Below are 108,623 nucleotides of genomic sequence, written 5' to 3'. Positions count from 1 at the left end.
GCAGCTGGGGAGGCAGAGCAGCAGCCCTAAATCTTCACATCGTCCTTCGTTCCCGGATGCTAGAGACCTCACCCTAGAACGGCTCTCCTTTGGGTACGGCTGCTCTGGGTACGACGAGGCATGCATCAAGCCAGGCAGTCGCGGAGTTAGGCCAGGTTAGGCTCTCTACATTTTCAAACTGCACATCTCTTTCTTACTGGTGGGAAACTTGAGGGCCTCCCTTCGGGTCAGGTTGAGTGACGTCATCACCATAGCAACCAATCACAAATCAGCTCTGAAAGAGACCGGAGGGAGCGGGCATTGTACTGGTGACGCCGTTTTGTCAATCTCAGCAGAGGACCAGCCTCTTTTCTCTTAGCAACGGATGCGTCAGGGTAACAGTTTGCTGGAGGAACTAGACTTTGTGTTCTCGGGACTTGTTTTTCTGAGAGAGTAGAGTCAAACTCTCATCTCCAGCTCCCGAAGGAATTTTTCTCCAGGGTATTGTGAAGAGGCTTCTTTTCCCTTCAGTTTAGCAGTATCAGGTAAGGGAAGCTCTGAGTGGGAAAGGAGGTTTGGAAAAGAAGTCAGTATTTTACTCACAAGGGCATTAGGAACACTCGCTGTAACAGCGATATACCAGACATGGTGAAGACTACATAAATCTACAAAACTTTCTCTGCTTTCAAAGAACTTCCAGCCTAACCGGGGACAAAAATAATGAGAGAGCAGTTAACAACACTCTGAGAACTTTGAGGGCCGGTACCTGTACACAGGTTTTGTATTCCGAGTGCTTTCACATTGCCTGGAACATAGTAGAAACCCAATAATTATTGGATGGATGAATAGATGGATAAAAAGGAAAACAGCATGATCCTGGTTTAGCAGATCAAAGAAGAAATGATTAATGTGGACTGAAGTGATTAGATGTCTTCAGGACTTAAGAAAGGGCTTTAGTAGATGGCATGAAGAAGGTAAACAGAGGAACATTAGCTCTTTGAAAGTAAGGGCCTTGTATTAGTCCTCTGTTGACTTCCAGAACCTGATTGATGTTCAACAATTTCTCTTTCCCCACGGTGTATTCTGAATGCTGAATGCGCTTACAGCAATCCTTCAGGCAGCTCAGAGTTTGAGGCTCCTGGCTTTGCAGAAGCCTGGCATAATTAACTAGGCTGCAGCATGATTAGAAAGTATCAAGGAAAACAGGATTGTATTAGCCTGAGTGAGAAAGTTGCAGAGGCTTCAGGGAGAAGGTTGAATTGAACCTTTAAGAATGAGTAAGATTTCAGCAAGCAGAGATGTGCATCATATGGAAGATGGGGGGTGGGGAGGGCAGGGCGTTTTCACTCTCTGTTTAGAGAATGGATAGTAATTCTATGAGGCCAGAGTAGAACTAGAAGAATAGATGTAGTGAGGCTGGCTGCGAAGGGTGTTAAAAGTGATGCTTAAAATTTGGACTCTCTCCTGTTTTGTTAAATCTGGTCTTCAAACCCTGAGTGTAAGACTGCCTCATAGTAATTTTAAAAATGCAGAGTCCCAGGCTCACCCAGATCTACAGAATCACAGTGGGAGTCCAGGAAACTTGCATTTCAGATGAATTCTATTTCTATCCTACTGGAGGAGAATTGGAGAAGGAAATGACAACCCACTCCAGTATTCTTGCCTGGAAAATCCCATGGATGGAGGAGCCTGGTAGGCTACAGTCCATGGGGTTGCAAAGAGTCGGACACGACTGAGCGACTTCACTTTCACTGGAGGAGAATGCCTCTGTGGCTGATAGAAACCCACTTTATATTCCCTAGTATACAGGGAAGTGGCCTGTTAAGATCTGCATTTTAGGAAGAGCACTCTGAAGGCCTGCCCTGTGGGACTGTTCTGGTTGGAACAGAGGCGGGGAGTAAGTTAAATGTTCATGATCTACTTGGTCTAGTGGCAGGGTAGGGGAAGAGGAATCCATGGACAGAAAAAAAAAATTGCGTGTTTATTTTGACTAACCACTAATTGAAATGCATTCATTGGTAACAAACCACAGTAGTATTCACGGGACCTGTGACTTTGTCATCAAAAGATATTATATACTTTTTCATATAATATCATGGATATTATATTATTTATGCTCACCACTTCTTCAAAATAAAGGCAATCATTAGAACCACTGCTAGATCTTATTTAATATATTAATAAAGAAGCACATAAATTATTATACCATAATTTTAAAAATAGTTTGATAACTGTATTTCAGTATAATGTAGTCCATGTAATCCCATGTTTTTGTTTGATGCATGGGCTTCACCAGGCTGCCAGAGGGGTTTATGGCACAAGACAGGAACTCCTGATATAAGAGGACATGTTGAAGACCTAAACCAGAGGATGCTATGGGAGAGGAAAGCTTGGAGTTCAGGAGATATATCAGAGGGAGAAGTCATGATTTAGCATCTACTTAAATAAGTAAATATCTGATATTGGAAATAAATGGAAGTAGGTTAGAAGGGGAGAAACGAGAAGAGAAGACTAACAAATATTGTAGAAACAGTTATCTCCAGAGGGTGGGTGTCTTGCACTTTTCCAAAGATGGCAGAAGAGCCCAGGAGAACCTTGAAGCTTAATCATCAGGATCTTGGTAGAGACTGACCAAGAAGCAGCAGTTCTTGGAAACATACTTAACAAGACTCCCAAGATGTTAGTCTTGGATCTTATTCTAAATCTCTGTTTTTTAACAAAAGTGAAAGCGATGGAGGCAAACGTGATGAACTTACATATACTTTGGGAAGATGAAAGAGGATAAAGAGGCTGATGGCCATCTAGACAAGGTCAGATAATTGAAGAAGTCTTAAGGAAGTAATACTTACATAGAAAGACACTAGGTGAAGATGAGGTTCCAGTGCTACAGGTTTTCTTAGAATTAAAAATCTCATGAATGGCTGTGAGCCACACAGGCATATATGTAACAGATGAGAATGTGTACAGGTATGTGCAATACAGCAGAATAAACTGAAGAGAGGAAGCTAACAACTGTTTACATCGCTGTATTATGTCAGTTATAATTCATGTCATTTACCCCTTCATTTGCAGTAGTTGCCTTCCTGAAGCCTCATAGAAAAACAGTCCCAGGCAAATCTTTAGTTTGGAACCAAGTCATGGACAGCTCTGAATGCAATGCTCCTCATTATCAGTGGAGTACCATCACAGGTTTTGAACATGAACTGTTGCACAGAGCATGTATCCAGTACAGTTGTCCCTCAGTATCTATGGCAGGGTTTTTTTTTTTTTTTCAGGCTCCTCCATAGATACCAAAATCCAAGAGTGCTTTTATAAAATGGTGTATTATTTACAAAACCTAAGCACATCCTCCTGTGTACTTTAAATCATCTCTAAATTACTTTTAATACCTAACACAATGTAAATAATAGTCAGTGCATGGCAAATTCAAGTTTTGCTTTTTGAAACTTTATGGAATTTCTTTCCTCAATGTTGTTGATCTGAGTTGGGTTGAATCCAAGATTGTGGAACCCGCAGTTATGGAGGAGGGTCCACTGTACTCACTTCTTTTGTCACTCCCGATTGTCTTTTGCTGTCATTATGGAAGGTAGAAAATGTGTCCTTTGGTGCACTGGTAGCAAAAAGGCATTCTGGAATGAGTGAGTTAATTTACAAAGAAAATTGAAGGAAACGGCAACCCACTCCAGTATTCTTGCCTGGGAAGTCCCAGGTACAGAGGAGCCTGGAAGGCTACAGTCCGTGGAGTCACAAAGAGTTGGACATGACTGAGCGACTGAGGACACCCATGCACATTTAATAGCAACATTTGAAAAGAACTGGGCGCATATAATTGATTTGACGTTTCTTGGGATGGTTTATGTTAAGCTGAGACCTATACATTCAAGTAGCACCTGCCTGGAACCTGTGATTATTTTACTTCATGTGGCAAAGAAGAATTAAATTTGTAGGTGAACTTCAAATTGCTAATCTGTTGACCTTAAAAGAGAAAGATCATCCTTTATTATCGAGGTGAGTCCAAGGTAATCACCAGGGTTCTTAAAAGTGGAAGAAGGAGGAGGAAGAGAAGGTAAGAATATTCTATGCGAGAAGGACTTAAACCCACCATCACTGGTCTTGAAGATGGAGCCAGAGTGCCCACAAGCCAAGGAATGCTGAGGTCCTCCAGTAGTAGGAAAAGGCAAGGAGATGAATTCTCCCCTAGAACCTCTAGAAAGGATGGAAATGTTGATGCATTTCCTTGTTGATACATTGATTTTAACCAGACTTTGAAACTATAGAACTGTGAGATAAATTTTTGTTGTTTTAAGACACTAAGTTTGTGATAACTGTTTTAGCAGCAATAGAACACTAATACAGCATGCATACTGCTTATTCACAGAAAAAAAGAAGAGTGAAGCCGTTAGTCACTCAGTCATGTCCACCCCATTGAGAATTCCACCCCATGGAATTCTCCAGGCAAGAATACTGGAGTGGGTTGCCGTTTCCTTGTCCAGGGGATTTTCCTGAACCAGGAATTGAACCTGTGTCTTCTGCATTGTAAGCAGATTCTTTACTGTCTGAGCCACCAGGGAAGTTATTCACAGTTTAGGCAGAAGCCTTTTTTTTTTAGATTGGAATTTCATAAGCTAAGAATAGAAGAAGGGGAAGAAGGACCAGGAATCATTAACAATTTTTCTTGGTACATATACTGTGCCAGTTACAGAGGTCACAATAATAGGAAAGAAAATGAACCTCCATCCTCTCAGTATATAGTCTATTTTACATGCCCCAAATTGAGCTCCCAATCTTCCCTTTCAAAACGATTCTTCCTGGGGAGTTCCCATCTCAATAAACAGCAAACCTATGCTTTCAGTTCTTGAGGCAAAACTCACTAAAGTCATCCTTGATCTCTTTCTTTCTCTCAGAACCTGCATCCAAGTCATCAGCAAATACTGTGGGTTCTACAAAATCTATCCTGAATCCAGTCAGTTTTTCCATCCCACTCTCACCTCCCTGATCTAAACTGCCACTATCTCTTTCTTGGATAATTGACTGTCTTTTAACTGGATTCTCTACTTCAGTTCTTTCCTTGCTGTAGTCTTGGCATCACAGCAGCCACAGTGATTCTCAAAATGTGAATCAAGTCAAGTGAAGTAACTCCCCAGCTCAAAACCATCCAAAGCTCCCCACTTCGTTCACAGTGAAACCCAAAGTCCTTCTCCATGACCTAGCCCTCTTGTGGTACATTATATAATTGCCCCCAACTATCCTCCCTTGTAGGAGGATCATCACTCCGACCCATTCCTAGGCAAGCATACATTCTTACCCCCTTATCAGGATTGACTGTGTGATTTGGTTGAGCCAATGGAATGTAAGCAGGGAAAAGGACAGTGCACCAGTGCCAAGGAGAAGAGTTAGAAAGCATTACTCGATTTTATTAGCTCTCACTTTTTCTTCTGCCGCAAAAGTAGTATGTGTCAAATAGGCACTGCTCCTTCAGCCTGTGTCGCAGAAAAAGACTGGAACCAACATCTCACCCACAGCCATAATAAAGAACATGGGAAGAAAGAAATGTTTGCTGTTGCATGTTACTGAGCAGTAAAGGGCATTTGTTTCTACAGCAAAACTGACTGTTAATATAGCTGCATTACCTCTCCAACCAACTTCAGGTCCTAGTCTTCCCCTGAGTCTCTCTGCTCCAACCATCACAACCTTCTTGCGTTTTCCTAAAGCGCCACACAAACACTTGCCCCAGAATCATTACACCTACCATTCCCTCCGCCTGGAAATACCCTTTCCTTCCCGAGATACCTGCATTTCTGGCTCCCTCCCTTCTCTTGGGACTTTGCTTCAATGTTGCTTATGTGAGGTCTCCCTGCGTGCACTCTCTCTCCTCCTACACCCCCCTCTGCTTTTCCTTTTCTCCTTAATAGTTATCATCATTTGAGGGACTGATTATTTTGTTCCTTTCTTTGCTGTCTCTTTCCTCCACTAGAACACAAGCTCTATCAGGGCAGGGCTTTTGCCAATTTCTTCACAGCTATATTCCTAATACTTAGGAAAGCATCTGGTACATTATAGTCACTCAGTAAATATTTGTGAAATAAACAGTGTGTGTGGGTGTGTGTGTGTGCACGTCAGGTGAGTTTGGGTGACCTTCACAAGGTTTCTGTGTATTTTAAGTCAAATATAGCTGGGATAGAATATAGAGACGGGTACATTGATAAGAATCTTCTGAGAAGAAGACTAGGTCCAAGATGTGAAATTGCACTAAGGCTGGGAAGTAGGATGGAGGAGGCTCAACAGGCTGAAACAGTGGGTCAGAGCCATCCATTGCACAGTAATTAGCCTAAGGCCACTAAGCTGGTAGAAGGGTCTATTTTTAATCCCTGCTGATCAAATTCCTGAAATCACATCTTACCCATCTAACAAGATGGATCAGAGCTGATCATTGAGATAACAGGGATTTAGTGTCATGGCAATGACCATGGACATGTTATATCCTGTCAAAATTGTTGAGTGATTCCACAGAAAACTTTTGGAGGTATTCTCTGAGAGTGCAAATAAAGACACAATGGTTAAATGTACACATTCTAGGACAAAAGTACTATTTAAATTTGGTTGTTTTTCACTCTAAGTGGTGTCTGCACTTTGCAGCCCCATAGACTGCAGCACGCCAGGCTTCACCATCTCCCAGAGTTTGCTCAGTCTCACGTCCATTGAGTCAATGATGCCATCCAACGATCTCATCCTCTGTCTCCCCTTTCCCCTCCTGCCCTCAATCTTTCCTAGCATCAGAGTTTTTTCCAATGAGTTGGCTTTTCGCATCAGGTGGCCAAAGTATTGGAGCTTCAGTTTTAACATTGGTCCTTCCAATGAATATTCAGGGTTGATTTCCTTTAGGATTAACTGGCTTTCTCTCCTTGCAGTTCAAGGGACTCTCAAGAGTCTTCCTCAACACCACAGTTGAAAAGTATCAATTCTTCAGTGCTCAGCCTTCTTTATGGTTCATCTCTTACATCCATACTTGACTACTGGAAAAATCATAGGTTTGACTATATGGATCTTTGACAGCAAAGTGACATCTCTGCTTTTTAATATGCTAAGTTTATTTATATCATTCAAAAATCATGCATATATATACACATTGTGAGTCTGTGCCTACCTGTGGACTTCAGGCCTGTGTTTGTAGCTGGGACACCTGCCGGGCACAGGGGAGCACAGAGCAGCTTCCTGAAATGGAAACAGTAGCAGGAGGCAGGGGATCCAGCGTCCTCTTTTGTGCTTCCGTGGCAGGATCTGTGGCGGAAACCTTGACGTGTCTCTTGCCAAAACTTCAGCTTCAGCTGAATGGCTCCCCTGGAATGGCAAGATCTTGCTAGGAAGACTGTTGCAATGAACTTTTGGTCACAAAACACCCATTTGTGAAGATACATGTTGATTTGCCGTTGTTTAGTTGCTAAGTCATGTCCAGCTCTTGCGACCCCATGTACTGTGGCCCACCAGGATCCTCTGTCCTTGGAATCCTCCAAGCAAGAATACTGCAGTGGGTTGACATTTCTTTCTCCAGGGTATCTTCCCCACCCAGAGATTGAATCTGTGTCTCCTGCACTGGCAGGCAGATTCTTTCCTAGTGAACCACTAGGGAAACCCACATGATGATTTAGCCAAAGGCAAAACTTAGGAAATATTTTCTTATGTTTATTAGATGATAATACTTATTATTTGAAACTATAAATGATGCTAATGATATCCTCTCTTTATGCAGCTGAAAATCTGAGCCATGGCTCCAAAACCTCAAAAACGAAAGAAAACAAAACATGCCAAAACCAAAATGACACTACCTGGTAGGACTGTTTTTTCATTTATGAGATTTTTATGGATTTAGTATTTGTACATCTGTTAGCAGCCAAAACAATCATGGTATTATCTCTCAAACAGTTTTTGCTGTCATAAAGTCAAATGCAAGTGGAATTCAAAATATGGGGATTTGTTATTATTTTTATTCATATCATTATAATATCAACTAAATATCATGTAATAAATGACATAAATGTTATAGCAAATATATCATTATGAGATTATTTGGTGAGAAAGACAATTATTCAGTTTCTATTTGATTATTAATAAATAGCTTACATCTTCATTGTTTATTTGCTTGTGTGTTTTATGTTTTAATACTTGGTAGAAGACTAAGATACATATCTGATTCAAAAATGTAAATTTAACATCATTTTATTATTATATTCTAGTTAGTGAAGAAGCAGAACCCTTGAATATGGAGAGCATGGGTAAGTGGAAATACAATTCAGAATCCATGTCCCCAGTTCTGCAACATTTTAATATGCAACAAGCAAGGGAGAATACTATAAATTGAAATGATTGAGCAAAATATGCATGTACTAAAAGTATATCATGTTATTTAGAATATAAAATAAAAATTTTGAAGAAAGATTATAAGAGTGGAAGAGAGAATTTCAAACTGAACAGTCTCTTAAAAATCTAACATCCTATGATTGTTGAGAGACCTTTTGTAACTATAGAGTGTGTTGTTTATTTTGTAACAATAAAGTTGTTGCTTTTTTATAAAAATGTTTTTCAAACTCTGGCTCATGGGCAACATATATCTGGACGTCATGTTAGGGTTCTATTATTTCAAGGAAAGAAGCTGATTTTTAAGCAAATAAACTAGAACTTAAACAACCAAACTGATGATGTTCCTACTTTTAGAGGCTAAATAATCTTATTCTAACAACTTTTATTTTTGTCGTTGTTGTTGAAACTTTCTCTTTGAGTTTTCTTAGATGGTGCAGTTCATGTTTAGAAACTGGGAAACACATATATTGTTGATTCACTAACATTGAACTCACAGCCAACAACACTGTAAGTCAGGCCTGGCATGTTTATCTAATAATACACATGTTTTCTTATAAAGTACATCACAGCCTTCTTGCACGTAGGGACACTAGACAGCACTTTAGCTGTAAGCTCAGGGACCATTTTAAACAGGCAAATCATCAACACAAAGCACAAGAAATGTGGCACCACATCAACAGTAGAAACGACACTGGAGTTTGACAGCAAGTAGAAGATGGTAGAGCCTCCTTGGCCACAGGTACATTGGGTAACTCACATTTTTTGCCGCCTTAAAGCACGTCCACTAGTGAACATGAAAGTGCCACAACTATTGATCTTGGGTTACAAATGCATTTTAGAAAGTGAATTTGCAAGTACAAAATTTGTGAATGATGAGGAGGGAGCATATTTATTTGTTTGTGCATTTATATCCTATTCACACACACACCCATGCTGACTCGCCCTTGTGTGTGCTCACTACCTCTCACCCTCTCTCTTCTCTCTCTCCCTCCTACACTTCTCTCCTCCCTCTCTCCCTTTCTTTCTCTCTCTCTGTTTCTTTCTTGCACACACACAAGCTTCAGGGGAACAGAAACTCTTGTTTACCCCTGTACCCCAATGCCCATCTTGATACAGAATAAACACTCAATAAATATTTGTTGATTGAGTGAGTGAATGAATACATTGCTTTCCCTATTCTTCCTTTCTAGATAGACCAGCAGCACTCCCGCCCTGCTTCGTTCTATGTTCTATCTCTCACCCAGTTTTCTCCTAGGTAGCACTTGTCACCATTTGTCTTTATTTGTTTCTGAGGGTATTTATAGGCTTAACATCTGTCTCCCCCTCTAGATTGTATACCCTACACTAGCACCATGTTTTTCGCAGAGTAGGTGCTCAGTAAATATTTTCTGACTAAATAATGAGTAAGCAGATCCATGACTTAGTATGCATGCATGCATGTTTCTTTAAGGAAGAAAAAAGAAATTTCAGCACTTTGTAGTGAGAGTTGAGGGGTTTGATTCAGCATCCCTTTGTCCTACAACCTCTGTCTCTACTCTCTACTCCCAGACTCCCTTGCTGTGGGCTCCTGTAATTGCCAACTGTCACTCAAGGCTTGCGGCTGTCATGCTGCTTGAGAGTAGGATTCCGTTTCCTACCAAGGACCAAGGAATCAACAGACTAGCTAAAAAAAATGTCTCCTAAGGCTCTAACAGCCTTCCTAGGTGGCTCAGACAGTAAAGAATCTGCTTGCAATGCAGGAGACACAGGTTCAGTCCCTGGGTGGGGAAGAGGCCCTGAAGAAGGAAATGGCAAGCCACTCCAATACTCTTGCCTGGAGAATCTCATGGACAGAGGAGCTTGGCAGGCTACAATCCATGGGTTTGCAAGAGTTGGACACTACTTACTAACTAAATCACCACCATCAAGGCCCTAACAGTCAGTGTCTGGAGGTTTCTAGAGATGATGTGTGATTTTTCCACATAATTAACATTTATTGAGCTTTGTGTCAGGAATACTTCTCTAATCGCTTTAGCCCTAGGAAGTTAGCGTTACTGTGGCCATTAGAAGATGGAGGTGCTGTGACTCCCAAAAGTTAAATAATTTACCCAAATTATGGGTCACACTTTAATACAGGTTAGAACATCCATGGTATATTAATGGCTTATGGCCAATGTAACAAGTCACCACAAATTTATTATTGTATTGTATTATATTGAATCTGAAATTGCTTTCCCTGGGGTAAAATAAAATTGCTCGTAGGGCTGGTTCTTCTGGAGTCTCTGAAGGGATAGTCTGTTTTCTTACCTTTCCCACCTAAAGGCTCCCAGTGTTAATTGACTCTTGGCCCCTTCCTCTGTCTTCAAAACCAGCAGCGTACCATCTTCTAATCTTTCTCTGACTTTGACCTCTGCCTCCCTGTCACTTCTCCTCCTTGATATTGACCCTCCAGCCTTCCTCTTATAAGGACCCTTGTGATTTCACGTGACCCACCTCAGAAGCCCAATAACCTTCTCATCTCAAGATCCTGAACTTAATCACACCTGCAAGTCTCTTTTGTCATGTAAGGCAACACGTTCACAGGTTTCGGGAATTAGGATATGGCTGTCTTTGGGGGAAGCATTATTCTGTTTACCACAAGAAATTAAGAGCACAGCTTTTGGAATTAGACAGATGTGGTTTGAATTATAATGCTGCCACTTAAAGACTGTGTGGCCACAAATGACTTCACCTTTTTGAGCTTCTTCCCCATCTGAAGAACGAGGTAGTGACACTCATCTCATGAGCATGAGGCAGAAGGGAAATTAGGTAGTACATGCACGCTTCCTTACACAGGGCGGTCACAGAGAAGGTTTGCATTAACTGTTGTTACTATAACGGTAGGGAAATAGATTAATGAATGAGAATGAAGAGTCCAAAAATAAACTCACATATATATGGTCGATTGATTTTCAACAAAAGTACAAAGGCAATTCAGTGGAGAAGAGACAGTCTTTTCAATAAACGATTTTGAAACAATTGGATATCTACAGGCAAAAGAGTGAACTTCAAACCATACTGCACATCACATACAAAAATTATCTCAAAATGGATCATAGACCTAAATGTAAAACCAGATATTATAAAACTTCTGGAAGAAAACATAGGAGAAAAATATTTGTGACCTTGGACTAGGCAAAAATTTCCTAGAAAAAAACACCCAAAACTGTAAATCCTAAGAAGTCTTTGCCTAACTGGTTTTCTCTTTTATGAAATTCTAGTCAGAATGAGCTAAAGAATGAGCTCTTGCTATGTGCAACAGTATAAATGAATTTCAAAATAATCGTGCTAAGCAAAAGAAGGCAAACAAAAAGCATATAACGTGCAGGTCCGTCTAGTCAAGGCTATAGTTTTTCCTGTGGTCATGTATGGATGTGAGAGTTGGACTGTGAAGAAGGCTGAGCACCGAAGAATTGATGCTTTTGAACTGTGGTGTTGGAGAAGACTCTTGAGAGTCCCTTGGACTGCAAGGAGATCCAACCAGTCCATTCTGAAGGAGATGAGCCCTGGGATTTCTTTGGAAGGAATGATGCTGAAGCTGAAACTCCAGTACTTTGGCCACTTCATGCGAAGAGTTGACTCATTGGAAAAGACCCTGATGCTGGGAGGGATTGAGGGCAGGAGGAGAAGGGGGCGACCAAGGATGGGATGGCTGGATGGCATCAGGGACTCGATGGACATGAGTCTGAGTGAACTCCGGGAGATGGTGATGGACAGGGAGGCCTGGCATGGCCTCCCGATTCATGGGGTCGCAAAGAGTCGGACACGACTGAGCAACTGAACTGAACTGAACTGATAAACAGTCCATAAAAAACAAACTACTGATCTATAGAAATGGAAAGCAGATCACTGATTGCCTGGGAATAAGGAGGGGTGCTGGGAGAAGGGGCAGAAAGAAATTTTTGTGTATTATGGTTGTGTTCTTTATCTTGATTGTGGTGATAGTTTCATGGGTCAATGCATATATTTATCAATTTGTACACTTTAAATATCTATGGTTTATTATTTATCGATTATATCTCACTAGAACTATTTTTAGAAGAGTAAACCAAAATGTTAAAAGAAAGATATGGATGAATGCATGGGACGTATGTACATACGGGTTCGGTATGCAGGATTGGCCTAACTGCCGTGTGGCCTGTGATTTGTACTGCACAGCCTGCATCCTTGTGCACATAGGATTCCCAGCGAGTTAGTTGTGGAGAGCTTGAGTGTGTCTTGAGCCCCTGCTCTACCAAGCTACTAGGTGAATAACTGCACTCACCACATCCTGTGCAATGCACCTTTGTTACCTCACTGACTGTGTGTGAAGAGGAGCAGGACCCTCTCCTGTGCTACTCTGTGTTCACACATTTGAGAGAAAGTACAGCATGCTAGATACAGTGCAGGGAATTTGGTTTGGAACCTAGGTCCCCTATATCTAATTCCTAGCCCCTGACCTTGGATACTTTACTTGTACTCTGAGGGCCTCAGTTTTCTCAGCTAAAAAATGCAGGCAGTTACAGTAATGTCTTCAGAATGTTGTTATAAAGAGCAAATAAATTAATAATCTGTGTAATGTGCTTGGAACAGTGCCTGGCAGTAGGTGCTTCCCAGAAGCTTCTATACAGCAGGCTGTTTTTCACTGACGCTGTCATTCACTCACTGCAGTCGGCTGGTAAAATGCCCAGCAGGTCTTGCCCCCGTGGAAGCACTTCTGACCTCTCCAAGCTTCAGGAGGCCCTGCATGCCTTCTACTCTGCTCCAGCATCTTTCTCACCCTCCTGGACCAGCCAGTTTCCCACTCTGCTAGAGGCACAGCAGAGCCCAGAGCCCATCTCACCACAAATCACCAGAGCCTCGTTGTTATGCACTTACGGTGCTGTCTTCAGTGCAGGTCTCAAAGCCTAAATAACAGCAATTCTTTCATTAAATTTAGCCAGAGATCCTTGGGGTGTCCAAAAGTGTCAGGCCTTGCTCTGTTGAGTTTGGCTGTTGTTCAGATAGGGCGTGGAGGTACTAGACTATAGTAGTTCTGTGTGGTCTACTGGCTACTAGTTGCCTACAGTTATTACTGATTGTAGATCCCAGCCAGAAACAGGCTAGTAATACTACTACCTTCTAGATAAAGGAATGTAAGATCCTATATTAAAGTTGCCTTGAAAAAGACAAGTTAGTGACTTCCCTGGGGATCCAGTGGCTGACTCTGCTCTCCCACGCAGGGGAGCCCAGGTTCAACCCCTGGTCAGGGTACTAGATCCCATATGCTGCAACTAAGACCCAGGGCAGCCAAATAAATATTTTTTTTAATGCTCAGTTAGTGTGAAAGGATTATTTTTATGACGAAATCTCCCAGTAGGATTTGACGTATGTTTAGTGACAGTGGGTGACAGAGAACACATCTTGGTCTCTGCCCTTCCAGTTTCTTGGGTGGTAGGAAGCTTTTCTGGCCTTTGTGAGCAGCTCTGTTCATGAAAGACAGCCAGGTGGCTGTCCTTTCCAGCTCTAGCTCTGTGTGGGTCTCACGGTTTCACCTAGTGGTTTTCTAAGGCCAAACTGCAAGAACTCTTACTAGGCATTCAGTTCAGTACAGTTCAGTCACTCAGTTGTGTTCAACTCTTTGCGACCCCATGAACTGCAGCACGCCAGGCCTCCCTGTCCATCACCAACTCCCAGAGTCCACCCAAACCCACGTCCATTGAGTCGCTGATGCCGTCCAACCATCTCATCCTCTGTCGTCCCCTTCTCCTGCCCTCAATCTTTCGCAACATCAGGGTCTTTTCAAATGAGTCAGCTCTTTGCATCAGTTGGCCAAAGTACTGGAGTTTCAGCTTCAACATCAGTCCTTTCAATGAACACCCAGGACTGATCTCCTTTAGGATAGACTGGTTGGATCTCCTTGCAGTCCAAGGGGCTCTCAAGAGTCTTCTCCAACACCACAGTTCAAAAACATCAATTCTCCGGTGCTCAGCTTTCTTTATGGTCCAAATCTCACATCCGTTCATGACCACTGGAAAAACCATAGCCTTGACTAGATGGACCTTTGTTGGCAAAGTTATGTCTCTGCTTTTTAATATGCTATCTAGGTTGGTCATAACTTTCCTTCCAAGGAGTAAGCGTCTGAATTTCATGGCTGCAATCACCATCTGCAGTGATTTTGGAGCCCCCCAAAATAAAGTCAGCCAATGTTTCCACTGTTTCCCCATCTATTTCCCATGAAATGATGGGACTGGATGCCATGATCTTAGTTTTCTAAATGTTGAGTTTTAAGCCAACTTTTTCACTCTCCTCTTTCATGTTCATCAAGAGGCTTTTTAGTTCCTCTTCACTTTCTGCCATAAGGGTGGTGTCATCTGCATATCTGAGGTTATTAATATTTCTCCTGGAAATCTTGATTCCACCTTGTGCTTCCTCCAGCCCAGCGTTTTTCATGATGTACTGTGCATATAAGTTAAATAAGCAGGGTGACAATATACAGCCTGACGTAATCCTTTTCTTATTTGGAATCAGTCTGTTGTTCCATGTCCACTTCTAACTGTTGCTTCCTGACCTGCATGCAGGTTTCTCAAGAGGCAGGTCAGGTGGTCTGGTATTCCCATCTCTTTCAGAATTTTCCACAGTTTGTTGTGATCCACACAGTCAAAGGCTTTGGCATTGTCAATAAAGCAGAAATAGATATTTTTCTGGAACTCTCTTGCTTTTTCCATGATCCAGAGGATGTTGGCAATTTGATCTCTGGTTCCTCTGCCTTTTCTAAAACCAGCTTGAACATCTGGAATTTCACGGTTCACGTATTGCTGAAGCCTAACTTGGAGAATTTTGAGCATTACTTTACTAGCATGTGAGATGAGTGCAATTGTGCGGTAGTTTGAGCATTTTTTGGCATTGCCTTTCTTTGGGATTGGAATGAAAACTGACGTTTCCCAGTCCTGTGGCCCCTGCCGAGTTTTCCAAATTTGCTGACATATTGAGTGCAGCACATTCATAGCATCATCTTTCAGGATTTGAAATAGCTCAAATGGAATTCCATCACCTCCACTAGCTTTGTTCATAGTGATGCTTTCTAAGGCCCACTTGACTTCACATTCCAGGATGTCTGGCTCTAGGTGAGTGATCACACCATCATGGTTATCTTGGTTGTGAAGCTCTTTTTTGTACAATTCTTCTGTGTATTCTTGCCACCTCTTCTTAATATCTTCTGCTTCTATTGGGTCCATACCATTTCTGTCCTTTATTGAGCCCATCTTTGCACAAAATGTTCCCTTGGTATCTCTAATTTTCTTGAAGAGATCTCTAGTCTTTCCTATTCTGTTGTCTTCCTCTATTTCTTTGCATTGGTCACTGAGGAAGGCTTTCTTATCTCTCCTTGCTATTCTTTGGAACTCTTCATTGAAATGGGTATATCTTTCCTTTTCCCCTTTGCTTTTCACTTCCTTTTCACAGCTATTTGTAAAGTGAAAAGTGAAAATGAAGTCGCTCAGTCGTGTCTGACTTTTTGCGACCCGTGGACTGTAGGCCACCAAGCTCCTCCGTCCATGGGATTCTGCAGGCAAGAATACTGGAGTGGGGTGCCATTTCCTTCTCCAGGGGATCTTCCTGACCCAGGGATTGAACCCAGATCTCCCACATTGCAGTCAGACGCTTTAACCTCTGCACCACCAGGGAAGGCGTCCTCAAACAGCCATTTTGCTTCTTTGCATTTCTTCTTTGGGGATGGTCTTGATTTCTGTCTCCTGTACAATGTCATGAACCTCCGTCCATAGTTCATCAGGCGCTCTATCAGATCTAGTCCCTTAAATCTATTTCTCACTTCCACTGTATAGTGATAAGGGATTTGATTTAGGTCATACCTGAATGGTCTAGTGGTTTTCTCCACTTTCTTCAATTTCAGTCTGAATTTGGCAATAAGGAGTTCATGATCTGAGCCACAGTCAGCTCTCGGTCTTGTTTTTGCTGACTGTATAGAGCTTCTCCATCTTTGGCTGCAAAGAATATAATCAATATGATTTTGCTGTCGAGCACCTGGTGATGTCCATGTGCAGGGTCTTCTCTTGTGTTGTTGGAAGAGGGTGTTTGCTATGACCAGTGCATTCTCTTGGCAGAACTCTATTAGCATTTGCCCTGCTTCGTTCTGTACTCCAAGGCCAAATTTGCCTGTTACTCCAGGTGTTTCTTGACTTCCTACTTTTGCATTCCAGTCCCCTATAATGGAAAGGACATCTTTTTTGGGTGTTAGTTCTAGAAGGTCTTGTAGATCTTCATAGAACTGTTCAACTTCAGCTTTTTCAGCATTACTGTTCAGGGCATAGACGTGGATTACTATGATATTGAATGGTTTGCCTTGGAAATGAACAGAGATCATTCTGTCATTTTTGAGATTGCATCCAAGTACTGCATTTCGGACTCTTTGTTGACTATGATGGCTACTCCGTTTCTTCTAAGGGATTCCTGCCCGCAGTAGTAGATATAATGGTCATCTGAGTTAAATGTACTAGGCATTGGACACTGCAAATTATAGCTAGCAGTATGATTTTAAAGGATAACTTGCATGTGAATCAAGTCAACAGTTGTTTTTTGAGCACCTCCTGTATGCCAGGTGTTAAGATTAGTATTTTTCAGGAGATAAAAACTAGCAGTTTGTTTCTAATTTGTCAACAACTTACATTCCAAATGTTTGCTTATTATGCCAACTGATTGTACTTTGCAATATATTTCCATATATAATCAGTGTTGTGCCTATAGAGATTAAAAAACCCCAAATTACCTGAATAATTATATCATTGAGCCACGAGGGCTAGAAGTCAGGGTTTCTGTGGGAAAATAAGCTTACAATTCCTACTTGAAAGGCCACATGCACTTCTCCCCTCAATGATGCTCTTGTTGAACAGTGGAGGGAGGGTGTCAGACACCCAGGTGTGGGGCCTGGAGAGGATGAGAGTGGGTTCTGGGACTCTGGGAGCTTGTAGTTAGGGGACAGAGTTCTGGGGGTAAATGCAGAACTGAGACTGGGGTGGTAGAAGCTAATGATTATAAAAAGAAAAAGAAAAGGAGAAGAAGGCTTGAGAGAGGAGATGGCAACAGGCAAAATGATACCTTATTCCCTTCCATCCACTGTCCTAGGGCCTGCTGCTGCCCAGCACTGACCTGGGGTGGGGGCAAAAGGACAGGAAGAAGAGGAATGGAAGCCTCCTGAACCTCCCTTCCTCCTCTTCTGAGGGCAGTTCTGGGATTGGGGAACCAGAGGAGGGAAAAGGAACTGCCTATCCCACCTTCCTCCTCACTGCCAGGTTTACCAATATGACCTAATTGGAAAGTCAGTAGCTTTAAGATGTGAAGAACTGAATAACAAGTTTGACTATGAAAAAGAGCCCTGGGGAGCAGAGGTACCTATTGAAGGGCCTACTAAGGGCAAACAGCACAGAGGTAGGAATGTCAGTAGGGAGGAAGCATTGATGGGCAGGGAAGGGCGAAGAGGGGCAGGCAGGTCTTCAGACTGGAGGGGAAGGCAGAAAGTCAGGGCTTGTGCTGATCAGCTGGTGGGCAGGGCTGCAGGCTGTTGCAGGATTCTTTGCTGTACAGTCAGAATTTTCTCTGTGAGGGCAAATGAGGTCACCTGGTGAGAGAGACCAGCAGGTGAAAAGTGAGGGAGGGGTGTTTTAGGAAGGCAATACAGGTTTAGGTTAGAGCCTAAAAGGGCGATAATACCTTCAAACCAAAATTTCACTTTTAAAACCTATCCTAAGAAAAGAATTTGAAATGTGATAAAACTTTATAAACTAGATATTTGTTTGTCAGTTCAGTTCAGTTCAGTCGCTCAGTCGTGTCCGACTCTTGGCGACCCCACGCCAGGCCTCCCTGTCCATCACCAACTCCCGGAGTTCACTCAGACTCACGTCCATCGAGTCCGTGATGCCATCCAGCCATCTCATCCTCTGTCGTCCCCTTCTCCTCCTGCCCCCAATCCCTCCCAGCATCAGAGCCTTTTCCAATGAGTCAACTCTTCGCATGAGGTGGCCAAAGAATTGTTTATAATCATTAAAAACAAATTAGAAAAATAAAAGTAATGCTTACCAACAACAGAGTGATTAAAAACTATGCTACAGAATTACACTAGTTTGAAACGATACATTAGAAAAATTATATAATGTTATAGTAAAATTCTACTGACATAATGGTAAATATGAAAGGCAGGATTTAGAATTTCATTTAACATACTATTAATATGTATGGAGTGACTAGAATGAAACAAACAATTAATATAGGTTCTCTCTTGAGAGACAGTATTATGGATAATTGTTATTTCTGCCTTTTTCTCTTTTTGACATTTCAAAAATTTTATTTCATTTTTGAGTATAGTTGATTTACAATGTTGTGTTAGTTTCTTCTGTACAAAGAAGTGATTCAGTTACACACATCCATATATCTATTGTTTTTCAGATTCTTTCCTATTAGGTTTTTACAGAACACTGAGTAGTGTTCCCTGTGCTAATCAGTAGGTCCTTGTTTGTTATCTATTTTAAATATAATAGTGAGTATATGTCAATCCCAAACTTCCAATTTCCCACTCTCCCCCACCACATTTCCCCTTTGGTTACCATAAGTTTGTTTTCTAAGTCTGTGAGTTTGTTTCTGTTTTATAAATAAATTTATTTGCTGACATTTTTTATAATGGACAAACTTACTTTTAAAATATGAACAATGATTTTAAAGTCTTTTAAAATTTTAACCAAGACAATTATTTAAAGCAAACAACTGCATATTTCCTAGTGTTCATATTTTAAATGGTTATATTTCATGTCTAAATTCACTTTGCCTTTCCCAGGTCATCCAGAAATTTATCCTTTAGTGTTAACTACCAAGACCCAGGAAATATTTAACTGCAGAGTAGAAGAAGATGTCACAGAAGAACAACCTTACAAACTTATCAAAAAAGAAGATATTTTTGCAGACTTTGCAAACAGAGCTGCAGTATCTGATTTCTACCCAGTCAAAAACATTGTTCAGGTAAGTATGTCACCCCTCTTTATTTTTCAGCCTTACCTCAAGAGGTTCCTGATACATAATCGCAAAAGTTGAAGAGATTCTTGAGCTCAAATCTGACTTTGATATCTTGTCCATGTCTCTTTGGGAATCCTTCTCAATGACCCTTTGTGAAAAACAAACTCCTATCAGTGACAGATTGTCTTATTCCACACCCAGAAAAGCTCGTTCTTGCTCTGTTTTAACTAGAAAGGGAACCTACTCTATTTTCCCATACTGCTTTGATTGTAAACATTCATAATTTTAGTCCTAATTTGTCTGCAAACATGCTAAAGAGTACAACACCAGATAAAAGGAATACTCCTTTTTTTCCTTGTTAGAAATAAAATTGCATGGTAAATTTCCCTGAACCCATTGTGCTTTTTACTTTTTTCCTTTCTTTCTTAAACTTTTTATTTTGTATTGGCTTATTAAAGTTGGCTTAAAGCTCAACATTCAGAAAACTAAGATCATGGCATCACTTCATGGGAAGTAGAAGGGGAAACAGTGGAAACGGTGGCTGACTTTATTTTTGGGGGCTCCAAAATCACTGCAGATGGTGATTGCAGCCATGAAATTCAAAGACGCTTACCCCTTGGAAGGAAAGTTATGACCAACCTAGATAGTATATTCAAAAGCAGAGACATTACTTTGCCGACTAAGGTCTGTCTAGTCAAGGCTATGGTTTTTCCTGTGGTCATGTATGGATGTGAGAGTTGGACTGTGAAGAAGGCTGAGCGCCGAAGAATTGATGCTTTTGAACTGTGGTGTTGGAGAAGACTCTTGAGAGTCCCTTGGACTTCAAGGAGATCCAACCAGTCCATTCTGAAGGAGATGAGCCCTGGGATTTCTTTGGAAGGAATGATGCTAAAGCTGAAGCTCCAGTACTTTGGCCACCTCATGCGAAGAGTTGACTCATTGGAAAAGACTCTGATGCTGGGAGGGATTGGGGGCAGGAAGAGAAGGGGACAACAGAGGATAAGATGGCTGGATGGCATCAGGGACTCGATGGACATGAGTCTGAGTGAACTCTGGGAGTCGGTGATGGACAGGGAGGCCTGGCATGCTGCGATTCATGGAGTCGCAAAGAGTCGGACACGACTGAACGACTGAACTGAACTGAACTGATAGCCAATTATCCACCCATTGTGTTTCAAGAGCTTTTGTAAGTTAATAAAATAACTTTGCAATTTGGGGTTATTAACAATAGATTAGCACAATGGTTATCTTCTATGATGGATTGATTAAAGAAATATTAATTTTGTGTCAATATCTGAATAAACTGAATGACTGCTGAACATTAACCTTCTCTTTTGATTATGTTTTTGTAGGAATATCCTGGAGATGAGCTTCTCCTTGTTTACGATAGAGACTTCAAGTATGGACTTAACTTTTATCTTATTGGAACTGAAGAGGGCAAGGAAAACTATTTAAATGTAAGCACACCCTAAGTCAGTGCAACCTGTTGATTGTCAGAAGGAAGCACTGCCTCTGGGGGTGGGGAGCAGACATGTTCATGATTATTCTCGTTCGGCTCTGATTCCCTGGGACCTAGAGGAGGTGAGCAGTAAGTGTGCAGTGAGGTAGCTAAGACATCTTCTTTGCCCTTCACTTACCCAATGAGACTGGAAACAGTGAATCTGCTCTCAGCCATTCGTTGGCCTATATTTCTGGTTCTTGTCCTGCCATCTCCATGACTTCAGGTAAGTTACTGAACCTCTCACCTGCAAAATGGTGGTACCAGTAGAGCTGTCGTGAAGATTAAATAAGCCCAAACAGGAAAAGCCCTTTGTACAGTGCTTGACACAAAGCTGGGGCTTCATACATGTTTGCTATGATTATTCAAAAGCAAAAATTTGAAAGGACAACTTGGTCAGTGGGCAGTTGAAGGGAATGGGGTGTCAAAGATAAGCAAAAAATAAAAGAATGGTAGTTTCCAAGGAAAAGAAGTCAATTCACCTTTGGGGTGTTGCATTCAAAGTGGTCATGAAAGTTGCCTTCCGGTCTAGCATCCTCATGAGGAAGTGTATTCAAAGTGAGGGAGACAGAGGAGTTTGCATGGTTGCCCAGTAGCAAGAAAAATAAAAGAACGCCATAGAGTTTTAAAACACCTAAGACTTTTAAAATTTGATATATTTGTTAGTCAACATTTTCAATTTCATTTTTATGGTTGTTTTTCTCTGTGTTATAGTTTTTTATTATGGTGGAATATTTCCAGTGTATAGAAAGGTATACATGATGAAACAAATATCTATGCAGAATTAACAAATGTTAATATTGATATTTTATCATGTTTACTTTAAAGTCTTTTGAAACAAAATGTAACAGATAACGTTTCACTCCCTCTTACACATCCTTCTTAATTCAGTTTTTCAAACATCTCTATAAGGAAGTATTGCTCTAAGGTTGTTGTCGTCTTTTGTCCATGGTTTGATACTGTCACCATGTATGTATGTTCTACAGATAATATATCTTATTGCTTAAAATTTACATAAAATTATACAACTTGTTTTGCAGCTTCTGTTTGTCACTGAATTGTAAAATTCTAGGATCTATTCATTTTGATACATTTAGACATCGTATACACACAGATTGAGTTTGTTCATTCCAACTGTTTTATGAGATTTTATTTTCTGATTTTTCCACAGTGTATCAACCCTTTCCCTACTAACATTCATTTAATTGCCCATTTTTTTCACTATTATGAATAAGGTAGCAATAAACATCTATAGGTCTTTATCTGTATGTATATCCATACCTGTATTTCTCTGCACCTCTTACTTGTGGAAATCTTGGTTTAAAAAAACATTCACTCTTTATAATTTAGTGGATATCATGTTTATTCATACATGTAATCCTCTTATCAAAAAGCATTATTAAATCAGAGAAAATTAGTTTTGTATTTTATCAAGTTTTAGCATTCCATATTCTTCAATTCTTATCACACATCTTTTCCCTTTATTCTCCCATCTTTTTCTTTTTTCAGCTTCCTTTTTTTGTCCTTAAATTCTTTCTTTTTTGCCCTTTATTCTTCCCTTTTTCACTTAGTTTCCTTTTCATAACCGAGCAGCATGAACCAACAAAGAAGAAAAACAAGAAGGAAGAGCTTAATGAATTTATATAAAAGTAAAGGTTGTTGCAAAATATACATGCATAATTATAACCTAAATTTGGTTATATATATATGTATATTTTTTGCTGAACTTATCTCTTTTAAAAAATTGAAGTATAGTTGATTTACAATGTTGTGTTAGTTTCAGGTGTACAGCAAAGTGATTCAGACATATATATACACACACACACACATATATATACACACACATACTTACATATAGATTCTTCTTCAGATTCTTTTCTCTTATAGATTATAACAAAATTTTGAGTGTAGTTTCCTGTGCTATACAGTAGGTCTTGTTGGTTATCTATTTTATATATAGTAGTTTGTATATGGGGCTTCCCAGGTGGCGCTAGTGGTAAAGAATCCACCTGCCAATACAGGAGACACAGGAGACATGGGTTTGATCCCTGGGTTGGGAAGATCCCCTGGAGAAGCAAATGGCAACCCACTCCAGTATTCTTGCCTGGAAAATCCCATGGACAGAGGAGCCTGGTGGGCTACAGTCCAAAGGGTCACAAAGAATTGAACACAACTGAGCGAGTTCACACACATTCACATACATTAGTATGTACATGTTAACCCCAAACTTCTAACTGATTTCTCTTCCCTTTTCCTCTTTGGTAACTATAAGTTTGTTTTCTGGGAATACATTTTAGAATGCTATTTATTTTATTCCAGCCCCCAGAACTACCAGAAGAACAAGAAGAATACAAAGATCATATTCCTGAAGAAACATATATTTATAAGCCACCTATTTCTAAACCATGGATTTCTTTGGGCAGTGAAAAAGAAATCGAAGAAGAGTTAGTTAAGGACTCTACAAAACAGGTCAGCAGCTTGAATATGGTCACCTGCCTAGAGCTGAGCAACACTTATTCCTGAGGAATCCATATGCTTTGCTATGTTTGCTGTGGAGTTATGGTTTTTCTTTTGATAGAAGAATGGTCACTGTCTTAGGTGGGTGTTATGGGTTGAATAACAAGGGTTAGACCGCCTTCATGACTTCCCTGGTGGCTCAGATGGTAAAGCGTCTGTCTACAATGTGGGAGACCTGGGTTCGATCCCTGGGTGGGGAAGTTCCCTGGAGAAGGAAATGGCAACCCACTCCGCTACTCTTGCCTGGAAAATCCCATGGACGGAGGAGCCTGTTGTCCATGGGGTTGCAGAGTCGGACACGACTGAGCGACTTCACTTCACTTTATGGGTTGAGTTATATCTCCTCCTGAAAGATAAGTTCAAGTCCTACCCTCCAGTACTTCAGAAAGGAAATAAGGGGAGTTTTATCCAATGTGGCAGGGGTCTTTATAAGAAGATGGTGTTGTGAAGACAGAGACACCTGGAGAACACCATGGAAGGTGGGGGCAGAGGTTGGAGTGATGGATCTGCCCCAGGGAACACCTAGGACTGCTGGCCGAGACAGCAGAAGCAAGGAAAGAGGCAGGGAGCCCATTCTCCCACAGAGTCTTCAGAAGGAACCAACCCTCTAACAGCTGTTTCCCTTTTTTTTTTAAGTTGGGGTATAGTTGCTTTACCATATTGTGTTGGTTTCTGCTGTACAAGGAAAGGAATCAACTATATACACACACATCCATCCTTATTACAGACTTCTAGCCTCCACAAACAAGTGAGAATAAATTCCTGTTGCTTTAAGCCACCTAGTCTGTGGTATGTGATTACGGCAGCCCTAGCAAACTAGGGCGTTCCCAGAGCAGCCCTTGTGAGGAGCAATTGTGTACAAGTGATTAAAGTGTCTCAGAAAAGAATGGGGGGAGCAGCAGGACAGAGACATGGCAGAAGCCTTGCAAGGGTGCACTCTTAGGCCAAAGTCTAGCAGAGGGAAGCTTCAGCCTGCACCCCCAGGGAACTCTGGAGTGTAAGTTATACCTCAGAGTTGTTCCAAACAGAAGCAAAAGGGATGGGCTTACCTGTGTCTCCTACTGTCTATCCCTGGTCAGGATATAAACTGCCAGTCACTTCCTGTTCCTTGTACCATCAGGCAAAGTGGCCTGGTAGCCCTAGAGCATCCTCCATGGAGGAGCAATAGGTGGTGGCTTTGGGAACCGAGAGCACAGGACCTGGACAGGTGCACAGAAATTACATCCAAGAGGATGTGGGCAGAGCACCAGTGCTGTCAACCACAGATCTGTTCTTCTCCAGCCACTTTTGTCTCCTTTACCTCTCACCTGTGTTGCAGATCACATATATGATTTCTCGAAAACGAAGTGAATTTGGCGCCCCCATTAAGTTCAGTGACCAGAACGCTTCCAGTGTGAAAGATGCCTATATTGAATGTACAGCCTACCCAGATAAAAATTTCACCCTTAAGCAACTTGAGAGAGATGTTGGCATGCAAGTCGTCCCCCAAATCAAGGAAACAAGTACTCAGACAAGATGGTAAGTATGAAATGAATATATATATATATTTTCTTTTTCCAAAGCAACTATGGTAAAACCTAGCAGTATCTGTGATTACTGTGAGAGAGCTTTATAATAGAAACTAATTGACAGTGATGCCTAATCTCCACAGAGTAATCCAGCTCAAGAAAAACTAATTATCACCGATGCTTTTTAAAAATCTTACTAGGAAAATGAAATACAAGTATATATATGACTGTGCAAAGGGGCTTCCCCAGTGACTCAGCGGTAAAGAATGGGCCTGTAAAGCAGGAGACACGAGTTCAATCCCTGGGTTAGGAAGATCCCCTGGAGTAGGGTATGGAAACCCACTCCCGTATTCTTGCCTGGAGAATTTCATGGACAGGGGACCCTGGCAGGCTACAATCCATGGGCTCGCAAAGAGTCAGACACAACTAAAGCAACTCAGCGCATACGCAGGCTTATTTTTAGGATTAAAAAACTTTTATTTTGAAATGATTTTAGATCTATGGAAGATAAGCCACAAATGTTGGATATGATTTTGAGACCTAGAGAAAGAGAATTTTTTTAATGACCTGAACAGTTCCAGAGGGTGGTATAAGCAGAGTTCGCAAAGGACTAGCCCAGGTTGGGTGGATGGAGTAGCAGAGGCAGAAAACAAGCAGATTCTCTGTGGCAGGCAGGAAGGCATTTATTTTCAAGTTCTGAAGCAACGAAGAGGAAAGATTAGAGCTATTAAATAAGTTGAGCCAGATTAATTTTTGAGAGCTTAGTATTGAAACTCCAACTAAAAATCTTAATTTATCTACTTTTAAAAAAATTGGAATATATAATGGAACTATATGTAACCTTATCCTGTATTTTCCAAGTCTCCTGTAAATGTGTTATCATACTTTTGTAAATTAAAAAATTTAAATTAAAAAAAAAAAAGATGAGCAAGGCAGTATGTATTGGAGCACAGAGGGGAAAAAAAGCCTATAATTGAGGAGATTGGCCAGAGTCTGTGTGTGTGTGTGTGTGTGTGTGTGTGTGTGTGTGTGTGTGTGTGTGAGTTGCTTAGTCATGTCTGACTCTTTGCGACCCTATGGACTGTAGCCTGCCAGGCAGCTCTGTCCATGGGATTCTCCAGGCAAGAATACTGAAGTGAATTGCCATGCCTTCCTCCAGGGGATCTTCCCGACCCAGGGATCAAGCCCATGTCTCCTGCACTGCAGGCAGATTCTTTACCACCGGGGAAGCCCAGATAAGAGTCTTCTGTAATTAAACCTGGTCACAGGTAAAATGACCAGTGTCTAAATAAAGTGGTGGCAGTAAACCAAGAAAGAGTGAAAAGGAGACATGTGTAAATACAAAATCCTAAAACTCCCATCATTAGAACCAACAAACAATTAGCTAATTTCTCTGCTTTTTTTTTTTTTCTTAACAACAAAAGTCTTCACAGAAGTTTTCCACATTTTCTAATTCTACCTTTTCTTCTTCCATTCTGTCTTAAGCCCACTCTAGTCTTAAGAGGGTCACCAAAGACCTGCAGTGGTCTGATTGCCTAATCCAGTTTTCAGATACCCTCTCTCTCCATTGCTCAGCAGTATTTAACATGGTTGGCTGTTTCTTCTTCTTGGCTTCTGAGCAATATTCAATGTGCTCTTTCTAACTTACTGGCAGCTCCTTCTCAATCTCTTTTACTGGATCCTTGTCCTCCCAACTTCTAAACATTAAAGGACCCCCAAATCTAACTCCTTTTGATGTTTTTTCTAACTACACTTAATCCTTGGGTGAATCTTTTAAGTTAGAGCACATGTACATAGATACCAGGGGTCAGGACGAAACATGAGTCAGAAGCCAGGGAGAAACATGGACAGACAGGCCAAACCAAGAGATGAAGAGAAAGACAAGGATTGGTAGACAAGGACTGGTAGTCAAGTCTTGGCAGAGAATTAGGACATCAAGAATCATTAAACACTGACATGTAAGGGGTAAGACCAGAAGGAGAGTTGTGATTCATTAGTACAAAAGAAACTTGGATTTTGAGACAAATTTCTTAGTCAAGCCAACTAGAGATTTCTGTTTACTCAGCCATAAAAAGGAATGAAATTGGGTCATTTGTAGAGATGTGGATGGACCTAGAGTCTGTCATACAGAGTAAAGTAAGTCAGAAATAGAAAAACAAATACTGTACATTAACGCATATATGTGGAATCAGAAAAATGGTACAGATGAACCTATTTCCAGGGCAGCAAACATAGAAGTGGACTTGTGGACAGAGCAGTGGAAGGGAAGGAAGGAAGGAATTGGGGGATTAGGACTGACATATAGACACTACCATGTGTAAAATAGATAAATAGTGGGACCCTGCTATAAAGAACAGGAAGCTCATCTCGGGGCCCTGCGATGACCTAGATGGGTGGGATGTGGGTGGAGTGAGAGGAGGTCCCAAAGGGAGGGGATATATGTATACATATAGCTGATCCACTTCGTTGTGCGGAAGAAACTAATGCAACATTGTAAAACAAGAATACTCCAAAAAAATAAAAAGAATGAGTCAGCCAGGGTAGACTCAGGAAGGAACTTATGACAGCAGGGACCCTAACCACAGGACTTTAGATTTAGTAGGTTCTCCGTGCATGTTGAGTGATTATGATGGGCAGGTGTTTCTATGTAGATGGAGAGAAAAAATGAGAAATAGCTGCAGATCTTGACCCACAGCGTGGAGGAAAGTTGGAGGAGTGAATCAAAAGGAATTCAAATAGTTCACATCCATGTAACTTAGGAGAATGCTGGTGCCATTTACTAAGATCAGAAATTGGGTGGAAAAGATGGGATATATGATTGTGATGGAAGAAGTAAAAAAAAAATCAGAGATGAGGCTCAAAGATTAATGACTATGAAAACAAACGTTTACAGTGTTCTTACGACATACCACGCATTTTTCTAAGTACTTTGCACACACAACTCAGTTAATTCTCACAACTGCCATCTGAGGTAGACACTATTTCCATTTTACAAATAAAGAAACTAAAGCAAAGAGGTTAAAAATGAAAGCACAATGTTTGGAACATAATTTAAATTTTAAGCAGTAATGAATAGATTTGCTGAGAAACAACAAAACAAATCACATGTTAAAAAGTGAGAGTGCGATCCTTTTGTAGTTCATGAATGTGATGATTGGGTGTTCACGCTGCTGCGTGACATGTGCCTCCCTGCAAACCTTGTTAGGACACCGGCACATTACCCGTCTGACGTGAAGGAAAAAAAAAAATTGAGAGTGACTCAGTCATGTTGCTACTTTGATGAAACCACCAGGAGCCACATAATCCTACCCAGAGGGTCCTAGTGTGGACAGAAACCAAAAGGTAAAGCTAAGATCTGAACCCAAGTCTCTGGTTCCAACACCAACATTCTTTCTCTCCATCATCTTGTCTTCTCCTGTGGACACTGACCTAGGCAGGGAAAAAAGAAGTTACTGTTCCATTAAATATGAGCAAAACTCTCTTTAGCACTCTTTTTGATTGCTATCCATTAATATACTTGCCTTTCAGAGACATGTTACTGACATTTGTTCGACAAACACAGATTACATACAACCTAAATTTTTGGAGCACTTAAAATGTGCTAGGCACTGTTTTACAAGCTTTGCATCTATTAACATATTCAATGCTTACCATGACGCTGTGAGCTAGGGGACATTAAGAACTTCAGTTAGAGATTAAAAAACAGGCACAGAGAGGTTCAATATTGGGTTGGCAAAAAAAAGTTCATTTGGGTTTTTCCATATGATGTAACAGAAAAACCCAAACAAACTTTTCGGCCAACATGTAATTAATTAGCTCAGGGTCACATAGCTAGTAAGTGACAGAACCCAGCTTCAAAGCCAGGCAGCCTGTCACCAGAGTGCACTCTCTTAAGGATTGTATCATATGATCTTTCTACAGCCCCATACCCTAAAATCAAGAATCTCACCCAGTCTAGTGGGTGAGACTGACAAAGCCCAGAGGTATAAATACAATGTATAATGTCCAAGGGTAGAGGTGAATACTGAGAGCAAACTGGCTGGAATAATTTCTCCCAGAATCCTGCTGTCATTACTGCCAAAATGTAAATTATTTCTGGTTTTATACATTTAGAGCAGAGTTTCTCAACCTCAACACCACTGTCTGGATAATTCTCTGTTGTGGGTTGGGGGGCAGTGCCGTCTTGCACTCTCTAGGGTGTTTAACGACATCTCTGGGCTCTATGCACTAGGTGCCATAAGCACTTCCAGTTGCGACAACCAAAATTGTTTCCAGACATTACCAAATATTCCTGGATTAAGACGATGGGATAGGATCTCACTGGTTGAGAAACTCTGCTTTAATGAAATGAAGAAAGAATGAAAAATAAATGTAACAAAATGTTAATAATTGAGAAGAGACTTGTGGACACAGTGTGGGAAGGAGAGGGGGGACTAACTGAGAGAGTGGCATTGATATATACATACTAGCATATGCAAAATAAGTAGCTAATGGGAAGCTGCTATGAATATATAATATAGGGACCCAGCCTGGCAGCTCTGTTATGACCTAGAGAGGCAGGATGGGGAGGCAGTGGGAGGGAGGGGATATATATATGGCTGATTCATGTTGTTGTATGGCAAAAACTAACACAACATTGTGAAGCAATTATCTTCCAATTAAAAGTTTTTAGAAATGTTAATAACTGATGAATCTGGGTGAAGAGTGTATGGGAATTTCTTATACCCTTCTTAAAACTTTTCTGTAAGTTTAAAATGGTATCTAAATTTTTTAAAATAAAGAACTTGCTGATTACATCAGGGAGAAATTCACAAATACTTTGAATGGCAGTTGGTATGTAAGGTAAAGAAAAAATTCAATATATAGAATTTAAATATAAAATAATATCTTAATATGGTCACAGAGAAAAATCTTTGACCTGCCATGACTTGTATTCGTCTTTGATCTAATTTTTGGTATTCAATTTATTTTAATTTATTAGGACACGTCCCAAAAATGCTACTACGCAGTATTATCCAAGAGAATTTTTGGAAGAAGAAAAAGAGGCATTGGGACAATCAAAGACTTTGAATGAGTTTCTTAACAGTGTGTCCACAAGGTAAAAATTGTGTATCAAATTAAAAAAAACATAAAATGTGTTTGTTTACTTATAATAAGAGACCTTAGAAAACAACTCCATACCTGATGTACAGGTAGAAAGTGTGAAGACAGTTCTTAGACACCCATGAACATGTGAAACTTTCTACAGATTCTGTCTCCTTTCCGTTCTATTGCTAAGCAACATCCCAGACCTTCCAAGCTAGGGCCGCACCAAACGGCATGAACCTGGAAGGTAGATACTGTTGAACATGTGAGGACGTTTTCCTAACAGTAAGTTACCATTTATTTACCATGGTTTCTATTATTTAAGTCTTTTTCCTGATTTTTCATAGGATTACAAAGATGGGGATGTTGTGGATGTTGGGGATGACCATCACCATGATAGGAATTTACAAAAATATATTTTAAATGAGAATCTGAATTCAGCTCAGATATAATTTTTGGATGTGCCATCCTTATCTCTAATTCCTATCTTGCTGCACTCTTATTGGCTCTGAAAGAGAAGTGTCTTTAGAACGCCCCCTTCACTCATACCAGAGCCCTAGGCAGACCCTGAGGACTTCTAAACCAGAGAAAAAGTTTGAAGGTCTCATCAAGGTGATATCAGAGTTCAAATGAGTGAAACCAATGGTGGACAAGTCTGCCAGCTGTGCCAAAAGGTTGGGTTCCATTTTTTCCCAAAATTAAAGATTTGCTAGACAAATTCATACATAGCCTAAGTTAAACTTTTTTTATTTTTAAGGAAACATTTTAAGAGTAAATGTCTTGAAAATTCCAACAACTCTCAAAAAGTTGTTACCTAGAGAGAATCTGGTTCAAATTTTCAGTATAATTATTCAGAAAGAGCTTATTAACTATTTGCCACTCACTCACAACAAGTATGCTATAGTGTTTCCTAGGTGGACAATTAGAAAGAAACCAGAATATCTGAGGTTTCTTTTCCTTTCCACACAAAAATTCAATAATTATTGAAAATTTTCCTAAGAACACTAAAAATGAGAAGTCTGTCTATATACAATCAATTTTGAGGGAATAAATGCCCTATAGCCAATTCTCAATTATCTACACTGTGTATTATCTTTAGACTTGGACTTTTATCCTTCCCTTTCAGCTGCCGTACTTATAAAGAAAGGGATAGTGAGGAACTTCATAATTCCTTCCATAAGATGTGGGATGGAGGAGCCAGAACTATAAGAAGAAAGAGGGGAAATTGGTACAGGAATTTTAACAGCCCTGGCCAAAAATAAAAAAGAAACCCTCATAACCATCACAGCCATGCTTCCCACTCTAGAACTGTTTTAAGGTTTGGTTAATTTTTTAAAATTAAAATAAAACTTGTTTTGTTCTGGAAGAGAACTATTTTACAAATGAGTTCCTTCCTTGTCATAGAATTTTGTCTAGAACAAACTAAAGCAAGCATTATTTGCAAAAGAAGAAAATGATCTGAGAGGAAAGTGAAACTTCAAGGGAGTTCAAAGCAACTGAGAAACATTCATCTTGAGGTTAAGAAAAAGAAAAAAACAATACCCATGGGCTTTCACTCAGACTACAAGCTTTGCAAGCCTCAGATTCATCACGCTCAGGAACCACGCAGTACAGTGCAGGGAAATCAAGAAACAGGAAACCAGAGAAAAGGTGTTGTCTTCACGTCTCCCTTGTAAATTTCTTCCCAGTGCAGGCTGAAACAGAAAGATATGATTTTGAAAATGCTATTAATAACAAATGCTTCTACTTGAGACTGAGTTTAAACCTTGAAGCTCTGGGTGTGAACCTGCCCTACACAGGGTGATTCAAACTTTAATGTGCATATGAACCTCCTGGGCATCTTGTTAAAATGCAGGTTCTGACTCAGTATATCTGGGGTGGAACCTGTCACTCTGCATTTCTAATAGCTCCAGGTCATGGTGATGCTGCTGGTCCAAGGAAATGCATCTAGTTTGAAAGATGAAGTACAAAAAGAATTTAGCCCAGAATATTCAATTGTGCAGTGAATGGCTGTTGCTGTTTAGTTGCTAAGTCCTGTCCGACTCTTTTGTGGGGACTGTAGCCTGCCAGGCTCCTTTGTCCATGGGATTTCCCAGGCAAGAATATTGAAGTGAGTTACCATTTTCTTCTCTGGGATATTTTATCGACCCAGGGATCAAACCCACGTCTCCTATATTGGCCGGCAGATTCTTTACCAATGTGCTACCAGGGAAGCCCACAGTGAACAGTAGTGAATGATTAATGACAGAGGCGTTAAATGGTACCCTTGTTTAATGTGCTAGGAATATCTATTATGATACTTACTGCTTATATTTAATCATCTAACTGAAGGGTTTTTTTTTAGGAAATTCATAATTGAAAAATCACTCTTTCAACTTACTGTATTTATTTTTTAAAAATCAAGTTATTTGGACTTTTGATCATCAGGGTAAAACCTTGGGTGGCATTCTAATTGTGGGAAAGCTCCTAGAGGCCTTGGGAGTGGGCTGAGTTTTCAACCCTAAGCACATAAAGGGACAATAGACATTATAGCAACTTATAAAACAGGAACTTGCCAAGCTGAGTTCCTTAAACGAAGAAGAGCACTCAGACTGTTTTTCAAAGGAGCACTATTAGTACTTTTAGCAGGATAATTTTTCATTTTTAGGGACAGTCTCATGCCCTGTGGGAAGATTAGAAATAGAATTTAACACACTAGCACTTCCCAGACGCTGTGACAGCTAAAACCACCACACACACACATGCATATACACACATTTCTAAACTCCAAATCTTCCCTTGAGAAACTCTCATTTGTTGTTTTGAATTATACATATAGTATAATTATTATATATACCAGTATAATAATTATATATAAATACAGTAATTAGCATACATGATCATTTGGTATTGAATATGGCTAAAAGAATTTGCTCTTTCTGTCAATTTGGAGTTTTCCAAAAGCAGATGAATCAAGTTCAAAGTAGACATTTACTGAGAAGTTCACTGTGAAAAATAAAGGAAGAGGAAGCATGATTGAGCAGGAAGAGCTGCAGACAAAGTCTCAGCCAACCCAACAGAGGGCTGCAGAGGAAGACGGCCGGTTGGAGGAGTCCTGCCCGGGGCAGAGTCGGCAGCCCTGGAGCCTGCAGCCCCCGAGCTCTCATTGACCCACAGAGAGCATGACCTTGGCCGGAAAGCTGAGGCAGATTGTGATGCTGTTAGAGGCTACTGTGGGTTTCCCCGGTGGCTCAGTGTAAAGAATCTGCCCACTGTGCAGGAGACGTGAGTTTGAGCCCTGGGTCGGGAAATCCCCTGGAGGGACATGGCAATCCACTTCAGTATTCTTGCCTAGAGGAACCCATGGACAGAGGAGCCTAGTGGGCTACAGTCCATGGGGTTGTAAAGAGTCAGGCATGACTGAAGCAACTGAGCACGCAGAGGCTGTCAGCTAACGTACCCTGGCACTAGAAGCTCTGAGTAGCACACTGCCATGAATTTTTTTTCGTTTAAATCATTGAATATCTTACACAGGTGTTAATCATTAATTATGAAATACAACAGAGAACATTTTTTTCTTTCAGTATAAATGAAGCAGGAGGAGCTGCTGGAAGACATATCACTGAATACTAAAATTCAACCTCTTAATTCTTCTTTTCTCATTTACAAAATAGTGTGGAAATCGCCCTACAGCAAAATGAAATCATGAATACATTTATTCATGACTGGAAATGCCTGGCAGAAGAAGAAGGCACCTTTGGGGATAAGACGGATACCCATCTGAAAGAGTACCAGTCCTTTACTGACCTTCACAGCCTAACCGAGAAGATGATCACCTGTGTCTCCTGGCATCCGGTCATCTACGGTGAGGCAGTCTTGACTGGGATTCCCTCCTGGGATGACATCAGAATAACCTGTTGCTTTTATATGTAAAGTTGCAAACTGGCTCACTTCCAATAAGACAGTCTCTATTCCTGAGTGCCTGCACCTGCCAAGAGCTTTCTTCACCCTCCCTTCATCTCTTCTCCCAGCTACGTTTTGGGACCACACTGTGGTCTGTACTTTGTAAGCAGAGGACCAGAGCTCCCACGTTGCCCAGCTGGTGTAATGCCAAATCTGGATTTGACTGGGACTTGTTGGGCTCCCAAGGCTAGCTTCACTCCCTGCAACACTCTGCCTCTCTGATTACTGGGCAAGATAAGAGATGAAGCTCCTTTAAAGTGCTTAGCAGCTAAGTGGGTAGGAGTGTGCGAGGGCGGAACGATGGACAGAACCAGCCTTGCTCTCTTTCTTCCTCCTTTCCTGCCCAGTGTTGGCCCTCTCCTCACAAAAACAAACATCTTTTGTTCTTACTAAGTCTTCAAAGTGCACCATTGATTTTATATCAACAGTCCATCTCAGTTTGGACCAGCCACAGTCAAGTGCTAATAAGCAACAGTGGCTACTGGCAACCAATGTATTATTAGACAGTACAGCTCTAACAATACTCTTGGTCTCCTGTAGAATATTTTTACACAGGTTCCATTAAATGGAAGTGAACAGTGACTATGTAGAAAATCAAAACACTTCTCTGTGCACAATGGCTGCAGATTTTAATTCCCAGTTGTGTTCCAAACAGGGCTAATAGCTGTGTCAGTGGCTGTACGACTGTCCTTTGAAGAGAGGGTCCGCTTTTCTGGTAAATTATTGCTGCAACCATCACTGATTCTTTTCTGGAGTTTCTCCGATCCCATACATCCTCAGGTAATACAGGAGAGTCATCCATATGGTCTAAAAATTTCAAATACTACTTTCACATATCTTTAGCAGTTTTAATTGCAAATCATTTTATAATCACTTCAGGTTGTAAACCCCTATAAAGCTAGGCTTTCTTCGGAATTTTTTTTCATTCAATTTGAGCAAAACTCAAGTTTACACTCAGCTTATTGAAAAAGTTTATTTAACAAATAAAAATATTATTTTAAAAAATATAAGAGAAATGTTCAATTGATTTTATTTTATTTTTTTTTACTTTAAAATTTTTGAAATTTACTTTCCTAATACACTTAAACAAAAATAGAAATATTTGAAATACTTGGAAAGATAAATATGTATATTTTTGTCAATATATTTTCACATTATTAATAGCATCAGTCTATAAGTTTATACAAACTATGGGCTCTTTCAATACAAATTTTTCAAATGCAAAGAGACTTTAGTTTCCCATGAACTCCGTCAATTCCAAGGATCACCAGCAGGAGGTAGTAATGAGTAAAGATGACTGTGTGGGGGATGGTGGAGAGTGGTGGGGACTGTGGCTCTGGAGAGTGCACAGCCCATCTGTGGGGACAGTACTCCAGCTGTTGCTGTCAAGTGGTCCCACTTGTTGACAGAATCCAGCAATTTTGTGTGAGATCTCCCAAGTTTTAAATGCCTCAACTAAAACTAAAGCAAAACACACAGCAATCCAAATAAAATAGGCTGATGGCTGGGTTTACCCCCCACAGTGTTCAATTTCCAATGTCTGCTCAAGATGAGTTCTGTTTAGGGGGAGGGAGTTTATAGTATTAAATTAAGCTTTTTCAACATACTTAAATATATTAATATTTTGTTTCTATAAAACATTGTATAACTAAAGTTTCCCTAATAAGCCTTCAGTTCAGTTCAGTTGCTTAGTTGTGTAACTCTTTGTGACCCCATGAACCGCAGCACGCCAGGCCTCCCTGTCCATCACCAACTCCCAGAGTCCACCCAAACTCACGTCCATTGAGTCAGTGATGCCATCCAACCATCTCATCCTCTGTCGTCCCCTTCTCCTCCTGCCCCCAATCTTTCCCAAGATCAGGGTCTTTTCAAATGAGTCACTCTTTGCATCAGGGGCCCAAAGTATTGGAGTGTCAGCTTCAACATCAGTCCTTCCAATGAACACCCAGGACTGATCTCCTTTAGGATGGACTGGTTGGATCTCCTTGCAGTCCAAGGGGCTCTCAAGAGTCTTCTCCAACACCACAGTTCAAAAGCATCAATTCTTCGGCGCTCAGCTTTCTTTATAGTCCAACTCTCGTATCCATATATGACCATTGGAAAAACCATAACCTTGACTAGATGGACCTTTGTTGACAAAGTAATGTCTCTGCTTTTTAATATGCTCTCTAGATCGGTCATAACTTTCCTTCCAAGGAGTAAGTGTCTTTTAATTTCATGGCTGCAATCACCATCTGCAGTGATTTTGGAGCCCCTCAAAATAAAGTCTGTTACTGTTTCCACTGTTTCCCCATCTATTTGCCATGAAGTGATGGAACAAGATGCCGTGATCTTAGTTTTCTGAATGTTGAGTTTTAAGCCAACTTTTTCACTCTCCTCTTTCACTTTCACCAAGAGGCCCTTTAGTTCTTCTCTTTCTGCCATAAGGGCAATGTCATCTGCATATCTGAGGTTATTGATATTTCTCCCGACAATCTTCATTCTGGCTTGTACTTCCTCCAGCCCAGCATTTCTCATGATGTACTCTGCATAGAAGTTAAATAAGCAGGGTGACAATATACAGTCTTGACGTACTCCTTTTCCTATTTGGAACCAGTCTGTTGTTCCATGTCCAGCTCTAACTGTTGCTTCCTCACCTGCATGCAGGTTTCTCAAGAAGCAGGTCAGGTGGTCTGGTGTTCCCATCTCTTTCAGAATTTTCCAGCCTTAGCCTCCCCTATTCCTTCTTCCTTAATTCATCTGAATAGAGACAGCTTTTACTGCTAGAGAGTCTAGATGCTTTAATTATCATAGATACTGAGATCAAAACGACAGTTCTGTCATTCTTCCTCCTTGGCCTTCTTACCACAAAAATGGTGCCATCTCTCACTGGGGTTTTCTAGCATTTTCCAGTAGTGTAGAACTACTCTCCATCCCATGCCATGGAAGTGTGGCTGAACCTCCTGGCAAATAGGAAGAGCAAAGAAACACTCTCCTTTCCTCTGTTTTGAAGAATAGTTTTTAAGAGATATGCAAATAATTTTTTCATGATATAATGCAAGTGATTTTGTCTTTGCTCTAATCAAAACTATAAGAAAGTATTAAAAGATTTTATTTTCAAAAGTAGAGTTTTCTCTAGAATTCACAAAATACCAAATAAACCAAGATAATCCACCCCAATTCCAATTTGAAATCTTTAGCTCAGTGCTGGTAAACCAGTGACCTTTGGAACCTATATTTTTGGTTGTTAATGTTTAAAGAAGAATGATACTCATGCAGGTGTTGAGCTTGGTGGTGACACAGTAGCACAGATGCTAACTATGGTTAGTGTATCTATTTCCTCACACTGCTGTATTCCTTGCAGAGCTTCCTCCCTACCCCCCAGGCACTTGATTTTGTTTATGGGTTCTGTATTATTTTAAAATTTGAAATAATATCACTGGCAACACCATCATCTATTTTTGTTCATATGTCTTATTTTTGAGTGCTCATTCTGTGCCATTCTAGTATATACAGATGGAAATAAATCATACAAATATCCTGACCTCCCATAGCTTGCTCTCCACACTTTTCAGAAGCACTGACTTCATAGTCTTTATTTATTAAAAAAAATAATAACACTGATCCACAGCGGGTGGAGGAGGGGAGACCAGGTCTCCTTAAGAACTCTGCTCTCATGTGCTTGATCAACGTCCAGAATAAAATTCAGCAAAAGCAGCTTCCGCTCCGCAGGTAGAATTCTAGGAATGGACTCCATGTGCATGTTTTTAAAAATAACTATAAAATTAGACTTTTGACTTTATTAATATTGTTTTCTTGCTATGATCATAATAGTTTTTCTCATTCTCTCTTGAATTTGGGGATTTACCTTAGTTAATGCTGGAAAGCCCAGATGACATCTTCTGCTTCCAGTTCTGTCCGACTGACCCTAATATCATTGCTGGCGGCTGCATAAATGGGCAGGTACATCTGGGTTTTATTTTTCAGCTCTTTATTAATTTAGGCAGAATTCTGTTATACATTTTGACTGGTTATTTTTTTGAACTTAAGGGTTCAATTCAGCAGAGGAAAGGCATGCCAATTGCATACCAATCACCATACCAGGAACCAGGGTATAAAAATGTGGTAGATATGGCATCTGGGCTCAAGATGTCCACAGGATAACCCAGTTAAATGGTAACTGGAAGAAAACCAGGTCAGATCTATTTGTGTTGCTGAACTAGAACCATACATTGTGTAAGATTCCAGGGAAGAATAAAACCCATAGGCATAATACCTCTTGGCCAGAAGGCCTCTTCTGAAATTTCTCTAGGGCTAGGAGTTAGGGAATGATCCAGGATTTAAACAGAATTCTCTGGAAAACATACCTATATCACTGAATTTATGTGTATATAATTTGACACCTTTTAAAAATTATGTAATTTGTATAAAACTTAGATTCTCTCTTCCAATTGCCTGTTTATCCAACAAAACAAAACAAAAAGCTTATGGCTATTTTATGATCAAAGTTTAAGTTCATTGTGATATAGTGAATTTGACCATTACAAGGGTATAATGACCTTTTATCATGTGGCTAGGAAAGCTTTTTTATGGTTGAAATGTAAATGACTGCATCATCCATGCTCATTTATCGAGAAGCAAAACATCTAGTAAACCAATTTTCTTCCATGGTTTTGTTCAACAATAACTGGTGGTTATAATGAGAATCCAGAGCACATCCTCCAAGCCCCGCAAATACTGCCCTCTTTACTGATTGAGAATGGGACACAACTTTTCAGAATATTTTAGAAAAGCAAATGATGAAAATAAAATCAGCCACAATTTTGTAATCCTGATCTTTTAGTGTATGGAAATGACTTTTAATCATTGAAAATTATTCTAGCATTGCACATTCTACTTTGTTCTGATTTTTCAAAAAATGACCATCAATGTATATGCAAATCCATAGCTGGCCGTGCTGCTGCTACTGCTGTATAGTCGTTAAGTTGTGTCTGACTCTGCAACCCCATGGACTGTAGCCCACCAGACTCCTCTGTCCATGGAATTCTCCAGGCAAGAGTACTGGAGTGGGTTGCCATTTCACTCTCCAGGGGGATCTTCCTGACCTAGGGATCAAACCCAGGTCTCCTGCTTGGCAGGTGGATTCTTTACCACTGAACCACCTGGGAAGCCCTGGAATTGGCCATGATATTCAGTGAAATACAAATCATCATTTCCTAGCCTTTCAGTCAATTTTGGGTGTTTGTACTTAATTCTGGAGAACAGACTTTTCTCCTGGGTCTAAAGCAGTTATCCCCATAATCAGTACATTCCTCCAAACAGAGGAAGAGCTGTTCCCAAAGCAGAGAGAATTGCATGATGTGTATCTTGGATTAAAAAATTTTGGCATTCATTAACACAAGCACAAAAAAGAGCTGAAAATGCTTTTATAGAGAACAAAACTTTTCTATATTACCTTTAAAAGTTGCTGACTTAGGATATAGGCTATTTTTTATTATCCTCCCAAGGTGATTGATTTCTCAGAGTGCATACAGTAGCAATAGATTTTTTAAAATGTTCAAGACTCAATTTGCTAATTCCTAAAACTATGTTATAATAATATTTATTTCTCTTTTAGGTTGTCATGTGGGATATTACTGCACATGCAGATCGAATAGAAAATATTAAAGCAGGTGGTAGTAGAAGTAAAAAAGTCACTCTCAAGGTTAGTTTTTATAACTTTTCACCTGCAAGTTTATTCCATTCAGGAGTTTATCAAAAAGTATATGACAAGGTTTCCAAGCTAAACAAAGATTCAACAGAAAAAAAGTATTATTTCCTGTCTTCACATCTGCTGCAGACACATTTTGTGTTCCTTTTATGTAGGTCCTTGAAACAATAGAATGGGAAAGACTAGAGATACCTTCAAGAAAATTAGAGGTACCAAGGGAACATTTCATGCAAAGATGGGTACAGTAAAGGACAGAAATGGTATAGACCTAACAGAGGCAGAAGATATTAAGAAAAGGTGGCAAGAATCCACAGAAAAACTATACAAAAAAGATCTTCATGACCCAGATGATCATGATGGTGTGATCACTCACCTAGAGCCAGACATCCTGCAATGCAAAGTCAAGTGGGCCTTAGGAAGCGTCACTACGAACAAAGCTAGTGGAGGTGATGGAATTCCAGTTGAGCTATTTCAAATCCTGAAAGATGATGCTATGAAAGTGCTGCACTCAGTACCAGCAAATTTGGAAAACTCACCAGTGGCCATGGGACTGGAAAAGGTCAGTTTTCATTCCAAGCCCAAAGAAAGGCAGTGCCAAAGAATGCTCAAACTACTGCACATTTGCGCTCATCTCACACACTAGTAAAGTAATGCTCAGAATTCTCCAAGCCAGGCTTCAGCAATATGTGAACCATGAACTTCCAGATGTCCAAGGTGGATTTGGAAAAGGCAGAGGAACCAGAGATCAAACTGCCAACATCCGTTGGATCATCAAATAAGCAAGAGAGTTCCAGAAGAACATCTATTTCTGCTTTATTGACTATGCCAAAGCCTTTGACTGTGTGGATCACAATAAATTGTGGAAAATTCTGAAAGAGATGGGGATACCAGACCACCTAACCTGCCTTCTGAGAAATCTGTATGCAGGTCAAGAAGTAACAGTTAGAACTGGACATGGAATAACAGACTTGTTCCAAATAAGGAAAGGAGTATGTCAAGGCTGTATATTGTCACCCTGCTTATTTAACTTCTATGCAGAGTACATCATGAGAAACGCTGGGCTGGTTGAAACACAAACTGGAATCAAGATTTCCAGGAGAAATATCAATAACCTCAGATATGCAGATGGTACCACCCTTATGGCAGAAAGTGAAGAAGAACTAAAGAGCCTCTTGATGAAAGTGAAAGAGAAGAGTGAAAAAGTTGGCTTAAAGCTCAACATTCAGAAAACTAAGATCATGGCATCTTGTCCTGTCACCTCGCTGCAAATAGATAGGGAAACAATGGAAACAGTGACAGACTTTATTTTGGGGGGCTCCAAAATCACTGCAGATGGTGACTGCAGCCATGAAATTAAAAGACGCTTACTCCTTGGAAGGAAAGTTATGACCAACCTAGATAGCATATTAAAAAGCAGAGACATTTCTTTGTCAACAAAGGTCCATCTAGTCAAAGCTATGGTTTTTCCAGTAGTCATGTATGGATATGAACTGCTGCTGCTGCTAAGTCGCGTCAGTAGTGTCTGACTCTGTGCAACCCCATAGACAGCAGCCTACCAGGCTCCTCCATCCCTGGGATTCCTCAGGCCAGAACACTGGAGTGGGTTGCCATTTCCTTCTCCAACATGGATGTGAGAGTTGAACTATAAAGAAAACTGAGCACCAAAGAATTGATGCTTTTGAACTGTGGTGTGGAAGAAGACTCTTGAGAGTCCCTTGGACTGCAAGGAGATCCAACCAGTTCATCCTAAATGAAATCAGTCCTGAGTATTCATTGGAAGGACTGATGCTAAAGATGAAACTCCAATACTTTGGCCACCTGACGCAAAGAACTGACTTATTGGAGAAGACCCTAATGTTGGGAAAGATTGAATGTGGGAGGAGAAGGGGACGACAGAGGATGAGATGGTTGGATGGCATCACTGACTCAATGGACATGAGTTTGAATAAGCTCCAGAAGCTGGTGATGGACAAGGAAGCCTGGTATGCTGCAATTGATGGGTCGTAAAGAGTCAGACATGACTGAGCAACTGAACTGAACTGAGGCCCTTGATTAAAAAAAACACCACAAACAGAATGTACTGTCTATCCCAGGAGTTCTTTTTTGTGGTCACTGTTGTTAAATAAAGGAGCCAAGGGATTCTCTAAAGTGATGCAGTTGAAAAAGCACTGGAGAGAAACTCCACGTATCCAGGCTCTAGATCAAAGTTTCATGAGTTTGGGTATGTTCCCCTACCCCCGAATACCCCCAAGCATTGATTTTCTTGCATATAAAATGAGTTACAATCCTTCTTGGTAACAATATGCTCTGACTTGTGAAGCCATGGATTCTGCCAAGAGGTCTGGGAAGAGATGCCTCAGCTCCCAGCTCAGTACTCACCTACCATTTGTACATTCCCATCCCCAGTCCTTCAACCTGAGCGTCACGGATCTCCAACCAAGAAACCATGGATGTTGTCTTCTGTGCACTTAAAAAAAATACTCCTTCAAAAATGGGATCTCATTGGTTCTTTTGGGTATGGGTCATTCATTATTGTAAAAACTTTAGAGGTAAAATCTTAGACTAAACTGAAGTGGAAAGAAGCTAATCTAATTAGGCGCTTCCCAGGTGGGGCAGTGGTAAAGAACCCACCTGCCAATGCAGGAGATGGCAGAGATGATCCCTGGGTTGGAAAAATCCCCTGGAGTAGGAAATGGCAACCCGCTACAGTATTCTTGTGTGTGTGTACATGTATACTTTAAAACAAACATTTATTATGCTCATGGATTCAGTGGGGAGGCTTTTAGAATGGGCTTAATGGGTTGGCTTGTTTCTGTTCCACTCTCTTTGGTGCCTCATCTGGGGAGACTGGCGTCTTGAAGAAGGGGGCTGCTTGATAACTTGGGGTGGGATCATCCGAAGGCATCTTCGCTCACATACTTGAGGGGTGATGCTGGCTTTTGACCCAGGCTTCCCCAGGCTGTTGACGGGTACAGGTGCACCACATGGTGGCTCCTGGCGGTGTCTTCACATGACTACTTCAGGCTTTCTTCTAGAACATCACAGAGAATCACTTCCACTGCCTGTTCCAGTATTATTACTTGTAAAAGCTCCCTGGGAACTGAAGCGGAAAGAAGATAATCTAATTACCTAACTATATAATACATAGAAATACTAATTTATGTTTTTCTTTGAACTGGTATTTCTTCAAATTATTGATTTTAATTGGAATGATACATTAAGTATGAGTTCCTTCGTCAGCTCTCTGAAATCAGCACATAACTTTCTTGTAACATTTTACAGCCTATGTTTCTCCTTGAACCAGAGAATAATAAAGAAGCAATGTATATCAGACACTGTGCAGTCTCCTCAATAGAAAGTGGACATAGGAAAGTAATTACAGATATACATTGGCTGCCTGATACATTTGAGGTGAGTCTTGATGGCTTCATACTTTTCTCCTGCTGACTTGTAGGTTTTTGGAAAATTTTATTCAAAGAGGATGTTTCAAGTCAACAATTTATCTGCATTTAAATTGTGAATTACCAGGAACTAAACATCACACACTGTCACTGTTGACAAACCAAGATCTGATTTGGGGATGAGAAGAAGGCCAGGGTTTCAACTTCCATGTTTTATAAACCACTAAAAAATGTAGGTAGTGTCAACACTAATATAATACAATAATGGGGAAAATGAAGGTTGTAAAAATAGAAACAAATATTTTACACCTTCGCGAATTTAAATTTTATGATTTCAGCTGTTTAGAGCAGACAACTCTGAAGATCTGTGACATGTGATAATGTGTCATTTTGCAAGGTGGTCTTGAATTGAGTGCACCGTGAGGCTGATAGGTGAAAACTCTCGACACTTGCGCTGTGAGTGAGTCTGGCTGACTGCCCAGCATTTGTGCTGCAGTTTCGCTTTGTAGTTCTGTGCTTTACCTGCAAAGGCTGGTGTTTGTGAATCTGAAAACAAATAAACCTCCCAAATGTTTCCCTCAAGGAACTAGGAGTCTATTATGTATTTTGAAAAATTAAAAGATAAGAATATTGAAGAACATTCTAAAAACTTAGAGTTTTGAAGGTAGAAGGCAATGGCACCCCACTCCAGTACTCTTGCCTGGAGAATCCCATGGATGGAGGAGCCTGGCGGGCTGCCGTCTATGGGGTCGCACAGAGTCGGACACGACTGAAGTGGTTTAGCAGCAGCAGCAGAGTTATGAACGGTGATTAGCCCTTCAGGGTATTCAAGTGGATTTTGCAAAAATACAATTACTTTTCAAAGTTCTAATGGGCCAAAATAAATACAATGAATCAGAATATCATAATCCTGGATTCTATAGTTTTCTAAGCTAAATTATATTGAAAGAAATTTAAAATATGCACATGTAATTTTTTTAATTAAAAAATAAAGAGCAAGTAGCAAAATGAAGAAAAACATTTGCCCCAAATATGGTAAATACAAATTTCCAGTAAATAAGCTAAAGACATATACTGAAAAACAATTAGCAGATAAATAGGAAAATCATTCAGAGTTTCTAATAATCAAAGAAATTAATCATAAAGCAACAATAATGTATTCTTTTGGACCTATTTAATTCTTACATGAGACTTTCAAGTATTATCTTGTGTTAGAAAAGATGAAATGGTGAAATCAATAAACTCTAACATTACTGGTTTCAATATAAAAATTTTAGAATACAGTTAGCCAATGTGGTTCTCAAATTATTCACATTTTCAAAGTTTTTGACCATTAATACAAAATTTGGGGAATTTATATGAAGAAATAATCCAATTTATACAAAGAAATCCAATTTATATCCTAAGATACACAGTCACATACGTATCTTGACAAATCAAGTCAAAGTATATCCATGAAAAAGATTGGAAAAGGATATAAGGTAGAATTATATTTGATTTTTAAAACTTCTATTTCCCAAACTTTCATAATATGGTTTTTTTTTTCAATCATTAATGCATAAAGTGCCAGAGTAAGTGCAAGTCTGGAGTCTTGAGGTTCCTACAAGAGGGAATTCTTATTAGAGGGAAAGGAAACATGGGTTCCTGCTTGTTTATCAATCTCAGTGGAAGGTGACAGCTGTAACTGAACCTGACTGGGCTCAGGCCACACAGCAGAGTCAGCCAGGTTTCCAGGGTCCTCGCTCCTGTGACGCCAGCAGGCCCTACCACTGCAGCACCTGCATTCTTCTCCCACCCCTACTTTTACTGTTTATTTGCTGCCGGAACCCTCCACCTTTGCCGTTTTGCTCATCAGTTCTATCGGGTAGGTAGGGTATTGGGAAAAGTCATTTTTTCCTGTTAATTTGAGAGTAGCGCTGTCATAGGTTGCCACAAAAAATCTTTCACCCCCTTTGAGAGCTGGCTGGTTGGAAACGTGGACCGTTGGGACTCTAAGCCACTAACCCTCCTTGGACTCCTCTGTGTGCTAGCAGAGTTGTGCCACTACTTACTGAAAGAATGCAGGTGCCCAGCATTCACTGCATGCTGTCTCTAATTTAACACCAAGCCTCTTATCTATTGATCTTACCTGCTTAACAATCTCATAAAAGCGTCTATGTTCAGCTCCATAATTAACAGTGAAAAACAGAATGCATTTCTGCTTTTCTATTACATTTTGCATTTCTAATACATTTCTGTTACATTTCTAATAATAATAGTAATGAAGTTATGGCATATCATCTGTATATTAAAAACCAGAATGGTTTATGACTACATAGGTAAGTTTTCAAATTGCAGTAACTGAAAAATCTTAGGATGGAAATTTATATTCATACTAACTAAAACTAATTTTAAAATGTAAAAATGTTTCTGCAAAAAAGGACTGGAAAAGATGTATGTCAGAATTATACTTGATTTCAAAACCTTCCAGTTCCCAAATTCTGTGTTTGTATTATGTTCTTTTAAAAAATGTTAAAGAAGAAAAAATTTTAACATAAAAAGCTTTGAGAAAAAAGTCATCACTGTTCTAGGTACACAGAACTTATTTCTAGCATTTTTAAAAATAGATTAACAGATTGGGAAACGTCTTTGAAAATCGAAGTGGAATATCCTGTCAACTTGTCACTTGTTCGGCAGACTGGTATGTCTTATTTTAATCATTACCTATTTGTTTTCAAACAATATAATCTTTATCTGATGCTTATTAGATTGTTGTGCTCTTCTGTTCCTTAAACAATCTTTGTTGCAGCAATTAAGCCTAATTAACTAAAGGACAGAATTTTACATTGTTGCTGGTTTTAAAAAAGTCTTCTTATGGATACGAATATATTGCAAAAAGAAGAATGAACTAGATTTCATGATTGGTAATATTGTATAAACATTATCCATAATTATTCTGGTTCTTCATAGTCACATATTTATAATTTTGCAATGCTTGTTTATATTCAATTTTATCTTACAATTATGAAGATGACATTTAATTGGGAAAGTTTCTTTTAGAAGGTGGAAGAGTCTTGCATTTTTTATTGAACATTTATTACAAGTGTTTTTATAAATAATTCAGTAACTATGTTGAAAAATATTTATTTTTAAAACTTATATCCTTCAATTTATAGAACTGAAAATTCATAGTGAAGTAGGACATATGAATGGGAATAGTATTATCTACATCCAGATACTAGCAAAACTTTACAATTCCAAATAGAAATCACAACACCTTAAGCTTTAGGCACTGATTGCAGCAGAAGCAGCTATGGAATGGCAGATGAAGGCATAAATAATTGAATTAATTAACCCTGTGGTCATGTATTGGGTACAGTTCTGTGATTTGACTATAGTTACCTTAAGTGAACAAACTTAATTTATTGGAAGTTTATGCCAATACTGTAATATATGCTTTAGCAGGTTAACTCTTTTTATATTGTCAATAACCCTGAAAAAATACTTATGGATCAAGGAAATGAGGCTTTGAAGGCAAATACATCATCTATCTATAGCTCACTATGTATATAGTGAATAGCCAGAATGAATGGCCAGCCTCTTCCATCAGAAGGGATCGGTTCCAACAACTGTATAACTGTTCAAGATTCAGAGAAGAGGTAAACCCAGAAATAAACCCATACATATGTGGTCAACTGATTTTCAACAAGGGTACCAAGGCAATTTAGTGGAGGAAAATAGTGTTTCAACAAATGGTGCTAGGACAAATGGGTATTCACCTGCAAAAGAATTACCTCACACTCTATATAAAAATTAATTGATTCATGTTAATATATGGCAAAACCAATACAATATTGTAAAGTAATTAGCCTCCAATTAAAATAAATTAATATTAAAAAATTATTGAAAATGAAATAAAGAGCTAAATGTAAGAGTTAAAACTAAACAGCTCTTAGAAAAAAACATGGACACACATAAATATAAGTGTTTATGACCTTGGATTAGGTAATGATTTCCTAGATATTACACCAACAAAGGAAATGCAAATCAGAATCACTTTTGATTAGATGCCACTTCACACAGACTAGATAGCCAAAATAAAAAAGACCAAAAAAATAGTGAGTGTTGTTGACAATGTAGAGAAATTGGGATCTTCAAGACAAAAGAAATAATACATCTGGTAAGGATGTAGAGAAATTGGAATTCTCAAAAATGATTCAGTTGCTTTGGAAAACAATCTTAATAGTTTCTCAAAAGATTAAACATAGGTGCTACCATGTAAACCAGCAATTCAAGTCCCCAGTGTATATCTAAGACAGATGAAAACCCACACCCACACAGAACTTATCAACAAATGTTCATAGCAGGATTATTCATAATAGCAAAAAGGGAAGTAACCCAGTTTTATTTATTCATTCATCAGTGCATCAAATGATGAAGGGGTAAATAAAGTGTAGTATAGTCCACACAATGAAATATTATTTGACGATAAAAAGGAATGATGTACTGATATATACTACAATATGAATGACCTTCAAAAACATGCTAAGTGAAAGAAGCCAGTCACAAAAGACCACATACTGTATGATTCCATTTATATGAAATGTCCAAAATAGACAAATTTGTAGAGACACTAAGGAGATTAGTGGTTGCTCAGGGCTAGTGGGAGGGACTGAAGGACTTGGGGAATGACTGGTAATCTGTACACAAATTCTTGGGGGAGAGGTGATATAAAATCTTCTAAAATTGATTTTGGTAATGGTTTGCACAGTTCAATGAGTATATTAAAAACCACTTAATTCTGTACTTTAAGTGAAAGAAAGTGAAGTGAAAGTATTAGTCACTCAGTTGTGTCCAACTCCTTGCGACCCCATGGACTATAGCCCACCAGGTTCCTCTGTCCATGGAATTCTCCAGATAAGAATACTGGAGTTGGTTGCCATTCCTTTCTCCAGGGGATCTTACCCACCCAGGGATCAAACCCACATCTCTTGCATTGTAGGCAGATTCTTTACCACTGAGCCATCAGGGAAGCACTTTAAGTATACTTTAAGTGGGTGAATTTTGCAGTATATGAGTTATATTTCAATAAAGTTGTTAAGTTTTTTCAAAAAAGATTGCATCATGAAAAAGATCGTCAGTTGCCAAATTCAATTGCCATGTATGATAATATTAGTCTCAATACTAGCAAAATCATTAAATAATTCTATAAACTTTATAATTCTCTAAAATATGAAATGTAAAATAGTCCCATTTCATTGAAATCTTAATTTTGGAGATATCAAATATAGCCATAATCACAATGTTAATGTATAGCAGCACGAATGGTAGTCTTGAGGTTATACCTCTTCTTTGTACTTAGTTAAAAAATAAACTGTAAATTTTTTTTAAGCACAATATGCTTTTGGGATATCAGACCACAGAAAGCCTTAACCCCTCAACCACAGGCAGAGAAAAAGAAAGAAGAAAGTATTGAAATTCCTTTTGATATACCATCTACTTTTTTGCATCTAGATCTCAGCTGGAAACCTCTCTCAAAGGTAAGTTAACATGGGATTTAGTCCATTTTATTTGCTTATATACACTATATAGTTTAAAAGTAGAGCCCCTCAGATTAACACAGGGCATTACAACTCATATATTCATTCAACCAATACATTCTTTCATTGAGAGGTATTATGTCTGCCTAGGTCAAGACAGAAATCACAGTTACCATGAACTCAAGATGGATATTTGTTCATGTATAAGCAAGCAGCAACTTACCAATTTTTTTAAACAATTATTCATTATTACATAACAGTTGCTTAAAAATTAGTAAGCGCTGAGGTTAGCCCAGAAAAGCTAATTTTATCAGTCTGAATGCCAAAATTCTACATGTTTTACCCATCAATAGTAGAATTGTATCACAATACTTACGACCAAATAAAACTGAAGGTAGCTGAAAGAAGAATTATTTGTAGTTGTCTTCAATGGCAGAGCTTAAAGAAAAGTAATTTTAATTTAAGAAAAGTAGGGCTGTGAATGAGATGCATGTGAGAAGTATGAAGAAACTTCTGACATCGATGGCTCTTTTTCTTTGAAATGTCTAATTCTATTTCCAAATTTAATATTTTTATTTTCCTTTGATTTACAAGTATCACTAAAATTACATTATCATGCATTTGTTCCCCGTGGAAGAGAAAGCAAGAGGGGTGAGAATATTCATGAAGTAACTAGGATTAGAAATGTTCTGGGCAGGATTTATAGAGCTGTAGATAGTTTTAAAAGGAACAAGTAAAGAGAGTTCACCTGAGACTAGTTGTATAGCATGCGGACAAAAATTCTAATGGAGAAAAATGGGGAGGGAGCCGTGAGGGGAAAACGTTGTGTGTGACAGTTTCCCATTCTGGAGCAGACCCGGGCCACTGGCGGAACTCAAGGGCTTATATGTCCCTGAAGGGACTTGACAGCTCCAGGGAGGTGCAAGGTCCCTGCACAACTGTTCAGAGCTTTCTTTAGCAGGAAGATTTAGGGAACAGGGAAACAGGCCATTATTTTACATTAAAACTAACAATAAGATATTATGAAACAGAAGACAAAACAGTTTGAGAAATTTAACAACATATAAGACTTTGGGATTTGGAAATGAGCCCCCAGACAAGCTCCCCTCAGTAGCCCGGTTTTAGAAACTGTGGTTTAGGTGCTTTCTGTGGGGAAAAGCAACCAAACTCTGAGGAAGAATGGAGAAGGGAGGCAGAGAGGGAAGTAGGGACATAGCCATGTGGGGACAGAGGGAAAGGCAAGAATAAATCAGCCATGGACAGTTTAAGGAAATATGATAATAATCATTCCTATATGTTCTCTCAAAAGATAAGGCTGTCTAAAGGCGAAACAACTTTAGACCACTGCCCAACCAAGTTAAGCCTGAGTGAAGACAATCTCCTTTTCAAAGCACAAGGTAACTGCCTTTGCTTATTAAAAAGGCATTTAATATGATTCCAGAGTTAGTAGTTTCTTATGTCTAAGGTGACTACTTGCTGGGATAGTCTAATTTGTAAAAAAAAAATACAGAAAAGCAAACCCTGCAGTATGGAATTTTACAATGGCTGTGATAGCGACAGCATGCACATTAAAACTTCCTGTATACACCAAAAGACTTGCTAGAACTCAGTTACGTTCAGTTTCATAGTTATTGAGCACATTCATATATTTTTGAAAGCTCATTATACTAAAAAATTTAATGAAGATCACTTAATGAATATGTATGTGCTCAAAGAATAATTCCACAGAATGGAATGCGTCTCAAGTCTAGCAAACTAAATTATGGAGTACTCAGAAACAAACCACCGTTCTCAATCAGAATAGAAAAAATTAGTGTTTATATAGCACCATAATAAAACTGAGTAGAGAAAGAACAATTGATTTTTAAAGATATCGCAACCTGTATACCCTTCTGGAAGTAATTGAAGGGTGTGCTTATAAGCTGTCAAAACTTAAAGGTGTGGATTAATATCCTACCTGGAGAGCAACACATAATGAAAGTATACTGGAATCACTAGCATCTGAAGTATTTTCCAAACATTTGCCTTATCAAAAGGATTTACATTTATAAATTGTTTGTTGTTAAGTAATAAGACACATAAGACAAACATATAATATAACTAATATCAAGCTTGGGCAAAATTCACCTTGAAGGTGTATTTTTCATAGAAGCAACCCAATATCTCATGCCGAAAAGAAAAAAAATGGAATCAGAATTTTAGAGACATTTTCAAAGCAATATTAACACATTGCATGGGTTTTATGTATTCGGGCCTCCTTCATTCCAGAGGGTAAGTAAGGAGAGCTGCCTCCTCCAACTTCTCTTTGTATTCCATTATTGGTTTCCATATATTGAATTCTAGCCATGGGTCAGGTACTGTGCTAATATTGCACATGCTTTTATTAATTTAACATATTTATGAAGTGTTTATTTTATGCTAGGCCCTGGGAGTACAGTGGTGAGTAAAATAGACATTAGCAATCAGAACAGTCCTACAAGCTGGGAGTTATCATTATCAATGTAAAATTAAGGAAACCAAGACTGCAACTTGTAAAAAGTTATCAATGTTCTAGTCTTATTTTTTTAACCTAATGAAAAAAGATGATCATCAGGGTATTAGTGCTTTTATCCAGTTTATAGTAAGGGTACAATTATGGCCTTTAAAGTGTGGGTTTTTTTCCTTTTAACCACTTTGTTGAGGTATAGTCAACATACAATAAAATGCACGTTAAAATGTTCAATCTGATATATTCTGACATTAAAAACCCGTGAAACCATCACTGTCATCAAGATAACGAGCTTATCCATCACTTCAAAAAGTTAACTCCTGTAGGGACTCTCTTTGCAATCCCTTCCTCCAGGACCTCTCCTACCTCCACTCCCAAGCCACCACTGATCCACTTTATGTCACTAAGAGTTTGCCTTTTCTAGAGTTTTATGTAAATCACACAGTTATACTTTTTGGGTCTGTCTTCTTTCAATCAGCTCATTATTTGGGGATTCATCCATGTTGTTGTGAGTGTCAGTAGTTTATTCCTTTTTATTCCAAAGTAGTATTTCATTGCATGGATATACCACAGATGTTTATTCATTCCACTGTTGATGGGCATTTGGGTTGTTTTCAGCTAGGACATAAATAAAGCTTCTGTGAATGTTCATATGCAAGTCTTTGTATGGACATAGGCTTTCATTTGTCTTGGGTAAATATCTAGGAATGGACTGATTAGATCATATGGCAGATGTATGTTTAACTTTTAAACAAACCACCAGTGTTTTCCAAAGTGTCTGTACCCTTTTACATTTCCCCCTGGCAGTATATGAGAGTTTCCTGTTCTCCTACATCCTCACAAACAGTTGGTGTGATTGGTCCTTTTAATTTAATCATTCTGAAATATGGTGTGTGCCTGTGTGCTCTGCCACTCAGTTCTGTCCAACTCCTTGCAACCCCATGGACTGTAGCCCACTAGGCTCCTCTGCCCATGGAATTTTCCAGGCAAGAATACTAAAATATGTTATTGATATCTTATTTGCCTTTATCTAATGGCTAAAGATGTTGACCATATTTTCATGTATTTGTTTGCCACCTGTATATCTTCTCTGGTGAAGTGTCCAAAACTTTTGTCAGTTTTTCAGTTGTATTGTTTGATTTCTTATTATTGAGCCTTATGAGTTCCTAATATAATCTGCACACTAGTCCTTTATCAAATATATGATTTGCAAATATTTTCTCTCAGCCTGTGATTTATACTCTAATAAATCATTGTGTTATTCTCCTAACATTTCCTTTGAAAAGCAGAAGTTTTTAACTTTAATAAAGCTAATTTATGCTCCTTCTTGACCCAAAGCAGAGGTCTTTCTAAAGTGTGCTTTTTAAAATACATTATGAGATATGACTACTTATATTTTAAGAAAACAGGTGAATTGTAACTTTAACATTCCTCAAATGAGTATAATTTCTATTGATCCTTCATTTCTTTACATTGGACTCTTAGCCCATCTCTTTCTGAAGATTGCCTAAATATGTTACCATCTCAGGAGACAGAAACCTTTTTTTCCTTAGAGAACATCATATTTCATTTTAGTGTAGGCACAGCTAACAATAGGGAATGGGCACATAAAGCTCAATGTGGTAAGAGCATTATTTAGAAATACTGTCATCCTTTAACTTTTAAAGGATAATTTTCTCATTGTTATTATCTTCATATCTGTGTCTATTCAAAACATTTATTACATTCCTACAAAGTGCCGGTGTCTGAGGATATATCTGTGCATAGACAAGCCCCTGCTTTCAAGGAGCTTACATTCTGGTGGGACACACACTAAAATAAACGACAAATACATACCTGCATCTGCTTAAGGAAGGGCCTATGTAAAGTAAACCTGAAGCACGCCCCGAATGCCATCAAACAGGCGCTTCATCAAAGGAGTGTTCTCTTTCCAGACAAAATCGTGTTGTTGAGAACTTTTTGGTTTAGTCACAAAGTTGTGTCTGACTCATGATCCTATGAACTGTAGCCCACCAGGCTCTTCTATCCATGGGATTTTCCAGGCAAGAATACTGGAGTGGGTTGCCATTTCCTTTCCCAGGGGATCTTCCTGACCGAGGGATCAAACCCATGTGTCCTGCATTGTAGGCAGACTCTTTACCAACTGAACCACTAGGGAAGCCCAAAGTCAATCATGTTTGACTCTCCAATACCATAGTTAGATTTCCAACTCCTGATAGCTGACCAGCAACAGGAGGCAGAAGATGGGCATAGTAATGCCTTTAGAGATAAAAGGCATGTGTTAGAAAGATCCAGGGGATCACCAAGTTAAGTCTTTTATGTGAGCCCCTGGATCTTTCTAACATATACTTCTTATGGCCCTGGGAGATTTCTTAGAAAAAGGCATATTTGACTAAATCAGCTCAGAAAGGAGATATGGACATATGTTTTTAATTCTCATCTGAGACTATAGTTGGCCATGTCCTCTTACCTGTATTAAGCTGATATGTCAACAGCACCACAAATCAGAAAAAGACTTAACTTTCACCTGGTGATCCCCTGGATCTTTCTAACATATGCCTGTTAATCTCTAAAGGCATGACCATGTCCTGCCTCCTGTCACCGGTCAGCTTTCAGGAGTTGGAAATCTACCTATGGAATTTTGAGATCTATCTTGCACACACTGGATCTATCCACCTACTCTGGCCAAATTTGGACCTGTTGACTAGAAGACACTCATAGGCTTCTGTATCACATTTTGCTTGTTATGATGGGTTCACTGACTAGGAATCACAGGTTCATGCTGTTCTACCATCATTTTCCTGAGTACGCCTTCAGTTTGTGTCTGGTACTCTGTTGCCATCTAGTGGCCACAGGCCTGCCATGTTGCTGCTGCTAAGTCGCTTCAGTCGTGTCCGACTCTGTGCGACCCCATAGAGGGCAGCCCACCGGGCTCCTCCGGCCCTGGCATTCTCCACGCAAGAGTACTGGAGTGGGGTGCCATTGCCTGCCATGTCAGAGCCATAAGTCAGTGATCTTCTAAATAGTAACTTTTTGGTAAGGTTTTTTAATTTTTGCAATCAGTCTGAATCTCCTTTCTTAAAAAAGAATTCTTTCTATATTTCTTCAAACTTCTCTTGCTGTTCTGAACGGGGCTTCTTTTTTAAAATTATAATTTTGAATTTATATTAAGTATAAGACAATGCTGATTTCAAACCGACTAACTTGCCTAAATCTTTTAGTTTATCTAGAGATTCTCTTGAGTTTTCTTTGAAAGCAACTGTGAATCCTATTCACATTGTCCTTTCTATCCATTTCTTTCATGGTAAGTTTTTTCTACTGTTCTTTTAACAAATAGTGACCTTCAGAAAGATATTTTTAGAAATCGATTTTATGAGCCCAATTGTCATATCTCCTCTTATCAAGAAAAGCACTAAAGTCCTTCATGGTGATGACGATTCTTCATGATACCCAAAGCTTCACGGGACTAGTAGAAACCTTCTGGAAAAATATGTGCTTAATTGAATATATTCCCTTTTCACCAAAATCACATATATATTGACCTTTCCCCCTGTGTCTTTGGAGTAATTTTTCAGAGCTTTTTGAGGTGCTGTCTTTATATTCTTATAAGCAATAGGATGTGGATTTTGGAGGCTGAGTTTAAATTCAAAAGCCACAATTTATTATTTGAACATATATGTCTGTGCCTTTTTCCCCACCATGTGTTTGAAAGGAGAGAGATGAAACTAAGGGGAATAAATAATAGCAGTAACTACCTCCTAGAGTGTTATGAAGATAAAATGAGCTAATGCATGTAAGCTGTAAGAACTGCCTATCATCAACTCACAATCAGCATTAGCTACCATCTGTGAGACCTTGGGCAAGCTACTTAATCTCTCTGACCCTCAGTTTACTCACCCTTGAAGGAGGATTAACACTTCAACACCTTGGGAATTATTGTGAGAATGGAATGATATGGTTTAGTGCACACAGCTTAGTGCCTGGTATGTAGTCAGCACTCAGTAAATGTTAGCAACTATTAGCAGCTGCTGATGGAAAATTCATGACCGAAAACTCATCAGTGGCCACAGGACTGGCAAAGGTCAGTTTTCATTCCAATTCCAAAGAAAGGAAATGCAAAAGAATGCTCAAACTACCGCACAATTGCACTCATCTCACATGCTAGTAAAGTAATGCTCAAAATTCTCCAAGCCAGGCTTCAGCAATACGTGAACCGTGAACTTCCAAATGTTCAAGCTGGTTTTAGAAAAGGCAGAGGAACCAGAGATCAAATTGCCAACATCTGCTGGATCATCGAAAAAGCAAGAGAGTTCCAGAAAAACATCTATTTCTGCTTTATTGACTATGCCAAAGCCTTTGACTGTGTGGATCACAATAAACTGTGGAAAATTCTGAAAGAGATGGGAATACCAGACCACCTAATCTGCCTCTTGAGAAATCTATATGCAGGTCAGGAAGCAACAGTTAGAACTGGACATGGAACAACAGACTGGTTCCAAATAGGAAAAGGAGTACGTCAAGGCTGTATATTGTCACCCTGCTTATTTAACTTCTATGCAGAGTACATCATGAGAAACGCTGGACTGGAAGAAACACAAGCTGGAATCAAGACTGCAGGGAGAAATGTCAATAACCTCAGATATGCAGATGACACCACCCTTATGGCAGAAAGTGAAGAGGAGCTAAAAAGCCTGTTGATGAAAGTGAAAGAGGAGAGTGAAAAAGTTGGCGTAAAGCTCAACATTCAGAAAATGAAGATCATGGCATCTGGTCCCATCACTTCATGGGAAATAGATGGGGAAACAGTGGAAACAGTGTCAGAGTTTATTTTTTTGAGCTCCAAAATCACTGCAGATGGTGACTGCAGCCATGAAATTAAAAGACGCTTACTCCTTGAAAGAAAAGTTATGACCAACCTAGACAGTATATTCAAAAGCAGAGACATTACTTTGCCGACTAAGGTTCGTCTAGTCAAGGCTATGGTTTTTCCTGTGGTCATGTATGGATGTGAGAGTTGGACTGTGAAGAAGGCTGAGCGCCGAAGAATTGATGCTTTTGAACTGTGGTGTTGGAGAAGACTCTTGAGAGTCCCTTGGACTGCAAGGAGATCCAACCAGTCCATTCTGAAGGAGATCAGCCCTGGGATTTCTTTGGAAAGAGTGATGCTAAAGCTGAAACTCCAGTACTTTGGCCACCTCATGCGAAGAGTTGACTCATTGGAAAAGATTCTGATGCTGGGAGGGATTGGGGGCAGAAGGAGAAGGGGACGACAGAGGATGAGATGGCTGGATGGCATCACTGACTCGATGGATGTGAGTCTGAGTGAACTCCGGGAGATGGTGATGAACAGGGAGGCCTGGCGTGCTGCGATTCATGGGGTTGCAAAGAATCGGACACGACTGAGCGACTGAACTGAACTGAACTGTGGATGATGTTGAATTCAATACATATCCAAGTTATTCCAGGCAAGTCTGAATAAATGCAGCTGATGATAACATTTTTCTCAGGCCTCATCCTCTTTGACCAGCAAATTAAATGCTGTTGACTAAGCCCATCTTCTTGGAGCTCCCACCTTGGATTCTGAGATTTTCCTGGTCCCTCTTTAGTTTCCCTCCTCTGATATTTTTCCTGGCTGCATTTCACCTTGCTGCCCTCTCATCGGGAATGTACTTTAGCTGTGTGATTTCCCTGTTGCACACTCTCCCTTTGATAACACAGTGTGCTCTCCCACCTGTGCTGAGAATCCTTAAATCTTGTCTCTCACTGTCTCTTTGTACTGAACCCACCCTACCCAGACAACATCAGTGCATCTAGAATAGAACTCATGACATGAGTTACCCCTGCCTCTCTCCTCAGGCCCCCATGCCCAGTCTCTCACAGAGGATAACTAAATCTGTGTCCACAATGCCTTTTCCTTTTCACACATTTTCCTTTTCCTTTGCATTATCAGCAGTGACCCTTGGATGAAGCACTTGGTTCCCCTTGTTAGACCAGGGGAGCACTCCCTCAGGAAACATTTTTTTTTTTGAGGGTATTAAATCTTTTATTGGTTACACATGATAATGGGTGATACACAAGCTTCATTCCCATCTAAAACTTCATCTGGTACCATAATTCAATTTAGATATATTGCATAGGATGTGCCAACAATCATTAATAATAAAAAAAACTCCATGACTTTGCATGGGTGACCCTTTAAATGGTCACCCATTTAAACTCCAGGTCACAACACAGTAACTGTCAGTTCAACTATACCAAGGTTCTGAAGACAACAGCTTCTCCACCAAAGCAGGTTGTAAATAAATTTCAAATGGAACCTGGCATCACCCTGAAGGGATTCTAACTTCACACGGTAGTTTACCAAAATGGCTTCAGAGTAGACTAACTTTTACACAGCACATTAAAAAAAAAAGACATTTAATTCAGTATCATGATCAGTCTATTACATTTAGCAATCAACAGCATGGGTACAAAAACAAAATCTACATTAAAACCCTTTGTTGGAATGGTTTATACTTTCCACAGAACAGAAACTAAAATAACCTGTTATACAATTAGTCACAAGCACAGTCTTCGAGTTTTTTGCCCATACACATGAGTGTTGTCTAAAAGGTGTCTTCTTTGTAGCAGCTAGGCCCTGCCACCACTGTGCTTGGCTGAGTTCACAAATCTGTTGTAACCTGTAGCTGCCCTGTCACTTCTCTGGCTCTCCTCTCCTGCTAAGCTTTGTTTCCTGGCAGTAATTAAAACCTTCCGCCACTGCCATAGCTCCTGCCGCTGCTGGAGCCACCATAGCCACCTTGGTTTCATGGTTTGGCAAAATATTGACCTCCACCACCATAGGGGCCAGAACTTCTCCCTCCAAAGTTTCCTCCTTTCACGGGTCCAAAATTTGAAGATTGATTGTTGTAACTGCCAAAATCATTGTAGCTTCCTCCACCTCCAAAACTGCTTCCATCATTACCAAATCCATTATATCCATCCCCACTGCCACCATATCCACTGCCACCACGGCTGTCACCAAAGCCACCTCGACCGCTGACGTTTCCCCCAGGACCAAACTTGTCGCTCCCATCCAAACCACCTCCACGACCGCCACCGAAGTCTTCAGAACCACTTCGACCCCTCTGGCTGGCTGAAGCAGTAGCCATCGCTTGCTCAGACAGGGCCTTTCTCACTTCACAGCTGTGGCCGTTCGCAGTGCGGTGTTTCTGAGCGACAGTCTTGCCTACGGAGTCACGGTCATCAAAGAGCACGACAGCACAGCCTCTCTTTTTGCCGCTGCCTCGGTCAGCCGTGATTTCAGTCACTTCAGTTTCCCATACTGCTCAAAATAATCTCTCAGGTGATGCTCTTTCAGTCACTTCAGTTTCCCATACTGCTCAAATAATCTCTCAGGTGATGCTCTTCAGCGTCTTCTTTAATGCCACCAACAAAAACCTCTTTCACAGGGCACAGGTGCCACCAAGTAGGCACCAGGTCTTTGAAAATGCTCTCTCGAGGCGGCCCTCTTGGGTTCCACAGCTCTTCCGTCCGCCTTGTGCGGCCTTCCTTTCGCCTCCTCCGAGGAGTGTGTGAGAAACCCGAAGCCTCCGGGGCGCTTGGCGTTTGGGTCGCTCATTACCACACAGTCTGTGAGCCCTCCCCATTGCTCAAAATGGCTGCTCAGACCCTCATCAGTTGTTTCAAAGCTCAGTCCTCTGATGAAGAGCTCCCGCAGCTGTTCAGGCTCTTTGGGAGACTCTGACTCAGACATGAAAGCAGTGGAGGCGGGATGGGGGAACTTCAGCGATGCTTTCTCGGCGCCGTACATAGGCAGAAAGGAGTAACCTAAGGAACATATCTCAGGAAACATTTTTTAAGCACATATTCCCAATGAACATGTATTTATTTACATTGTATTTATGTATGTTCTACTCTGGTAATATATTTATGTACATTATTTTAAAAAGAGAAAAACAGATAAAAATGAGAGTGAAGAATTTCAAATAAATATTTTAATGATTTTAATTTTATGTATTAAATAGATATGAAATGCCTTTTTTGCTCTTGCTAAATGCATTGTGAATAATATCTTTTAGTTAGAACAGTGTCGGAGAAGGCAATGGCACCCTACTCCAGTACTCTTGCCTGGAAAATCCCATGGATGGAGGAGCCTGGTAGGCTGCAGTCCATGGGGTCGCTGAGTCAGACACGACTGAGCGACTTCACTTTCACGTTTAACTTTTATGCATTGGAGAAGGAAATGGCAACCCACTCCAGTGTTCTTGCCTGGAGAATCCCAGGGGCAGGGGAGCCTGGTGGGCTGCCGTCTATGGGGTCGCACAGAGTCGGACACGACTGAAGTGACTTAGCAGCAGTAGCAGCAAGAACAGTGGTTGACTGTTTCTAGTTATTTCTTGAAATGTTGATGACACTGTGTAATACAGCTAGTTAAAGATTCCATGTTTCGCTTACTTTGGTACTTGTTTTTAATGTCTTACCTAGTATGAAATGGGATTGCTCAAAGTGTGTAGATCCCAAACGAAGTGTTGGTTGACTATGCTTACTAAATCATGATGATTATCTTTTACTTTTGTCTTTTTATTATAGTTGAAGTTTTCTTCTCCTACTTAGTTTTCGTTTATACTTTCGTTGGTTTTTCCATGGTTGACATAACCCAGAGGATATATTAAGGGTGTGTGTGATGAGTAAAGTATTGTGAGCTTACATTTCTTTATGATCTTTCCCAGGAATATAATATTACATTAAAAAAATAAGTGATTTGGAAAAATGTCCAAGATATATCTTTAAGAGAATAGAAAAGAAGGATAAAAAGCTAGAAAACCCACTTAAAAAATAAATTGTCTATATATAATCACCAAAAAGTAATAGAGGAAAATAGACCAATATTTTAATAGTGATACCTCTGGGAAATGTGATAATGAATGATTTTTGCTCTTTTATTCATGCTTTTCTCTCTTTTCGAAAGCTTCAATTAACATTTACTAATTTAAGATCTCAAAAATAGCATGTATTAATTTTAGATTAATTAAAATTAATCAGATGCTTTTAAAAAGATAAAAGTTACAGATAACATTTGAATTTCACCCCCTAGTTTAGCTGTGCTCTTTAACTGTTTACATGGAGAGCTATGATATAGTATAATCACTGATGTTCATAAATAATAAACCTGAAATAATCAGCCAGCATTAAATAATGTTCAACATGCTGTATTTATGACAAACACAAATAACACATGTTAGATGGATTTAGTTTTTAGCAGTTAAAAAAATTTGCACGTAAAAGGCTAACCTTGAATTATTTTTTAAAATTGCTATATGATGCCAACTGTATAAAAATGATATGAATTGCTCATTGGAGATTGTCAAGGGTGTTAATTCAAGGGAAATATCAATGATATCTCTTATTGAGAAAATCCAAGGGTGTTCTATAACCTAGAGGATGTATTTTGTGTCCAGTATACTGTCAGTAATTCTGAGATAATATAGACATTGTAGAAGTGACTTTCAGACCATGCCATGAAAACTTTTAGAGCCCCTGAAAAGTGGGCAGAGGAGTCTTCCCTTTCTCACCCAGGAAACACTTCAACCAGAGCAGTGTGGCTTTGATCAGATTCATAGGCAAGGGATTCCATATAAACTGTGGCTTGAAAAAGGCATTCTACTGCTAAATTAGAACTCTAAAAATTCTTGGACTTATGCCCACCACACTGGGGAGGAAGTAGGGTGGATATGTGTGACAAAGGACAGAGAATATAAACTAATTATATTTTAGAAGATCTTTCAATGTAAATATGTGCTTCTTCTATCCAAATGTCGCAAAAAGAAAAAATATCAGCCCAGAGCAAAGCAGTGAAGGCAGGAGAAATGAACACATACCAGAATCTGGAGAATGCATTGAGCAATATTCTCAAGCCAATAGATGACTTCTGCACCAAGTTCTTTGTGGGAACAGAGGTGAGTTGCAATTACCTGCTTCTAAAATTAGCATTTAAGTTACATTTAAATATATGATTATGACCTCTATAGTATGTTTGTCTTATGAGGGCTTATAATACTTTTTTTAGTCTTCTATCTTTTGGCTTACAATATTTATCCTATTTTCATAATTTTATATGCTTGCTGAAATTTAAAAATTTTAACCTCAATGTCTCATAGATTCATATTTGAATAGTCGATCAAGTTCTCAAGTTCTTAGATGTCTTTAAATTCATAAATGTGAACAGTCTATAAAATTAGATATGACTTTTTACTAATAAAAGTCTATTAAATGAGGTATGACTCTTTACTAATAAAAGACTATAAAAGTAGGTATGACTCTTTTTACTAATAAATTATCAACTTACAAATATTTATCAAACACATGCCATATGGAAAAACCATGCTAAGTGTTTCAGATTTACTAAGAAAATATATTGTTTTGTTAGGCCAGTTACAATCTAGTAGGAGAGTGAAAAAGTCACTCAATTCAAAAGTTAAATAGCAATTGGATACAGTAATAATGACAAAATATGCATAAACATAAAATTTACCATCTTAACCATTTTTGTGTATACCATTCAGTGGTACTAAGTACATTCATATCGTTGAGTAACTCACCACCATCCATCTTGAGAACTATTTCATTATTCCAAATTAAAGTTTTGTCCCAGATGAAGCAGTAATTCTGCATTCCCTACTGACTCCAGCTCCTGGCAACCACAATTCTACTTACTTTCTCAAAGAATTTGACTATTTTAGTAGTCAAATGTAAGTGGAATCATATAATATTTGTCTCTGTGCACAGTGAAGTTTTATAAGCCAGGGATGACAGCTTTAGAAAGAAAATCTTTAAGATGAACTATGGACAGAGGTTCCTGACATTGTACAGGACACGGATCAAGACCATCCCCAAGAAAAAGAAATGCAAAAAAGTAAAATGGCTGTCTGAGGAGGCCTTACAAACAGCTGTGAAAAGAGAAGCAAAAAGGAAAGATATACCCATTTGAATGCAGAGTTCTAAAGAATAGCAAGGAGAGATAAGAAAGCCTTCCTTGGTGATCAATGCAAAGAAATAGAGGAAAACAATAGAATAGGGAAGACTAGAGATCTCTTCAAGAAAATTAGAGATACCGAGGAAACATTTCATGCAAAGATGGGCTCAATAAAGGACAGAAATGGTATGGACCTAATAGAAGCAGAAAATATTAAGAAGAGGTAGCAAGAATACACAGAAAAACTATACAAAAAAAGAGCTTCATGACCCAGATAATCACAACAGTGTGATCACTCACATAGAGCCAAACATCCTGGAATGTGAAGTCAAGTGGGCCTTAGGAAACATCACTACGAACAAAGCTAGTGGAGGTGATGGAATTCCAGTTGAGCTATTTCAAATCCTGAAAGATGATGCTGTGAAAGTGCTGCACTCAATATGCCAGCAAATTTGGAAAACTCAGCAGGAGCCACAGGACTGGAAAAGGTCAGTTTTCATTCCAAGCCCAAAGAAAGGCAGTGCCAAAGAATACTCAAACTACCGCACAATTGCACTCATCTCACACGCTAGTAAAGGAATGCTCAAAATTCCCCAAGCTAGGCTTCAACAATATGTGAACCGTGAACTTCCAAATGTTCAAGCTGGTTTTAGAAAAGGCAGAGGAACCAGAGATCAAATTGCCAACATGCACTGGATCATGGAAAAATCACGAGAGTTCCAGAAAAACATCTATTTCTGCTTTATTGACTATGCCAAAGCCTTTGACTGTGTGGATCACAATAAACTGTGGAAAATTCTGAAAGAGATGGGAATACCAGACCATCTAACCTGCCTCTTGAGAAATCTATATGCAGATCAGGAAGCAACAGTTAGAACTGGACATGGAACAACAGACTGATTCCAAATAGGAAAAGGAGTACGTCAAGGCTGTATATTGTCACCCTGCTTATTTAACTTCTATGCAGAGTACATCATGAAAAATGCTGGGCTGGAGGAAGCACGAGGTGGAATCAGGATTGCTGGGAGAAATATCAGTAACCTCAGATATGCAGATGACACCACCCTTATGGCAGAAAGTGAAGAACTAAAGAGCCTCTTGATGAAAGTGAAAGAGGAGAGTGTAAAAGTTGGCGTAAAGCTCAACATTCAGAAAATGAAGATCATGGCATCTGGTCCCATCACTTCATGGCAAATAGAAGGGGAAACAGTGTCAGACTTTATTTTTTGGGGCTCCAAAATCACTGCAGATGGTGATTGCAGCCATGAAATTAAATTACTCCTTGGAAGGAAAGTTATGACCAACCTAGACAGCATATTAAAAAGCAGAGACATTACTTTGCCAACAAAGGTCCCTCTAGTCAAGGCTATGGTTTTTCCAGTAGTCATGTATGGATGTGAGAGTTGGACTATAAAGAGAGCTGAGCACAGAAGAATTGATGCTTTTGAACTGTGGTGTTGGAGAAGACTCTTGAGAGCCCCTTGGACTGCAAGGAGATCCAACCAGTCCATTATAAAGGAGATCAGTCCTGGGTGTTCATTGGAAGGACTGATGTTGAAGCTGAAACTCTAATAATTTGGCCACCTGATGCAAAGAGCTGACTCATTTGAAAAGACCCTGATGCTGGGAAAGATTGAAGGCAGGAGGAGAAGGGGATGACAGACGATGAGACAGTTGAATGGCATCACCGACTCAATGGACATGAGTTTGGGTAAACTCTGGGAGTTGGTGATAGACAGGGAGGCCTGGTGTGCTGCGGTTCATAGGGTCGCAAAGAGTTGGACACAACTGAGCGACTGAACTGAACAAACTGAAAGCATAACACCTTTGGCTTTAACTCCTTTTCAGTGACTTCTTCATGATACACGAAAAATCCAAACTCCTTACACCAAGGCCTGTAAGTTTCTGCATAAGTTGCCTCCTTTCTCTCTCTCTACCTCATCTGTACCAATCTCCTCACTATGTCTGCTCTGATTTTTTTCTCTCTCATTTTTTGTACCAAACTCTTTCCTGCCTTTCAGGTCCCTGCACTCCTTGGAATGAATGACATTCATCATTCAGCAGTTATTTATTGATCATTTAATATAAGCTGGGTACTGTTCTTCACCCAGGGAATATAGCAGTGAACAGAACAGCTAGAATTCCCTGCCTTCTAAGGGCTGACATTCCAGTGGGACACTCTTCTACCAGCCCTTGATATGGCTGACTGATCCTTCTACTTTGGACAGAGAATTTAAGGGAGTGTAAGGGGGGCAGAGGGCTGAATCAGGAGGGAGTGGAGCCCTGGAAGCAGAGGCCAGGTTGACAGTGATCTCAGGTGGGCCCACCCAGGGGTGAAGAGAGCCTGAGCAGTGGGGATGAGAATGTCACATATGTGTAGGGGGAGTGGAAGTGTCAGAACTAAGTAACCAGATGGAGAGGGATGTGAAGGTTTCCAGCCAGGTATCTGGCAATATAGTGGATGTGTGTGCATGTGTGCTAAGTCACTTCAGTCACGTCCAACTCCTTGTGATCCTATGGACTGTAGCCCACCAGGTTCCTCTGTCCATGGGATTCTCCAGGCAAGAATACTGGAGTGGGTTGCCATGCCCTCCTCCAGAGGATGCCCACCGCCCCCGCCTGCCAGGGATCCAACTAATGTCTGCCCATATCTCCTGATTTGCAGGTGGATTCTTCACCTAGGAAGCCCAATATAATGGGCTCTCAATAAATATTTATTAACTGGGTACAAATTATTCCTTTGACTCAGTTCAATGTCAAAGTTCCTCATTTCAGCTATGAGAGCCAGGAGATACTAACTCTCTTAGAGGATTTTGGTAAAGGCTGAGGTCACATACGTAAAGCTCCTGACAATTCCAGCAAGCACTGTCAGTTCAGTTCAGTTGCTCAGTTGTGTCCGACTCTTTGTGACCCCATGGACTACAGGACGCCAGGCCTCCCTGTCCATCACCAACTCCCGGAGTTTACTCAAACTCATGTCCTTTGAGTCGGTGATGCCATCCCACCATCTCATCCTCTGTCGTCCCCTTCTCCTCCCACATTCAATCTTTCCCAGCATCAGGGTCTTTTCTAATGAGTCAGTTCTTCACATCAGGTGGCCAAAGTATTGGAGTTTCAGCTTCAGCATCAGTCCTTCCAATGAATATTCAGGATTGATTTCCTTTAGGATGGACTGGTTGGATCTCCTTGCTGTCCAAGGGACTCTCCAGAGTCTTCTCCAACACCACAGTTTATGGTGTTGGAGTAAATCATAGCCGCAAGGTGACGTGTACAGTAGACATATCCCAGGTGCCTGTTCCCTTAGACTGTGTACACAGAGGGGAGGGAAGACTTGTCCTCAGACTCTGAATTTTCAGCACCAAACACAGTCTTTGTCTGTCAAGTGAGTTGACGTGGATGAGTGAAAGAGTGGCCTCGGTTGCTTGAGATTGTCCTACACTTCGTATAAGTCAAATGGTTTTCCATCTCCCCTCCGTCCCCTGTAATCCCAATCCATCCCCTTCTCTGAGTCCTCTTAACTCATTTTTTGATACACCCTTCTCTGTGTTTTCCTCTTATTATCTGGTGAAAAAAAAATGAGATTAGGAGATTATGTCTGGGTTTTGCATCTATAGGATAGTGGCATGAGACTCAATTTTTTCTCTAAACCTCTCTCCATCTCTGTCATTCACTGGTTCTCTCTGTCTTTCTCCTCTGAGTGGTAATTTCTGCCTTTTATTTACAGGTTCCTTTGTCTTCTCCTCTCCTTAAAATGGCCATAAATAGAACTGAAATATATAGTACTTGTCATGTGGTTTGGCTGGAACTCTGTTTCCTGTTCTCAGCATTCAAAGATGATGAGTACTATATGATGAATACGTATTTCCTCCTTCGCTCTTATTGCACGATTATTTTGTACCATGCTGAGAACAAATCACTGAATAAACCAGACGAGATCCCTCCCCTTCTGGAGCTTTCCGTCCATTGGGACAATTGTCTGTTAACAACAGACTCTGGAAACCCAGCAGTTGGTCTTTGTGTAGCTGGATTATTTTCATAATTGCCTGTGTTCTCCCAATCACTGTGTGCAGATAAAAACTCAACAAATTCATTTGCTTGTTTAATATAAAATCAAGTAATCATTTTTGAACCTTCCCCTGTCACCGTCACTGCACCCAACTGTCATTTGATTAAATCAACCTGTTGCTTTGTGTTTGGGTTGCAGTCAGTCTTAGCATATGAATGTGAGGTTTTCTGTCTCTTTAAGTTGTCAGTGTACTCATCAGGAACCTGTCATGTTTTTAGGAAGGTGAAGTGATATACACAGATTGGAAAATGGAAAGAGACCCTGAAACTGGCCGATTTATGGGTAAGGTTTTTTTTCCTTCTTTATTGTTTCTATATGTTTCCTATTATTTTTCAATAATTCAATTCATTTATTTTTAGTTGAAAGATAATTGGTCAACAATATTGTGTTGGTTTCTGCCAAACATCAACATGAATCAGCCATAGGCATGTCCCTTCCCTCTTGAACCTCCCTCCCACCTCCCTCCCCACACCTCCCGTCTAGGTTGTTAAAGAGTCACACAGCAAATTCTCATTGGCTACGTATTTTACATATGGTAATGTACATGTTTCCATGTTATTCTCTCCAAACATTCCACCCTCTTCTTCCTCCCCCTCACCATGTCTGTTCTCTATGTCTGTCTCCATTGCTGCCCTGCAAATAGGTTGATCAATACTGTCTTTCTAGATTCCATATATATGTGTTAATATACAATATTTGTTTCTGACAACTTCACTGTTTATAATATGTTCTAGGTTCATCCTGTGAGTAAGTTTTTATGATTGCTCCATTATTAATAAGCTGTTTCTTTTTTCCAAAGCACTGAGGAGCCCTGGCCTGCCTTATGGGAGGGAAGGCATGTGAGGTTCTGACCCTACACTTGCTGTTAAAGTGAGGGCTTCAGATAAGCTGCACCATTGTCACCTAGGAGCTTGTTAGAAAAACAGGATGCTGCCCCAGGCCTACTGAATCTAAATACAGATTTTAATAAAATTCTCCAGGTGATTTGTTTTCACACCAAAATTTGAGGAGCACTAATCTGTTGGTGCTTATGGAGACGCTTGGACAATTCAATTTTAAAATAACAATGCTGTTTCAATATTTCAACAACCCAGTAGCTCAGCAGTGTGGAAAACCTGAGTCAAGGTGAAATTATAAGCTAAATTCACCATGATCTTGAAGACCTCAGCACTGTAAGGGAGAAGTAACTCTAGGGGCTGGGACTGGTTGGTGTCCATGTGTTCCCCTGGTCCTAGGCCCGGACGCTGGGTAGCTGAACAGAAGTATGAGGGTCACACCCAGATATGAACAAGAATCAGAGTCAATGATTCAGGCTTCCTTGCTGGCTCAAAAATCCGCCTGCCAAATGCAGGAAACGCAAGAGACTGGTTCAATCCCTGGGTTGGGAAGATCCCCTGGAGAAGGAAATGACAACCCACTCCAGTATTCTTGCCTGGAAATCCCATGGACCGAGGAGCATGGCAGACTACAGTCCATGGGGTCGCAAGGGTTGCACATGGCTTAGCGGCTAAACCACCACCACCAATAAGCCAACTTCCCCGTCAAAGCTCAGAGCCTTGGGGGCACACTACAATTACAACCACTTGCTTTAATGCTTTGGATTTTATCATGGCATGAACATATATTTGACCTACTTTTCAGAGTGTGGAATAACCATGAGATAAGGAAGAGGCAGCTCCCGGAACCACTTGAACCCTGTGGAGCAGTGAGAACAAGCAATGAGGCTTGGTTTGCAGAAGGTGATCTAGTCAGTCCTGTGGGTGGTTGGAGCAGATGGACCTATGTGCGAGTGATTGAGGTTCAGAGGTCAGAGCCACCGCCTGCAGGGGACAGCTGTTGGGGCTCAGATCTCCGCCTTAAACTTAATCTTCACTTCTGAGTCTGGTTCTGCAGACCAGTGTCTGCCTTAGACCTGTGAAATCATCTTCATCAGCATTGCCTCCAGGGTGGTCATTCCTACTTTTCTTACACAAGTCTCCTCCCTAGAGACCTAAGTATGTGTTATCAATAAGAGTGGGGCATTGAGAGAGGATTGGATCTGACTTAAAAAAGAGTCAAGTGCATGTAGGACCGAGACTGATTTCCCATTTTCCAGTCATTTTCAATTCCATGATTAAAGTTGAATTCAACATTATATACTGAGTATAATATAACATAGTGAATTACCTTCACTGCTTTTAGGCTGATTCATGTTTCTATTTATTTAATAATTCATGAATGTTAGTAGTGCATGTGCTGCTGGCCAGGCACATTAGTACATGATAACAGTCTCCTCCACACCCCTGGGCTGCAAGCTGAGGCAATGACTCAGTTTGTGACACCATGACTTGGTTGTGCACAGATGGACATGGGTTCCTCCTGGTCTCAGATTTTCTTGGAGGCTTATCCTAAACTGCTTTTAAGGTAACCCATGGCTGTGGTTTTTCCAGTGGTCATGTATGGATGTGAGAGTTGGACTGTGAATAAAGCTGAGCACCAGAGAATTGATGCTTTTGAACTGTGGTGTTGGAGAAGACTCTTGAGAGTCCCTTGGACTGCAAGGAGATCCAACCAGTCCATTCTAAAGGAGATCAGTCCTGGGTGTTCTTTGGAAGAAATGATGCTAAAGCTGAAACTCCAGTACTTTGGCCACCTCATGAGAAGAGTTGACTCATTGGAAAAGACTCTGATGCTGGGAGGGATTGGGGGCAGGAGAAGGGGACGACAGAGGATGAGATAGCTGGATGGCATCACGGACTCGACGTGAGTCTGAGTGAACTCCAGGAGTTGGTGATGGACAGGGAGGCCTGACGTGCTGCAATTCATGGGGTCGCAAAGAGTCGGACATGACTGAGTGACTGAACTGAACTGATGGCAAACAGATTGAGCTATTTATTTTAAATGAATTGTATTCCATCTACAGAGCCAGTGACAATAAACTTAAAAACCAAAAGCTTAATGTTTATACCTCTTTGATGTTTGTTCTTACTTTCATTCATTCATCAAATCATTACTGAGTATCTACTATGTGCCAGGCACTAGGGATACAAAGATAAACAAGATAATTTCTCCCCCAAAGGAGATCGCTGATTTATTGGAAGTCAGCCACATAAACAAATGATGACATTACACTGTCATTGGTGCTGTGGCTGGCAGCAAACACAAAGTGACATGGAATCCCACAAAGGGACCAACTCTCTTGGGTGGTTAAGAAAAGGCCCCACAGGGAGTTTGTGGGAGAACAGATAGGTGTGTACGTATGGCTGGACCCCTTTGCTGTTCACTAAAACTGTTGCAACCTTGCTAATCGGCTACGCATGCTCCGTCGCTTCAGTCGTGTCCGACTCTTGTGACCCCTTGGACCACAGCCCGCCAGGCTCCTCTGACCATGGAATTTTCCTGCCAAGAATACTAGAGTAGATTGCCGTTTCCTCCTACAGGGGAGCTTCCCAAGCTCCCAGGGATGAAACCCACATCACCTGCATCTCCTGTATTGCAGGCAGATTCTTTACCGCTGAGCCACTGGGGAAGCCCTAATTGGCTATACCAGAATACAAAATAAAAAGTTTGAAAAAAAAGAAAAGGCCCACCATAGAGAGATACAGTTGAGCTGAGTCTTAAAGGGTACATTTCAAATTTTCAGATGGAGAAAGACATTCCAAGTAGAAAGAAGAACAAACGCAAAAACACAGCTCAAAAGAGCAGTGGACAAGTAGGAAACAGGGAGACCTCCTGGCCAAAGCATAGCAGTAGAGATGACTACAGCAGCAGGAAAGGCCCCAGGAAGGATAATTGGGTCTAGATGGCAAAGAGCCGTGAGTGCCTCCCTAAGCCATGGACCTCATCCTAGTACCATCAGTATGATCAGAAAATCACTCTGTCAGGAGAGCAGGGGTTGGATTAATTTATTGGTGAGTCTTACAATGGAAGCAGGATGACCAGTTGCAATAGCCTAGATGAGGAATGGAGAGGACTGATGTGCAGGCAGGGTGATGAGGATGGATAAAGAGGAAATTCAAGAGGGAGAGATTTAGAGATAAACATGCCAGGGCTTTGTGACCAGTGGGATATGAGTGGAAAAGTAAGAGAAATTGCTTTTAATTTCTTGGCATTTAGTTCCTTCCAAAACAAAGAGATAGAGAAATAGCTCTAACCACCTACTTAAAGGGCATTTTTAAATCATCTTCTTGCTTTAATACTTTAAAATTACCAATCAAGGATTTTGTAACATGGAAAGTCAAATGACACTTATTCCCATTGGATAATGGTTGAAGTTCAGGGACTGTCAATGTGTAGAGGTGCTGAACTGTAAATTGTACGGCTTACTTACATTCTGTGAACTGGCAGTGTTTTCCTTGGGAGTTACCCGCCCAAAGGCATTCATAAACAGCATGGACATTTTCTGAATAAAGATGAGGCAATTACTAGGACCCATTTTCTCTTGATCTGCCCCAAGTTCAAATGTGCAAGGCAAAAAGGAGAGTTTCTTCTTCTAAGAAGAAACTTCTGAAAGATGGATTACCCTACCTGAGCTATGTGTGATGAAAAAGTCATAATCAAACAAGGCTTCCAGATGACCCAAGAAATACAGGCTGATGTATTTGATGATGATGACAATTGACATAATCATCTCATGTACTCAACTCTCAAGTTGGCACATGTCATATGTCAGGCACTCTTCCCAGTACTTTCCATGGATTAACTCATTTAATCTTCACAGCAACACTGTGGATTTGAACCCAGGCCGTCTGTGCTCTTAACCACATCAGGATGCTAAATCCTTCTTTAGATAATGACTCTGGGAACTACTGTTTTGTTTAAGTTTCTTACCTGACTGGGGGCTCTGTTATTCATTTCATTGAATAACTTAAGGATAGCTCCATTTACTGCTGAATGACACTAAGGTCTTTCAAAGGACAAAAGGAAGGAAAAGTCATATGGGCTGAGAACATTCAACCTGTTAAAGCACCAATCTTGATGGTTATCTATATTCCTATCACTAGTGATCATTAAATTTTGCAGAGGGCTTCTAGACTCCCGGATGGCCCTGTTCATAGAGTGAGATGGTATAGGAAATCCCAGCTCAACAAGGACAAAACCAGGATCTGAGAAATACAGCATCACCAAGAAGAAAGCTGCTGGTTTCCAGGGACCTCCTGCCTTCCCAGGAATCTTCCAGATCACTTCAAGATGGCCTTAGAAATAAGTCTTCTCTGCTGTCTTCAAGATGAAGCTTTGATTAGAGGAAAACTGGCCTTTTTGTTTGTTTGTTTTTAACTTAGAAGAGCTACAGTTAAATTTATACTTTATAAGGTTTTTCAAATAATTTTTAAATTGAGATAAAAATATACATGGAAATTTAACGTTAACCATTTTTTAAGTACAGTTCCATGGTGTCAAGTATATTTACACTGTTGTGCAACTAGTCTCCAGAACTCTTTTCACCTTGTGGAACTGAAACTCTGTTCTGGTTAAACACTAGCTCCCACTCCTCTTTCCTCTCAGCCCCTGGCCACCAACTTTATGCTTTCTATCCCCACGAATGTGACTGTCATAAGTACCTCATGTCAGTGGAATCGTACAGTATTTGCCTCTTTGTGACTGGCTTACTTCCCTTAAAATAATATACTCAATTTTCATTCATGTTGCAGCATATGTCAGAATTCCCTTGCTTTTAAAGATGGATAATACTCCATTGTATGGGTATACCACATTCTGCTTATCCATTCATCCATTAATGGACATTTGGGTTGCTTCTACCTTTTCAGTATTGCAAATAATGCTTCTGTGAACATGCATGGAAAAAAATCTCTTTGACATTGTATCAGCTTTTTGAAAGATTATGGTGGCTCTTTTTTCTGCTTAATGTTATGTTGGTGTTCTGAGGAAAAAAAAATTGAACCTTCACATAGCTATTAATATGTTGAGATTCTGAGTAAGTTGGTGGTTTTAGTACAAAGTAGCCACACAGTGTAGTTTGACCTAGACAGGCACATATTTTTAGGGCCATCCCTGGGACTTGTGGTTGTGGGCAGCAAGGCAGGAGGAGCAAGGCGGCTCCAAAGCCAGGCCAGGCGAGAGGAAACCAAGCCACAGCAGAGTAGACAGACTAGGGGAGCAGGAGTACCCTGGTGCCCAGGACAGAGACAAAGGGGAGGTCATCATTTTAATATCCAAACCAGCTCATCCTCTAGTCTTCCCAGTGGCAATAAATGGAAGGTACAATGAGCCCATTGCTTTTACCAGAAACCTGCTGTCGTTCTCAGCACTTCATCTCTTTCACCCCGCATGTCAACTCTAGCTCACAAATATTTCTTGATTATCCACTCCTCCCTTGCATCTTCATTCAAGTCATCATCCTTTCTCACCATAATCGCAGCAACCGCCTCCCATAGTGTCCCCTCCTTGCTTTTATCTCCTCTGATCTAGTCTTCCCACAGCAGTCAGAGAATCGTTTCATGTATCAATCAGATCGTCTTCTAGCCCTAACGGACTCATTAAATCACATTATACTTAGAATGAAATCTAAACACTTTTCCTACTAAGCTCTGCAGCACCGGGACTCACCAGGTCTTCACTGGTTTCCTGCGCTTCACCCTGGGATTATCAGTTGCTGTTGTTCAGTTGCTCAGTTGTCTCCAACTCTTTGTGACCCCGTGGACTGTAACACGCCAGGCTTCCCTGTTCTTCACCATCTCCTGGAGTTTACTCAGACTCATGTCCATTGAGTTGGTGATGCCATCCAACCATCTCATCCTCTGACACCCTCTTCTCCTCCTGCTTTCAATCTTTCCCAGCATCAAAGTCTTTTCCACCAGTCAGCTCTTTGCATCAGTTGGCCAAAGTACTGGAACTTCAGCTTCAGTATCAGTCCTTCCAGCAAATATTCAGGATTGATTTCCTTTAGGACTGACTGGTTTGATCTCCTTGCTGTCCAAGGGACTCTCAAAAGTCTTCTCTAGCACCACAGTTTGAAAGCATCAATTCTTCAGCGTTCCCTGGTGGCTCAGAGGTTCAAGTGTCTGCCTGCAATGTGGGAGACCTAGGTTTGATCCCTGGGTCGGGAAGATCCCTGGAGAAGGAAATGGCAACCCACTTCAGTACTCTTGCCTGGAGAATCCCATGGACAGAGGAGCCTGGTGGGCTATAGTCCATGGGGTCGCAAAGAGGCGGACACGACTGAGCGACTTTACTTTCACTTTCAGGCTTCTTTATGGTCCAACTCTCACATCCGTACATGACTAATGGAAAAATCATAGCTTTGATTAGACGGACATTTGTCAGCAAAGTGATGTCTCTTTTAATACACTGTCTATGTTTGTCATAGCTTTCCTTCCAAGGAGCAAGCGTCTTCTAATTTCATGGCCACAGTCATTGTCTGCAGTGATTTTTGTAGCCCAAGAGAAAGTCTGTCACTGTTTCCATTTTTTCCCCATCTATTTGCCATGAAGTGATGGGACTGAATGCCATGATCTTCATTTTCTGAATCTTGAGTTTTAAGCCAGCTTTTTCACTCTCCTCTTTCACATTCATCAAGAGGCTCTTTAGTTCCTCTTCACTTTCTGGATTATCAGACTCCAGTCCTATTGCCTTCCTCAAAATTATAGATGCTCTAAACACTTCCCAAGACTCTGTTGTGTATTATTCCTTCTGTCTGGAATGCTGCTCCACACCAAAATCTTCCCGTGCCGAACTCAGGCCTAAATGACTCACCTTCAGAGAATCCTTTTGAAATGTCCCTTGTTATTTTTTCTTGTGTTATTTTTTTCCTTCATAATAAATTTCACATTTTCTTATTATATATCTTGGGATTTGTTTGTGGAGTATCTGTCTTTCCACTGGATTTTAAGTTCTGAGAGGGCAGATCATGTTTGTTTATTAACCATTTTTTACCCAGCCATCCATAGTAGCTGGTACTTACAAACAATCCATAAATATTTATTGACTAACAATCTATAACACTGACTAAGTGATAGATTAATAAATGAGTAAATGGCTTCCCTGGTGGCTCAGACAGTAAAGCATCTGTCTACAATGCAAGAGACCTGGGTTCAATCCCTGGGTCAGGAAGATCCCCTGGAGAAGGAAATGGAAACCCACTCCAGTACTATTGTCTGGAAAATCCCATGGACAGAGGAGCTTGGTAGGCTATAGTCTATGGGGTCACAAAGAGTCGGACACGACTGAGCGACTTCACTTCACAAATGAATAAGAATGGAAAGTGTTCCTTTGAGCCTGCAAAGTGGCTTCGATGGGAATTTGCCTGGTCTTTTCCATAGAAAGAAGAGGAGCTGTCCCTTGACAGATTGATTCACCCCAGCTGACCTCTGGTTCTCCACTCTCAGACCTCATTAATCAGGACCTATCTGTCCATCAGAGATCTGCCCATTCTTCATTGTAGGAATGTAAACAGTGTTATGAAAGATGAAATGGCATTTTCCATTCCAACAGCAAAGAAGCCCGTGAGCCTCTACACAGTCCATGATGGAGCTGTCCACACCGTTCAGAGGTCACCTTTCTACAAGGACATTATCCTCACTGTTGGGGGTTGGAACGTAGCCATCTGGAAAGAAGGTATTATGGTAAGTGGCCTGCAAAATGGAGGAGTAGGTGTGTGGTCCTTTATTATTGAGAAAAACAATAGGAACAACAGACTGCTCTGACATAACAATGCCTTCGGGACACTTTTTAGAAATATTGGAACAGATGGCCTGGGCCCCAGCCTGTCAGCAGAACCAATACAAGCCTTTGGAAAACACAACTGTTTGCTTTTCTTCCCTGAGGGCAGGAAACATTTACAAGTCTTTTGTTCTCTGAAGCCAGTGTTGTCTTCTAAATATATGTTGTGAGCTGTTCACTTGGTTTATGTTTTTCCCTTCGCCTTAAAATACAAGATGGTGTACCGATTACTGTATGAAGCCCAAAGAGAAGCAATGGGTCTATCATCTTTGCTCCTGCACCAGGCAACTTGTCACCAGAAAGTGGGAGTAGGAAATTTAAGGGATCTATCACCAGGCAGAGACATGCAGAGGTCAGGTTGAGGCAGTGCCAAGAATCTGGTGGTCAGGATTTAGGACAGGGCCTGGATCCAGATAGTCAGAAGCTAAACTGCCAAAACCTAGAAAGACTGGTAAAATTGAGTGAAGGAGGAGTGTGGGAAAATCAGTATGATGTGTCCCTTTCATGAGCTACTTAAGAGAATTATCAAAATCTGGGGAAAAAAAAAAAATATATATATATATATATGTATATGAGTTTCATATCTGTAATATATATATTCTTTGACCTAACACTTTTCCCTTTTATTTCTGGGAGTCTAACTTACATGAATACTCAAAAAAACTGTGTGTGATATATGTACAAGTTTGTCATTGAAAAAAGTTGGGATCTCCTCAAGTGTCCTTCCAGAAAAGGACTTCTACTTCATACCAATGTACTTTGGTATGATTTTTTTCTTTTCTTTACAACAAGCAAGTATTAGTTTTTCAGTTAAAATAAAAAGAAATTAAGCCAAGATTGTCCAAAGACTGCAGGGGTCAAGAACCTGGTTAGCCACAGAAACGGAAGTAACTAAGAACAGATTGCAGCGTCTCCTGTCAGGAGTCCATGAATTAGTGGTGTTTGTTCCCACAAGAAGCCTTTGTTTGCATGTTTGGGAGGGTAGGAGGCAGCTCCATAGCTTAGGTTAGTCCCGGAAGATGTAAGTAGGTAAAGGGGTCCACCTGGTTGCCAGGTAGAGCATGATGGTGGGAAGAGAATGCATTTTGATCTTCTGTCTTTATGAAAACCTCCCGAAGAAGGCAAAGTACCCCACAGCAGAGAAGAGAAATGATCTTATTATGTTGCATTGGTGGTCCAAAATTTCTCCCCCAAAATATTCATAGACTACTAGATGCAGCTCATAGAACTGACTGTTCATTCCTTTTTCTGAACACCAGAGCTGTTTCCATGGTGAGTAGGCACCTGACAGGAAAATAAAGGTATAAGCAAGATTTATAATCTTATAATCTTTACTTATCCAGTGTCCACCAGTCTTCAAACAAATAGCAATGGGCTTTAGGAACAGTTGAATTAGAACCACCAATAGCTCAATTAGAAAATTTGATCTTTTTTAAAAAGTCACTAAAATAAGAAAAAATGCTATAAAAATATACAAGAAAGAAAAGAGCATGCGTATATAAAAACCCTATAAGGGAAACACTGACTTCCCTGGTGGCTCAGACGGTAAAGCGTCTGTCTACAATGTGGGAGGAAAACAAAGAAGACTTCTGAGTAGGCATAATTCTGCTGTTATATGATCATAGCCATCTGAGTTTTATTCTAAAAACAAACAAACAAAAAAACCTTGGGAATACCCCTCAGATAATAACAAAACCTTTTGTTTTTACTTTTAGACCGGACCCCTCCTTCAGTCATGCTGTGCACCAAAAAGGTACACCTCGGGGCACTGGTCCCTGACCAGGCCTGGAGTCTTCTACATTGGCCGAGAAGATGGGTACATCGATATCTGGGACCTTCTTGAGAAAACTCATGAACCAGCCCAGTCCCAAAACATCTGTATAACTATGATCATGTACATCAAACCCTGGACCTTTTCTGGTATGTTAGCTCTGATTAAAGGAGCAAAGTTATTTTGCCTTTTTTGGGGCAGGGGACATTTTGACATTCATCTGGAAAGCCTCTGATGTTGCTTCTCAAGTTTTTTCTCCCCACGCCACCTCCTTCCTTCCCATCACTGCACTTCCTTTCCCTTCCCACTTCTACTCACATTTTGGTTACAGCCCAGACTAAGCATATATTTGCCTCATTTAAAAGAAGTTTCCCTTTGTTTCCAGAGATGAACAGGCATAAAATTATCATTTGCTCAGAAGAAACATGAGGTTTAGAAACACAGTCTTCAGAATTTCTAGAGTGTCAGAGTCTGGCTACTACTTGACCATATATGTCATGAAAATGTGTTTTCCCATATTTGCTGCAAAACATTGCTTTTGCATACCTACAGGGATTACGATTCTATTATTTAGCAATGTGAACCAGACCTTCTGAAAAGGAGGAGAAAAAAGTTGAGATAAGAAATTTAAATTCTCAAATACACTTGTGTTTTATACCCATTTAAAATGACCAAAAGGAGCAATTTGTTTCTGTAATAAGAAAACTGGTTTTGGCTGTATTTGAAATTCATCTGGAGAATGGCATCCTTTAGCCCTTACTGTCTTTGGTGAGAATTGGCATCATGATTTTTCTGTGAAAATCTTCCATGTATTGTACCTGCTTCCTTCTTAAATCTGCCATGGATCCAGTCAGAGAAGGTCACTCTCACCTGGGAGTCACAGTCCTTAAGTAGAGGCTAAGAAAACATGATTGGGGATGAGCAGGGTGGCTGAGAAAGGTTCAAGGTCTCAGCCTTCATTTCACCAACTGGAAAATGTCTTTCATGTGTTATTATGATCTCCAGTCATGAAGGTCTGATGAAGATGCCAAGATTATTGTAACCACAACAGGCCCTTTGGGAAATCACAAAGCAAAAATGCAGTATGTGTTTAACCTCTAAGATGACTTTCTGATTGCAGAGCTGTTTTTTCTCCCCTTATTTTGAAACTTTTAGCAAAGCAGCAATTTATAGCCATAGCTGATTATTATGGAACACTGCATATATTGGAAATTCCTTGGACATTAAGTCACCCTTCAACCAATGAGGTTAGTAACTTTTGGCTTTGAGGATTTATGTGATCAGATACAGCTGAGACATGTTTTAGAAATATGTTCAGAAATGACAGCATTTTTGCTCTGTAAGAAAATAAAAGAATCATGCAGTCAAAAATAAGGGGATATTAACCTAAATGGGAAAAGAATTTGAAAAAGAATAAATACATGTATACGTGTAGCTGAATCACTTTGCTATGCATCTGAAAGTAACAGGACATTGTTAATCAACTATGCTCCAATATAAAATAAAATAATGAGGGGATGTATTCCTGTTGTATGAGATAAATGACTTAAAGCTAGAGGGGAAGGAAAGCATGCGATGAAAGAAAGGCCCAGTAAATGAAGCCTAGATTCAGAGAAGAATTGATTTGGGGATTCATAATCATAGGAAGTTATTTTCAGATTGTAACCCAAGCATGGGACCCTTATTTTGGTGATATCCCAGAGGACCCAGCTGACATTTTTTGGCATCTCTCCATTGCCAGCCTCCATCCCTCCTTCCCCAACTTGGTGTACTGCAGGCAGCAGGTCTGAAGTGGCAGTGTTCTGCCCCTCCATGCATACCACCCAGGGGTTTCGTTTCAAGCAGTGTTAATATGTTATAAAAAGAAGATTCATAAATAGTACATAAATATGGATACAGTAAACATTTAATATATAGATTGCAATCTGTTGCAAGTTCCAACAACGTCAACCTAGTTACTTGCAGGCAAAAAACTCTCCCTTTGGTCACCTCGCCCAAGGTCTCTGATGCCTTCCCTGCTTCTATTCTTCTGCCCACACATGCTAAGCTCTCCAGGGGACCAGGAACTCAACTCTGCTTCCAGTCCCTTTAGGGTCTCCACTGACATCCTCGTCTGGGTTTTCCAAGTTTGACTGATAATGCAAAACTTCCCTCAGCCTTAAAAGTGAGGAGAGAAAGAAGGGAAAAGAGGCATCCAGGGATATTTCTCTTACAAAATTGCAATTTTTTGCAGCTCTCTCCTTCCAGTCCCACTCCTTTTCTGCCATCCCCCAATTCACAGGTCCCTAAACCTTAGCCCAGTAGCCCATGAATTAGCTCCTCTGGTAGTGGGCTTTGGGCCTTATCCCAAAGCAAGCAATCTAGCTAATAACTTATAAGCAGCAGATGTTCTTCCAGAACCTTGTCAAGAACATGGGGGCTTCTGTGTGAGCCCCCCTCTCATGGGCCTGTATTTCTAACAGGTGTCAAGCATAAGCCACTACTTTGAAAGAGAAGTCAAACATCTGGAATATGTAGAACAGCGCAGAAAAATTCGTGAACAGGAAAAGAGAGAAATGGAGCTGGAACTGGAGAAGAAAAAAGTCGTAAGTTAAATTTCAGAAAACCAAAATTGCTTTCCTCTAACACTAGTAGGATTATATTTGTTTGGCTTATTCCACAGATTCAAAAGAAAAAAAAATATGCCTTTTCACATTGTTCTCTTCTTCCCATGGGAGTCAAGAGGGCAGTTCTCTGATTTCCTAGCTTAGTGTGAGTCAAACTGCCAATTGGATACCTAGTGAGATTCTATCCAATTTAGTTTCTGAAATTTTCTATATTTCAAGTCCTTTAGATTATGTGGTATCTAAATACCAATATGGATACAGAGATTCAAAATCTGAATGCTTTCATTTCATAGAAACTTAACATTTATTGAAAATGCATTAAAACAGTGTAAAAAAGAGTGGAATATGAATTAGGGCATGTGGGCTCACGTCTCATGTCTACCACTTACTAGCCGTGAGATTCAGAGCAAGGTTTGCATCTGTGCTGAGTTTGGATTCTCTTGTTTTTAAAATAGGAATACTAGTAACAACCTTTTAGGATTACTGTGAGGATTTCAGTTAGGTACCCTGACAAATAATAAACTGTCATTAAGAGGGAGCTAGTATATAGAGGGCATAATAGCTGCTAGTTGTTGCTCAGTCCCATCCGACTCTTAGCGACCCCATGGACTGTAGCCCACCAGGTCTCTCTGTCCATGGGATTCTCCAGGCAAGATTATTGGAGTGGGTTGTCATTTCCTCCTCCAGGGGATCTTCCCAACCCAGAGATTGAACCTTCATCTCCTGAGTCTCCTGAATTGCAGGTGGATTCTTTTCCCCTGAGCCACTAGGGCTCAGAACCCACCTGCCAGTGCAGGAGAGGTAAGGGACATGGGCTCTATCCTTGAGTCTGGAAGATCCCGTGGAAGAGGGCGTGGCAAGCCTCTCTAGTATTCTTGGTATGCTACGGTCTCCTAGTGGGCTATGGTCCATAGGGTTGCAAAGATTCAGACACGACTGAAGCAGTTTAGCACAGCACAGCACAGCACAGTATATAGAGACAGATGAACGAATAGATATAAATTTTACTGTAATAGACTAGAACTGTGAAATTTGCGATTGAGGATAATTTGGTGTAGGACACATCCTTCTTGAACTCGACCAAAAAGGAACCTAAAGCTCTGAAGCCCCCACCCTCCTCTTTCTCAATCTCTCTGATGTGATTTTACTTTCTTGGTCTTCCCTTGACCAGTGGAATTGGGGGCTTTAAATAGTCTGTGAATTCATCTCTTCTTTCTTTCCCACTTGAGGTCATCTCAGTCCATATTTCTGCTTGTCTCTTGCTCATTCCCTTCCTTGCCCTTTTGGCACCAACAATTTCATCACTGCCTGCTGTTTCCTTATAGCCAAATATATAGCCTCCCCCAATGTAATTACTCATGTGAGACCCTAGGTCTCAATTAAAAATACAAACATATGGAAATATTTTCATGTATTGCATTAGCAAATAGGTTAACATTATCATACTGTTAGATACAAATTAGTGTAACAAAAGCAGATAAAGCATCATTTCAAAACATTGTTTAGTGGTGATGAGGTATAAAAAAGCCAATTAATTGACCTTGTTTACTACCAAAAAGAAAATAGTCGTGGTCTGCTCTTTTACACGATCACAAACATTGGATGAACTTCTGCCAGGGGAGATTACCTGCCACCTTTCCCCACACCAGCAATCATCCACAATTACTAGGAGTGTTTACTTACTTATTTTTTATCATTTTACTTTATTTATTTATTAAAAAATTTGGGGAGGGCTCTGCTGGGAGCAGCGGCTACTCTCCAGTTGCAGGGTGGGCTTGTCATTGCAGTGGCTTCTCCTGTGGTGGAGCATACGCTCTAGGGCACCAGGGCTTCAGTAGCTGCAGTTCCTGGGCTCTAGAGTGCAGGCTCAATGGTTGCAGCACACAGCACACAGGTCTAGTTGCTCCGCAGCATGTGGGATCTTCCTGGACTGGGGATGAACCCATGTCTCCTGCACTGGCTGGAAGATTCTTTACCACCGAGCCACCAGGGAAGCCCCTAGGAGTGTTTAAATAGCACAGTGACAGCTAATTATCCATATACAATAATAGTAATTTGCATGTGAAGTACTTTTAAAACACTCAAATATTGTAATAAGCATATCTTGGAACTGAGTTTCCAAAACTTTTCCACCTCCTTCTTGTAACTTCATTTTCATCTGACATAGTACCCTCCTTAAAGTAGAGCGTCCATGTCTCAAGTTTTCTCTGGAACTAGACTGCGGATAAATGAGTACATTTAAAGTGTCTCGGATGTGAGAGTTGGACTGTGAAGAAGGCTGGGTGCCGAAGAATTGATGCTTTTGAACTGTGGTGTTGGAGAAAACTCTTGAGAGTCCCTTGGACTGCAAGGAGATCCAACCAATCCATTCTGAAGGAGATCAACCCTGGGTGTTCTTTGGAAGGAATGATGCTAAAGCTGAAACTCCAGTACTTTGGCCACCTCATGTGAAGAGTTGACTCATTGGAAAAGACTCTGATGCTGGGAGGGATTGGGGGCAGGAGGAGAAGGGGATGACAGAGGATGAGATGGCCGGATGGCATCACTGACTCGATGGACGTGAGTCTGAGTGAACTCCGGGAGTTGGTGATGGACAGGGAGGCCTGGCGTGCTGCGATTCATGGGGTCGCAAAGAGTCAGACACGACTGAGCGACTGAACTGAACTGAAAGGGGCTCCTCTGTCACATTCAGAACATGAATAGAATCACCAAGGAAAAACAGCTAATGTTCATCAGAAGTATCTCCTTATAAGCAATGGCTGATGATGGGAGAAATGGGAACAAACTGTAACAGCCTCAGATAATTGCCGTGGGGATTAAATGAGTTAAATATTTACAGCACTTAGCCAGTAACTGACAGATGGGAAGTGCTAATGTGTCTACTATTAGTATTATTACAGAGGGCAGGGGATAATCACACATCCGTCCAGCAAGGCCAGTTTTCATGAGCGCCCCCCTCAGCTGGCAGAGATTAGGCTATGCACTTCAACCCACAGATATAAGGGTAATCATATACCCATCTCTTTGCAAACATTGAATCTGGATACCACTCACTTATTGAAAAATAATAGTAATTACAGCTCTCACAGCACACAAAATGGGAGTATTCTTAACTGGAATTTCAGCTGGAGACTCGAAGCAGAAAACAAGCAGTAGTTTCCATGTGATTCATTCAGAATTCAAAACAATTCTGCAGCCCTTAGTCAAGGACCCACACTCCAGGCTGCACAAGGGAGGCAAGGGTTACGGGGAAAGAGGTTGGAAGGGAGAATTTTTCTTTTGGAGAGAAGCATTGGAGGGCTGTGTGTTCCCCATTCCTACTCCTGCAATACCACCCAGACTCTGGGAGAAGAACTTCAAGGGAAGCACTGTGGGAGACAGGTTGCTGGTGAGGATGGACAATTGGCCTCATACCCCTGTCAGGAGGCTCACTGAGCCACAGAAATCCAAGGGCCTGAAACTGCCAAGGGACCAGAGCAGACTGTCCAGGGAGAATATAGGAAACCCAGGGACAGGGACCTGACCCCTATGGCTGGAAAGTCTGCAAGCAAGAGGTTGGCTTGAACAGCTCTGACAGACTAGTGGAGAGAGGACCAGTGAGCAAAGAACTTGTACTGATGGCAGAGTGAGGGGGTGAGTTGTCCTGGGGTCAGGTGGAAACTTGAAAGTGGCTAGGCTCAAATCAGATGCCTCAAAGGACTTTCTGAACGGAGTGAGGCAACCTGTGGAGGCAACCCATGGAAGTGCGCAGTGGGCATTGCAGTTCTTCACTTAAATACTGGGCTGGGCTAGATCTTCAAACAATCTGAGGAAGCAGAGATATTAAGAGAGGGGAAAAGCAAACATAAGGCACAAATACAGCAGGGGATGAAGGGAACTTCAGGCATGGTGAACAGTGAAAAGAAGAAAATGCCTCTTGCAAATGATTCTCAAGAAACTGGAATAAAATATGGTAGTGGTGCCCTCGATAGAATCCTCAGAGACAGAGTTTTGTGACAAGAGAGCAGAGGGCACAGGAAGACATTAGGGTGGGGAGAGGGCAAGAGGAGGAGAAACAGAGCCAACACATGGGGGTTCTGCCGGGGCTCAGTGGCAGTGTGCCTGTCAGTGCAGGAGACATGGGTGCGACCCCGGGTCTGGGAAGATCCCACGTGTCACAGAGCGACTGAGCCCTGAAGCACAACTGTTGAGCCTGTGCCCTCGAGCCCCAGGGCCACAACTGCTGAGCCCACTCACCACAACCACGAATTCCCTGTGCCCTCGAGCCCGTGCTCTGCAGCAAGAGAAGCCACCACGACTAGAGAGAAGGCACCGCAGCTAGAAAACAGCACCCACTTGCCACAAGCAGAGAAAACCCTGTGTAGCAATGAAGACCCAGCACAGCCAAAAAGAAATAAATACGATTATTTTTTTAACAAAATCACAGGATGACATACAATATGAAGTAACCGTAAGTTCTTCTGAAAGGAGACACAGATGAGAAGAAACAAAATCTTAAAAATCATAATGACTGCCCTAGCAGATACTGCAATAAGTTAATTAAATTAAAATTAAAATACTAACTAAACCAGAACAGTACTCATGCAAACATTGACAGATCAAAGAACAAAACAGATGACTCAGATTATTCAGCAAGTGGTGTTGGGTAAATTAGCTGAATAAATGCTCTGTTGTTTTTCCCCTCCCCTCTCAACATGCTCTTCCCTTTCCTGGTGGCAGGAGCTCATAGGCCAGCCTGGATTCCCTCTGCCCTTGAGAGCCCACATCCAGTCCATCACAAAATTTGATCGGCCCCACCACTAGGGGATACCTTGAGACTGCACACACTACTCTGCTGAGCTGTGCCCCTCCTATTCAGGGTCAGCAGCCCCTCTCCCCGACTATGCAAGAGATGCCCTCCTGCCCCCTGCCCCACAGAGCCCTTCTGGAGAACAGCAGCCAGTCCAGCCCTACAGAAATAATGGAAGTCCCTTCCATGGGACGTCCCTGGTGGCCCAGTGGTTAAGACTTTGCCTTCCAATGGAGGGAGGTGTGGGGTTCTGTCTCTGGTTGGAGAGCTAGATCCCACATGCCTCACAGCCAAAAAACCAAAATGTAAAACAAAAGCAACATTGTAACAACTTCAATAAGGGCTTTAAAAAGTCTACATCAAAATCTTAAAAGGAAATAGCCTTCTCCAGCCTTTGGTATCTCTAGCTGTCAGAGTTTTATACAAATGATTTGCTTTCCCCCCCCTAGAAAACGTTTCAGAAGTCAAAAGAACAATTGGAGGCTGAGTTGAAAATGGACTACGAGAGTTATTTGGAACTGGAGAAGAACATCCTCAGCAATCTGGGTCTAAACAAAGAGAAGGAATCAATGTCATACATGGAATTAATATAGAAAAGTTTTCTGTAGAGGTGTTTTGGGGGTCTGTGGGACTTTTCTTTTTGCTCATTATTTTTCATGTAAGGTGAACTAGCAAACTAAACATTAAAAAGATTTACTTGTACATATTAAGTTTTTATCTCACTACAATTAAAACTTTTGAATTAGGCAATAAGATCTATTTCAGTTTTGGGGACTGAATATGTACTAAACTTTGTACTGAATATAAAAGGTGTTGATAATGAAGCTTTCATTTTCCTGTAGTATTACAGAGCTTAAGACATCCACACTCAGTTCTCAGCCAGCATCTATTCAGAGCCCCAGATCCCAGACCAGAAGAGGAAATCAAACTTTGCTTCTAATTATCAGGTTGTTTTTGGTCACATCTCCACAAAATGCTCCCACTGGGCCACTGCACAGATTATCAGGCCATGAGCTAAACAAAATATTAGTAAATTGAATCCTGAAATATACACTGAAAAAGGGTAACGTATGAAGATCACATTGAGCTTATCTAGGAAATAGGAAGTTAGTGTAACGGTAGTGCTCAGTTGCTTTGGTCATGTCTGACAAGAACACTGGAGTGGGTTACCATACCTTTTTCCAGGAGATCTTCCTGACCCAGGGATCAAACCTGCGTCTCTTACATCTCTTGCTTTGGCAGATGGGTTCCTTACTGCTAGCGCCACCTGGGAAGCCCAATGTAACAGTAGAAAATAAATCAACAATTGACCGAAGGAGAGAATTTATGATACCAAATAAACGCAGTAAAACAGTCACTAAAATTCAACAGCCAGTCATGATAAAACAGTCAATTCTTTGCAACTACAAAAAGAAGGAAACCTCCTTAACTGGATGCAGGGTATCTAAAACGATCCTACAACACACACTATACTTGATGGTGAAAAGTTGAACGTTTCCCTCAGAAGTGTGGAATGAGATGGTGTGCACTGCCCTGTCTTCTAATTAATATCTGGTTAAACTGAGCTGTGAAAGAGCTTGATGTGTCTCAATAAGAGATTCAACACACACACACACACACACACACACACACACACACACACACACACGGGATTTCCCTTGTGGTGGTCCAGGGCTTCCCAGGTGGCGCTAGTGGTAAAAAAAAAAAAAAAAAAAAAATTCACCTTCCAATGCAGGAGACACAAGAGATGCAGGTTCAGTCCCTGGGTGGGAAAAATCTCCTGGAGGAGGAAATGGCAACCCACTCCAGTATTCTTGCCTGGAGAATCCCATGGACAGAGGAGCCTAGCGAGTTATAGTTCGGGGAGTCACAAAGAGTTGGACACAACTGAGTGACTGAACACACCAGTGGTTAAGACTCCACAGTTCCACTGCAAGGGGCACGGGTTTGATAACTGGTCAGGGAACTAAGATTCCCACATGCCAAGTGCCCTCCCCCTGCAAAAAAAAAAAACAAAACAGGTTCAACATCAAAGGAAAGTGACCAGCGTGGGAGGTGGGTTGCGGGGAAAATAGCAAGAGATGAGACTGGAGCTGAGACTTGGAGCCAGATGGTGAAGGCTCCCTTAAACTAAGCAAAGGAAGTTGGATTAGAGTTTGCAAATAATGGGGAATTAATGGAAGGGCTAAGCAAGAAGATGACATGATCAGCTTTATACTCAGGAAAATAAGGAACAGGTTAGAGTGGGAGAGGCTTGAGGCAGGAAATCCTAACAGGAGTCAGTCATAATAGTTCAAGGTAAAAGATTAGGACACCTTGTTCCAAAGCTTAAAATAAAAATGAAAGGCTGATTGGATGACGTAGGGAAGACAAAGGATGATGCCAAGGTTTATAAGTTAAATTGCTAGAGGAAGTAAAACTCAAAGTTATTTACCAAAAGTCAGGTAAGTAGTAGCACATGTCTGAGTGCCTTTGGCCAGATGACTTACTGCTGTGAAACATTCTCTTTCTGTGGAGTAACATTTTATAAGAGCAAATGAACACCTGCATATAAGTGATGGTGTCCAGCACATGTTAGTGTCGTTATTGGAATGTCTCAGGGACTCAGCTTTGTGCCTGAATTTTTTTTCTTTCGTTTTTTTAATTTTTATTTTTAATCCTCACTCAGGTCTTAGCTGAATCTATCCAGTCTCATAGCTTTACATACAACCTCCATACCTGGCTGGGACTTTTCCCATAAAATCGAGCTGTATATTCACTTGAGTACTTAATGTCTCTACTTCGGTGTATAATGCGTGCAGGCTCAGTTGCTCAGTCATGTTCGACTCTTGGTGACTCCACAGACTGTAGCCCAGCAGGGTTCTCTGTCCTTGGGATTTTCCAGGTAAGAATACAGGTGTGGGTTTCTATTTCCTCCTCCAGGGGATCTTCTAGACCCACGTCTCCTGCATTGCAGGCAGATTCTTTACCATTGAGCCACTGAGGAAGGCTGGGGGTATAGTAGGCATCTCATATTTAAACATGTCCAAAATTGAGTCCCTGAATTTCTCTCCAAACTCCATGCTTCCTTCCCACTGTCCTCTAATCACCTTGCTTCTAGTTGCTTGGGCAAAAGTCTTGATGTCATCCTTCACTTCTCTCTTTCTCTCACAATTCATGGCCAATCCATGAGCAAATTCTTTTGATCGCACCTTCAAAATACGCCCAGAACCTGATCACACCTCTCCTTCCCCACTGTTCCCACCATGGTCCAAGCCACCTGCATCGCTGGCAGAATTGTCGCACTGATCTCCTAACAGGTCTCTCTTCAATCTCTCTCAACAGCGGTCAGGTGGTGGTTTTCAGTGGAAGCCAGTGGCTGTCATTCTTTTGTTCAGAGCTCCTCCTCAGCTTCCCAGCTAACTCAGGGTAGGAGCCAAAGGCTTTCCTGGACCTGCAAGTGCTCATGTGGTCAGACTTTCTGTTATCATCTGGGTTTCATCTCTCCTTCTCCTCCCCTCATCACCCCACCATCATGGCAGCCTCCTTCCACCCAACATGCCAGGCTTGGTCCTAACCCAGGTATTTGTGCTCAATAGTCTGTGCTTTCTGTAGTAATTTTCCATTTTTATTTTCATATGCTCTCTCAAAGGGGGGAAAAAAATATCTTGAGTACTTGCTATGTACCAGGCTCTACGTTAAAAACAATTTTTTTTAATTGAAGTATATGGTTGAAAGGGGTTTCCCAGGAGGCTTAGTGATAAAAAATCTGCCTGCCAACGCAGGAGACATGAGTTTGATCCCTAGGTCAAGATGGTCTCTTGGAGAAGGAAATGACAATCTGCTCCAGTATTCTTGCCTGGGAAATTCTATGGACAGAGGAGCGGGGCAGGTTATATATTCCATGGGGTAGCACACAATTTAGTGACTAAACAACAAATAGAGTTGAACAGAGTGTTCAGGGTAAGTCTTATTGGGAAGGCAACATTGGAGCAAGGATCTGAAGACGGTGAAGGGTTGTGCCCTGCAGTCTTCTAGACTGTGTTTCCTAACCCAGCCCCCTCTTCAACCCCAGATGACTTTTGCTTTAGTTTCCTGTGGTCACCTCTTAGTACAAAAGAAGAAGGTGGGACTACAGAGAAAACAGGAGTGTCGTGGTTACGTGACGAAATCCATTGCCTGGAGCTGGCATATTGTTGTCTCAAACAAAAGTGGGGTTTTCTTAGCACAGAAGATACTCAATAAGCGTCTCCCTTAGGGTTATCAAGTAAAAAGCTTAGCATGGTAGGGCACACAGCAAGCAGTAAATGTTTTGCTACTATTTTGTCTAATTTTTAAATACAATATGATTGTTAATATTCATGCTATTGAAACTAAACATGGGGTTCATCTTGCCTATGAAAGCAGTTATTATCAGTTCAGTGTGAAATTTTTATTGTGTGTTTATAACCTCAGTTTTCCAGATCTCATCATCTCACCAGCCTAAGGCCTCCAATGGAGTCACATAAACCGCTATAGCCCACTTTTCATGGGATCCTGCCCCACCTGCTTATCAGGTATTTCACCCTTCTGTGAAGCCCCTCCAGGTGTGTTCTGTAGTCCCTGGGAAGAAGGTAGAGTCGTATGTTTAAAAACAAGCTCACAACTACCAGGTCCTGAAAGGTTCCCTTCTCCCAATATGCTAGAGATGCTGATGGCCTGTGACCGAGGGGAAAATGCTGGGTCAATGCCTATTGTTAGTTCAGGTTACTGACCTGTGTTAGTTCAGGTCCAGCAAGAAGTGAACACCAAGGCAAGACTAGATGTGCCAGAGGTTTACTGGGGGCTGAGCAGGAGAGGCGAGGGAGAACCTTCAGAGCTCGATGCAGGTCTGGTACCCATGGAAGAGGAGAGGGAAGGAAAGAGGATGCACAGAGTGAGTCTCAGACCACCCAGCACGCTCTCTTCCCTTTGCCTCCAAGACTTTGGAATTTGCCCAGACTCACTGTGCTGCCTCCTTCATTTCGGGGATGCCTTCTCTCCAAGACTCCTCAACTTCTCCAGCAAATGCTTTTTACCTCTGGCTCAGACTCTCCACGTAGCAGACAAAGTCAGACCTGCTGAATCCCATCAGAGAATACAGCTGGGGCTCAGTTCCCAAGCTGGGAACTCTGACTGGAGGTGTAGAAATATTGAGTGTCAGTGAAAATGGAGTTCCCTGCTGTAGCTCCTTCCAGTTCTTACGGCTCCAGCCCTTTCCCCTATTGCCCCTTCCTTCCCCACTGTGGATCAACCCAGTCTTCTTTTTCTGCACTTAGATCTTTTGATCTAGTGTACAGTGTAGTGAAAAGAAAGGGAGTCTCGAAAGCCTAGCAAAATTGAGTCCTAAACTCAGTTTTTATCATCCAGCTGTTCTGTCCCCCAAAAGTGGGTTACATCATCTGTAAAACTGGGCTAATAATCATACCTACCTCCTACAAAGGCAGTGTAAACAGATGTAAAACATCTGGCATGTCGTTAGTGATTAATAAATGTTGCCTCTTTTTCTTGCTTGGTCTCAGGTGCATACACTCATGCGCCAGAGAAGCCATAGTGTTTCCTCTTTGTCCTAGGTAATACTCTCTGATTTTAACATTTTTGTTATTAATTATAATGAAAATGTCTCTTACTCTCAAGTATGACTTAAGTGGGGGCTCTGCATGCCTAGTTTAATATTAGCCTTTGATCATATTAGTAGGAGACCAGACATATTGCATGTAGTATTTAAAATTTGAAAGTAGCTTTATTTTTGTGGAACTTAAAATGCTTATGACTACTCTGAAAATTAATCATTTGAATAAGGATTGATTTATTAGATTAAATTTAATTATCATTCAGCTGTACAAACTGCTTTTTACCCACCAAGAAATGTTGCATAATTAATCCAGTGTATTTTCAGGCCCTCAGATAAACATACAGTCTGGGTGCGCTTCGCGTGAAAAGGCCGTTGGCTCCAGCAGACCATGGCCCAGGCCCACTTCCGCAGCCTCAGTGGTAATCCACCACTGTAAATAATTAACACTCCCTGTGCCCTGCATCCAAAGCCTGCATGGGGTAGGCTCTCTCCACCTGGTTGCTAAGTTGCCATTGCCAGGTCAGATACTATGTGACTGAACAAGGCCCTTGCAACGGAAATTGAATATCTCAGTGAAGGGCAAATTAAACCCTGTGTGATGAATTCACTCCTTCCACAGCTGCTGAGCTGTTTGAGGGTCACAGGCTCATGAAAAACCACTTCGCACTGAGTAGAACCCCAGACATCAAAGAAACCAGCCATGGAAGTATATGGAGACAATAATGATTTTAAAAAATTGTGTAATTGCTTCCAAATGCTTTCTTGTTCACAAATACGACATTAAGAACATATGCAGCATGGGTGGTAAATAATACAGGTTGTGTTTTTCTGCAACAATGCCAATGTTCCAAAAAATAAGGTTTCTCTGTCACCTGTACATGTGATATTCTAAACTGTTTTTAATCTTTTATTAAAGAGGGAAAGGAAAGAAGATGTGAAAGAGATTTCATATTATTCCTTGTCAACTAAGATACATTTCCAGTCCTTTTGTGAAGTCATATTTTTAAGAAAAACAATTATCTTTAAAAAACCACCCTAAAAAAAGAAAACAACTCTAAATCAAATCTAATATATGGCAAGTGCCCACTTTATGTCAGCCTGAATAAAGAAGCTAAATTAACCTTTGAGATTGACAATGATTTTTCAGTTTTCATGAAGTTTCTTGACTGTATGGATCTAAATATAACAAATTAAGAAAACAGAATAAACTCAGTTATCCAGAATCCTAACAACCGTTAACTAGAACTTCAGTGCGTTCTAGTTCTGCAGTGAACACTTTTGACAACAAAAGACGAAAAAAGTCTTGTTATTAGGGATTTATTATTAGAGGTTTGCTGCTGCTGCTGCTGCTGAGTTGCTTCAGTCATGTCCGACTCTGTGCAACCCCATAGATGGCAGCCCACCAGGCTCCTCCGTCCCTGGGATTCTCCAGGCAGGAGTACTGGAGTGGGTTGCCATTGCCTTCTCCGAGGTTTATTAGGGACCAGTTTCAAGGTTCATTCAAATATCAGTAGGATACAGCCTGCAGGCTGTCTCTATAGGACCGAACAATAATTTCTGATTGTCATTATGTATAGAGACAGCTATGTAGAGTTTAAGCTCAGCCACACTCAAGCTTTGTAATATTGAGCAAATAACCTTTCTGACCCTCCATTTCTTCATCTATTAAGTAAGGATGAGAATTCCCATTGCACAGAATGATCGTGAAGATTATAGTCAGATAAAACATATGAAAATTCCTTATAAAATTTAAGTGCTTTAAACATGAGTATGTAGAATAATAATAATAATAGATGGTGAACTATTTTGGGATTTTAAAGTGATTTTTGAATCGTCAAAACAAGTTCACTTATGCTTACTATAGTGTATTTTATTGCATTATAACTCTTTACAGTGTTTCATTAACATTCACCTAGCCAAGATTTCCGTTCTGTTACCTCACTGGATGTAAACAATTTATCTGTGTTAGTAGCCAATTAATTTGGTTTAACAGTCTACCGACTCAATGGACATGAGTTTGAGCAAACTCCAGGAGATAGTGAAGGACAGGCAAGCCTGGAGTCCTGCAGTTCATGGGGTCACATAGAGTCAGACATCACTTAGCGAATGAACAACAGCAATTAAAGGGGTCTTAAAGTCTGAAATTTAGGAAAAGGAGGAAAATTAGAGTTTATCTTGGGAAAGAGATAATAGGTCAGAAGACATTAATATGTCTTCTTGTTTAATAGGTCAGAAGACATTTCATATGTTCCTCTCACCCTCATCCATGTCAACCAAATCTGGACCCCATCACTTCCTGACTTAAAATATTTCGATGGTTGGCGCGCATCAGCTTCAGGACAGGGTCTAAATTCTTTGCCTGCTTATGGCACAGCCCTGCTTTCTTTTTAAGCCCATCTCTCACAGATCTGCCTTCCCATCTTCCCCTCCAGACATTGCTGTCTATGCGGTTCTCCTCCTGTGCTGTGTTCTCTCTGATGTCTGCTTCCTGGAAAACACTACTCCCTTTCCATGGATTAAAAACCACCAAAGGGCTTCCCTGGTGGTCCAGTGGCTAAGGCTCTGCACTCTCAATGCAGGGGCCCTGGGTTTGATCCCTGGTCAGGAAACTAGATCCCACATGCTGCAACTAAGAGTTCACAGGCTGCCACTAAAGGTCCCACAGCTGTAACGAGGATGAAAGATCCCATGTGCTGCAACTAAGACTGGCACTGCTAAATTTAACAACAAAAAAAAAGCTACCAAGAATGCAAAAATGCTCTAAAATGAATCGTTACCTAATGCAGCCCAATATGAGTATCTGCATGCATGTAGCCCACTAGGCTCCTCTGTCCATGGGATTCTCCAGGCAAGGATACTGGAGTGGGTTGCCATTTCCTCCTCCAGGGGATCTTCCTGACCCAGGGATTGAACCTGTGTCTCCTGCATTGCAGGCAGATTCTTTATTGCTGAGTCACTGGGGAAGCCACAGTAGTATCTGCTGCTACTGCTGTTAAGTCACTTCAGTCGTGTCCGACTCTATGCGACCCCATAGATGGCAGCCCACCAGGCTCCTCCATCTCCGGGATTCTCCAGTCAAGAACACTGGATGGAGTGGGTTGCCATTTCCTTCAACGATAGTATCTACATACCTTTTAAAGATAGTAGTTCATGTGTGGTCTTCCTATAGGAAAATGAACAGTGCTCATAAGAACTTGTTTAGAGACTAAAAAAGAATTGACAATCTGCTGTTAATAATTTTCAGTCACAAAGTAAGAGGAATATCTGGATCAGAATCAGGGCTTTGGAGTCAGAAAGAATTCTGAACCACTTACAAACTTTAGAGATTTAACCATGACAAGCTTCTGCTGTGGTTGAATGAATTCTCAAAAATGGCTACAGCAATATATCTGGTCCCACGAACTCTTCAAAACCCTTGCCACACCCCCTCAAAAGATAGACTCTATTTCCCCTTCCCTTGAAATTGGGTGGGGCTCTGTGGTTGCCTCAAAGAACAGAATACCGCAGAAAAGGCACTGCATGACTATTTTTTTCAGAGAAAATTGAAGGTGTCCCCTCTTTCTCCTGCATTGCAGGAGGAATTTTTACCAGTTGAGCCATCAGGGAAGCTCGCAGATCAATACAACAGAATAGAGACCTCGGAAATTCATCCGCACAAATATGTCCAACTGATTTCTTGCAAAGATGCAAAAGCAGTTCAATGAAGGGATGATAGCTTTTTTCAACAAATTCTGTTCAATAGTTACCATCCATAAAGAAAAATATAAAACTCAATCTAAATCTCACATCGTATGTACTGTTTTCACTTTTTTATTGTATTTATTTTTTTATTGGAGGATAATTGCTTTACAGAATTTTGTTGTTTTCTGTCAAACCTCAACATGAATCAGCCATAGGTATACATAGATCCCCTCCCTTTTGAACCTCCCTCCCCATCCTACCCCTCTAGGTTGATACGGAGCCCCTGTTTGAGTTTCCTGAGGCATACAGCAAATTCCCGTTGGCTATTTACTTTACATAGGGTAGTTTAAGTTTCCATGTTACTCTTTCCATATATCTCACCCTCTCCTTCCCTCTCCCCATCTCCGCAAGTCTATTGTCTCTGTCTGTTTCTCCACTGCTGCCCTGTAAATAAATTCTTCAGTACCTTTTTCTAGATTCCATATATATGCACTAGAAGATGATATTTATCTTTCTCTTTCTGACTTATTTCACTCTGTATAATAGGTTCTAGGTTCATCCACCTCATCAGGACTGACTCAAATGTGTTCCTTTTAATGACAGAGTAATACTCCACTGTGTATATGTACCACAACTTCTTTATCCATTCATCTGCCGATGGACATCTAGGTTGCTTCCAAGTTCTAGCTATTGTAAATAGTGCTGCAGTGAACAATGGGATACATGTGTCTTTTTCAATTTGTTTTCCTCAGGGTATATGCCTAGGAGTGGGATTGCTGGGTCATATAGTGGTTTTATTCCTAGTCTTTTAAGGAATCTCTATATGTCTTCCATAGTGGCTGTATCAATTTACATTCCTACCAACAGTGCAGTTTTCTTTTCTCCACACCCTCTCCAGCATTTATTCTTTGTAGACTTTTTGATGATGGCCATTCTGATCATTGTGAGGTGATATCTCATTGTGGTTTTGATTTGCATGTCTCTAATAATGAGCAATGTTGAGCATCTTTTCATGTGTTTATTAGCCAGCTGTATGTCTTCTTTGGAGAAATGTCTGTTTAGGTCTTTTCCCCACTTTTTAATTGGGTTGTTTGTTTTTCTCGCATTGAGTTGTATGAGCTGCTTGTATATTTCGGAAATTAATCCTTTGTCAGTTTCATTTGCTATTATTTTCTCCCATTCTGATGGGTTATCTTTTCACCTTGCTTATAGTTTCCTTTGCTATGCAAAAGCTTTTTAGTTTAATCAGATCCCATTTGTTTACTTTTTTTTTATTTCTGTTACTCTAGGAGGTGGGTCATAGAGGATCTTGCTTTGATTTATGTCATCAAGTGTTCTGCCTATGTTTTCCTCTAAGAGTTTTCTAGTTTCTGGTGTTATATTTAGGTCTTTAAGCCATTTTGAGTTTATCTTTGTGTATGGTGTTAGTTCAGTTCAGTTCAGTCACTCAGTTGTGTCCGACTCTTTGCGACCCCATGAATCACAGCACGCCAGGCCTCCTTGTCCATCACCAACTCCTGGAGTTCACTCAGACTCACGTCCATTGAGTCAGTGATGCCATCCAGCCATCTCATCCTCTGTCATCCCCTTCTCCTCCTGCCCCTAATCCCTCCCAGCATCAAAGTCTTTTCCAATGAGTCAACTCTTCTCATGAGGTGGCCAAAATACTGGAGTTTCAGCTTTATCATTATTCCTTCCAAAGAAATCCCAGGGCTGATCTCCTTCAGAATGGACTGGTTGGATCTCCTTGCAGTCCAAGGGACTCTCAAGAGTCTTCTCCAACACCACAGTTTAAAAGCATCAATTCTTTGGCACTCAGCCTTCTTCACAGTCCAACTCTCACATCCATACATGACCACAGGAAAAACCATAGCCTTGACTAGACGGACCTTAGTCAGCAAAGTAATGTCTCTGCTTTTGAAAATGCTATCTAGGTTGGTCATAACTTTTCTTCCAAGGAGTAAGCATCTTTTAATTTCATGGCTGATATCACCATCTGCAGTGATTTTGGAGCCCAGAAAAATAAAGTCAGCCACTGTTTCCACTGTTTCCCCATCTATTTCCCTTGAAGTGATGGGACCAGATGCCATGATCTTTGTTTTCTGAATGTTGAGCTTTAAGCCAACTTTTTCACTCTCCTCTTTCACTTTCATCAAGAGGCTTTTTAGCTCCTCTTCACTTTCTGCCATGAGGGTGGTGTCATCTGCATATCTGAGGTTATTGATATTTCTCCCTGCATCTTGATTCCACCTTGTGTTTCTTCCAGTCCAGCATTTCTCATGATGTACTCTGCATATAAGTTAAATAAGCAGGGTGACAATATACAGCCTTGACATACTCCTTTTCCTATTTGGAACCAGTCTGTTCCATGTCCAGTTCTAACTGTTGCTTCCTGACCTGCATACAGATTTCTCAAGAGGCAGGTCAGGTGGTCTGGTATTCCCATCTCTCTCAGAATTTTCCACAGTTTATTGTGATCCACACAGTCAAAGGCTTTGGCATAGTTAATAAAGCAGAAATAGATATTTTTTTTGGAACTCTCTTGCTTTTTCCATGATCCAGCACATGTTGGCAGTTTGATCTCTGGTTCCTCTGCCTTTTCTAGAACCAGCTTGAACATCAGGAAGGTCACAGTTCACATATTGTTGAAGCCTGGCTTGGAGAATTTTGAGCATTACTTCACTAGCGTGTGAGAGGAGTGCAATTGTTTGGTAGTTTGAGCATTCTTTGGCATTGCCTTTCTTTGGGATTGGAATGAAAACTGACCTTTTCCAGTCCTGTGGCCACTGCTGAGTTTTCCAAATTTGCTGGCATATTGAGTGCAGCACTTTCACAGCATCATCTTTCAGGATTTGAAATAGCTCCACTGGAATTCCATCACCTCCACTAGCTTTGTTCGTAGTGATGCTTTCTAAGGCCCACTTGACTTCACATTCCAGGATGTCTGGCTCTAAGTGAGTGATCACACCATTGTGATTATCTGGGTCGTCAAGATCTTTTTTGTACAGTTCTGTGTATTCTTGCCACCTCTTCTTAATATCTTCTCCTTCTGTTAGGTCCATACCATTTCTGTCCTTTATCGAGCCCATCTTTGCATGAAATGTTCCCTTGGTATCTCTAATTTTCTTGAAGAGATCTCTAGTCTTTCCCAGTCTGTTGTTTTCCTCTATTTCTTTGCATTGATTGCTGAAGAAGGCTTTCTTATCTCTCCTTGCTATTCTTTGGAACTCTGCATTCAGATGCTTACATCTTTCCTTTTCTCCTTTGCTTTTCACTTCTCTTCTTTTCACAGCTATTTGTAAGACCTCCCCAGACAGCCATTTTGCTTTTTTGCATTTCTTTTCCATGGGGATAGTCTTGATCCCTGTCTTCTGTACAATGTCACAAACCTCATTCCATAGTTCATCAGGCACTCTATCTATCAGATCTAGCCCCTTAAATCTATTTTTCACTTCCACTGTATAATCATAAGGGATTTGATTTAGGTCATACCTGAATGGTCTAGCGGTTTTCCCCACTTTCTTCAATTTAAGTCTGAATTTGGCAATAAGGAGTTCATGATCTGAGCCACAGTCAGCTCCCGGTCTTGTTTTTGCTGACTGTATAGAGCTTCTCCATCTTTGGCTGCAAAGAATATAGTCAATCTGATTTCGGTGTTGACTATCTGGTGATGTCCATGTGTAGAGTCTTCTCTTGTGTTGTTGGAAGAGGGTGTTTGCTATGACCAGTGCATTTTCTTGGCAAAACTCTATTAGTCTTTGCCCTGCTTCATTCCACATTCCAAGGCCAAATCTGCCTGTTACTCCAGGTGTTTCTTGACTTCATACTTTTGCATTCCAGTCCTGTAGCTGTCCAGTTTTCCCAGCACCATTTATTGAAGAGGCTGTCTTTGCCCCATTCTTGCCTCCTTTGTCAAAAATAAGGTACCCATAGGTGCATGGGTTTATTTCTGGGCTTTCTCTCTTGTTCCATTGGTCTATATTTCTGTTTTTGTGCCAGTGTCACACTATCTTGATGACTGTAGGTTTGTAGAGTAGTGTGAATTCAGGAAGGTTGATTCCTTGGCTCCATTTTTTACTTTTAAGATTACTTGGCTATTTAGAGTCTTTTGTGTTTCCATATGAATTGTGAAATTTTTTGTTCTAGTTCTATGAAAAATGCCATTGGTAATTTGATAGGGATTGTATTGAATCTGTAGATTGTGTTTGGTAGTATAGTCATTTTCACAGTATTGAGTGTTCCTACCCAGGAACATGGAATATCTCTCCATCTGTTTATGTCATCTTTGATTTCTTTCATCAATGTCTTATAATTTTCTGCGCACAGTTCTTTTGTCTCCTTAGGTAAGTCTATTCCTAGATATTTAATTATGTTGCAGTGGTGAATGGGATTGATTCTTTCTCTTTCTGATTTTTTCATTGTTAGTATATAGAAATGCAAGTGATTTCTGTGTATTGATTTTGTATCCTGCAACTTTGCTAAATTCACTGATTAGCTCTAGTAATTTTCTGATACTACCTTTAGGGTTTTCTATGTACAGTATCATGTCATCTGCAAACAGTGAGAGCTTTACTTCTTCTTTTCTGATCTGGATTCCTTTTGTTTCTTTTTCTTCTCTGATTGCTGTAGCTAGGAATTCCAGAACTATGTTGAATAATAGTGGTGAAAGTGGACACCCTTGTCTTGTTCCTGATCTTAGGGGAATGCTTTCAGTTTTTCACCACTGAGAATGTTTGCTGTAGGCTTATCATACTATGTTGAGGCAGGTTCCTTCTATGCCCATTTTTTGAAGAGTTTTATTCATAAATGGGTGCTGAATTTTGTCAAAGGCTTTTTTGCATCTATTGAGATTATCATATGGTGTTTATCTCACAATTTGTGAATGTGGTGTATCACATTGAGTGATTTGCATATATTGAAGAATCCTTGCATTCCTGGAATAAACCCAACTTGATCATGGTGTATGAGCTTTTTGATGCATTGCTGAATTCTGTTTGCTAAAATTTTGTTGAGGATTTTTGCATCTATGTTCATCAGTGATGTTGGCCTATAGTTTTCTTTTTTTGTGTTGTGTTTATCTGGTTTTGGTATCAGGGTGATGACCTCATAAAATGAGTTGGGAAGTGTTCCTTCCTCTGCAATTTTTTGAAAGAGTTTTAGAAGAAGGGCATTAGCTCTTCTCTAAATGTTTGATAGAATTCTCCTATGAAGCCATCTGGTCCTGGGCTTTTGTTTTTTGGGGGAGTTTTGATCACAGCTTCCATTTCCTGGTTCAGTCTTGGAAGACTGAACTTTTCTAAGAATCTGTCCATTTCTTCCAGGTTATCCATTTTATTGCCACATAGTTGTTCATAATAGTCTCTTACAATCCTTTGTATTTCTGCATTGTCTGTTGTAATCTATTCTTTTTCATTTCTAATTTTGTTGATTTGATTCTTCTCTCTTTTTCTCTTGATGAGTCTGGCTAAAGGTTTATCAGTTTTGTTTATCTTCTCAAAGGACCAGCTTTTAGTTTTATTAATCTTTACTATTGTTTCTTTCTTTTTCATTTACTTCTGCTCAGATCTTTATGATTTCTTTCCTTCTACTAATTCTGTTTTTTTGTTGTTGTTGTTGTTCTTTTCCCAGTTGTTTTAGGTGTAAAGTTAGGCTATTTGATGTTTTTCTTGTTTCTTGAGGTAGGATTGTATTGCTATAAACTTCCCTCTTAGAACTGCTTTCGTCGCATCCCGTAGGTTTTGAGTTGTCATGTTTTTATTGTCATTTGTTTCTAAAATTTTTTTATTTTCCTCTTGATTTCTTCAGTACCATGTTGGTTATTTAGAAATGTGTTGTTTAATCTCCATGTGTTTGTGTTTCTTACAGTTTTTTCTTGTAATTAATATCTAGTTTCATAGTATTGTGGTCAGAGAAGATTTCAATTTTCTTAAATTTACTGAGGTTTGGTTTGTAACCCAAGATGTGGTCTATACTGGAGAATGTTCCATGTGCACTTGAGAAGAAGGTGTATTCTTCTGCATTTGGATGGAATGTCCTGAAGATATCAATGAGATCCATCTCATCTAATATATCATTTAAGACTTGTGTTTCCTTATTAATTTTCTGTTCCAATGATCTGTCCATTGGTGTGAGTGGGGTGTTAAAGTCTCCTACTATTATTGTGTTACTGTCAATTTCTCCTTTTATGTCTGTTAGTGTTTGTCTTATGTACTGAGGTGCTCCTATGTTGGGTGCACAGATATTTATGATTGTTGTGTCTTCCTCTTGGATTGATCCCTTGATCATTATCACATTGTATATACCATTTTTAAAGTAATCAATTTTTAATTTGTTAAAATACATATAGCATAAAATGAATCATTTTAACCATTTAAAGTCTATAGCTCAGTGCATACATTCACAGTGTTGTGCAACTACAACCACCATGCATCTCCAGAATTTTTTTCATCTTGCAAACCTGAAACTCTATACCTCTTACTCAATTATTCACCATTCCATCCTTCTCCAGCCCCTGGCAACCACCATTCCACTTTCTGTGTCTTTGGAACTGATTACAATTTACTACACAAGTATCTTAATTGACTGCAGTCAAACAGTATTTGTTCTTCTGTGACGGGCCTATTCACCTAGCATAGTGTTTTCAAGGTTCATCCATGCTGTTGTTGTTTAGTTGCTGTGGTGTGGCGTGGCACGCGTGCTCAGTCATGTCCAACTCTTTAAACCACAGGACTGTAGCCCTCCAGGTTCCTCTGTCCGTGGAATTTTCCAGGCAATTGTACTAGAGTGGGTTGCCATTTCCTACTCCAGGGAATATTCCTGACCCAGGTGTCAAACCTGTGTCTCCTACATCTCCTGCACTGGCAGGGAGATTCTTTACAACTGAGCTACCTGGGAATGTATTAAAATTTCTTTCCTTTTAAAGTTTAAATCATATTCCATTGTGTGTACAGCCATGAAATCAAAACACGTTTACTCCTTGGAAGGAAAGTTATGATCAACCTAGACAGCATACTCAAAAACAGAGACATTACTTTGCCAAGAAAGGTCTGTCTAGTCAAGGCTATGGTTTTTCCAGTGGTCATGTGTGGATGTGAGAGTTGGACTGTGAAGAAAGCTGAGTGCCAAAGAATTGATGCTTTTGAACTGTGGTGTTGGAGAAGACTCTTGAGAGTCCCTTGGACTGCAAGGAGATCCAACCAGTCCATTCTGAAGGAGATCAGCCCTGGGTGTTCTTTGGAAGGAATGATGCTAAAGATGAAACTCCAGTACTTTGGCCACCTCATGCAAAAAGTTGACTTATTGGAAAAGACCCTGATGCTGGGAGGGATTGGGGGCAGAAGGAGAAGGGGACGACAGAGGATGAGATGGCTGGATGGCATCACTGACTCAATGGACATGAGTTTAAGTAAACTCTGGGAGTCGGTGATGAACAGGGAGGCCTTGCATGCTGCAGTCCATGTGGTTGCAAAGAGTTGGACATGACTGTGTAACTGAACTGAACTGGAGTAGAGTTTCCTGTGCTATAGAGTAGGTTCTCATTAGTTACATATTTTATACATAACAGTGTGTAAATGTCAATCCCAGTCTCCCAATTTGTCCCTCCTCTATGCATCCCCAGTGGACTTCCCTGGTGGCTCAGACAGTAAAGTGTCTGCCTACAATGTGGGAGAGCTGGGTTCAATCCCTGGGTTGGGAGGATCTCCTGGAGAAGTAAATGGCAATCCACTCCAGTATTCTTGTCTGGAAAATCCCATGGACGGAGGAGCCTGGTGGGCTACAGTCCATGGGGTCACCAAGAATCAGACATGACTGAGTGACTTAACTCCCTCATTCACTAACATGAATCCCTATCCTCTTAAATCTTAAAAAGCCTCTCTGTGCTCAAGATTGTTCATACCAGTACTGCTTATAACAGTGGAGCATTGGAAATAACCTTCATATCCATGAATGAGGACTGATTTTGTAAATCAGTCATGTGTGCATGCTCAGTTGCTTAGTCGTGTCCGATACTTTGCAATCCCATGGACTGTAGCCTGCCAGGCTCCTCTGTCCATGGAATTTTCCAGGCAAGAATACTGGAGTGGGTTGCCATTTCGTACTCTGGGGATCTTCCCAGCCCAGGGATCAAACCTGTGTGTCCTGCATCTCCCACATTGGCAGGTAGATTATTTAGCTACGAGCCACCTGGGAAGACCATGTACATCATTGAGAAGCTATAAAAAGTAATACTATAAATTCACTAAAATGATGATGTGTAACTTTATTTATTGACCATGAAAGACCTAGAATATGATACTGAGTTTAAAAAGCAAGGTGTAGAATAGTACATATGCAGTCTCATTTTTGTAGCATTTCATACACAAAACTACGTAAATATTATATAGAGTCTGAGATGTCTGAAAGGATAGTCACTGATATGTTATCAAACCACTTTTTGAATGTTCAGAGTTTTGATGATTTTTACTTTCATCTTTGTATCTTTCATATTGTTTGAATTTTTAAAAACTGTCTCATTTAAAAGAAATAAAGCCAAGTTTTAAAAATCTATTAGCTTTAAACAAATATATAAGAATAAAAGATATTAGAGAAATATTTCTGATGGCTTTGAATATTTTATTTTGTAGGATCAAAATTCTTGCTCAAGTAAATGTGTCTTAGAAAGGAACAAAGACCTGCAAGCATTTGCAAAACCATCTTCTAAGCTTGGATATGACCAGGTTGGGCTTCCCAGGTAGCACTAGTGGTAAAGAACCTGCCTGTCAATGCAGGAGACATAAGGAGGGCATGGCAACCTACTCCAGTGCTCTTGTCTGGAGAATCCCCTGGAGAGCAGAGCCTCGTGGGCTACAATCCAAAGGGTCACAAAGAGTCAGACACGATTGAAGCAACTGAGCATGCATGCATGCATGCCCAGGTTGCTGTATTCTTACTACCAACTAGTCCGAAGAACCTGCATCTAGAGCAGTGGTTCTCAGTCTGGCTTGCATGTCACAATGACCTGCGATGACTGTAAAAGATCAGATGCACAGCCAGGGTTAAGAATCATAGGTCAAGAGCAGCAGACATAGGAGAACAAGCAATTACAGGAGGGCATCTATTCTAGTTGCTTCTGAGCAAGCACCTTTTGAATTGAGGCCTGAAGATTTAGGCAGGTTTAAGTTGAGGAGCTGAAGAGGGTTTCTCAAATTTAGCAGCTTAAAAAAAATGAAAATTTGTTCTTTTACAGGTCAGGATGATCCTCTGGAGAAGGAAATGGAAACCCAGTATTCTTGCCTGGAAAATCCCATGGACAGAGGAGCCTGGCGGACTAGAGTCCATGGGGTAACAAAGAATCAGACATGACTTGGCAACTCAATAACAAAAAGAACAAAAGGCCAGAAGTCAGAACTGAGTCTTGTGGTCTAAAATCCAGGCAGGGCTGCTTCCTTCTGGATGCAGTGGAGATCCTGCTCCTCGTTCCTCTGAAAGGCTGCAGGCATCCCTCTTTCACAGCACGTCACTCATCCCCTCTCCCACCTTTGCTGTGCTGGGTGCTCAGTTGCTTCAGTTGTGTCCAACTCTGTGTGACCCCATGGACCGCAGCACGTAAGACTCCTCTGTCCATGGGATTCCCCAGGCATGAACTGGAATGGATTGCCATTTCCTTCTGCAGGGAATCTTCCTGACGCAGGGATCCAACCTGCATCTCCTGGGTCTCCTGCATTGGTAAGTAGATTCTTTACCGCTGAGACACAGGGGACGCCCCACCTACCCTCACTGCCCTTCACTAATTATGCAGTCAAACCTCCCTTGACCTTTTATAAATCTGGTCCCTAAATCTCCCCATTCCAAATCTTTTTCAGGAGTGGAACAGGAGACAAGAAGTGAGTTAGCATTCTACTTTAATGAAGATCGTGCTGTGTGCCAAGTTGCTTCAGTTGTGTCTGACTCTTTATAACACCATGGACTGTACCCCACCAGGCTTCTCTGTCCATGGGATTTTCTAGGCGTGAATACTGGGGTGGGTTGCCATTTCCTTCTCCAGGGGATCTTCCCAACCCAGGGATCGAACCTGCATCTTTTATGTTTCCTGTATTGGCAGGAAGATTATTTACCAGTAGTGCCACCTGGGAAGCTCTTAGTGAACATCACTACATGGCTAATCTTGAATCTATTCTATTCATCACTTGAGATTTTTTTGAAGCAAAGGGACATTCACTTGTAAGAGGTCTGTATTACTTGAGTATTCTATAAGGGGCCTTTATGATTTGACAGTGATTATATTTACTGCTGAAAACTATAAATTGATGCCACACTACTAATAATCATAACTAATGTTTCATGAGCTCTTGCTACAGCACCAGGTACTCTCCTAAAAGCTTTAATATATTTTAATCCTGTCAACAATTCTGAGAGGTAGTGAGTAGCATCCTCATACTACAGTTAAGAAAACTGAGACAGAAAAATCATGTTACTAGCCCAAGAAATGTAGTGAGACACAAACCAAGACTGGCTTCAGAGTTCCTGCTCTCACAGGCAACGTTATACTGTGAATCTTAGAATATTGTGCTACACGAGTCTCATAGGTACAATACACAATTGCACATGTACACACGTAAGGGTGTTACTAAGGTATAATTTACATGAAATACACTGTATATATTTTATTCTTTTAAAGATTAATTTTTTAAAAAATTTTGGCTGCACTGGATCTTCCATGCATTGCAGTGAGTGCGGGCTCAGTCACTTCAACTGTGTCTGACTCTTTCTGACCTTATGGAATGTAGCCCGTCAGGCTACTTTGAACGTGGGATTCTCCAGGCAAGAATACTGGAGTGGGTGGCCATACCCTCCTCCAGGGGATCTTTCCGACCCAGGGATCCAACCTACATCTTCTGAGGCCCATGCATTGCAGGCGGATTCTTTACCGCTGAGCCACCAGGAAGGCCCTAGTTTCGGTGAGTGGGCTACTCTTCGTTGCAGTGTACAGGCTTCTCATTGCGGTGGTCTCTCTTGTGGAGCACAGGCTCTATGGCTTGTGGACTACAGTAGTTGCAGCACAAGGGATCCAGAGCACCAGCTCAGTAGTTGTGTTGCAAGAGCTTCGGTTACTCCACGGCATGTGGTATCTTCCGGGACCAGGGATCCAGCCCATGTCCCCTGAGTTTGTGGGCAGATTCTTATCCACTGTACTAGCAGGGAAGTCTTGTATATAATTTAAATATACAAATTTTTAGGTCTTGACATATGTATATGGGCATGTCAAGTCAAGAAATAAACATATCCATCACCCCCAAATATTCCTCGTGCCGTTTTTCAATAGTTCCCTTAAGCATTTCCCCTCAATTCCCAATCACTGATTTGCTATTTCTATTACAATAGATTGTATTTTTCTAGAATTTTATATAAATGGAATCATATGATATGTACTTATTTTTGTCTTATTCTTTCGCTTTTGACATACATCCATGTTGAGGGTATAAATAGTTCATTACTTTTTATTGCTGAGATATATTCCATTGTATGGATATATCACAATTTATTTGATGAACACTTGAATTGGTTATTTCCTGTTTGGGTTCATAACAAATTAGTCTCCTTTGATCATTCTTGTGCAAGCCTTTTAATGAACATAAGCTTTTATTTCTCTTTGATAAATATCCAGGAGTAGAATGGCTGGATCATATGGTGTGGGTATGTTTGACTTTCTAAGATATTGCCAAATGTTTACAAACCATTTTACACTGCCACCAGCAGTGATGGCTGTTCTAGGTCCTATACATTCTCACCAGTAGGGTCAGTTTATTTTTTGGGGTGGGGGGAGAGTTGCCCTAGGTCTTCATGGCTACATATAGGCTTTCTCTAGTTACAGGGAGTTGGGACTCCTCTCTAGTTGCAATGTGAAGTCTTCTCATTGCAGTGGCTTCTCTTGTTGCAGAGCACAGCCTCTAGTTGCCTGGGCTTCAGTAGTCGTGTCTCTTGGGCTCCGAAGGTCAGGCTCAGCAGCTGTGAAGGGCTTAGTTGCTCCATGACATGTGGAATCTTCTTGGACCAGGGATCAAACTCGTGTCCCCTGCATTGGCACGTGGATTCTTACCCAGTGGACCACCAGGGTCAGTCTTTTTAAATTAGCCATTCCAATTAGGATGTAGTAGTATCTTACTGTAGTTTTAATTTGCATTCCCCTAATGAGTAACACTGTTGAGCTTATTTTCCATCTACATATCTTCTTTCATGAAAATATGTGTTTGTTCACATACTTTACTCATTATTTTGGAAGGTTTAGTTGTTTGTTTACTATTCAGATTTGTGAGTTTTCTGCATACAAGTCCTTTATCACATATATACAAACATTTAGTCCCACTCTGGATTATCTTATTATTCTCTTAACAGTGTTTTTCAAAGGGCAGAAGCTTTTAATTTTGATGAACTTCAGTTAAGCAATTTGTTTTTTTATGGATCACATTTTTGGTGACCTGAGAAATTTTTGCATAACCCAAGGTTTTTTTTTTCCTGGAAGTTTTGTACTTTTATGCTTTATGTTTAGATTTATGATCCATTTCTAGTTGATTTTTATATGGTATAAGATATATTATTGAAGGTTTTTTCCCAAATGAATATCCTATTGTTCCAGCAACATTTGTTGAAAAAAACTATTCTTTCTACCCTGGATTGCCTTTGTCAAAAATCAGTTGTCCGTATACATATGAATCTTTTTCTTAAACCTCTATTATGTTTCATGGGTGTTTTGTCTATCCTGGTGCCAATACCGTACTGTCTAAATTAGTATCACTTTATAAGTCACCTTAAAATCAGGTAATATTGGTTCTCCAGTGTTGTTTTGGCTAGCCTAGGCTTTTCATATGCAATTAATTTACATGTGCAATTCTGGCTTTCATAAAATTTCCATTAAGTGATTTGCTAGAAGCTCAGCCCCTTTATGACTTGGACCTTGTGTAAGTGCATGAAAAACAGAGCTGATGATGACTTAAGTACTGTTCCGCAGTGGTTAAGGATGTAAGCAGATTTGGGAAGTGGAGATGGCTCATACAATGGCTGACAATCTCCCAGAAGTGAATGTGACCTTGCAAGGTAGCAGCAGCATCAAGGGAGCCCACAGTCAACAGAAAGAACCGAGAGAAACTCAGAGTTCCCCTGATATTTTCTTTGCATATTCTTTAAAAGAGGCTTAATTTTAAAATAGAGGCTCTCATTTTAAAATAAAGTACAGATAACCCTGCCATCAACACCAAAGCATTTTAATCAGACGAGGGGACTGCACACTTTCCGGTGACACTGGAGGCAGAGGAGAAGGAGGCAGATTGTGCTGGGTATGGGAGGGGAGGGCAAGACTGGTTGGGCCCCTGAGGCTTGAGGCACCAGAGCTGACACATGGCCTGAGAGGCTTGAGGAGAAAGGGACTGATCAAGAGAGGCGAGAATATGCCCAGTTTTGGCCACCAGGGTGCCGAATGACAATGATTTCCTAGCAATTACCTGGGAAAGCTTTGCATATTGTTGTTGGCTGCCAACATGTCATTCAGCATTTCTATTTCCTGCTGCATTTAATGAAGGGTCCCCAAGTTCATCCTGTGACATTTGGTCGCTAGAGGAGGAAGCAATAGGAGGTAATTGTTGGCCAATAACATCCTGTTCTTCTCCTGTTTCCATGAAAGGGAGGGAACTTTCCCACCTCTCAAGGGAACAGGGCACAGGAGGAATGCTTCAGCTTCTCTCTGCCCCTAATTTACTGTTGAAGTCACAAGAAGACAGACTCATCTGAGTGGGATTGAGCAGGACATGAGCCTGCTTGGCTGGGTGCCTTCTCTGTTCCCTCACACAGCCAGCCTGTGGATAGTAGGTAATATGCATATGTTTTTATATCTTTGACAGCTTCCACCTCTGCCAGGAGAGGCTTGTTTCTTACCAATGCTGCCAGTGACTGGCTGAGGGGATCAGATCACAGGGATGTAGAAAGAAGCCCATTTCACCACAGACCAAAGTCACATTCTCTAGCTTACTAATACTAGAATATATATATGTGTGTGTGTATACATTAAAAAATTTTAAAAACGTTATTTAACCGTGTTGGGTCTTTGTTGCTCTGCGTGAGCTTTCTCTTGCTGAGGTGCATGGGCTTCTCATTGCAGTGGCTTCCCTTCTTGCAGAGCACAGTAGTTGTAGCACACGGGCTGAGTTGCCCTGCAGCATATTAAATCTTCCCAGACCAGGGACTGAACTTGTGATCCCCGTTGGCAGGCAGATACTTAACCACTGGACCACTAGGGAAGTCCTCCAGCTTACCTTACCTGCTATTTTTATCTCCATGTGTCTGGTTCCTGTAATAGGCTCTAATTTCAGGAGGGAAAGTTGGGCGTGGTGTCGGTCTCCTACAACACATGCTAGCACAGACATAGTTGCGAAGAAGAGACGCTGGCAGGAGAGGGCTAAAAGAGGAAACAAAATGAAAACTGTGGTTGTGGTCAGGGCCACAGCCCTGAGAAGACCCTAAAGTAGGAACCCCAGCTGCAAGCATTGACTTTGGTTCTGTTCCTGCCAGTGTGGGGCCTGCGGGGCCACTGGAGTTGGCAGCATAGGGCTCAGGAAGAACGGACCCCACTCAGGACATATCTCAGCCAGGCTGCTGACAGACCCTCCCTAGCGCTGCTGGGAAACCCTTCAGCTCTCTCCATCATCAAGATGAGACTTGCGCAAATCTGCATGTGATGTTTTTGTCCCTCCCTGGGGTTATCTATGTGTCCAACTTTCAGTGCAATTCTGACTGCTTGTGTCCCAGTATTTCTGGTAGGAAAATTGGAAAGAACAGGGGCTGTCATTCAGTATTTCCCCAAGTGTGGTATATATGCCAAGGTGTATGTTATAAATCTGTTTTAGTGTATTGAAAAAAACATATGAAGTTAACTTATGACAAATGATCACTGGTTTTCCTTTTATGGTACTAATATGAAGTTTATAATAATAATAAATTTTAATTTTATTTTATATTAAAATTATAAAATAAATAATAAATTTAATAGAAAAATGTTTAGAGAACATAAGAAAATAATATTACACATGGTACTTGAATATGGCAGAAATTGTAAAGGTTGTCTGTATGATGGAGGTCTGGGATAACTAAAAGTAACATGGAAAGGAACACAGGATACCCAAAATATGCATTTTTAGAGGATTTTCATAGCAATGGATTTTTCTAATGATGATGAAACCTAGGATTTATGGTGAATTCACATATGACTCTTAGAGGTTAATTATAATCACACAAAATTTATCTCCAACTCAATTTTTGTGATGTCCAAAATGACACATTGTGACATGTACTGGAAGTCTGCAACTTACTTTAAAATGTACTAAGAATCAAGACAAAAAAGAGTGGATACATGATCAAGCAAATACAGCAAAATGCTTAACAGTGATAGAAGCTAGGTGGGAAATATGTGAATGTTCACTATATGATATTCAGCTTTTCTTTATGCTTTAAAGTATTTGTAATAAAATGTTGATGGAAAGAGATATTAACTGGCCTTCTTTTA

At 40.6% G+C, this 108,623-nt stretch overlaps 1 protein-coding gene, 1 non-coding gene and 1 pseudogene across 2 annotated transcripts; 2 read left to right on the top strand and 1 right to left on the bottom strand.

Annotated features, from left to right (window-relative positions):
- The first annotated feature begins 7,741 nt into the window (after positions 1-7,741).
- On the top strand, positions 7,742-84,434 carry DNAI3 (dynein axonemal intermediate chain 3). The gene is made up of 22 exons (XM_052637313.1): positions 7,742-7,805; positions 8,211-8,249; positions 19,154-19,335; positions 20,682-20,786; positions 23,147-23,296; positions 24,663-24,862; positions 29,834-29,950; positions 33,591-33,781; positions 34,535-34,659; positions 37,732-37,821; positions 39,476-39,562; positions 42,851-42,979; positions 45,576-45,649; positions 48,341-48,488; positions 49,798-49,885; positions 60,805-60,935; positions 66,236-66,299; positions 74,448-74,578; positions 76,391-76,595; positions 77,602-77,693; positions 78,909-79,031; positions 84,291-84,434. The coding sequence occupies exons 1-22, from the start codon at positions 7,742-7,744 to the stop codon at positions 84,432-84,434; spliced, it is 2,679 nt and encodes an 892-aa protein (XP_052493273.1).
- On the top strand, positions 27,979-28,083 carry LOC128045893 (small nucleolar RNA U13). Its single transcript, XR_008199220.1, has one exon. It is a non-coding gene; the product is annotated as a small nucleolar RNA U13 (small nucleolar RNA).
- LOC128044900 (heterogeneous nuclear ribonucleoprotein A1-like) lies at positions 57,720-58,808 on the bottom strand (annotated as a pseudogene).
- Positions 84,435-108,623: the final 24,189 nt, after the last annotated feature.

Source organism: Budorcas taxicolor, chromosome 3, assembly GCF_023091745.1.
Source record: "Budorcas taxicolor isolate Tak-1 chromosome 3, Takin1.1, whole genome shotgun sequence".
In the NCBI taxonomy this organism is placed as follows: Eukaryota; Metazoa; Chordata; class Mammalia; order Artiodactyla; family Bovidae; genus Budorcas; species Budorcas taxicolor.
Note: the sequence above shows the minus strand (reverse complement) of the source record. Positions and strands in the feature narration are given on the sequence as shown.

Coding starts and splice junctions, on each gene's coding strand:
- DNAI3 (XM_052637313.1), top strand. CDS start 7,742: ATGGCTCCAAAACCTCAAAAACGAAAGAAAACAAAACATGCCAAAACC. Junction 34,660..37,731: donor CCGATCCCATACATCCTCAG/GTAATACAGGAG, acceptor GATTTACCTTAG/TTAATGCTGGAAAGCCCAGA. Junction 48,489..49,797: donor GCTGGAAACCTCTCTCAAAG/GTAAGTTAACAT, acceptor TTCTCTCAAAAG/ATAAGGCTGTCTAAAGGCGA.